The sequence below is a fragment of the Sturnira hondurensis genome, unplaced genomic scaffold (assembly GCF_014824575.4).
Source record: "Sturnira hondurensis isolate 20B ecotype Veracruz unplaced genomic scaffold, ASM1482457v3 Scaffold0002638, whole genome shotgun sequence".
In the NCBI taxonomy this organism is placed as follows: Eukaryota; Metazoa; Chordata; class Mammalia; order Chiroptera; family Phyllostomidae; genus Sturnira; species Sturnira hondurensis.
This window is the reverse complement of record NW_028075269.1, coordinates 10,735,937-10,857,832: the sequence shown is the minus strand read 5'-3', so window position 1 is coordinate 10,857,832 and position 121,896 is coordinate 10,735,937. Positions and strand designations below refer to the sequence as shown.

The following is a 121,896-nucleotide window of genomic DNA, read 5'->3' as shown; positions in this document are numbered from 1 at the left end:
AAAGTTTTGGTTATACAGAAGGGCAGACTGTGAGCCTCCTCCTCTCCCCTCTGTATCTCCTCCTTCCTCCTAGAATGTTCCCTTGAGGTTGGAGGGGGAAACCTGAACTCCAAAATCAAGTCTGGCTTTTTTTCCCTTTCCCTGACCCAGGACAAAAATCATGTCTTGATCATGGCGCTTGATCACTGGAAAGGCACTTTCTCTGTGCAGAGTATTACTGGCACTTTACAGGGGCCAGTTTAACCGCAGGAGTCCGATATTTGAAAAGATGCTGAGGGAGGGAATTCGGCCACCAGCAGCTGGAAGGAGACTAGACCAGCGTGGTCCCTCCCAGCCACCCTCCCCCTGGGATTAGCTGCCCTAGCACACTGCTCAGGCGTACCCGGCCGGTGCGGTCCTGCTCACGCAGCTCCAGCCTCCCGTCTGGAGCGCGGGCGCAGTCACCAGCCCGCAACCTGCAAAGCCGCGCTGCGCCGGGCATCGCCGCGCACAGCATTCGCGGACCTGGGACCCCCGGACGGGCGCCAAAGCCACTCGGCACGCTTGCATTTCTGTAGGTGCTTATTTCACGTTCTTGTCTTTTTTCTCTTCCTTGAACGTCCCGCTGGTTACTTTCAGCCATAGTTAACCAAAAGGGAAACGCCGAAGAGGGGAAGCCCTGAGAACGATTAGGGGCAACCCAGCCGCCTCTCCAAGGAGACGTGTTCACTGAGCGACTCTTCCTGTCCCCGTCGCTGGCCCCTTTAAGAAGCCAAGTCTGTCCTGCTGCTGCCGCTGCTGCCGCTGCTGCTGTTTGTACTGCAAATCCCCAGGAGCCCCATTTAAAAAAAAAAAAAGGAAGAAAAAAATAGCGGGGGTGGGGGGGTACCGGGCAGCTGTCTCTTTAAATGTGATTTCCTTCTATTGTATTTGAATCGTGATCAGGAAAAGGAAATGAAACCAGAGACAGAGGGAAGCTGAGCGAAAATAGACCTTCCCGAGAGAGGAGGGAGTCGGGGGAGAGAGGCAGGGTCCCCTCCCCGCCCCCAGGCCGCCGCCCCCCACCCCTTGCCCCCGGCGGCGAGCTGCGCGCCGGGACCCTGGCGGAAGGTGCAGGGGCTCCGGGCGGACGCGCACCATCCCGCGGGCGGCGCGGAGCGGGCGACAGCGCGCGAGCTGAGCCGGACCGGGCGGCGGCGGCGGCGGGACCGGGATGGAAGGTTAAGTCCTGTGCAGCAGCAGCTGCTGCAGCCGCCCGGGGCCAGGCTGCGCGCTCGGGTCCCCGCCTCGGCCGCAGCGCGCTGGCAGCCTGGTGATTCGCTCTCTCTCTTTGGCGTTTGAAGGGAGCGCGGTGACTGTCCTTGAGCGCGGAGGGGCGAGCTCACCGCCGGCGCGCCCGAGCAAGAAGAGGCGCAGGAGCGGCGGCGGCGCCCGAGCACCGGAGGGGGTCCGAGCCCCAGCAGCTGGCCAGCTCCGAGCCACAAAGGGAGCGCCCCCGCTGCCTGGCACGCCACCTCCCTCCCCAATGTCCTCGGCCATCGAGAGGAAGAGCCTGGATCCGTCTGAGTAAGTGTAGCGCCCCTGCCACCTACCGTGGCCACGGCCTCGTGCCGGGGGCAGTGGGATGGCGCCGGTGGCCAGCCAAACGGCTCCAGGTGCGCGCCCGTAGCTTGCCCTTGGCTCCTTCTGCCTCGAGCGGGGCTCCCCCTTGCCCGTGGTGACTCCGGGGGCGGGTAGCAGAGACAGGGGGTCAGCCAGGAGCCTTTGCGCCCCCCCCCCGCCCCGGCTACCCGGGACGCTTCCCGAAGCCCCCTCGGGCCAGAAAGTTTACACCAGAGCGGGCACAGGGGGAGCTTGGAAGCGCGCAGGTGCAATCCCGAGAGCGTTCAGGGCTTGATTCTGTTCCCTGCTCCCCTTTCGCTCCTTATCGGACCCCTTTCTCTTTGTCCATTTGGCCCTGGAAAGGGGAACATTCCAGTGGAGGCTTCCCGAGTCTCCTACGGCCCCCCTCCGGGTCCGCAGGTGGAGCAGCAGCCAGCAGAGCCAGGGACCGGAGGGGGCGGGGTGGGGGGCGGTGTGCGAGTCCAACTCGGAGCTCGCTCTGGCCTCCGGAGACTTTGAAGCACGTAAATCCGGAGTTTATCTGGGTACGTGTACCACGCCCCACCCTTCAGGGTCCTCCGATGGGGGCCTGTGAACCTCAAAAGTTAGTATACATTTTGTGTATAGGTGAATATTTGGGGGGAGTCGCAGTCTCACCGCTGTTATTACAGCCTCAAAGGGGCTTGGGGTCAGAGAACCAGAGCTCTAACGAGTATTTGCCGCGTTTGTTTTCTGAGCCTCTTACTAGTTGGAAGTGTTTCCCTGTCCCCAGGCTGTGTACCCCAAGTCCACTCCTTAGTGTTAACCTGGGGAGAAAGGGCTGTTTAAAATACCGTGTTCCCATCAGCGCACATGCCCTTAAGATTCATTAGCTGTCTGGTTTTGAGAATTTTTATTCCTTTGAAGTCCCCCATCTAATCCTTTGAAGGGCTTTGTTACACAGACCAAAGGAGCTGGTTAATGACTTGTCCATTTGTGCTTTTAAGAGGCATTTGTTTTGTTTTGTTTTCTTTCCCTTTCCTGTTTTAAAAGAATCGTGCTTTCCTGATTGAAGTCTCCCCTCCCCCGCCCATTTCAGCCTTCTGTGGTGTTTATATACCTGGGTTTTACCCTCAGTTGCCAGCATAAAAACTCAGCATGTTCTCATAAAACACAGGAAGTACCAGGATCCAGTGAGAATATAAACATCACTATTCAATCTGCAAGGTTCAGGCACCAGTTCTATAAGAAGCTAGGTTTGTTCTAACAAAAAACAGCTTCCTTACACTCTCCGGAGAAAAAAGAGTGCACACACACACACACACACACACACAGTGAGGTTTAAAGGATGTTTTGGTGATTTGCTCACTTTTTTTTTTTAAACAAACCTAGAATCACAACTTTGCTCTGAGTTTTCAAAGCCTGGGCAAAGACCATAGTAATACCATAAGAGTGAATTGGATAAATGGGTGCCTAATGCCTTTTCGATGAGCAGAACTTAGTCTCTAATCCTTTTATTAGAAAATAAATCTGGAGGTTTCAGTTCCCTGAAGGAAGTTTGCCCTTTTCAAAGTTTGTGCTCTTTCACTGAGATTGAAAATGGAAACACCCTGACCTGCCCACGCAGCAGGCCCCTGCCGGGGGATGCTCCTCTGCTCCATTCCACGCTCCATCCACCCTGTGCCCAAGGAGGAGAAGCTGTAATGGGAGATGGGCCAGCTAGTCGAGGATTACTGCAGCGCGCTTTTCCCCCCTCTCTCTCAGAAATTTTCAAGAAATTACCCCAGAAATCCAGCATGAAGTGTATTCAGATACAATATTCCGTTCTAGGCTCTAGGGCAATATAAAATATTAATTTGAAGGTGAATCCCACTCAGTTATTGGCTCGGAACATCCACCAAAAAAATAATGCGATATCGTCACTAATTATAGAAAGACAGAGAGAGCCAATATCTTCTCCTATCCTTTCCGATCTTAGGCCATCACAATAGCTAGCGTTTTGCTTATTTAGTATGATTAATGTGGGGCCACTGTTCTGCCAGGTGCTTCACTGTGTACTTATTCAAAGCCAAGTTGGGTCAGTAGGATCAGCATCTCCAAATTACAGATAAAAATTTGCCTAGACATATGCAAATGAAATATTTAGGCAGGAAGACAGCCAGAATTCATAAACATAGAGGTTTTCTCTGCCATGCAGTCAGTGGCCCAGCACCTCCCAGTGAGTAACAAGAGCAGTTCATTTTAATTCCAGGCGGTTTTGCACCAGCTAAGTGCAAATCCTCCTCTTTCACAGTTGGTTGGTAGCATCAACATCAGGGCATCCAGCAGGGCTGAGGTTCCCTCGGTGTTTTAAAAAGCCCCAAGTAAGACCAGGGGCTGTGGAAAGAGAAGAGAGGCAGTTCTGAGTCGATGCACATGAAAATGCTGGGGACATTATTTTTGCAGAAGGGAGAATTGGAAGTCCTTATGTCTAACCTGTGGAAACAAAGAAAAGCAAGTCAGGCTTCAGTGAACTCTTAAAGCTGAAGTCTTGAGTGTTTAAAAGAAGACTGGCTTGGGTTTCCCATTTCCTTGTTCTAAAAGGAGATAAGCTCATGAAGGATCCTTATACTCAATCTGCAAAATGTGGGCTTGGTTTTAGTACTCCCCACCTATTCACAGGGCAGCGTGCCCTGTGCAGACAGAGTCACCGGAAGCTGTCCAGAGTGTGTGCTGACACTGAGTCCTGAGCCCTGAAGTGTAATGGTGCTGAGCTCTGTGGGCACAGGCCCTGGTCAGTGAGCACACGCTAGGAATGGGACACAGAGTTATACCCTCGAGGTGCCCAGGGGGAGAGTCCCTTTTGGGAATTTCACAGTTGGAATCAGGTCCATTTAAAAAAAACACACACACACAATAGATATTTTAAAAATAGATTTATGTTTGAATAAGGTTCCAAGAGCACTTGTTCATTGTTAAAAATCAACAGGTACTGGGGTTTTCCTATGTCCCGTTTGGTGCTAGAAACATTTCTTCTGTTTATTTTCTCTGGGCAAATAATGGTATTTATTTTAAAGTGTAAAAGCAGAAATACTCAGATTCAAGCGAAGCAAAGGCGGAAGCTGTGTGCCTCTCTAATGGGAGGAACGCACGCCACCGGCTCACTACCAACAGCAGCCTGCACGCAGATGTGAGGGTCTAGTCGTCTTTCGCTCCCTTGAAAATGATCGTTGCCTCTGCCCCGTTTTCTTGCCTGAGTCCACCTTATCCACACCAGCTTAGCTGTCGTAAAAACTTTCACGTGCAGGAAGGTCTATCTGATGTCCTGTCTAAGTTTGGCAATGGCTCTAACACCTGCGATTTTTCTCCAGGGATTTATTAGGTAAGAAGGATGGGATAAGAAGTTTCTGTTACAAACATAAAATAATAAAATAAAATAATGAGACTTTCTGTTATATCCTGCTGGAATTTTTATCTTGGAAAGAGAGAGCAACCTAAAATAATTTTTGCTCACTTTCTCCTTTCTTCCTCACCTCCGCTTTTGTGCAGTTGGGAAGGGCCTGGGGTAGGATGGCAGGTAGATTCCACGTGGAATTCGCAGATTTTTAGCTCCGTAGATAGTCGGCTGACCTGGCAGCAAGCAGCTGTTTTCGTCCAAGTACCTCTTCTGGGGTTCGGCAGTGTGCTTGGGTCCTGGGGGTGGAGGAGGAAACAGAAATGCGGAGATGGAGAAGGGGAGTGGGAGGGGAGAGTGGGAAAGAGAACAGACCAGAGGTGTGGGAGTGGTACTGGGCTGTGGGTGACGGGGTAGGGGAGCCAGGACCACCTACAGTCGCCTTGTGTATCTCAGAGCCCAGCGTTTACTTCTTTTTCTTTTTTAGTCCTCACCTGAGGACATGCTTACTGATTTTTAGAGAGGGGGGAAGAGAGGGAGAAGGAAAAGGGGAGAAACACTGAATTGTTGTAGAAGAGAAACATCGATGTGAGAAAAAGACATGGATTAGTTGCTTCCAATACAACTAATTGGAACACAAGTACTGGATTGAACACACAACCTAGGTATGTGCCCTGACTAGGAATCGAACCCACAACCCTGCAGTTTGCAAGATGATGATGCCCAGCCAACTGAGCCAAACTGGTGAGGGCTTGCATTTACTTATTAAAAGATCTAAGAGATAAGGTCTAGCTCTCTCCTATCCTAATGTCTGGCAGGGCCTCCCTGCGGTCCAGCCTGTGGGTCCCGTCCATTCTTTATGTTCCCGACAGGCAATTGAGTGACATTCACTGTTGGCCCAGAGGGATTCTCCACCAGGGTTGCTTGTCTCACCAAAATGCGGTGGTTGTCCCTAATGCTTGGCCTTCTTTCAAGGGAGCCCGTGGATGAGGTGCTGCAGATCCCCCCGTCCCTGCTGACATGCGGAGGCTGCCAGCAGAGCATCGGGGACCGCTACTTCCTGAAGGCCATCGACCAGTACTGGCACGAGGACTGCCTCAGCTGTGACCTCTGCGGGTGCCGGCTGGGTGAAGTGGGCCGGCGGCTGTACTACAAGCTGGGCCGGAAGCTCTGCCGGAGAGACTACCTCAGGTATCCTGGGCCCACCAGCGCGGGGCCCTCAGCAGGGGCCGGGCTGGCGCGCCATCTGAGTCTGGGCCGCTGTCCTGGCTCCCGCTACCTGCCAGAATGAGGTCAGGCTGCAGCAGCCGCGTCTCCGCTGCCCCATGCAGAGAAGCAGTGGGCGTTGCTTCCTGTTTGAGAAGCATGTTTTCATCCATCTCTATGGGGGAAACACTAATTGTTTAAAGGCAACAGAATGATAAATGCAAAATCCAGGACACTTTGAACATTTGAGGTTGGGCTCTTAGGAGCTCATTTAATGCTTCAGAGCGGTACCGATGGGTTATAAATATTCCTTTGTATGACTCCAATATGATGTGAGGAGAAACTTAAAAATAGAAAGCGTGCTCCCGCCAGGGCGCACCCAGAATTTGCCTGCCGCTGCAGGAGGGCCCTGAAGTCAGCTGCCGGCTTGAGCCCCAGCACCGCTGCTTCCTAGTTCTGTGACCTGGGGCAAGTTACTTAGCCGTCCTAAGCCTCAGTTTCCTTCCCTGTAAAACGGGGTCATAGTAATACCTGCTTCCAAGGAGGAGAGGTGGTGCCTAAGGATCAAAGAAATGTCAGCTGCTCTGGTAACTAACATTATCACCAGGACATTTCCTGTCTAAAGGACAAGAAGGGGGAGAAGGGAGGGGCGGGTGGGCACCACACCCACGCAGACAAGCCCGGGGGCAGCTGCGGTGCTCCAGGTCGTACAGACTATTGGCCATGGGAATTTTCTGGCGCTCAGTGAGAGCCTTTGCCCGGAATGTGCTGGCATTTTCAGTGTCACGTTAGCTGCTGTGGGGGTAGCTCTGTGCCCTCTACTGCCACAGCTGCTCGAGTGTGGAGCCGTGAGTTTTTTGCCATCTTCCTGGGGCAGAGCATCTGTGGAGCATGCAGCCCTCATACATTATTGGGACCACCCAGCTCTGCGCAGCTTGTTTAGACTCCAGTGCCCTTGGCTGCCAAGCCAGCTCTTCCTCCCCAGCCTGCCCACAGAGCATTTTACATTAAAAAATATATATGCAGGCAATTTCACAGTGAAGGAAGCTTATCTGTTTACCGAGAGACTGATGGAATAAGCTTTTTCCCCCCCTAAATTCCCCGACAAAGTCCTCGCAAATTTGGTGGTTTAGAGAAAATAGGGAGGGTTTTCAATGATCGTGATTACCATTTTGGTCAATTTTCGTGTAAGTTATAAGAAAATAGAACCGGGATAAATAGAGACCTGATTTTGCCCTCTGCCAGTTTGCCAAGTTGCCGCAGCGAGCAGACGGGCGAGTGATTCCCATTGGGCCCCTGACTACATCCCTGTCAAATCATTTGAATCTTATTAAACGAAGTGCAGCCAGAGTAAGGTCAGAGGAGCCCAGGCTTCTCCCTATCTCCACGGTTTTATGTAACATTCAAGAATAAATCCGGTGCTGCCTGGGCTTGTTAATCTTTTCCATTTTTAAAAAGGAGAGAAAGGAATAGTCTGGGAGAACCCAGTGTTAATTAACTTGTGTCTTGGTGACATGAAATAATTCTTCTCCCTGCTACATTCCTAGGCAACATGTTAATTAACTCTGTGTTAGTACAGGCATTTTCAGACCTCCTTTAATAGTATTTATATTATTGTTATTAAAATGGGCAGGAGAAGGCTTAAGATGAGACACCTCTTGACAGAGGAGGGAAAAAAATTCTTTCTTCTTCAGGGATGGCCTCTTAGCCATGGACTTGTTTATCTGCCTTTGTAAGGCAGTGCCCTCAAAAGGGCACGTCGGAGGGGTGACTCAGTGGGCCTTGTAGTGGCAGTCAGCTTTTCCCGTTGGGACAGCTTCTCCTGAGGATCTCCAATGGCCGACTGGCCAGTGACAGCCTTTTTCAGACATTTTGCCTGAAATAGTCACGAGATGCCAGGCAGAGCCTAAACCCTGTGCTGCTGTGTTGTGCTTGTTCTGCGTGCCTTGCGTGGTTGGGAACCGAACAGTAGCTGTCCACCTGAGTGTGGGCCCAGCTCCCCTCCGGCCCCTTCTTACCAACTTTTGTGTGCGGAGCACCCACCACCTTCCAGGGGTTTCACGTTCAACAGCCGGCCCCTGCACCTGTTGTTAGAGCCAGAAGCATGCTCACGCCCTACCCCCAGCCCCCGGGCCCCCAGAGTGCCTTCATCGATGACCCCAATGACCGGTGCTGCAGCAGCACCAAAGTCACAGCCTTCGCTGGGTAGCCTGGAGACAGAACTTACACCGCAGAGTCCCCTTGCTGTCTGGCTAACTGATGCCCTGCCCCCCAGCATTCCCCCCACCCCACCCCAGGGACTCTGCCTGAGATGCACATTGGGTTGCCTTCCTCCTCTTCTGTCTGGGGCTCCTGGCCAGCTAACTGGTTTCCCGAGAAAACATCCTCAGTAACTCCCCACCTCACGCTCTGCTTCTGGGATACCCAGCCTAAGGCACCGATTCTCAGTGCTAGAGATGAATGTTCAAGGTCGATGTAAAGTCCTAGTTCAGGGGCGTCAAACCCATTTTAACCAGAGGCCACATCAGCCTCCTGGTTGCCTTCAAAGGGCTGAAATAATTTTAGGACTGTATACCTGTAACTACTCGTTAACTATTAAGGAGTTAGAATTATATTCGGCTCTTCGATGGCAACCGCGAGGCTGATGTGGCCCCAGTGAAAATGAGTTTGACACTCCTGCCTCAGTGTGTGTTTCTACAACACTACTCGATCTCAGACTGTCTGAGCTGGGAGGGGCTGCAGGGAGAGGCCGGACCTTCCGGTCCCCTCGCTTAACACACAAGCCAGGAGAGAGGAGTCCCATGCTCCCGGGCACCTGGCTTTAGTTAGAGGTGATGCTAACTGACCTGAACCCATCTCCCAAATGTTGCTCCTTCGGTCCTTCCCTTCATTAGCTGCCTGATGTGTATCATAATTTACCCCCGACTTCCCTTTAATAAACGCTCTCCTTCCTTAAGGGTCGCACCCCCAGGAGGTTGGCTTCGTTTTACACACACTGCTTTGTGGGTGGCTTAACCTTGTTCAGGCCCAAACTCAACCTACTGAACAGTCAGGAAACCAGAGCTGCCTTCCCACTCTGTGACCTCCAAGATGGCAGTGCCCTGCCGCTCCACCATCTGCTATGTTGGGAGGAATGTTCTCCCCCAGTAATGAGTTTGCTCCCAGGTGGTGCCTTGAAACTGCTCAGAGCTCTTCAGATGGAAGACGGGACACAGAGAAATGAGGTGGCCCTGGCTCTGACCGTGAGCTCTCTACCCACAGATCACGTTTTCTTGACCCCGTTAATTTTGCCTGAATGTTTCAAAATTTGTCAACTGCCCTCATCCCCCACCACAACCTCTCAGAATGTACCAGTCTATTGATTCTGTGTTATTATGAAGTGAATAAGAACTTCCGATAAGAACAAGCATTTACCTAAAGGTTTACGTGGCGAGGACCTGCTAATACGCCGTTATCAGGCACGTGTGAAAATGACCTTCTGCTGCGAGACTGGCATAGTTGGGAACACCTGAGATGTGTTCAAACACAGCCAGGTCGGCTTAGCTTTGGCATAGTCCCGTGGACCCTTCCAACAGCGGAGTGCTGGGGATGCCTTGGTCACTGCCGTTTCAGGAGCTCACAGGAATCAGAGGCTTCCCAGAGTCACGTGGGTACTCAGGGGGCATCCTGGACGGAAGCTGGGTCTTCTGATTCCAATACTGGTGTTACTCCACTCCTTCAGGCTGCTTCTCAAACTTCCAGAGTCACCTGGAAGTGCTCATGCACGCAACAAATGCTGGGCCCCCTCCAAAGAGTGTCTCGTCCACGGGAACCTGAGAATGCACGTGGCTCACAGGTTCCCAGGACCACTCTTGAGAAGCACCGTACGAGGCTCCACTGAATTTCGTCCCCCGCGTTGACCCTGAATGTTGCTTGAAATACTCAGTGACTGATCTACTGAGACTTAGGAGAGTCTTGGTTTCAATGTCAGAAGAGAAGTTTCTCCAAAGATTCACAGCAACGGGGCTGCAAGGGCCTCGAATCAAGAGCTTCCATTCAGTGTGGAGAGACGCCCTTTGTCCTCCAGATCTCTGAGGCATGAGCAACTGCGCCCTGTGCCTTCCATCCAGCTCCCTCTGTCTCCCAGGAGCTGGGGTCCCAGTGGACTGTCAAGTGGAGTGGCCTGGGTAGCTTAGGGAGGAATTCAAGATCCACCCTCCCCACGGTTGGAGTGAGTGGCTGTCGACATGATAGAACTTGGGAGCCTCTGAAAGATGCCCATTTAGTTACATTCCTGGTCAATTCCCTCTCAGAGGGTCCCCGGGGGTTGACTCCAGCTTCTCTTCTAAAATGAAAGCCCCCCTGGGAGGGGACACATGACCCGTGCCTAACCTCCTCACTTAGATGCTTCAGCTGAGTCTTCCCCACAGAGGAGGGGCCGGGGCGAGCCAGAGGCATGGAGAATGTGCTGCAGGCGGGGAGAGAGCTCAGACCAGGGACAGGTTATGCGAGGCACAAATGCCACCGATTACTGTTTCCTCCCAGAGCACCCCTGCCCTGCAGGGAAGACTGCCGGAGTCGGCCCCCTGTCTGTGCCCAGCTCCTCCTTGCTCCCTGGCGTCTTGGGAATCCAGCCTGTTTCACAAGCCCTTTCTCCCACTGTCTCTGCCACTGGCTTTCTTAGCTTCTCTTGCTTTTTTTCCCCTCCAGGCTTTTTGGCCAAGATGGTCTCTGTGCCTCCTGTGACAAGCGGATCCGTGCCTATGAGATGACGATGCGGGTGAAGGACAAAGTGTACCACCTGGAATGTTTCAAGTGCGCTGCCTGTCAGAAACACTTCTGCGTGGGCGACAGATACCTCCTCATCAACTCCGACATCGTGTGCGAGCAGGACATCTACGAGTGGACTAAGATCAACGGGATGCTCTAGGCGTCTTTGGGGGGGGAGGGTTCGCTGAAATCACTGTCTCCGTGAGGGTCTTCACTCTTAGGCACTTTGGGGATTTGAGGGTGGGAGGAGGCATTTCTTAGGGGACACAGCATCGAAGTGACATAACGCAAAGAGGGACACCTAAATGTGACCCAATGGGCAGCCTTTAGGGAGGACTTATGGACTACACAGCCTACCCATAACAACTGACATGATTAGGGGAGGAAAGGAGCTTTTGAGGAGGGACAAGCGTCGTGCTGTCATGAAGGAATGTCACCTCTACAGTTAGGGAGCTGTGGAAAGGTGTGCTATGACTCTGGCCCTTGAAACCTAGAGACGTGCAATTGATCTCTCTCCTTCCTGGCTTTTGTGACAGCCCTGTTCTAATCAGTGTCCTCTGCACAACGGAAGGACAGAGGGAAGTGACCATCCTTTTTCTCCTGGCCACCTTCCCAAGGCCTTAAGCTTTGGACCCAAGGGAAACAGCATGGAGACACATTTCAGTTGAGAATGGGAACAGCCACCTTCGAACCAAACAATTATTTAAAGTGACACTGACGAAACACAGTTCTTAGATACCTTAGTTTTGAGGCGAGGAGTTCCACAGATTGTTTCTATACAAAATGTAAATCTGAAAAAGAAAAGGTCGTTCAACTATTTTATTACCTTAGATTATATCAAAGTATTCGTTGTGTGTAGCTAAAAAAAGGAAAGAAAACCTCTGTGGACAATAAAAACGACAGCCTAAAACACAGTGGTGTTTGTTTGATAATGACGTACAATTGGGGGTGTCAGAAAACCGTCTTTTTTTTATACTGTAAAGGAGAAGTAAATAAGCAATTTACTTTGAGGTCAAATAGAAACTTCGGTTTATTGCTAGGGTTTGTACAAGGCAGGCACATTTCTATATTACTAGCAATTATATAACAGGTCATCGTGGAGCTCCGAGGGATGCAGAATAATTAAATCCGTGTTGTAAAACGTGCGTTTCCCTTCAGCATCGTATAGAAGGAACGGAAGGCAAGATCATTGCCTTTGGGAAACCTGTAACCTAGAAAGGACACAAACACATAAAACAGATTCCCTTTGGGAGAGAAGGTAATTACCTAGTTTGAAATGTGGCAAAGATGCTGAGCTTGACACTTCGATTTTCCAAGACGTGTGTCTCAAGGTATTTTATGACAAGTGGTTGAGAGGACCTTACTTTGAGGATTTAAAGCAGACACGTTCCCTGGTGCTTTTTTTGATTTCTGCCCAGCCAGGTCGCGGCATGAATGGACTTTGAGCGCCACCTGCTGGTCATCACCTCAGGCCTGCCCCAGTGAAAGACCAACCTTGGATGGATGGTTTAATAAAAATTGGCAAGCGCCAAGCAGTTTTAGGATAATTAATTATTAAGACATGAAACATGCATCTATTTCTACAGTTAGCTAATAAGGTATTTCTTTAAAACTTTCATCACTATGGTTTGGCTGGTGTTTTTCTTATTATAGAGGAGAAATAAGCAAGTGGTGACTCTCGGTCTGTAAAAGAGTTTGGGAAATCTGGCTGCTTAAGGCAGCCTGTTTAAAACAAATCTAATTAGCCCTGGCTGGCACGGCTCATTTGGTTGGAGTGTCATCCCATAAACTGAAGGGTTCGATTCCCCGTCAGGGTACATGCCTGGGTCACCGGTTTGGTCGCTGGTCCCGACACATGCAAGAGGCAACCGATTGATGTTTCTCACATGCCTGTTTCTCTCCCTCTTTCTCCCTCCCTTTCCCTCTTTCTGAAATCAATGAACACATCCTAGGGCGAGGATAGAAAGAAAAAGACAAAAGAGTTAAAAGGAAAAAAATCTAATTATATGGCATTTCAACTCAGGCGGCAAGTAAGGTGTGGCCAGTGAGTGGATGTGGTTTCTCAGATTGCAGTCCCGGAACCGGCAGTACCCTCATCACCACTTGAGAACTTAATAAAAATGGAGGTTCACGGGCTCTGCCCAAGTCAGAGTGAATCAGAAACTTTGGGGACGAGATCTGGTGATCTGAGCTGCAATCGGTCCTGCAGATGACTGTGACTCATGCTCAAGTAGGAGAATGGCTGTTCTCGAACCTCCCCTGCTAGGCAGGTCACACACTCAAAGTCGTTAACAGTTAACATCAGACACAAATGTCCACATGTGGACAAATGCTGCCCATGGTCCCTAAACCTAAAATCTTCACACAGTTTTGTTGCTCAGGTAAGAGCTGTCATCTACCAGATCAGTCACAGGTCTATACACTCGTTCAGTCACACCAGCGTTCATTATAATGGCCATGGTGGTAGATTTTATGAGCAGAATTAGGTGGAAATAGAAATGATTCTTGCTTTGGAAACATAAACTTCATTCTTTCTCCCCCAAATGCAATGCAACACATGTAAGATCCAAGAACGTAGCCAAGACCTTTGCCATCCTCAATGGAGCAGTCATTAACAGTGTCCCTATCTGGTAGAACCGTGAGTGCACTGACAGAGTGTTTGTGGCACATGACCCCAGGGGCCAAAATGTCTAACCCACAACTGATTTGAGAGGAAGGACAGGTAAGGGACTTCCTGGAAAAAAAAGATGGAGAGAGAGATAAAGACTTCCTTGGGGACCAGCTCCCAGAGCCCGTAGCAGTGATCCTTGCCCAAGTGTGTGACCCACGTGCCCTTGACCCAGAGTCAGGAGAGCCAGGGGCATGCTTCCTCCCCTGGCCCATGCCTTATTTCAGCAGAATGCTGGCGCATTCTGCTCCCTCTCACCTCAGTAACGTCTTATGCCCAGAACCAGCTTCCTTTTATTGCTGTCTCTAATATTACCACTGCTTCGCAGGGAATCTTAAAATCCCACAAAGTTAAGATAGAGCAGTGGCTAGGGACTTAATCATCTCAAGACTTGGAATTGAGTTGTGACGACACGACTTTTTACTTAACCGACATTTATATAACGCCACGCCAGGCATACTTCTAGGTACTTTGCAAATATTAACTCCTTTAATTGGCATGGCAGCCCCATGTGGCAGTTTCTATTTATTATCATCCATATGCTGCTGTTGTGGAAACGGAAGGCCAAACAGGTTGAGTGACTTGCCTAGGGTTCTGCAGCTAATAAATGACAGGGGTAGGCTATAGCTGACGGCCTTCACCTTGGGCTCTGCTGCCCCTCTCTGGGGCTCCCCTCCCTGAATCTGAAGTTTATCACCTCAAAAATAAAAATTAATACTTCATCCCCAGGGTATTTGAAAATACTGAGTTTAGTCTAATCAGAAACGTAACCAAAGTGCTTGCTTCGGCAGCACATACACTAAAATCAGAACGATACGGAGAAGATTAGCATGGATGACATGCAAATTCGTGAAGCGTTCCATATTTAAAAAAAAAAGAAAGAAACATAACCAAAGCACAATAATACAAGATTAGCACTGTAGGTCCTGGTCAGATAGCTCAGTTGGTTAGAACATCCCCCCAATACACCAAGGTTGTGGGTTCAATCCCCAGTCAGGGCACATACAAGAATCAACCAATGGATACATAAATAAATAGATCAGTAAATCAATGTTTCTCTCGCTCAACTCAATGAATTTAAAAGAATTTTAAACATCATAATAAATATATATAAAAAGTGCTATGAAAATACAAAGGGCCAATTAAAATTGGCCCAGGGGTGTCTATCTGAAGTCAAGAGAAAATGACATTTGAAATGACTCTGAATGAGGAAGAAGGTGACCCTGGCAAGGGCAAAAACTCAGAGACCTTGACCTTTCAGAACAAGGTGTCAGGTGAGCCCTGGTTTTTCATGGTGGTGGGGGTAGTACTGGTGGCGAGCTTTGGCTGGAGAGGGACCAGACCAACGAGTAGATAAATAGGGGAGATGGGTTCTCTAAGCATCTAAATCAAAACCCAGGAATCTCTGAGGGGCAAAGGAAGGAAGCAAGGGAGGCAAAAGATGGACCTGGAACATCTTTTTATACCAGAAAGTCAGGAAGTGTTAAAAAAATATAAATATAGGCATGTCAAAGGAACAAAAAAAGCCAGCTTGAAGGGGGCTATCAGTAGCCAAATCTGGAACGATTTGACTACCAAAATAATTAAGGAGAATAGCAAGGTAGAAACCACGGGGGAGAATACGTTGCGAGATAATACCAAGAGTAAATACATGGAAAAAGGGAGGGATCGTGTTTCCAGCAGAATCTTGAGTTCCAACCCGTAAATGTGAAGAGAGTGAGGGAGCTAGGAAATCACTTTGCAGCTATCACCGTAAGATGACAAAATCAAGCAAGGATGATCAAGAGCTGCTACATTTCAAAAAGAGAGAGCCAGATACGTGGATGTTCTTAACGTGCCTTCCCATACGCTGCTTACTGGTGGCAAGGGGGGAGGGGCGGAAGCAGTAGCAATGCCTGGGAGAGCTGGCTGACGCCTTGCACAGGTGACCAGTGAAGGGCAGGTGCACGCTGTGTGCCTCCAGATGTGGCCGCCTGCAAAGGACACGTGTCACTCTTTTTAGAATTCTGCCTGAGAATGCATGAGACAAATGAACAAACTCAAAATGATGAACTTCATACTTACAAAGGCAGGGAGTGAACTCTCTTCTTCAGACATGTCAACATCGTAAAAGATAAAGACAGGCTGTGGGAAGGTTCCAGATTAAAGAGGGCTAAGGAGACCTGACCTCTAACTCTGATAGTGCCTCTACGCCGAATCCAGTGCTGAACGGGGAGAAGAGCTCCACGGAACATCTCTGGGTCCACTGATAAAACTGGAGTGTGGATGGGTAGGTCAGTTCAAAGTATTGCACCAATGGTAAATCCAGGGCAGCTGAAAATGGGAGACAGTGACAGGGATACACGAGAAAACATCCTGGTTACGAGGAAATACACTCTGAAATATTTAGGAGGGGGAGGTCATGATGTATACAACATCCTCAACTGAGTGAGAAAAAAGTTGATGTGGGTATGTGTGTGTTTGTGGAGGGAGAGAGACACACACCAATGGTAAAGTAATGGGGCCGAAATGTTAATAGGAGGCCCAGGGAAAGGATACACTGGTGCACTGTTTTTTATCTTGCAGCTTTTCTCTAAGCTTGAAAGTATTTACAAACAAAAAGATTTTAAAAATTCATAAATGTGGGGTTTTTCTTATTTTGGGTTTTTGATTCAGTTAGGAGAAGGACAAGGAGATAAAGAGAGAGAAAATGCACTTTATAATACAAGGTCTATCCAGAAAGTGTCCAGCCATGAAATGTGAAAAATAGAGACGTTTATTGAAGAAGATACAAGATACAAGAAACACTGTACACAGGACGATGATGCCTCGGTCCCCTTCACAGTAGGCACCTTGGGGCCTCGAAGTTGTTTCTCCCAGCAGATTTCCCACCATTCGCAACACTCTGCCAAGTCCTTTGTTGGATTCGCCATCAGCTGCCCCGTCGTATTCTCCTGAATCTCGTTCATGGTCTGAAGTCTCTTCCCTTTCAAAGGTGATTATAATTTGGGGAAAAGCCAGAAGTCACAGGGCACCAAATCTGGGCTGTAGGGGGAGCTGAGTCACGTGGGCGATCTGTTGTTTCACGAAAAACTCTGCAGGAGATGTGACGCCAGAGAAGGGACGTTGGGGTGCTGAAGCTGCCAATCGCCGGTTGCCCACAGCTGCGGCTGCTTTGCTGTATTGTCTCTCTCAACCAGCGAGGAATGTCGAGGCAGCACGCCTTATTAATGGTTTGGCCTGGAGGGATGTACTCGTGATGAACAACATCTTCCCAATCAAAAAACATAGTTAACATGGTCTTGATCGTGCTGTGAATTGGCCGCGCCTTCTTCTTTGTTGATTGCAGCCCGTACCTGTTCAACATTCTCAGGTGCTCTGCTTGTTGCAGGCCTTCCAGAACGTGGGTCACTTTCAACAGTTTCTCAACCATCTTTGAAGTGTTTGTGCCACACTTTTATCTGCACTGCACCCACTGCATCATCCCCGAAAGCCTTGTGAATCATCTAAATAGTTTCCATGGAGGAATGTTCAAGCTTAACACAAAATTGGATGCAGAGTCTTTGCTCTACTCGCCCAGTCATTTTGAATGCAACAGACACACAGTACACACGCTCACCCAACGGCATCTACCATCCCCACTGACTAGAACAGTACAGTTGTCATTGTTCACACGTGCGCCTTCCAGTCCACCCTCCTTGGCTGCCAGGTTACATCAATGTCACACAAATGTTCTCTTTCTTAACAATGGCTCTGCATTTTTCCAGACAGACCTCATGTATTACTATTCCTTTGTCATCATTTCAATGTACTTTGACCTTAGAAATGAAGGTCATTTACAAATACACACATGTGTCTCAAGCAAGTGATTCTCCCCAAACACACACACACTTGTGAATAATGTGGTTAGGAGGATTCATCAAGTGCCAAATTCTGAACCAGGTTATTTCTCAGCCTTACAAAATGAGCTTACTACAAACTCTTCATTTGCTTTGTAATGAGGATCAAGAGGAAATCCTCGGGCTCTGAAGCGCGCGTACCATCGGGCAGGGATCTAGGCTCTGAGGTTGTATGTGTTATGCCTAGATCTAAGAGTTCAGTCAAAAGACGTTTCAAAGCTCTAAAGTCATTTCCATTCTCTACCCATGGCTGTGTATGAATTCTCCCGGAAAATCATCATTTCCCTGAGTTAATAGACTTTTTGAAGCTAAATCAAGTCAATTTCCATTGTCCCATTGTGAAGCTTTTGAACCGAGCTCACTGAATTATCCTGTGGGATGGGCACCTCGAGGATGGCTTTGCAGGGATCCCGAGACAGCCCACGGCAGCAGCTTCCGCCCGTGCCAGCCCTTCCACCTGGCCCCACTCATTCTCCTTACCTAACGAGCAGCTCAAGGCAAACGCCCCCCTTAGATGTAGACTAGGGAAAGCAGATATGGAGGCAACGTGATACGATAGAAAGAACACTAACATGGAAATGAAAACCTGATTTTGCCCCTACTTAGGGATGTCTTCAAATTGACCTCAGTTTCCTCATTTGTGCAAGATTCCAATCTTAATATAACCGATAAAAATAAAGCATCCAAAGCATTTGCTAACCTGGACTTTTTTCATGGCACTTAACGTTACCTGACAAAACAAGAAGAGGTATAATGTAGAACAGTAATTTTTAGAGACAAGTGTGCTTGTGCTGGTCAGTCTTCTCATCTGTAAAATGGGGATAATAACACTTACATTCACATATTATTGCAAAAATTATGGGTAGTCTCTGTAAAGTAACAGGGTCAGTTCCTGGCCTTCTGGAACCTCCTGGAAATAATGCATGATGCATGCATTATTTCAATACACAGGTGTCGAGCATCTCGTGAATGCCAGGTGGGTGTTCTTGGCAGCGGAGATTCAGCGGTGAACAGGGCAGACATGATCCCTGTTACCACACGCTTACATTCTAGTTCGAGGAAACAGAAATAATTATGCAAAAGAATGAAAAAGTTTATTTTAGTGATAAATGAAATTAAAAATGAAATAGGACATCATCATAGAAAGTAAAGAGCTACAGAGTGAGGTTTTCATTTTAGGGTTGGGGGGGTCAGAGAAGGACTTGGTGGGCAAGCAACTGCGAGCAAGGTCCAGAAAGACAGAAAGGATCCATCCACACAAACACTTGGAAATAGAAGGCAAGTGTGAAGATCTCAAGCCAGAGCAAGCCTGGTGACTTCACAGAACACCGAGAAGTCTCAGAGGAACTGGAGAAGAAAGGTCATGCCTGAGGTCAATCACATAGGATCCTGTTGGTCTAGAGATGAGCTCGGATCTTCTTTGGAAGTGGAGTGGAAAGCATTTGGAATCTTTTAAACAGGAGAGTGACATACTAATCTGATTCATGTTTTAGAAGCTTGCCCTGGATGGTGTGGCTCAGTGGACTGAGTGCCAACCTGCAAATGGAAAGGTCACTAGTTCAATTCCCAGTCAGGGCACATGCCTGGGTTGTGGGCCAGGTCTCCAGTTGCGGGTATGTGAAAGGCAACCAATCGACAGATCTCTTGCACATCAGTGTTTCTCTTTATTTATTTCTCCCTCCCTTCCCCTCTCTCTCAAAATACAAAACTTGCCCTGGCCACTGTATGCATGTAGGACTCTAGGGAGACTTGGTGGGATACCATTGCCTAATCCAGGTGAGACAGTAAGGTGGCTGGAAGTTGGGTGTTTTTAATGAGGTAGGAGAAAAGTCGGCAGGTTAAAAATGTATTTCGGAGGAAACTACAATTACTTAGCAGGCACTAAAAAACGTTTTTATAATTTTATTATCAATACTACTAGTAGGAACTTCTTAACATTTGAACGTCATTTTTGTTTGTTTTTGCTAAAGACACGCTGTCTTCATGGTGTTTGTTGTTATGTAATTTACCATGTTCTCTAAGGTTTTACTGATTGGTTTGATCAGAAGAAATAAGCTGCTGAGAAAAAATTTTATTTGAAAATAGACAAAATCATGACCTGGTGGTTGAAGAAAAATATATAGTTGGTCTTAACTACTAGGGACATGATTTCATTAAAAAACAGTGGGAATCTTCTGACCCTGCCTGCCATGGCTCATAGCGAAACCAGGGTGCCCAGGGAGCATGCCCAGAACAACTGAACAGGGGAGGGTGAGAGGAGTCAACCCAGCTGGGAACAACAGAGAAATAAAATCCAAACTGGAGAATGCTTAGTTTAGTCAAGATGGTAGCCTAATACAAACTACGAAGTATAACTGCTGAATAAAGTAGATCCAAAGACATTTAAATGCAAAAATGAGCTGCAATAAAAACAAGTATAGAAAATACAGGTGCAGAAATACATGAAAGTCAGAAAAACTGTGGAAAGCTGACACTGAGATGCCCTGGGGGAGCTGCTGCCTGCAGTAGTGAGGCCACGCAGGGGTGAGAGGTCCAGACCGCTGTTGCCCTGGCTTGCGTGGCTCAGTGGCTTGGGCGTCATCTTGCAAACCAAAAGGTCACCAGTTTGATTTCCAGTCAGAGTACCTGCCTGGGTTGCGGGCCAGGTCCCCAGTTGGGGGCATGTGAGAAGCAACCCATCCATGTTTCTCTCCCTTTCTTTCTCCCTCCCTTCCATCCTCTCTAAAAACAAAAATAAATAAAATACTTTAAAAAATACTGCTGTCAAGTGAGAGATTGGTTCAACATTTGAAAATCGATCAGCATAATTTTCCATGTTAATACACCACATAACCAATAGATTAAAAAAGCATTTGATGGAATCTACTGCAGCAATGATGAAAACATTCATCCAGGTAGGAATGGAAGAGAACGTCCTTGGCCTAATCAAGAGCACCTGTGAAAAACTCACAGCTAAAATCAGACATGATGTGAAACACTGCATACTTTCACTGTAAGTTTGGGAGCAGGTGAAGGATGCCTACTCTCGCTACTATCATTTGACATTGCACTGGAAATTTGAACCAGTGAAATAAGGCAAGAAAAAACCAATAGGAAGCATTTGCATCAGAAGATGCAGTAAAACTGTCTTTTAATAAACAGGATGTCTAAGCAGAAAGTCTGAAGGATTCAAAAACAAAATACAACTGGAACTAATAAGTGAGTTTATCAGGGTAGTGGAACTACAAAAGTCAGTTGTACTTACATATGCTAGTAGTGAACAATCAGAAATTGAAAAAATGTGGCTAAATGCCCACACCAGAAGTAGAAGAAACAAAAAAAATGGAAAAACTCTATCTAAAAAAGCAAGAGATTATTAAACACTTAGGGATAGATTTAATAAAATGTTGCATACCCATGAACTGAGAACATTGCTGAGAACCATTGAAGAAGACCCAGATACATAAAGAGCAATTCTATGTTCACAGATATGAAGACTGTATATTTTTAAGTTGTTGATTCTCCATAAATTGATCTGTAGATTCAACACAATCCTAATCAAGATTCTAGAAAACTTTTTTAAGGGGTAGAAGTTGACAAGCTAATTCTAAAATTTGCATAAAATGCAAAGTCTCTAAATGGCCAAACAACTTGAAAAAAGCACAAAGTTGAGGAGTGCGTACTATCCAGTCAAGACAGTGTGATTGATCTTGGTGTGAGAATAGACAGCGGAGCTTTTTTGGCTCAGAGGAGGGGAGAGTGCAACTTTCTCTGGTCATCCCGAATCCCGGTTCATCCGACACCAGCAGCCTCCACCACGTCGCTGAAGTGCAACCCCAAAGAGATCAAAGTCGTTTCACCGGCAGGGAAGTCAGTGCCACGTCTGCCCTGGCCCCCAACACCGGCCCCCTGGGCTTGTCTCCACGACATCACCAAAGCAACCAGTGACTGGAGGACCTGAGGATCACAGTGAAACTGACCATTCAGAACAGACAGGCCCAGATGGAGGCAGTGCCTTCTGCCTCGGCCCTGATCATCAAAGCTCTCGAAGAACCACCACGGAACAGAAAGAAGCAAAAAAACATCAAGCACAGTGGGAATATCACTTTTGACGAGATCGTCAGCATTGCCCAGCAGAGTTGACACTGATCTCTGGTTAGAGAACTCTCTGGAACCATTAATAAAGAGATCCTGGGGACGGCCCATCTCTGGGCTGCAATGTCGATGGCCGCCACTCTCATGACATCGTAGATGACATCAAGGGCGGAGCAGTGGAGTGCCCAGCTAGTTAAGAACTACAAAGGAAAATATTCCAATTAAAGATCACTTAACGATTAAAAAAAAGAATAGACAGTGGAGCAAAGTTCCATCAATAATCCAGAAACACTCACACACACAGTCAACTATTTTTTTGATAGGATGCCAAGATAATTCAGTGAATCATTCAAATGTTCCTGAAATAATTGATAATCTATATGTAAAAAAGAGATAAATGTCAATTCTTCACACCACGCATAAAGACTAACTCACAATGAGTCATAGACCTAATATAGCACACGTAAAAAACTGTGTAAAGGGACCCACTTAAGCATGTAGCGGGAGCTGCCCTCCCAGAGGAGCTGCCTTGCCCGTCTCCTGCCTCGAACCGCGGGATGTTAAACCAGGTGAAACCACCTCTGAGTTGGGCCTAAAGCAACATGCGTCCTGAAGAACAGTTTGCAAGCATAACAAGGAAGCAGGTATTATGAATACAGGACTGTTGAATACTGGACTGGAAATTAAAAGCATTGTTTAGAATTAACATCGCTATGTTAGAGAAATAACTTCCTTCTATTGATGCAATTGCCCCCTTTCCTGGGCTCCTAAATGCCCCCTGCTTTGTCATTGGAACACTATTTGGGTTCCAATGAAGCGGTGCCATCCAAATGGCTATTTCTTTAAGTTTCAAATTAATGCTCGTTGCCTCTCACTCTGGCCTTGGGTTTAGGCTAACACATATACAACTACACAACTTTTATCGGGAAACTTGGAGAAAATCTTGCAATCTTGAGATAGACAATGATTTCTTAGCTGCAACACAAACAGAACAAATCACAACATTTTTTTAATTGATAAAATGGACTTTATCAAAATTTTAAAATTTTGTCTTCTAAGGAAACCATTAAGAAAATAAAAAAGCTAGGTACAGATTGGAAGGAAATACTTATAAAACATGTATCTGATAAAAAAACTTTTATCCTGACTGTATAAAACTCTTACAATTCAATAATAGAAGACAACTCAACTAAAATGCATAAAAGATTTGAATAGACACTTTGTACTAAAGCAGTTATGTAAATGAAAGACTCCTCAGCGGTAAGAAGAAAAAATACACCTACTGATATATGCAACATGAATGGATCTCAAAAGCATTACACTAAGTGAAAGAAGCCAGACACAAAAGGTTATATATACATCGTATGATCCCATTCATACGAAGTGCTTAAAAAGAGAAAATTATAGTGACAAAATCAAAACACCTCAGTGGTTGCCAGGAGCTGGGGATGGGGCCCGTGGGCAGGGAAGAGGTGGCGGGTGAACAGGGGGGACTGACTCACCTCAGAAGCGCATGAGGGAGCCTGCAGGGGTCATGAAAGTGTTCGCTGTCACGACTGTGGCCATGGGTGCATGACTGCACCTTCGTCAAAACTTGTTGAATTTCAACTCTGTAACCGTTAAGGAGTAGTTACATTTCGACAGTCCTGACATTATTTCAGCACTTTTTTTTAAAATTTATTTATTTATTTATTTTTAGAGGGGAAGGAGAGAGGGAGAGAAACATCAATGTATGGCTGCCTTTTGTGCGTCTCCTGCTGGTAGTTAGCCTGCAAGGAACCGGCCTGCAACCCAGGCATGTGCCCTGACTGGGAATCGAACCTCAGTCCTCTGGTTCGCAGGCCCGCGCTCAATCCACTGAGCTACGCCAGCCAGGGCTATTTCAGCACTTTGAAGGCAAGGACGAGGCTGATGCGGCCCCCAGGGAGCGTGAGTTTGACACCCCTGCCCTAGTGTGAACCAAGGGGGCCCAAATGCAATGGACACCCAGCACCGCACCTGGACCATCAGCCTCCAGTGGTAACTCCAGACGGCGGCAATCCATGCCAGAGGGGAGAGGAACTATGCTAAAATCTCCAGTCTTTAAAAATATGTTTGGATACATGAAGTACAGTTCACCTTGTTTGGGGTAGGGGCAGGGAGAGGGAAGGAGTAAAGAAGGCAGGGAAAGCCGCGTTGGTGGTACAGTGGTTAGCACAGCTGCCTTCCAAGAAGGGAGGGAAAGACTAATGAAATATGACTGTATTTTCTTGGAACAGGCATAACTCTGGATTATTCTGTGTGGCTATTCTGATTTATAAATGATATTCTCTGTTTTCATTCCATGGGGAATTCCTGACCTGGACCTAAAATAGACATCCTGGTTTAACTCTCACTCCCAAGAAGCGCGCGTAGAAAAACAATGAATTCTCTTTGAGCGCTTCCTAATTTTTCCCATATCTGGGCACGTGAAGGAGGGAACGCTGCAGTCAGGGGAGGAAGCTGCCTGTGGCCAAACTGCCTTTCCAGGGCGGTGACGACGTGGACCTAACTGTAACCCTCCCTAGGCACCCCGGGTTCCCAGCACACCAACGGCGTCAGCTGCTAATGAAGTGATTGCTAGCGAGGAAGGCCTAAGGGCCTGAATGCTGGCCGGCTGCAACATTAACTCTGTAGCAAGAGACCTACGTACGTCAACCCGAACAACTCACTGTGGCTCCATGGCCACATTCCTGAACAGTTTTCATGAAAATGAACCGATACCATCGCTGAGTTTATCTTTGCTACTTAGACAACTGGATTAATGTCCTAAATTCATTAGGAGAATCCAGGAGAAATGCTGGATTTGGGGATGTATTGTTGATGAATTTTTATTTATTCATTATTCCTTTTTGACTGTCATATGATTTCTTAGCAAAATAAAATACATTTTAAATTATTTTTAAATGGTAAAATTGGAATAATTTCTACCTACTTACTCATGGGGCTTTGTGAAAATAAGCAAAGCATTAGAACAGTACTGTCACATAGGAATGCTGTGTAAATGGCAACAATGATTATTTACCTGTTCACATTCTGAGAATTAACTCCTAGGTTAAAATGTTAAATTTGCCAAACTCATCTTAAAGGAGTGTAATTTTTTGTTAAAGATTTTATTTATTTATCTTTAGAGGGGAAAGGAAGGAGAGAGGGAGAGAAATATCAATGTGTGGTTGCCTCTCATGAGTCCCCTGTTGGGAACTGGCCTGCAACCCAGGCATGTGCCCTGACTGGGAATCGAACCACGATCGTGTGGTTCGCAGGCCTGCGCTCAATCCACTGAGCTACACCAGCCAGGGCTTAGGAATGTAATTTTTATAGAAAGTGTGAAGATACTTGGGAACTTAGTGAATGCTACTATTCATAATAAATTATCAAACGAGATAACGGAATCAGAGATTTGGGGACCTGGAGGGGAAGACCAACATTTTCCTTTTCCGGAAGGGGAAAAGGAGATCCAGAGAAAGAAAGTTCAGTAGCAAACCTGTAATCGTGGCCGGTAGCTCACAGTCCCTGCCCAGGGTTCTCCAGAATGCTACCCTCTGAATAAAAAGACTTACTTTTTATGAAGTACTTCAGAAGAGCTAAACACTCTACAAACAAAAGATAGTGTGCGCCCTGTGTTTGGGCAAATGAAGTCTGAGTCTGCCCACCTGCTCCCCTAGTGGAAAGGACAAGCATCACAAGCAAAACGCCTTGTGATAGGAAAGATAAGAGGCCCCCTACCCAGCTCGCCAGGTACGCTGTTATTACTGACGGAATCCTCTCAGCCATTAAACCTGGGAAAGATAGTAGTGTGTTCAGCCCACAAAGAGAAATTTAAAAGAGGCAGCAGCAAGCGGTGCTACACATCGCAATGCCACCAATATTCAAAGGCGCTCTCCTGGGCTGTCTAATGTCAGCATCATTTTTTTAAAGAGATGTAGCCGTTTCAGTTAAGGTTTTTGTTTCTCTTTCCCCATCCTTCACTGCCTGGACTAGGACAAAAAATAAAAAGAATTACCAGCTCTATTACTTATTAATTTATTGCCCTTGAGTCAGGGCAACAGCAACGAGGCACGATGGCGCTTTCCGGGAGGAGGGCCACGGAGCACAGCGGTTGGCGCGACGCCTCCTTCCTCCAACACTGGTCGCCGCAGCTGTCTCGGCCATCAGTCTCTCAAGGCAACGCCTTGCTTCCCGTTGTCATTGTATCTCACAATCAAATTATTTGAATTCCAGACACAGCGACAGCCCACCGAAGGGCCCCTGCCAATTTTTGCAGCTCGCCCGGAGAAGGGCATCAGGAAGCATTACTCATTTATACGACTCCCAGGCTCCCGTTGTAAATTCAGCGCGCAGGACTGCCTCCAGGTGCGGCCCTTCAGCTGCGCTCTCTAATCCTGTAACCCTTTCCCACCAACCCCTTCCCGTAAACGTGAGTGACAAATCCGGGGCCTGCTCGCTGCTCGGAGCTTCTGTTCGTGCGGATGGAATCTGGGCGGCCAGAGCCGACCTGCAGACAGGAGCCAGCTATTTCGCTTCCGTCAGGCCTAGGGGCGAAAGGGGCGAAAGCCCCAAAGCACACAGCCCGCAGCCCCCTCTCCCAACATTTCCGTACAGATGAACTCTGGTTAAAGTGCTCATCTGTCTCAGCACGGTGAAGCCGCCCATGATGCCCCATCGCCTGTTGGATGTGAGGAAGCCACTAGCAAGGGAGTTTTTGAAGATTTTAAAAAATGACCTACGGAAAAAATCCCCCAAGATAAGTGGGGAAAAAAGCTGTCTGATCCCAAATCTTCTGTATGTTTTATCTGTGCATGTGGGTAGACGTAAACAATCACATTTAACTGGAGGAAAATACACGAAAGTTAACGGTGATTCCATTGTTTTTCTTTACCTTTTTCTCTATTTTGTGAAACAAACAGGTGTTAATTTGATATGTTCAGGAAAATAAACGCTGTTTAGAAAGAACATTTCCATCAAGGGTGCTTTTTAAAGAAAAGGACTGTTTTCAAGAGGTTCTCTGCCCGGTCTGTAACGCCCCCATTCTGCAAGGGAGGGGTTTCTGCCCAGTGCCTCCGGCTTAGAGAGCCCACCAGAGGGTCCCTCCAAGCACGGGTCTGGGGTGCAGTGGAGGAGATTTGGCCCAGGACCAACGGTGACCCTGCCGGTCCAGCAGGCTTCTCTCCTTCGAACTGATTCCCGCGGAGAAAGTAGCAAAGGCGGAAAAAGAGGGGAAAGAAGACGGGAGGGAAAGAACGAGTCCCTTGAACGGCCCGTGACGCGGACTGAGGACGGAGTACTGAACGTGGTACCTGGAGCTGCCTGAGGCCTGGACAAGCTTTCCATCCCAAAATCTGTGCCACGTGGACCCATCATTTCTACTTTCCCTATGGGGTCTCGGTGGGTGTCTTCCTGGGTTTGTGGGAGACAGACCCATGGCCAAGAGTCCTGTTTTCCTCAGTGCCCTGGGTAATGTTGTAACAGTCTATCTGGGGCCAGGTTATCATTTCAGGCTAGCATCAAAACTCTGAAAACACGCAAATAGGTTTCACAGGTCATTTTATTCCTTATGAAGTACATTACCCAAACCAAGGCCACCACCAGCCCATGTGGTATTTTACACAAATTTGAAAAAACTACCCCTTGCTCAAGTATTCCCTATTTCTTGATAATAACAAATACTAAAGAAAAACAGTAATTGTATATAAATTATACAAGTAAATGATTCATAATAAATAATGGAGAATTCAAATGTTTAAGTATAATATTAGGAACTTAAGACACTTGGATCTAATCATGTGTTATAGGATAGATACATATTTTGCCTTGGTCGAAATAATTCTTTTGGTAGTTTTAAGGCCTACTTTTTTAATATATTGCTCATATGTTACAGAAACGATCACCAGATTGGTGGTCTTTCTTATGGCATTGTGGACTTTGCATTGGTTTTACCGTATTTAATTTTGAGAAGCCACATTCTTTACTGAATATAATACTTGCAAAATTAATTGTACCTTGAAAGTGTCAAAGTTATTTAAAATGGGTCTGGTAAATTGTTGTCATAAAAGCATTGTAAAAATTTGGGGGAGAATTCTACATTTTAAAAACCCAACTTCAGAATTTCAGTTCCTTATACCTTGATGACTGACGTCTAAAATTCTTGCTTATGATCCACCCATCCATTTCAATTGCACACTTTCACCCAGCCTCTGTGCTTCCTGTTGACAACCATCCTTCAAACCGCCGAGCCGTCTAGACCCTTGTCCTCCAAGGAGCCAGCATCCGAGCGCCAGCAGGAGCTTGGGAGGGGTGCAGACCCTCAGCTCTCACCTCCCAATTACCGAATCTGAATCTGCATGTTCATAAGACCTCTAGGAGCTGTCTGCATGCGCGGGAATTTGAGAACTACTGATTCAGGATGTGGAAAGGCCATGATATTGTTCATCAATCGAAACCTTTCTTTTAAAGAGAATATTATTGATACTGACATAGAAAAAAATAGAACTGGATTTCAGATCACAAGTGGGTCGACTGGGGAAATAACATTTGAACGAATCTTCCGCCCTCTTGGGTATTTTCACGTTGGAGCAATTGGGCTCAATGCCAAGAAACTGCAATATGTTTATGAGCGGTAAAATCCTTTTTAATGATGATAAATTCATGTTTCTTGACAGGTTTTCTTAGCCCATTATATGCTTTCAAGGGAATAATACACATTGGCTTTTGGTTCCCATCTAGTTTTGCGTGTAACATTAATTTTATCTTCACTCCAAATTAGTCTTGAGCAATGCATTTCAAAGAAAACATTTCCAAAGCAGGTATGCTCTTGCCTTGTGTTTCAGGACCTCGGATTGTATTCACATCATCGGTATGCACCACGTCCTTCCTCTAATGAAGTTTTAGCAGCAAGATGGCATCTACTCAATTTTCCCATCTCAGATTCAACAAGACTTTAAATTTTATGTTCCATAAATGCATTTCCAACATACTCCAATAGTTGGTTAAAGCTGAAAGAGTAGCCATATAATTTGCTAGATGATATAAAAGATTCAGTGTTATCAATGTATGTTTGCTGTATTGTTCGATACCGAGCGTAAAGACTATGCAGAATGAAACATGGAGAATTCCCTGGAATTTTCCCTTAGATTCCGTTTCTATAAGTGCTCTTCTAAAAACACATGTATGCTTTCTTTGGTCATCTATTAAACAACCCCCTTTGTCTAAGCATTTACATCTGAAATGTTTACTTTTTCGGAAATGCCCAAATCAAATAACATTATCTGTTCCAAATGGCTTATACCAGGGGTTGCATCTAAAATAATCAAAGAATATTTGCATTGCTCATCTTTTTTCAAGGGAGTTCATGCATTGCATCTGCTATAACTAATGACTTGGCTTTGTATTTCCTACCTGAAAATGTGTAATGTTATCTGTTAATAAATGCGACATCATGTTATCCAATTTTGCATAATTTCTGCCAAAGGAAGGCAGTTTTCATTGTTGTAGTCATGTCTCCTCTGGAGACGTTGCCTTACCAAACGCTGCATCACCCACTGTATGTGTTCAGATGCTGCCTCTCGTTTTCCATCCAGACTGGCAGGACGTCTTCAGAAGTTATTTATCCATGAGCTCTTACTAATGATGTAAAAAGCCCACATTAATGTAACTTAATGATTTCTGTGTTTTAGCCAAATTGCAACTGCTAAAGGGATGGAAAAAATATCCACTGAAGAATAAAACATGGGCAAGGATTGGCAGTATATATCACATACTACTAATAACAAGAAGGTAAAAATACATTTTAACAATAGTGCTAAAAATTCAAAGTTGAAATGCAATTTGAGAATGGAACTCAAGAGAGATGTGGGGAAAGTAGTTAAAGTTGATGAAAATAAGTTTAATGAAAAGTTAAAGTTGTTATATAAATGTCAACTACAGTGCTGTTAATATTCAAATTCTTTTTCTGCACTTACTTTTCTTTCTTCTTTTTAAAATTTACTTATTTTAATTATTGTTCAAGTACAGTTTTCTGCCTTTTACCCCCATCCCAGCCCATGCCCCCCACAGTTCTCCCCACCTCCCTCCCATTTCCACCCCCCCCCCCAGTTTTTGTCCATGTGTCCTTTATACTTGTTCCTGTAAATCCTTCCCCTTTCCCCCTGAAATTCCCTCCCCTCTCCCCTCTGGTCACTGTCAGCCTGTTCTCTATTTCAGTGTCTTTGGTCATATTTTGCTTGCTTGTTTGTTTTGTTGTTTAGGTTCCTGTTAAAAGGTCAGGTCATATGGTATTTGTCTTTCACTACCTGGCTTATTTCATTCAGCATAATGCTTTCCAGTTCCATCCATGATGTTGCAAAGGGTAGGAGCTCCTTCTTTCTTTCTGCTGCATAGAATTCCATTGTGTAAATGTACCATAGTTTTTTGATCCATTCACTTACTGATGGGCACCTAGGTTACTTGCAACACTTGGCTGTTGTAAATTGTGGTGCTATGAACATTGGGGTGCATAGGTTCTTTTGGATTGGTGTTTCAGGGTTCTTAGGGTATAATCCTAGCAGTGGAATTGCCGGGTCAAAAGGCAGCTCCATTTTTAGTTTTCTGAGAAAAGTCCATACTGTTTTCCATCTTGTTGGTTTTAATGACTGATTCCTTTCTCTTTTGTGAGTGAACACAGGACAAAAGGTTAAACCTCTTAAAACAAGACACTTGACTGCCATCTGCTGGGAAATTGTGATAACTATCCAGATCACCCATCTTCGTGGTAAACGATAGTAACTTTGGTACAAACGTTTTTGGTATAATAAAGCTGCCGTTAGATAAAGAGCCCATGTGCCCAACCAAAACAATCAGCTCTGTTTGTCTGGGACCCACAGGGAGCAAACTGGTGACCCACAGCTCGCTTCAGGGCACATAGATGGTTTTAAAAACCATGACCAAGTTGTAGGTTATTAGAGTCAACATTTGACAACGAGGGGAAGGGCAGGGAAGCCACTGTGATGGTCAGGGAGCAAGGTGGGGGCTGGAAGGACAGCTGGGCAGTCAGCATGCAATGCGGCCACGGCGAAGAATCTGAGAGGCAGTCGGAAGGCAGCCCCCCCACCCCCCAGTGTGGAGGCAGGTGGGAGGCAGAGGCAGGGGCAACAGTTCAGAGGCAGGAAGAAAGGATAAGTAATAGTTTCCTGTGCAGACATGGGGCAACTGGGAGGAGGCACCACCTGAGCGAGAGAGTTTAATCTGTCTCTTGTGCTGGGGGCAGGGGAAGGCTTCAGAGGACAGGGTTTTGCCCCCCCTGCCCCCGTAGCTGTCGTCAGTTAGGGAGACAGGCAAGCTACCAAGAAGCTCACCTGCAAGGCTGGATGAAAGAGGTTCACTGCAAAATGACATTGCTCTGTGCCAGAGGACAGGGTTTGAAGTAAGTGTGGGGCTCTCTGATCCTGAGACAAAGGCTAGTTCTTGGGAGGAGGCGTGGGCAAGCACAGAAATGGGGCAGGAGGAGGGAACAGGATGGGAACTGAGACTTGGGAAATACACACACAGAGCCTCATTTGTTTGTAAGGAAAAGAAGAGGAGGGACCAGGAAGGAGCCTCAGTGGAGGAGGCAGAGGAACGGAGCTGTCCAAGACCAGCCTGGAGCTCTCTGAACTGCAGGCAGGACGGAGGGCTGCTTAAAGCAAGGGGCCTGGAGCCCTGAACACTGATTCTGCTCCTTGGTTTTGTCTTCTTGGGCCCTTGTTACATTCTCTGTGCCTTAATAGCTCCATCTGTTAAATGGGTACCATTGTAGATGGATAATGTAAAAAAGTGTGGGGAACATTGTTGGTACATAGTAAGGGTGCAAATGATGCTAACCAGCTTTGAGAGGGGTAGGAAGAAGAAAGGGTACCTGGAGAGGCTGGGAGCAGCGTTAGGGTGATGCGACATCACTGAAGTTCTGGGGGGGGGTTACCAAGAAGGGGGCCAGGATGGCAACAGGGAACATAGGTTGAGCAGGTGGGTGCACTATTTAGTGGAGGAACTGCTCTCAGCTCCAGTCCACACCACGAACTCTTCCCCCTCTCCCCGACAACTGTGCACTTTTTCTCTGACCTCACACCTCCTGGGAGCATCCAGGGCCCAGGGGGCTCCCTGATTTAGGGTGGGAAGACCTGTCTGTGCCCAGAAGGAGATGGATGCCAACCCTGAAGGCAGGTAGAGCTGTGCTGCAGACTTGGCTCCCCCACCCAGAATGAATTAAGGGCTGGGCCCCCCCGCCAAAGCCTGACCTGACTACTGCGCTGCCTGGTCCGTAGGGATTAGCTGACTGAACAAGCAGATCTCCCCACAGTTTGCGGGCAGCGCCTCTGACATTAAGGCCCATGTTTAATATGCTCTTGGGAGGGGAGATATTTTGGCCACAGGTTCCACCAACACTGCATTTTTCTCTCAGTGTGCTGGGTCCTAGGAGCATGTCCTTCTGCGAGGACACCAGTGATGCCATGCCCCTCCTGTTTTTCTGTCTGAATGGGAGGAGAAGGCTCAGAAACAGCAGGTGACTCTGAATGCACCCTGGGTGCCTCTCACCTGGTGAGGCAACTTGTGGGGAGGGGCTGTGGGGACATTCACTGTGATGCTAACTCATCTTGGAGCCAGGAGAGCTGATACTGTCCCTCCCTGGCCTCCTGCACCACCTCTGCTTGGACAGCACCTGGCACCGAGGAAAAACATGACGTCTTTGAACGAGACGACCCTCTGGGCCCCTGAGCCCTGGCCCCCCATCCCGTCCCCTGGGGCCACTGTCCTTTGCTTCCCATGCCTCTTTGTGAACTGGTAACTCTATAGGAAACGTTTTTATTAGAAAAAATATTCAGAACCCCTCGTGTCTAATAGCATTCCAGCTCTGTTAACTAAACGGCTGCAGGGACAGGTGGGCATTTTCTCCTTAGGCCACATGGGGGGGGTGCGCTTGTTTAGCGGTAAGTTGGGGTTTTTTTAACCCGCAAATTTCAGAGTTGACTGTGGCAGATGCAGTGTCCACACGGACAAGGCGGCCTGTAGATGCCATGGGAGCCCCTCAGGGTAAGACGTGATGGGGCTCAAAGCTGAAGGAGTGAGTCGGCACCCTCTAACAGGGGCACCAGCTGGGTGAGTTCTTTTGCTGCAAGCGGGCTGTCAGGTTCCCTGGCTACCTGGGTGCTTGGCAGCCCTGGGAAAACCCAGGTCCAGGGTCCTGAGCCACAGAGGGGTCTGCAGGGAGAGTCTAGTGTAGGAGCTGGTGGGCCTGTGGGGGAGGGGGGGAGACCCAGAGATGTGCGGAAGGCCTACGGCCTGAACTGGTTTCTGAGAGATGGGAAGCAGTTTGGGTGAGCTCAGCCACAATTGCAGAATCACTTTGGAAGGTGCTGGGAAGAAAGGGCGGAGGGGACGGGGGCGTGGCGAGGAGAGCGGAGACTTTTCTGTGTGAAGTCTCTGGCCCTGTCAGCTTGGCCTCCTGCCTTGTCCCTGGGCTTTTCAGGCCAATTCCCTCAGCTTAGTGCCTGTCACCAGGGGCCCTGGCACTTCACCCACTGATGCCCTCGTCACTCCCGTTCCTGGAGGCCTCTGTCCTGAGCTTCCCAAGCACCCTGCTTTCTGAGAGCCCCCTGCTTGCCCCAAGCACAGCCCCTGCCCCCACCACAGGCTGGGGAGCGAGACCGAGCCCACCCTGCAAACCCCTGACCCGACCCTCACACAAAACTCGATTCCATCTATTAATCTCTTCATATAATATAATGAAACCTAATCACAGAGTGACACCCCTAATAGCCACAGGCCCCAACTGTACTCAAGGGGAGTTAATCATACAAGGGCAGGGGTGGTCTTCGACTCGTCTCACCCTACTCATTTTTAGTCGATTGGTTTGCCTCCAGACTACATTATACAAGCACTTTACAACTCTCGGGACAAGCCCTACGCCGGGTACGAGTATGTACTCGGCAGAAGTTTTTTCCCAACCCCTAACGTGCCTTTTCATTTTCTTTTTTATTTGTTTTTTTTTTTAATTTTTATTTCTTTATCTTTAGAGGGGAAAGGAAGGAGAGAGGGAGAGAAACATCAATGTATGGTTGCCTCTTGTGAGTCCCCTGCTGGGAACTGGCCTGCAACCCAGGCATGTGCCCTGACTGGGAATCGAACTGCGATCATGTGGTTCGCAGGCCCGCGCTCAGTCCACTGAGCTACACCAGCCAGGGCTGCCTTTTCATTTTCTTAATGGTGTTTGTGGTAGAGCAGAAATCTTTAATTTCAATGAAGTCAGATTTGTCAACTTTTTCTTTTATAGTTCACACTTTTTATTCCTCCACAAGAAATCTTTGCTGCCTAAAGTTTGAACTAATTTCTCCTGTTTTCCTTGAGCAGTTTCATAGTTTTAATTTTTGCATTTAGACCTGGGACTCGTTTTAAGTCACCTTCTGTGCGCGATGTGAGGTGAGAGTTGAGTTCACTTCTTTTTTCCACAACTAGATGTACCCCTTGATCAGCACAGCCTGGAGAACAGCATCATTTTCCCAATTCCCTTGGCACTTTAAATGAAAACCAATAAATAGTTCATACACAAATATGGGTCCATTTCTAGCCTATTATTCCTCTGACTTCTATTGAATCTACATACCCTTGAACTTACTGCATTACTGTATATTATAGTGTCTTAAAATCAGGCAGATTACATTCTTCAGCTTTGTTCTTTTTGAACAGTTGTTGGCTATTCTACGACCTTTGAATTTCTGTACAGATTTTAGCATCAGCCTACCAAGTTGTACAACAAAAATGAGCCTGCTGGGGGTTTGGCTGGGATGTGCTGAGTGTGTGACTCCAGCCAGGGTGGGGAGGCCGCCTGAGGACCCTGAGTCTTCCAGTCCAGCGGCCAGCACCCCTCCCCTGGTTTTCCCTCGGCACCGCCTTGTGTTTCCGGGGAACATGGTCTCCACATTAAAATTGCCCTGAGTATCTGTCATCTTCTAGATGCTGCTGTAAATGGCATTTTCACATTTCCTTGTCCAATTTTTCATAGCTAGTGTATAGAAGTATAACTGATTTTTGTATATTGACACTGAATCTCGTGACTTAGCTAAGTTCGCTGGATGGCGTAGCAGGTTTTCTTTGAAAGAGTCCTTAGAATTCTCCATGGGCGCGATCGGATCACCTGCGGGCGGAGTTTTGCTCCTGGCCTTCCTGTCTGCGTGCGGTTTTGCGGTAGCTGAGACCTCCCGCGCAGTGTTCCCTGAACTGGACAGACCCTCCGTCTTCCTCGGGTTTCCATCCTAGGGGGGAAAGCCCGCCTTTCATGAGGGTTACGCTACATCTCAGCCCCAAATGCTCCCTCATTTTCCGAGACACGCACACGCCCCTAAAATCTTGCGTGAAGTTTAGTGGGTTGACCCCCTGGAGGCCATATGTATACCTTACTTGATTCCATGGACCCCGATTTAATAAATCCTTCACCTAGATCAGCCCCTCCCTACAGAAATCAGAGGAAGGTAGAAGCGGACTTGTAGCTGCCTTGAGAGAAATGGAGAACAGAATCATGACTAATCCCTTCCAACTGTGAGTCTAGCGCAGGTGGACGCCTGCACCCATTCTATGAGGGTTATAGAGATGACCGTGCACGGACCAGAGCCACAATGAGGACAGGTGAAATCTGAAAGACCAAGGGACCAGATCTCCCCTAAGAGAGAGCGATGATGCCACCTTGAAAAGGTGACCTTTACCAGAGCTGCCAAAGCTTCCTAGCTGTCAGAGGGTAGATGCCAAAGGGACGCATCTGGAATCTGTGAATGCACCAGCTGGTTGTTCGCAGCGTCCTAGAGCGCGCAAAGGGTGGTGGTGTCAGCAGAGACGAAAACTTGAGCTATCCACACGGATCTCGTACTGATCTCGTAGCTCCCTGGGGCTTTACCAGGGCTGGCGTTCCCATCTCCTACCACTGCCCATGTTCCAGTGTGAGAAAACAGCTTACCCTCCGGCCCCTTCCTTAGAGAAAAAGGCCAGGCGATTCCTAAAAGCCTTTACCGTTTTCAGGATTTAATAATGTTCTCCACTAGTGATTCTCAACTCGGTGTACCTGAGCAACTTAAAAGAGCAGCAATGCCTGTGCCCCGTTCCCAAGCACACAAAACGCAACTGACATGAAGCGGAGCGCACAGCCAATTTTATCAAACCAGTTCGTCAGATGATTCTAATGTTCACACGGGATTGGGACCCTCAGATCACGTTTGGCAAGGGAGCCGCCGATTGGAGGGACCTGGTCTCGGTCAGATAGACAAAGCCATGGTCTCGTGCTGCCCTCTGGTGGTCATATTTCCCATTACAGGCAGGTCTCCGCATCTGGGCGTTTCAACTTGGGGCTGGAAATTTTAATTAAGGCGAAGCGAAGAGGAAGAGGAAGGGTAAAGAGAAGAAAAGAAGAGGAAGGAGGAGGAGGAGGAGACCTGGCTTCTCCATGATCCGCGGGTGCAAACACTCACAGGCATTTCCCTCCCCATTTTCCCCTACAACAAATGAAATGCCCCCAGAGACTGGGTCCTGGGGGAAGTCACTTATCTTCAGCCTTAAGTGTGGAAAAACCTCTCTGAACCCACAGCCTGGGCGCTGCAAGGGGAATTCAGGAGGAAGAAGGTTCAGAGGAGCTCCCGAGAGAGCAAAGCCAGGTGAAGACTCGAGGTGCTGTGAGCGCTCGGCGTTAGTTTCATCCTTTCACCAGGCGCTGTAACTCTGCACAAGATCACCTCCCTGAGCCGTGGTGACCTCGGCCGCCTCGCGGCGCTATCTGAGCACCGAACGTGTTTGTGGGCAAAAGGCCGTGTCAGAGGTGCTGGAACTTTCAGAGGCTCCAGACTGTCCAAGCTCAGGCCCAGTGGATGTGGATGGACCAGGGCTTCTCAAACCCGATTGTGTGAAAGGACCAGGGATTATTCTAAACACAAAACACCAGATTTCTAAAGTATCACTTCATCACCATTATGCAATCTACATGACATTTACGAGAAAATTTAGAAATTGAGGTAAGCCATCTTAATTGTTCAGAAAGCACCAAGATGTGACTTATCTAAGGTCACGCTTCTCCCTATCAAAGCAAAAACTAACACCTGAATCTTCTGAGCCAGAGCCAAGTGTCATGGTCATCTGTCACACATACGTGTGTAACGTAACCCTCTCCTTTGGGAGCTGGAGCAACAATGACAAAACAGAAAGCAAAGTACTCTAGGGCAGGGGTCATGTTGTTTATTGCTTTCTCCAGGATGCCATACAGCCGTGTATTTACTTAATATTTGTTCAATGACTTGCAACTGGTTACAATTCAATAAATACTTGCCGAGTGACCTACAACTAAATAGGCAGTACGTGGGCCACATTTACCTCACTGCCTTCATTTTCTACTACTAACAATACCACCATTATTGTCAGAGTTGTACACAGTTACCATATAAGGTGAAGACAGAGGTTGTCATTTTCTCTCATTTGGGGTCGAAGGAACACAAGGCTGGTAGAAATGGGTGGGCGGTATTTCTAGAAAGAAGCGTTCCCCGGAGACCTTACTTGAAAACTGGCCATTTGGGGGGTTTATAAACAATTGTCTTTTTGGTCAAATGTATTTTCAGAAGGTGAATACTGGCCCCTGAATTTTTCCCAGCTGGTGCAATTCCCAGAACAATGTTACTAGTATGGGCAAGAAGTAAAGGAACACCATGGTCCACGGTATTTCCAGGGTCAGCTTGTACGTCTTCCCCAGGAATTGGTGCCGATCAGTTCCTTTCTTCTCCCTCCCTTTTTATATTGAACAATCCAGAGATCCATGAACCTAGGGATCAATGACTTGGAAGACATAAAAAAGGAAGGCAGTTTTGTCTAAGGAGCAGCCCCAAAGCTGCCGGATCAACGTTCTTCGAAAACAGGCTCTTCAGCGCAAAGGGTCTTTCTTTGTGGCTCAGGCCTGTCCTAGGAATAAGTTAGAGACAAAACTCCTACCATATATAAATCTCGTGGTTTAGCATTGTCTTATTGTCACTGTTGAAGACCTCTACCTGCTAAAAGCTTAAGCGAAGCAGTATGTAATATGAATCAAAAGAGAACTCGGTTGCCATTCTGGGCCCGCTCTCGCTGCTTCTCCGAGCGGCCCGTGTGCGGTGGATGCCGGGCAAACGCTGGCGCTCACTGTCGCCGCCGTGGTGGTTGCTCCAAGCCTCCTGCTGGATCTTTGATGCTTTTCCCTTGGATGTGGATCCCCATGATCTACCACATCAATCATTTCTCCCCAGGTGGAAAATGAGTGGTTCGGGAACGCCACCTCCTCTTTGAACTTCTAATCCAGGCTATAAGGTACCTGTTCAGTCTCTTCCAGTCTAGTCGATTACCAAGAATGATTTTCAGGTTTTTCTTCCAAGGTGAATGTTTTAAAAAAAATAAGTCAACAGCATGTGAGACTTAAGACTGAGACTAATACAATACTAGGAAATGCTGCTGCTTGTAACACAGTACTCATGAAGCGACATGTGTGCTGGATGGAGGTAAGGGTGAGAGGCGGACAGAGGGGGAGAATGAACGCGTCTGAGCGGAGGCCCCCAGTGAAGGCTGAACCCACACTCATTCGGCAGAGACCCCAGCAAAGGCCTTTTTCTGAGGAGTGGCCTCAGGTGCTAAGTCTAAGCCTGTTGACCATTTGGGGGTCACCTTTGAAAGTCATTCACCCTTTCCCCAAGGAAACATTCACACACACACTGAATTTGGAGTAAATACAAAGTCATTATTGCCGTTGACCCTTGAGGGGAATTACTGACCCTTATTTGATTTCCTGAACCCCATTTTAAGAAAGCCTTATCTAAGAGGAGCCCCTACCTTTGAGAAGAAGGAGACAACAGTGGGAAGTCAGTCTCCTGGGAGAGAAGAAGGAAGCAAGGGGATCCCTGGCCCACCAACAGGTAAGGCCGAACCCTGCCCAGGTGAGGACAGGTGAGGACAGGTAAGGACAGGTGCAGTAGTACAACGGCTGGGGGTGCCAGGTCTCCCCTGGGGGAAGAGGGAGGGATAATGCCACGAGGGGACAGCGGAGCTTTCGGGAGCTGCAGAAGCTCCCCATTTTTTTTCTTGGTAAGAGGAATACAATTACTTTAATGATTCAAGGTAATCAAGTTTTAGGAGTCCTGGTAATTCTTGCCCGTGCTCTTGGTCCAGTAAACATAAAAGTCACCAGCAGGGGTCACTGTGAATGTATTCCGTGCAGACATTCTGGTACCCAAGATCTAGATCAGGCTTGACCATCTAACCCTGTCTAACAAAGACCAGACTGTGCACTACTCCTAACAGCCTCCTGAACTCTGGTCTCCAGCAAATCCATGAAATTTGGAACCTCCCCTGTGGAAGGGCGGTGGGGCAGGGTCCGGGGGTGGGGTGCAGTTGGCCAGGAGGAAGGGATCAGGGACTAAATCCCAGATCTCGTCCTGGTTCCTGGTGGTCCAAGTCTCCGTAATTCTCCCAGAGCCATTCCTGTTTTCCCATTGGACAATAGGCCAGTTGGGGTTTTTGCCTCAAGAAGTAGTGAAGTCCACACCAGGTTTTCCCACCAGCCGTCAGCTTGGCTGCTGGTCTGACAGCTGCTCTAACCTCCTCCTCCACCGCTGCTGGGCATTTCCACCCTCTTTTCGTCCAGTCACCAGTCCCCTTTGTGCTGGCCATGAGCAGCCTTGCTACCAGGTTTTCCTTTTTCTAGCGAATCTACCTCTTTTTTCAATGACCCACTCACTTTGGGGCGCCAGGGGCTGGCAGAGTCCCCCTTCCCAGGTCCAGAGCAGACCCCACAAGCAGCCATGTCCCTGAACTCCGGCCACCTCACCCACTTCTGGGCTTGGAAACGTGGGAGATCCTGGTCACCAGTCTCCAGTCCTTCCCAAGACCTGAGAAATGTTCCCCACATTTCTTAGGTGGCCCAGCTCAACATGACCCCTTCAAAAAATTAGAGACAAGGTGGACATGTGCCTTTGTACATGGAACCGAAATGCAGGAGGACAAGGACACATGTCCCACCAGGGCCACACACAAGCACAAGAATTCCTGGGGACACCGGGGAGCGGAGGAGGCAGGGCCCCTCCCCAGTCCCCACTTCTCAACACAGAGGGTGTGTCCAGATGAGGGGTACACACACGTACAAACAAGTCCCTTATCAGGTACGTATTTTGCAAATATTTTCTCCCATTATACGGGTTGTCTTTTTACTTTTTTGATGAGGTTTAGGAAAGCACAAAAGTTTTCAATTTTGATGAAGTCTAATTTGTCTACTTTTTCTCTTGTCACTCACGGTTTTGGTGTCTCACCTCAGAATCCACTAGGAAGGTCACAAAGATTTACCTGTGTGTTTTCTTCTGAGACTTGTGTGGTTTTCACTCTGTTTACATAGTTGACCCATTTGGAGTTCATTTTTTATGTGGTATGATGTTAGCAAAAGTCCAAGCTTCGTCCATTTGCATGGGACTAGCCAGCTGTCCCAGCACTATTTGTTGAAAATACTATTCTGTCTCAACATCCTTGTTGAAACTCTATTGACTTAAGTGAATGGGATTCTTTCTAGACTCTCAGTTTTATTCCATGAATCTGGGAACTTCTCCTAATGCTGCCCACCTCACTTTTGCATCAAAGTCACGCTTCCTCTAGGTGTCTCCCAGCCCGTGACCGACCGTGTCAGAGTATTCGTGCAGGCCAGTCCTGCGGGTCTCCGATCCTGGACTTCTCTAAGGGACAGCTTTGGCTCTGGTGTTTTTCACTGGCCCAGGGAGCCGGTGCTGTGGTCCAGTCTGAGATTCTTCTGCCTAATCCTGCTCTCTTCACCTTCTCTTCTCCCAGCACCGGATCTGCACGAAGGCCTGCAGGCTCTCTCTGCCTCCCCTCACCCCCTCCCCTGTTTATTCCTCACAAGCCCTCCCCGTCCCCTCCACCAGTACATCTCTCACCAATTGAATCCTCTCTTGGCATTCGTTTCTTGGATGACCCTCACTGCGTAAAGGTTTGTTTGTATCAATCTTGGAGCCTTCTGCCCTACAGCCAAGAATAAGACCTGGCTTGGCAGGGGAGTCTGGTGAGAACGTCGCCTGATGCACCAAGGTTGTGGGTTTAATCCCCGGCTCAGGGCACAGACAAGAATCCACCAACAAGTGAATAAGGAAGTGGAATGGCAAATTTACGTTTCTCTCTCTCTTTCCCTCTCTCTCTAAAAGCAAACACCTGAAGTTTAGCCAATCGTTTAGCATGTCTGGTACATAGATAAGTGCAACGAGAAATCCATGTTTCTCTCTCTCTCTCTTGTCTTCTCGCTCTCAAATCAATTTTAAGCTTTCCAGCTCCCACCCCAGATGCAGCAGCTGTTGCGATGTTGATGCCCAGAAAGAACCGAATTGCCATTTTTGAACTTTTTTAAAGGAGGAAGTGATGGTGGCCAAGAAAAGTGCGCACACGCCTAGACACCCCGAGCTGGCAGACGAGAATGTGCGTAACCTTCCCATTGTGAAGGCCATGTGGTCTCTCAAACCAGGGGGCAGGTTCCCTGAAGGAACGGTTTGCCTGGAGACACTTCTACTGGTACCTTACCAACAAGGGCAGCCAGTATGTCCGCGATTACCTCCACCTGCCCCCTGAGATGTGCCTGCCACTTGGCACCACGGCCGGCCTAAGACGGGCAGGCTAAGGCCCGAGGGTCTGCAGGGTGAGCAACCTGCAAGACTCCCAGGAGGGGAAGCTGACAGACACCCGCAGACAGAGCACTGAGTCCCCCGGTGCCGACAGGAAAGCAGAGGCCCTGGGCTGGGTCAGCAACTGAATTCCAGTTTAGAGGCAGATTTGGCTGTGGACGTGAACCACCTCAGTGAAGTCGGAGGAATGATCTTGTGTTGAATGAACTCGCGTCAGAAAAAAATTAAATTAAATTAAATTAAAAAATTAGCAACAACAGCAACAACTAAAAATAACACCTGAAGTTTAGCCACTTGGTTAGCATGTCTAATGCTGGGTCTCAGCAACTTGTGGCTGTGGCCTCCGTGGGATTCGGCAACATCATGGAAGCAAGTTGTTTCATGAGTGAGCTGAGGTCTAACAGTCCGTGGGGCTGCTCCCGAAGCTGGTTAAGGCGTCAGGGCCAGGTTCGGGGCTTGGCCGGAGGTACATTTCCCTATCGCCGGAACATGGAACACGTGCTGGGTGTTTCTGTTCAGACCGATCAGGACCCGATGCAAGGTAGGAGTGTCAGGTGCCATTGTCCTTTCAGTGACATTCTCTCTCCCAGAATGGGCTGGTTTCAGGTTTGGCAACAGAAGGCAGTCCTTACAGGCTTGGCCGACAAAAAAATCAGAGTCTCATCTCCAAAGTCTCAAATCTGCCACGAGAGTGAACCCTGATGTCTGTACGTCTGTAACTCCATGGGTCTGACATACATGGGGGGTGGGGGTGGAGGTGGGGTGGGCGTGGCTGGGACAGGGAGCTCCAGGAGTGTAAAGCTGGTAGTCAAATTCCTGTCTGAAGAATGTTGTCTCCAAATTAGGGCAATCAAAGTTTGGGCCTCCATTCCTATCACTAGCTGGCGGCTGTACAGGAAACCCCCGGAAGGTCATGTGAATGGCAGAATCATTGCTTCTTTTGCCTTGTGCAGCTTTATGGAGACCTAATAGGTATACAAAAATCACAGATATTTGATGCACACATTTCGAAGAGTTTGGACATATACCTACTCTCACAATGCCATGACCACAGTCAAGGTGAGAAGCGTACCTGTCACCTCCCAAAGCTCCCAAGCCCATCACCCACCCATGGCCAACTTTTTCCCAGATGGGTCCCAGTGCGACACATGCACCACCCTCAGTGCTCATGTCATGAATCTAGTGGCAGGTCTGTCCCCAGGCAGCAGTTCTCACTGTGCTGGCATTAGTTCTCTCAGAGGTGACGTCCTCCTGGAGAGGCTGTGACAGCCCCGTGTGCCTGGGGAGACAAAGGCAAATGACATCATCAATCAGGGTCCTCTACGGGGGCAGACAAAACTTTCAAAGGGACATACCTGAACAGGATTCAATGAGGAGATTACTTACAGAGCTGTGAGCCCCATGAGGGACCCCGTGAGCATGATGAGGCCCCCAGGGATTAGCACCAGAAGGAAGCTGATTCCCACCGTTAAAGGGCAATGAGAGGGAGGCGTGTCACCTGAGCTGGACCAGCCAAAGGTCTGGAGGACACAGGAGCGGATCCCACAGAGAAACACAGCCATAGTCAAACCCCCAGCTGGTGGTGACTAGATGCTGTTTTCTCTTTTCTCCCCCTCCCCCAAAGTCCTACAATGGCTTTCCGTGGGCTGAGCCCATCTGGAAGCCAGGAGACACAGCTCATAGCCTCCTGGGGCACAGGGCAGAGCCTAGGGCACAGACTGACCTTTCCCTTCCTCCTGGAGAGGATTCCCACACACGCCACCCCCCAAAATAGCACTGACCTATCCCACCCTGCCTACCGAGTGTCACTAGCTCAGCCATGGTTGTGGTGTCTGTCACATACTGCAGGAACAACAGTATGCAAACTGACAGGTTCAGTCCTCAAAAGGACACCGTAAGGCTCCAGACACTAGGGCTTCCCCAGCCCCGCAGGCTGCGGAACTGGCGGATGGCGCCCTGGCCTGTATGACATCTTGCATGAGAGCACTGCATTTTCTCTGCCCTTGGTAGGAGACATTGTTTCCATGGTGCAATTTTGGCATCATTGTATTCATCATTTTAGAAGTCACCAATGCTTTAAATGTGTCCAATCGGCAGGTCTGCTCTCCATGAGTCCAGAAGGTTCGTGTCAGTCATATAGACTGCAAGAAAACAAGAAGCAGGTTCCAAACAAAACAACAGACATGTGGTTACCAAATTAGGGGACATTATAAGTCTCATCTAAGGGAGAAGCAGGGGACCACATCCCAGAACCTAGTTTGAATGACTAGGAACTATACCTTTAAATCTCCTATCTGTTCCAGGCTTCTCATCAGCCATGGGTTTGTCTGTGGGTTTGCTCCATAGGAACAGCTAAATCCATCGCAGGTTTTTCCATCAACCCAGCAGCCTGGCTGCCATTCTGTGCTGCTTTGACAGTCCCTAATCTTCACATATCCCTGTAATTTTCTTCTCCCTGCTTTCAGCCATAAATCAGAAGCATTCCCCTGGATTTTCCTGGGCTCTGCAGAGGCCAGCCTCCTTTTTGGTGACGCACTTCTTTGGGGGAGTTGGTTTCTGGCAGTCCCCCAGTGGTGCCAGCCCCTCATCTCCAGGGCTCCCAGGTGCCCAGGCTGCTGCAGCCTGACCAGGAGAGCTAACACCAGGGCTTGCATTGTCCAGTCCTGGCCTGCCTGCCACCTGACAGGATGCCCCTGAGAATCTCCCAAGAATGTCTTCTGCCCCTGGAGCCCCACTGGGCAAGGCCATTGCCAAAGACAGTATGAGACCTTCATGCAGCTACTGCCAGCACTGCCATTCAGTATACAGGCAAAATGTTGAGGTTGGGATGGGGGGGCGGGCAATACAAGCAGAGAAGGAAGAGAGTGCACAGGACCCCTCTCTCCCATCTCACTCCCCATCCCTGCTCACAGCTCCAGCTCCTGTCCTCCCACTGAGAGGCTGGGCAAGAGACTGGACACATCCCAGAAAGAGCTCAGCAGAGAGGGCCCCTAAGTGATAGCTATGGTTTTTCTTTTGGCCTTAGGCTCCAGTATGGTTTGTACAGCACCGTGAGATCCTGGGTTTTGGGGGGTTTTTATTTAGGATTTTGGTATTTTGTTCATTACAAATTTTTTCAGCATTACTTTTGATTTCTTAACATGATTTCTTAACTATTTTAATAGTATTTGTCTTGATTATTGAAGGTTTTTTTGGCATGCCCCTCTCCCTACATTTTGTGCCCAGCTAAGTGCCTCTTTAGCCTCATCTTAACCCTGACCCTGACAGTAGGGTAACTTCCCACTTTCAGTTTTCTCATTAGGCCATAACTGGACCAAGCCCAGAGGAAAGGAAAACGCAGTAGGACAGCAGAAGCAAATGCAGGGTACTTGACACTTTCACCAGCTTTTGGATTTAAAACAAATAGCCCATCTGAGGAAAAAGTGGAGACAAACATGAATGGGGAGCAAGTGCCTCTCCGTCTTCATCCATTCGACCTGAGTTTAGACTTCCTACTTGTTGAATGCCAGGCTAGGCCCTGGGGTTATGAGGACAAAAAACACTGAGAATTTAGTCTGGTGAGTAAGACAAGCCAGGAACAACTGACCTACATGTAATTCAATAAATGTGTTAAATATGTGCATAAATAGTTAAGAGTGCAGAGATGTAAGCAGAGGGGGTTGTTTTAGTTGTTTTATTTTATTTATTTATCTTTAGAGGGGAAGAAAAGGAGAGAAATATCAAGGTATGGTTGCCTTTCATGGGTCCCCTGGTGGGAACTGGCCTGCAACCCAGGCATGTGCCCTGACTGGGAATTGAACCGCGATTGTGTAGTTCGCAGGCCCACACTCAATCCACTGAGCTACACCAGCCAGGTGTTTTAGTTGTTTTTTTTTGGGGGGGGTGCAGTCTCATTTGTATCCAGGGGTTTTAATTTATGGAGATGACTGAGTGATGACATGGCAAAGCCCAGGCCTTCGAAAGATTTATATCATTTAACACTTCCCTGAGGAAGGAGCACAACACACCAGGCAGGGCTACAGTAGAAACATTAAGTTTTGGTCAGGAGGCAGAAGCAGGAGCAAGGGGCAAGTTTAGGCCAGAGCCTTTATGGGAGGGTTCCACTGCGAAGGCAGGGCAAAGAGCTTAGAATGTGCTAGTTTCAACAATGAATGGCCAGCCGGCTTTAGTCTGTTGGGGCAATCTCTAGTTGTCTGGTGCCTGTCCCTGGGATGATGGAGAGCAGGGGGAGTATTAACTTGGTGTGTGAGCATTAGACAAAGTGGGTGGTTGTTTGCTATCTTCAGGAATTAACTAACCCTGGAGGGCAGTCTCATCCCAGTCAGTGCAACTTTTAGGATGTCAAAATTGTAAGATATATAAAGTAAACGTGGTTAATACTGTCCTGTGGAGGGAGGTGGAAGGGGTTATTAGTTTTAGACAAAATCATAAAGCATTAATGGTATGGTGAACTGAGGAAATGGAGCAGAGTATTTTGGGGTTGGGGATCATTTCACTTTTACAAATAATTGGGAGGAAACTTTCTCCAGCTTAAGGAAGAGTTTGGAAAGCATAGAGAAGGATGGATGTATGGGCTTGGAAAGTTAATGTTTATTGAATATCTAGTTTCATTACCATCCATAAACCATCTTGGGGGAAGAATGGTTTTTAGAGATGAATAAACAGGCTCATAGAATTTAGGCATTCTTAACTAGTCCACCATCTGATAAATGACTGATGCGACTGGAGTCCCCAAAGCCCCTTACACCACACTGCCTTTGAAAAAGTAAAGAAGAGGAAGAAACCAGGTAAGATAAGCAATGTGTTCTTTAGTTCACAATCCATGACACTTCTCCCACTTCCACTTTAATACTACCTTGGCAAAGCTGAAAAGTGGCCATCCTCATGCCTCATTCACTGCCCCCCCCACCTCTGCGGGGTGGTGTGGTTGAAGATATTCACCTCACCCCTTCATACCTGGGTGCTTAACTCTCCGAGATTAAACCTTGGCCAAAAAAAAAAAAATTCATTTACTATAGACTTTGCATTGCCCCAACAGGTCGAAAAAGAACTACAATGACCAAGTGACAGTGGCTGACACTTAGATTCAGTCCCTGTATACCTTTTTACTTGGGGTTAAAATTATGCCCAGCATAATCATTTCCCCAGTTTGACAGAAGAGCCGGCGCCTGTAGCTGATTCCCAGCTCTGCCCCTACTTAGTGGAACGTGGCTCAGAGCCACCTAGCTGTATGCAAGGGACAAGTATGAAGGGGGAACATGAAGGGTGTCTAGGTAGGAAAACGAAGAGAAGCAGTGGATTTGGAGGCCAAGGGTGGAGAAGATTAAACTAGAGATTTGGGGCCAGACCCCGAGGATACCCGGTCTAAAATTTCTCACGAGGGGCCGGAAGGTGAAGATTTAGGAGCAAAGACTGAAAGGGTGCCTGGGCTGGGTGGGCAAGCTTAGGGGCCGGAATAGGACGAGAGAGATCCAGCGATCTTCAGTGTTGCGCGTAGGCACCCCAGCTGAGCTGGCGCGTCTGGCAGAGCGGGAATTCAACAAGCAGACCACTCCTACTGCTCCAGCTCTAGGCCAAGGAGCGGTGGGCGGAGCCTTTTTCCAGGAGCCGCTCCTAGGCCCGCCCCGTGGGTGGGGCTTACCCTCTGCGGTTACATAACAAACCTGTGCGAGTCGCTAAGAAGCGGCTCGGGTGCTGGCGGTGGGGGCGGGGCCTGCACCGGGCCTGGCAAGATGGCGGCAATGGACCCCGAGTCTGCGCCTCTGACCCTAGAATCGCTGCCCACCGATCCCCTGCTCCTGATCTTATCCTTCTTGGACTACCGGGACCTAATCAAGTAATGGGACTACGCGCTTGCCAGGGGTGGGGTCACGGGGGCGGGAGGAGATGGCGAGGCAGGAGGGATGGAGGCCAGGCTCGCGGACTGGACCCGGACCTTCGCGTGAACCAGAAGGTGATATCAAGGCCTCCCTTCTGCAGAGTCACCGGGGATCGGGGCGAGACGGGAGGGTAAAGGCCTTGAGGTCTTCTGTCCGGGGCCCAGGCCCGAGAAGCGACGGGAGCCCTCTCCCAGGCCTCGGGGAGGCTCATTTCCGGGGGGGAGGTACTGCTTCCCGCCAATCCCCGCACCCCAACACCCCCCCGGTCTCCGCCCGGTGTGGCCCTGCCCTGGCCTCTTTGGAAAGCCCTTTTCTGGCCCAAGCGCTCTTGTTTGCTTAGGCCCCGGGCCTACGGAGTGGAGTGCCGGAATAGGCAAGTGGGGCGCAGGGGAAGAGAAGGAGCCGGGCGACCCCCTGACCCCCAGGTGCGACTTCCGAGGCACCATGATATCTTGCAGGGCACACTTTAAGACTTATATGCTGGAAAACTGGTTTGCTTTCAGCCTTCCTCCTCACGGTTGCATGTTGCATTCGTGTTTTGGTACTGACTTCAGCTGGTGCGATACAGGTGACCGCTTTCTCCTATACGATTTGGGTTTCCCAGATTACCAGCATCTGTTCCAAAAATAAACACCGGTTGCTGGTCAGGGTGGTTAGAGGCCCAGTTCCTTCAGAGCACGAGACTGTCTAGAATGTTGGAAGGAGTGGCGCTGTTTATACCCTTGACAGCTGGTGGCATGGCTCTGTCTTTCTTGTGCTGCCACACATAGTGAAGAGGGGGCGAAGTGGCCCTCTTAAGGATAGGTAGGCGAGATTTGTTTTTTTTTGTTTGTTTATTTGGAGTTTTTGTTTTTGTTTTGGGTTAACCATTGGATTCTAACCATTTGATGATTGTGCCCTGTGTTATCAGGGAGCCTTTTAGAAGTACAGTCTTTTTGGAGTTAATGGTACCTGTTGGTTAGTCTAGCTAAGCGGCGAGAGAGGGGTAACTCCAGTTTCTGGCTACTCTCTATATTAGTAACTGTAACACTTTTATTTTTTCCTAAAAATACATTTTTTCTCTACTCAGGGTGGATGGGATGAACCAAAGCAGAGAGGCAAAGTTGGTCTTTTCTTTGGGAAAGGCTCGTCCAGCTGCAGACTGTACTCCTCTGAAATACTCTGTTGCAAAAGCCTCTTAAAAATATAACACAAACACAAACCCTAAATTCTCAGGACCACACTGTTGCCCGGATAATCTTTGTAAGATAGATTTTGCTGTCATTCTCCTTAAAAACGTATGATGCCTCTTGTTTGCAGACTATAAACTTCATTTCCAAAAGCATTTCAGGCTCTTATCATTTGGCACTGTCTAATCTAGCCAAATCAGGCTTTTGCTGGCAAACTACACCCTTGTGTTTCTATTGTTCTGTAGCTTGAGCTCTTGACCCTGCCTGGAATGCTTCTCCCTCTGGCAGGATGAAATTCCTTTAAGACCCCCTTACTTGATTCCTCCCTCTGTTGCCTTTTTCTGTTTATTTGCCATGCCAGATGGATTGCTCACTTCTTGGATGTAAAGACTGTCTTATTTCTCTTTGTACTTATCATTTATTCACAGATTGTTTTTGGACTCCTGCTGCTTGCCAGCCTGTTAAATGTTGTGGATACAATGGTGAACAAGACAGACAAGGCGCCCTCGCATGAAGCTTACAGTCTAGTGGGCAAGATAGAAAACAAACAAGCACATAATACAAGAAATGCTATGTGCTGTGAAGGAAATAAACCAGTTGCTCTGTTAAGGAATGAGGGGGAGAGCCAATCAGTTCAAATCAGAAGGAGCTGCCATGTATGAAGGGCGCCATAGGGCAGTCCTAGCAGAGGGAGCATTGTGTTCAGAAGCTGACTGGGCAGTAGCATGGCCCGTTGGAGGAGCTAGAAGACTGGTGTGGCAGGAGGCAGGGAGTGACTCCCAGGCAGAGTGGCTTGAGAAGAGGCTGGTGAGATTGTGCAGGACCTTTTGAGCCAACGTGAGGAGACCAGATTTTATTTTAAATGCTTTAGGTAGTAATCAAAGTTTTATAAACATGTGACATGATCCCTCACTAAATATTTATAAAAGTGAACTGAGTTAAATACTATACTAGTCAGGGTCCTTGAGAGAAAAGAGTGTGTGTGTGTGTGATTTATTAAAGGGTATTGACTCATGAATTATGGAGGCTGAGAAGTCCTACTATCTAAGCTGGAGACCCAAGAAAGCTGGTGGTCTGATACCAATGGCTGAGAGCTGGAGAACTGATGGTGTAGATTCCAGTTTGGGTCTGAAAGCCTGCGAATCGGGAACACCAAGGCAAAGGAGATCCCTGTCTCAGCTGAAGCAGTCAGAGAGAGAGCAGACCTAACCGTCCTCTGCCTTGTTGTTCTGTTCAGGCCCCCAGTGGAATGGATGGTGTCCACTCACGTTGGGAAGGGCCATCTGGCTTACTTGGTCTATCGATTCAAATGCTAATCTTTTCCAGAGACATCCCCACAGACACACCGAGAAATAATGTTTAATCAGCTATGTGGGTGTCCCTTGGCCCGGGCAAGTGGACTCATAAAATTAACCATCACAAACACCACTGAATTGTATCCACAGAAAAGTTTCCTGCCCTATACAGCCAACTTTGCCAAGTGTCTGGCTCATTGCTTAGCGCTGAAGTTTTGGGTACATATTCGCTAAACTGGATTGGGTTGGATTGGATTCATCCATTAAGGTCATTGTGTTTGGGCTGCATAGTTTAAATCTCCTTTTCCATTGCTGGGTAATGTATTGTGTACCAATCACTCTTAACCCTCACTGTGTATCAGAATTACGTGTGGCACTTTTTAATCATATACATCCCTGAGCTCAAGGTCTCATCCCAAGCCAACTGAGACAGAATCTCTAGAACCATAATTCTCATCCTTGCTGTGCATCAAAATCACCTTTGGTGCTTATTTCAGAGATTCTTTTCTGTTGTTGAACTCTTGGGACAGTGGCGGGAGAAGGATCAGGGAACGAGGGCTCTGAATTCCCAAACCAGAGGGATTCCAGTTAGTTTGGGCATCTCATGAGCTTGGCACAAAAGGATGGAGGATGATTTTTTGTAAAATCTGAAAATTGAACAAAAGTTTTTAACATGCTCCACTCGTGGCCTTGACAAATCCCACCTGATTTATGATTCCCTTAATTGATCAGCCATTGCCCAAATGAGATGTTTGAATACCTCCTTTCTGTAAGTTGTGATTCCTTCTCTGGAAAGATAGAACATTCTCTTAATCTTCAGTTCATTCTTTCTGCAAATTAACTACGTGTAAGATTCACAGGACAGGAGCACTGTTGTGTTAGAAATTTCTGTGAAATAAGAAAATTACTTGTTCCTAACATTCTATGTTTCTGAGCAGCTGATACTAACTTGAATAGCTATGGAGATTGAAAAAGAATTGTTATGACTGACACTTCTTATAGCCGGGCTCTCCGGCAGTTGGTGCAATTAAAAAGTAGTTTGGGCTGCGCTATTTCTATCTTTTACAAAAAATTAGAACAAAGTAAACAAAAGTCCCATGTATTTAGCGGCAAATGTGTCACAGACCTTAAAAAGCAAAACAAAACACCATTTATACCTAAATAAGGTTTCTTCCTGTGTGCAGAAATGATTGATGTCACAATAAGGAGTATAGGAAGGCTCTCGGACTTGAAATTAACTCCAGTGGTTTACGTGTTTCACAGACTTCATGTGAAAATTACAGTTTTACAGGTTTGGGGCTTATTTGTGAGTTCAAATAATAAGATTTCAGTATGCAAAGATAATTATACCAGCTAGCATATTAAAAAGATTTTGAAAATAATATTTTGCCATTATAAATAGGGTAGAAAATGGAAACTAAGAAAAGCAAAAGGAGTAGAACAAAACTTAATGCGAGTATTTTCATCTGTATTTTTACATTGTTTCCTTGTTTTCTTTTATGCAAACTGTGACTCCGGTTACGTCAGCTGTTGCCATGTCAGTCGGAGACTCAGCCAGCTATCAAGTCATGACCCTCTGTGGAGAAGACATTGCAAGAAATACTGGCTGATATCGGAGTGAGTATTCGGGAAACGTGCACTCTTGAAATTTGGCCCTGGACTTCTGTAGCACCAGTCCATCCTGATTCTCCTCTCCAACAACCCTTATTCTGTCTTTGTCTCCTTTGGTGGCTCTTCTCATGCCTGCCAGTAAATGCCGGTGTTCCCCCAGCATCTCTCCCGTCTGCGAACTCTCCTGCTCACACACACGGTTACAGTTCCCAGTGACTGCTTGTGTGCTGCCTGAATGTCTCTCCCCGACTTGTCCGCTCAACTGCAGACTTGTCTGCATAAATGTCTGCCGAACATTTGCATTGGTTCGCCAAATTCAGTACATGTTAATAAACTTGGCAGAATAAGAGTGTCGGTAACAGAAGGTGGGAGTTGGGAAGGGGTAGGATTACTGATATCTTTTTCTTAGATTGAGCTGGTGGCAGGTGGGGGTGGGTAGTGACCGAAGTTGTGAAGCAAGAAGCAGAGGTTTAAGTGTATTACTGAAAGTTGCAAGCTACTCAGTAGAACTAAAAATTAATACCAGAGCTAGTAAACATTGGGAGGAGGAAGAACAGGGAAGAGGGAATTTTAAATATTGCTATATCCTGATCTTTTATTTTAGGGCATCAGTAGAAAGATATAAAATTAAAAAATCAAGAACAGAGGCAAAAACATTTAGAATTATAGAGATAACTTCCAGAAATAACTAGTTTGCTTTGAAGGGTTAGGCCTAGAGCAGGAGACTAGTTTTTCAATATAAGTTCTTCGGTATTTTTTGGTTTTGATAAATAATGTATTATTAATATTAATGAAAAGATACTTTCCTTCTAACATCTCCCCCCTCTGAAAAAACAACACCCCAAATTGTTCTTTTCCCCATCTTTAAACCTGATCCTCCCGAACTGTAGTCTTCATGGCGGGACATCCCATCCACCCGGGCCTTTAGGCCCGGATCTCTCCTCTCTCTTCCCCTCTCCCTGCCCCTTCTTTTTCATTTCCTCCCTCTCCCTGCCAGCCCTGACCCTCCCTGTATTAAATTACTGAGACTTTCTGATTTAGCCTCTGTATATTTCTTGACTCTCCCTGCTCATTTCATCGAGCTACCAGTTTTCGTTCCATTTATCATCTTACCAGACTACGGCAAAACCCTTCTAACTGCCCTCTGAGCCTCTGGTGCGGGCGCACCCCTAACCACAGCCGCTCTGAAAGAGCTGCCCAGTTAAAACCCTGCAGTGGCTCTTCATTTCTTACAAGATAAGGTCAAACTCATTAGTGTGGCCTCGAGGCTTTGTGGCTGCCTTCTTTTGTATCACTTCTGACTCTTGAATTTATACTTCATTCTTTCTCCCTGATAAGACTGCATTTTTAGAAGGCAAGAAAAAAATGTGCCTTCTTTTTACGTCCTCAAGTGGCTAAGTAGACATGCAATAAGTATTTGTGGAATTGCACCAAACACAGATGTTGAATCGTGTGATTACTTCGATGCTATATGATTCCTAAGATTAGATCAACTATACTTGACCCTTGAACAACATGGTTTTGAACTACATGGGTCCAATTTTATGTGGATTCTTTTTTTTTTTTTTTTAAGATTTTATTTACTTATTTTTAGAGGGGAAGGAGAGAGAGGGAGAGAAACATCAATGTATGGTTGCCTTTAGTGCGTCCCCTGCTGGTAGTTAGCCTGCAAGGAACCAGCCTACAACCCAGGCATGTGCCCTGACTGGGAAGCGAACCGTGATCGTCTGGTTCGCAGGCCCCTGCTCAATCCACTGAGCTACGCCAGCCAGGGCCCTATGTGGATTCTTTTCAATAACTATTGTAAATGAATTTTTCTTATGATTTTCTTAACATTTTTCCCCTGGCTCACTTTATTGTAACAATACAGCATATAATACATATACTATACAAAGTATATGTTAATCAACTGTTTACAATTGATAAAGCTTCCAATCAACAGTAGCTGTTAGTAGTTAAGTTTAGGGGCGTCAGCAATTCCACTCAGATTTTTGGGGGGGAAAGTTGGGAAGGTCTGCATCCCTAGTCCCTGCATTGGTCAAAGGTCAACTGTACACACACATTTTTAAATTTTATAATTGGTATATGTTTAGGCGCAAGTTGAAATTTTATATCCCATATATTGTTCACATATGTTATAAAGATTAAAAAATTAAATAGAAAGTAAGGGGCTTTCGGCTTTCGGCTCGGAGGAGGCGAAGGTGCAACTGTCTTCGGTCGTCCCGAATCCGGGTTCGTCCGACAGCAGCTGCCTCCACCAGGCCGCCGAAGTTCGACCCCAACGAGGTCAAAGTCGTTTACCTGAGGCGCACCGGCGGGGAAGTCGGTGCCACGTCCGCCCTGGCCCCCAGGATCGGCCCCCTGGGCTTGTCTCCAAAAAAGGTTGGTGACGACATTGCCAAAGCAACCGGTGACTGGAAGGGTCTGCGGATCCCAGTGAAACTGACCATTCAGAACAGACAGGCCCAGATTGAAGTCGTGCCTTCTGCCTCTGCCCTGATCATTAAAGCCCTCAAAGAACCACCACGAGACAGAAAGAAGCAGAAAAACATCAAGCACAGTGGAAACATCACTTTTGACGAGATTGTCAGCATTGCCCGACAGATGCGGCACCGATCTCTGGCTAGAGAACTCTCTGGAACCATTAAAGAGATCCTGGGGACGGCCCAGTCTGTGGGCTGCAACGTTGATGGCCGCCACCCTCATGACATCGTAGATGACATCAACAGCGGTGCAGTGGAGTGCCCGGCTAGTTAAGAACTACAAAGGAAAATATTTCAATTAAAGATCACTTAACAATCAAAAAAAAAAAAAAAGAAAGTAAGGGGACTTCTGCCAAGATGGAGGCATAGGTGGAAACACTGTGCCTTCTCCCACAACCAAGTTTGAATACAACAAAGGTTTGGAGAAACAAAGACACAGCCAAAGAACAGAAAATTGAATTATACGGAAGTCCGACAACAACGAACCGTTCTACCGGACGGGTAAGAGAGGCGGAGGCAGCAGTGGAGCTGGGTCGGGCAGGACGGATCCCCCGACACAGGCACGCAGGCAGCCTGGAACCAGTCAGGGTGTGGGGCAGACTGACCTCGGTCGCACATTCGCGCACAGTGAGACGGACCACGCAGGCCCCAGTGGGTGAACCCAGTGGTGGAGGGCTGAGAGCAGTGGCACACTCGTGTGCAGTGGGTCGAAACACACGGGCCCCGGTGACAGTGGCAACTGCCGCACCTGTGGGGACCACGGCAGGAGGCAGCAGACGGGTCGCCATTGCTCCTCGTTACCCCGCCCCCACATACAGCGTCACAACCCAGCGACTGAGTTGCCCTGCTCTGGTGAACACCTAGGGCTCCGATCCTGCTACTTAACAGGCACGAACAGCCCAAAAGATGGCACAAGAAGAACTCAAAGTCCCAGAGCCAATAACTCTAAGCAACCAGGAAATAGCCAGCCTCTCAGATGCACAGTTCAAAACACTGGTCATCAGGATGCTCACAGAACTGGTTGATTATAGTCACAAATTAGAGGAACATATGAAGGCTAAACTAATTGAAATGAAGGGAAATGCACAGGAAACCAATAGTGATGGAAAGGAAACTGGGACTCAAATCAATGGAATGGACCAGAAGGAAGAACAAAACATCCAACCAGAAAAGAATGAAGAAATGAGAATTCAAAAAATGAGGAGAGGCTTAGGAACCTCCAGGACATCTTTAAACGTTCCAACGAACAGACATCCGAATTATAGGGGTACCAAAGGGGGAAAGAAACAGCCACGAGTGGAAAACTTATTTGAACAAATAATAAAGGAGAACTTCCCCAGTCTGGCAAAGGAAATAGACTTCCAGGAAATCCAGGAAGCTCAGAGAGTCCCAAAGAAGTTGGACCCAAGAAGGGACATACCAAGGCACATCATAATCACATTAGCCAAGACTAAAATGAAGGAGAGAATCCTAGAAGCAGCAAGAGATAAGGGGACAGTCACCTACAAAGAAGTACCCACCAGACTGTCAGCAGATTTCTCAAAAGAGACCTTACAGGCAAGAAGGGGCTGGAAAGAAGTATTCCAAGTCATGAAATCCAAAGACCTACAGCCAAGATTGCTTTACCCAGCAAAACTTTCATTTAGAATGGAAGGACAGGTAAAGTGCTTCTCAGATAAGGTCAAGTTCAAGGAGTTCATCATCACCAAGCCCTTATTATATGAAATGCTAAAGGGACTTATATTTAAAAAAGAAGATGAAAAATATTAACAGTGAAAGGACAGCAAACTCACAGTTATTAATAACCACACCTAAAACAAAAGCAAACCAAGAGGACAGCTAGATCAGGAGTGGAACCATAGAAATGAAGAACACGTGGAGGGTTAGCAACAGAGGAGTGGGGGGAGGAGAAGAGGGGAGAAGGTACAGAAAATAGCATAGACAGTAGGTAGAAAATGGATAGGGGGGAGGGCAAGAATAGTAGGGGAAATATAGAATCTAAAGAACTTGAGACATGTTATAAACTAAGGGGGGAGAATGGTGGGGGAGGGGTGTGCAGGGTGGAAGGGAATGAAGGGGGGAAACAGGACAACTGTAATGGTATAATCAATAAAATATACATATTAAAAAAAAGTAAGATTGTAAGTGTCATAATCCCACCAAGTCAGCAATAACACCTGTTAAAAATTTTGGTGTCCCTGTTTGCTGTCTAGTCCTCATTTGTGGCTAAAATAAATGAAAAGGAAGGCAGAAATAACCACAAATTTCCAATACAGTATCTTGGTAAGTGTCTAAAGTACATGCAAATTTCATTTCAAAAATTTTGTAATCTCATTCTTGTAATCTGTTTAGGGAAGAGAAAGCACAGAAGAATCAGTGTTGGAAATCTCTCTTCATTGATACTTACTCGGATGTAGGAAGATACATTGACCACTACGCTGCTATTAAAAAGGCTTGGGATGATCTCAAGAAATATTTGGAGCCCAGATGTCCTCGGATGGTTTTGTCTCTGAAAGGTACTGGGAATACAGGGTCTCCCTTCCCCATTGTAGTCACTAGCATAAACAGGTTAAGTAACTTTGGGTCTCTGTCGTCCGTGCTGGTCTGTGCTAATCCCACACTGTCTGGAATTCACCGTTCACTTTCGGGCAAAGAAATAGGAAGCCTGTCCTGCTGAAAGGGCCCTTGCTGTGGGGTCTGCCCTGTTTCGGCCTGCCTCATGTCCCACGTGATTACTTACTCAAAGGGAAAGTTCTTATATTTCTTTTGTATAAACAGACTAGTGATACAAAGATTGCTTGAAGATAGCGATTGTGATTTCTTTTAAAATAATTTTTTCATTGGAAAACTGCCTACTCTATCAACAATCCTCTTTACTTTTTTCAGTACAAGTAAGTGTTTGCCAGTGTAATTTTTGAAAGAGACTAAATAATAAAGATCTGGGTGTTTAAGACTGTGAGAGCAGCATAATAGAGGAAGGAAAACTTTCTGTTTTAAGAAGATTAGTTAATTATTTATCCTTACCTGAGGACATGCTTATTGATTTTAGAAAGAGGGGAAGAGAGAGAGAGAGAGAGGAAGAGAAACATCTGTGAGAGAGAAACATTGATGGGTTGCCTCTCGCATGTGTCCTGACTCCCTAGTTATGGGTTCACTGAACCCATAACCTTGGTATGTCTTGACTAGGAACTGAACCCACGACCTGTTGGTTGACAGCGTGACGCTCCAACCAACTGAGCCACACTGGCCAGGGCAGAGGAAGGAAAATTTTCATCCCTAGTTTGACACTTACAGGATAGTGAAAACTTAGATTTGAACTAAGTTTCTATTTGACCCCAGAATCTGCGCTTTCTACTACACCATTCTACCTAATTTTTGTAAGAAGTGTGAACAAGGTATTTCTTATTAATTTGATTTTTTTATTGAAATTTATGCCCCCAAAAGTGCATAAATAGATGGCAGATATAATGCTACTTATCTCTTTTAGCCTTCAAGTTTTTTCAAATTTCTCTGCTAAAAGAATTTTTTTTTAAATTTTATTTATTTATCTTTAGAGGGGAAGGGAAGGAGAGAGGGAGCGAAATATCAACGTATGGTTGCCTCTCATGGGTCCCCTGCTGGGAACTGGCCTGCAACCCAGGCATGTGCCCTGACTGAGAATCGAACTGCCATCCTCTGGTTCACAGGCCCGCGCTCAATCCACTGAGCTACACCAGCCAGGGCTAAAAGAAACTTTATTCATGTTTTCATTTTGCTACACCAAAGCGGGGATTGGTGTAGCAAAAGTACAAGTACAAGTACTAGTTGTACAAAGTACAAAAGTACAAGTTGTACTAGTGTGCACGCCCTTTGAACGAAGGTCTCTTTGGAAACCATCCCTTTTACATCTCACATTCCCACTGTAATGCCCATGCAGATGGGGATTTCATACAAATCGTGATGGCATGACCAGCTGGAATCAAAACGCAGGGCCTGCTGCCTGCTGCAGTGACGGCCAAAGTCATGAGACAGGTGCCCGTGAGAAGGGGTGTAGTTTATCAGGTGCCAGTCACCTGAGAAGATGAGGGACTCACGTCCCAAAGCCCATCTGAACATCTCAGTGCGGGCAGAGGTTTTTATAGGGAGAAACGGGGAAGCAGGGCAGAGGGTCAAGGGCGGGGGCTGAAAAGTTCTGTACCAGCAGACCGGCACAGTCTGTTCTGGTGAGGACCTCGGAACTGGTCAGGCCGTGGTCTGGTGTGCGTCATCTGGCTTTTGTCATCCTGTTCCACGGCTGAAGGTCAGCATGTGTCCCAGAGCTGGGATGACCAAAGGCGGCGGGAGTCTCTGTCTTTTGAAGTTGGTTCCTAAGATTCTTCTGTAAATGAGTTCTTTGTCTACAAGGTACACGTTAGTCAGGGTCAGCACTTACGGAAACAGTGTGAGAAGAGTGGGGGGTGGGTTACATAGGTGCTTAAAACTGAGTTGCTAGGAGCTAAGGAAAGAATGATTCAGCAGAGAGAGCGAGAGCTTTGACGGAAAGTACCCTTGACTGATATTTTTAATAGCTTTTTCCTTAGAAGAGAAGATTATGTTATCCACTTGGTATGTGAGGTTAAATAATTTGAGGAGGGCAACAATTCTGAAAATATGTCTTTGGTGGTGATGAGTAAAAGAGGTTTACAGTAGTTATCAGTTATTAAACACGAAGCTAGGCACTTAACTAAGTACTTTTTATTACTCCATTGAATTTGCCCAAATTTGCTGAGGTAGGTAATTAGTCTTCTCACTATAGAGGTGAACTCCCTAAGACACCAAGTAAGTTGTTTGCCATCACAAAGCAAAGGACGGAACCGGGATTGGAATGGGAGGCTGACTTTCAGAGCTATGGTCTCCACAGCAGCTGAGGGGAGAAAGGACCCGTCCTGTTTAATTTAAGTGTTTTAATACTCGTAGAGAGCTAGTCCCGTATTCGGACATTTGGAATGTGAGAATGTGGACATGGTTCTCCTTTCAGGCACAGGGTTACCAAGAAACTAAGGATATGTAACAGTAGCTGCTTTTTTTTTCTCTCTGTTGTCTTGCACTCCTTTTGGTGTTCCCAGGCCTCCCCACCCACTGTTCTGTACCTAGTGATTGGAGGTGAGGGTGTGGTTGTCGGCCCCAGCAAGGAACTCAGCCCGCAACAGGGCCCCAGGTCACTCTCAGGTGTCAGTTCTCCGGGGGCTTGGCCCTGAGCTGGAAGAGCATGAAGGCTCTTCACTGTCGAGAAGCTGGGGGCTCCAGGAGGGCGGGGCCCGGGAGTCCTCGGACCGAGTCAGGGACCTAGCTGCTCACCTCGGTGGGCTTGGTCCCTGACTTAATTTTAAAGGCCATAGAGCTGGCAGCTAGAAAGTAAACTCGGAAAGCAAATGGGTATCGGGCTTGGGGAAGTTTTTATAAGTGTCTTGAAATTATGGTGCGTTAATACATCTTATACTGATCTTTCTAACAGTGTGCATCGTGTGTCTTCAAGTTCCACATTTACCTTACATGTTAGCTTAAAATTTTACAGGTGGAAGGGACCTTAGAGGTCATTTAGACCCAAGGTTAGCAAGTTTGTCTTTAAATGGACTGGACAGGAAATATGTTAGGCTTTGAGGGACAGATGATACCTTGTTTTAACTACTTAACTCCCCTGTTGTTGTGGGAAAGCAACCATAGACAATACATAAGCAAATGAGAGGGGGGAGTCTCTTCCAAGAAAACTGTATATTTACAGAAACAGGCAGCAGGCTGATTCCTGATTTATACCACTCCCCTTGTTTTACAGGTGAAGGGACAGGCTCAGAGAGTTTGGGTGATTTATGCAAAGTCACGTAACTAGTAAGGGACACAGAACTCTTAATCTAGGTTTCTTAGCTCCTAGTAACCTTTCCCTCATACAAGTAAGCTAAGGGGCAAGGAAAATATAAATGAATATTTCTTGAGTACCAGTAAAGCATTTTATTATTAAGCACATGAAGCTTATTTAATCCTCACTTTAATCCTTCCAGGCAGGTGGTGTGATCTCCCATTTCACAGATGAGGAAACAGGATTAAAGAGATGAGATGACTTGCCAGGGAATCAGTCAATAAGTGGTAGAGCTGAGGTTCACCTGGTCTGACTCCCCAATTCTATTATAGTAGATGACTCTCTAAACCTTGATTTTTAGACTTGGCCAGGCCCTCAGCTGGAGCGTTGTCCTGTGTACCAACAAGTTGAAGGTTTGATTCAGCACATGCCTGAGTTGCAGGTTAGATGCCTGTCGAGCAAGGCATGGATGGGAGGAACTGATGAACGTTTGTCTCTCACATCAATGTTTCTCTCTCCCTTCCTCTCTCTCTAAAATTAATAAAAACATATCCTTGGACGAGGATTAAAAAAACTTTCAATCTGGATTTACTGTTTTGTAAGCATACATTTCTTTACATTTTCTCTTTTGCAACATTTGTTTTTCTTTTTTTCTCTCTAGCTGCCTCTTTGAGAAATTCTTAGTTTCTCAGTGTTTTATGTTAAATATCCAACATGTAGTACTAACTACATAAATATTAGTTTCTCTAGTCATCCAGCTTCTGGTTCAGGCAGTTACTCAGGATGTTTTGTACTAAACTTTTCTAAAGAAAGCTTTTATTTTGGAGTAGTCCTAGATTACGGGAAAGTTGCAGAAATAGAACAGAATTCTCGTACACCCTTTACCAGTTTCACTTTCCCCCAATGCACTGCCCTGTGGGACATTCGGCAAAACTGCAGTCTTCAGTTTTGGCATGTTATTATTAACTGAACTCCAGACTTCATGCAGACTTCATTCTGGCATGTTATTATTAACTGAACTCCAGACTTCATGCAGACTTCACCAGCTCGTCTGCTAAGATCCTTTTCGGTTCCTGTGTCCAATCCAGAAAACCACGTTGCATTTGGTCGTCGAGTCTCCTTAGTGTCCTCTTGTCTCCGGCAGTTTCTCAGTCTCTCCTTATCTTTCATGACCTTGGCAGTTTGAAGGAGTACTGGGAGGGTATTTTGTAGAATGTCCCTCAGACTGACTTTGTTTGAAGTATTATTCATGACTAGACTGGAGTTGCGTGTTTGCAGAAGGATTAACGCAGAGGCATGGTGCCTCTCATCACTTATCTGTGGGTATGTGATGGCCACATGCTAGCACCAGTGAGTGATGTGAGCCAACCTACAGACATGTGCCCAGATCAGAAGGGCGCAGCTCAGTGAGTTATCAGGATGTGAACACACCCACTGTGGCACCCACCAAGTCAACAAGTCAAGCAACAGTCTGTACCTAGAACGCTCCCTTTTTCTCAGGGGTAACCGCTCTCCTGATGGCTAATATCACTGAGTGTTTTCTCTCTTTTTGATCTAATTGTATGATTAAGTATGTATTTTTTGTGAATTATTTCCTCTGTGTGTGTGTGTGTGTGTGTGTGTGTGTGAGAGAGAGAGAGAGAGAGGTTCAACTGTGTTGTCTGTAACAGTGGTTTATTTTGGTTGCAGTGTGGTGCTCCGTTATATGAGTGAATAGACTACAGTTTGTATGTTTCTTCTACTATTGATGGGTGTTTGGGTTATTTCTAGTTTTTGGCTATTACAAATAAAGCCAGTGTAAAAGAATTGTAAATAATACAAATGTAAATCATTTTGGTGTACATACAAGCATATTTCTATCAGGTAAATACCTGGGATTTAATTTGCTGGGTTGTAGAGTATACTTATGTATTAAATTTAAAAAACTTAATTTTTCAGAGTGGTTCTGTATTGGAGTAGGTCACAGCATAGAGTCCCTGGAAAGCAGGAGAACTCCATCCCCTGCCCCCCACCCAATTCTGCAAAAAGGTTGGTGGGGGGGTGCCCAAAGAGCTGAAGGCGCAGCATTTGAGGCACATTGCAGGACAAAGGCAGGTTAACAGCCCATGCCTTTCTGAAGGGAGGAGCTATTGACTATGGCAAATTGTACAAGCAGCGCTGGCAGCGTGACTTGCGATGTGACGTAGCCTGGGGTACACACGGGGACCTCATACAGCCCCTGTGTGAGCTGTGGGGCCAGATGCCCATGCTGGTTGCCTGTGAAGGGCTGGAAACTCTTGCCCTGACTACAGATGGCAGCCAAAAGAGGGTCAGAGACACTGGGGAGCTACAAAAATGATGGACACATAATGCACCATAGAAGACCGAATATTCAGCCACGTAGGAAATTCTGAGCCGAGGCTTTAAAATTGTAGCACGCTAAGAAACAGAAGCTCGGTTTATCGTAGGTCTGTCTGTTTGGAGGTCTGGAGGTCCATTGGAAACATCCTCAGTGCCCTTCCCACGCAGAAGACAGCGGCAGAGCTGGTGATGCTGTGGAGGACCAGCCTGGCCAAGCACACAGACACACTGGCGAGCTGCTGGCTGGAGTAAAGGCCGCTCTAGAGGAGAGACGCTGATGCTGTGAGAAGGACTCAGGCCAGTGCACACAGACTCCTGACAGATGCTTGGGACTGAACTGTGACCAGGAATGCTGAGCTGCAGACTTCTGCATTTCTGAAGGATAGTGCTTTTGAACGGCCTGTTCTGAAACTGGTTGGTGTGGCAGAGGGAAGCAGGGCTCTTCTTTTGGGGGTGTTTTCAAAGAGAGTGGGACTTAACAGCAGCAAGGCTCTCACTCTGGCTCTCTCATGCACTAGATTTAGGGGCTCTTGGTATGAGACTTTGGAGCTCGGTGCAAGCTCTCTCCCTCTGGCTTTGGCAGCTGGACGTTCTGGGCTTCTGGCCCTGCTTCCCACAAAGATCAGAGCACTTGTGGGACCAAGAGATGTGGGGCCCCCCAGGGCCTTAGACCCCAAAGAGGATGGAAGCCCACTCCTGGAGGCAGGGTCCCAGGCAGGGACATGTGCCTCCCTGGGCTGCAGCTTCTGGACACCGTCATCCAGTGCAGCACAGCACATGGTTTCTGGACCATGGCACATGGAGACTGGGAGCAGGGACCGCAGACCCTGAGAGAGACAGCTGCTGCGAGAGGATGGCGACTCTGAAACCCTCAGGTGCACGTGCTGGAGAGGATGGAGGCCTGCCTGTGAGACCTGTCGGGACGGATAAGGGAATGGAGGAGTTCTGGGCGTGGTTTTGGCTTGCAGCCTTTGAGGAACAAGGGCAGTTCTGGGTCTCATGGGAGAGAAGGGCTCTGAGTAGGGGGGCTCTTGGCCCCTCCAGGGTGGGAACCCTGTTAATAAAAACCTGTTTCCTTCAACACAAGTCGTTGGGTCACGTAGCTTCAAGGTGCCAGGGGGCCAAAACCCAATTCGCATGGTTAAAGTTCTGCCACTTTACATTCCTATGAGCACTTTAATGTCATTCTTTTGTGTTTTAGCCTTTGTAATGGTGTGTAGTGTTGGTTTTAATTTGCATTTCCTAGAGCATGTAGACTAATGAAGGTTTTATTTCTAGCTTTCCAATCTTTATATGTCATTTGTTCCTTTTTTCTGCCTTATGGCACTGGGTAGGGCCTTATTAAACTGACTAGAGTCTTTAGTACAGTGTTGTATAGATAGGATGATAGTATACACCCTTATCTTTCTGGTTGCAGGAAGAAAACTTTCAACATTTCTCCCTTAGAGACGATGTTTGCTACAGGTTTTTTGTAGATACTTTATCAAATTGAAGAAAGTACCTTCTGATAGTAGTATAAGAAGATAATTTTAGAAGCGTTATTTACAACAGCCAAGAGTTGAAACAGACTAAGTGCCCATCAGTAGATGAGTTGATTAAAGAACTGTGGTATGTTTAGAAAATGGAATACTACATAGCAGGAAAAAAGAAGGAATTCCTATCTTTTGTGACAACATGGATAAAACTGGAGACTATTGTGCTAAGTGGAATAAGCCAATCGGTGAAAGACAAAATACTGTATGATCTCACTTACTAGAGCAGCAATCTAATGAACAAAATAAACTAGTGAGCAAAACAGAACCAGAGGCACGGAAACATTGTACAGGCTGACAGCCATAAGAGGGGAGGAGGGAGGTGGGGACCATTTGAAAGAGGTGAAGGGATTAGTCAAAGAACATGTATGAAGAACCCATGGACGTGGACAACAGTGTGGGGATTAACTGTGGAAGTGGTGAGACATCTGTGTAACCTGGCAGCTAAGGACAGTGGACCAAAATGCGCATGTGTGGACAATGAAGGCTTCACTATACTAGTCACTGGGGGCAGTAGATGCCATTGAGTGAGCATAGGTACTGTGTGGCCGTTGCATTCAAAATAACTGAGTGAGTAGAGCAACAGATCTGCATTAAATTTTGCTTTAAGCTTGAGCATTCTCCCATGGAAACTATCCAGATGATTCAGAAGGCCACAGCTCTGGGCAACTGGTGATTGGCAGCTTCATCACAACAACACACCTACTCATATATCACGTCTCGCGCAGAGTTTTTTGTGAAACATTAAATCACCCAGGTGACTCAGCCCCTACAACCCAGATTTGGCGCCCTGCGACTTCTGGCTTTTCCCAAAACTAAAATCACCTTTGAAAGGGGAAAGATTTCAGACCATCAGTAAGATTCAGGAAACTATGATGGGGCAGCTGATGGCAATTGGGAGAACTATGTGAGGTCCCAACCTACCTATTTCGAAGGTGACTGAGGCATCATTGTCCTATGTACAATGTTTCTTGTATCTTCTTTAATAAATGTCTCTATTTTTCATATTACATAGCAGGATGCCTCCAGTATCCAGGTTCATTGCTGTACACCTGCTCGGTCATTTTGAATTCAACAGCCACGTAGTGCGCATGGTCACTTAACAGCATCTACTGCCCCCACTGGTTAGGACAGTGAAGGCATCGTTGTTCACACATGCGCATTGCAGTCCACACCCCTTGACTGCCAGGTTACACAGATGCCATACAAACTGTTGTTATAGTAACAATGGCTGGACTTTTTCAGAATATGCATATATATTGTTAATCATGTTGTACTTTTGTCAATTTTTTGGATAACTTGTTCTACTAGTTACTAAGAGAGGTGTGTTAAAATTTCTCCCTTTGACAGGCAGAATTCCAAGATTGTTCCCAAGATCCCCACACTTATGTGGTACGTGCATGGCATAATAATAGCCTTCCCTTGAGTGTGAGTGGACTGTGAGTAGAACTGATTTTGGCCCTGTGCTTAGGTCATGCTGTATGACAGAGAGGAAGAGGTTTTGCAGATGTAATGAATGAATGAAAGTCCCAAATTAATTGATTTGAGGAAATTATTCTGAGGGGGCCTGACCTAATCAGGTATGTCTTGACAGGACCTGGGCCCTTCCAGAAGTCACAGATTAAAAGTATGAGTATCTCTCCCATTGGCCTTGAATAAGTGCACTGGCGTGTTGTGAAGGGCAGGTGATCGGCAGTGGCAGGTGGCTTCTAGAAGCCGAGGGCCTCAGCTGCAACAGCAAAAAACTGAATTCTGCAAACAACCAGTGAGCCCGAAGAGGACCCCAACATAAGATGCGTAAGATGAAATGGCAGCCCCAGGTGGCACTGTGATTTCAGCCTCGTGGGGCCTGCGCAGAGGGTCCAATTCAGTTGTGCCCAGATTTCTAACGTACAGAAACTGTAGGATAGTAAACAAGTGTTCTTAAACCACTAATATCATGGCAATAGAAAACTAATACATCCACTATGATTATGGTTGTATCTTTTTCCATTGTAGTTCTTCATTTAAAAAAATATATTTTGAAGCTCTTATTAGGTACACAAAGTTTGAATTATAATATCTGTGTAGTGAGTTTAATCTTTTTGTCATTACAAAAAGCCCTCCATTACTTTTAATAATGCTCTTTACCTAAAACCTATTTTGTGTGAGTCCAGGGGATCTATTATAGCTTTCGTTTCTCTGTCTACACCTTTAAGATGTACTTCTTATGTTTTGTTTTTGTCTGGTCTGTCAGGTTAGGTTATTTCAGCTTTATGTTTAATGTGATTACTAATATGGTTGAGTTTAGATATATTGTTTACTTGTTTTTTTATTTGTGCCACCTGAGTGAGTACTCCTATGTTGCATTCTTCTTGATTATCTTTTATTCTGTACCCCCCTTTTTTTAGAAAATAAAATTTTTTAAAGATTTTATTTATTCATTTTTAGAGAGAGGGGAAGAGAAGGAGAGAGAGGGAGAGAAACATCAATGTATGGTTGCCCCTCATGTGTCCCCTGCTGGGAACCGGCCTGCAACCCAGGCATGTGCCCTGACTGGGAATCGAACCGTGGTTGTTTGGTTCGCAGGCCCGCACTCAATCCACTGAGCTACAACAGCCAGTGCTATACCCCCATTTTTATTTAATTAAAGCCTGTTTTAATTACTAGGTTTGCCACTTTCTGAATAATAAAAGAATCTTAAAATATTTTAACTCCAAATACTTTGCTTCTGCCTTTTGTATTATAGGTTTTATTATTTTAATTTTTAATGTATTTATATCCCTGAAAATGTTGTTATTATTTTATACACTTAATATTATCTTAGATTTATCTTTTCTGTTATGCTTCATTTTTTCCTGGACCTTCATTCTTCCATCTAGGATCATTTTGTTTTCTGGCTGAAGAATTCCTCTCAGGGCCCTGGCCAGGTAGCTCAGTTGGTTAGACCATCATCCCGCTACGCCAAGGTTGTGGGTTTGATCCCCAGTCGGGGCACATGTCAGAATCAGTCAGTGAATGCATAAATAAGCGGAACAACAAGTTGATGTTTCTGCCTCTTGCTCTGCCTTTCCCTTCCTGTCTCTAAAATCAATCAATACATAAGTAAAAACTTTTCTTAAAAATTCCTTTTAATATTTATTTATAAGGGACCACTACTGCTGAATTTTTTTCAGATGTTGATATCTAAAAATGGGTTTATTTCATCTTCACTTTTGATGCATATGTTCACTGAATGTAGAATTCTAGTCAGTAGGGATTTTTTTTCAGCACTTCGAAGACACCACTTCCCTGGCTTCTCTTGTTTCTGTTAAGAATTTTGCTGTCAGTCCTGTTGTTCCTTTGAAGGCTTTTCCCCTTCTCTGGCTGCTTTTAAAATTGCTCTGTCTTTGATTTTCCAGTTTTCCAGTAATATATGTGGATCCGACTTTCTTTGTAATTATTCTGCATGGAGTTCATCGTGCTTCTTGAGCCTGTGGTTTGGTGTTTGCATCAGTTTTGGAAACTCACTCAGTCCTGTGATACCGTTAAAGGCATTGCTCAGCTTCTCAGTCATTTGCTTTCAGGGTTGGCAATGGCCTCAAAGCCAAGGTGGCCCCTTTGGAGGCCTGGCCGACCTCTCAGCCTCTCTGTTCTGGACCTCTCAGCTCACCAGGGCTCACTGTCTCTGAGGTTCTCCAGCAGCCTGGAAACCAATTTTCTGTTGTTCGGTTTTCCTAGTTCTCAACCAGAGGTTTGATCTAGCAACTTGGTGGACCATTGCTGGAAGTAAACTTCTTTTCCTGGTGTTTGTAATTACTTCACACTTTTAAAAGCTAGACTATATGGCAGGCTTACCCACATGCAAAATCGAATTCAAGTTACTGGCCTCCTCACAGCATGAACCTACACTGGACTCCTATGTTTCCCAGTAACTGCATTAAGACTGTTCAGCAACGTCAGTTCAGAGGACTTCTGGAGATTGTTTTGTTCTGTTTTTTAATAGGGAAGTGTGGGTATATTAGATTAAGAAAAATGAGATATGCCCTAATGTTTGCACTGCAATGTGGAAAGATCATCGTGGGTTTCTTAGTGGTGCACACCACTCTGCATGTTCCTTAGTGCCATTGTTTTCCCTGCTGAGAGGGAACCGAGGACTGTGCTTGCTCAGTGCTCAAAAGTCAGCCAGTCGAATGTGATGTCTCTCTGGATTTTCCATTCATTTTCCTCTATTTCAGCAATGCGTTTTGGATAGAATTCACTTGCTGTAAGTTTGTTTCACTGGCTAGCGGGAAGACTGTATTTAGTCTTAGATTTAATGCGTATCATTTCTTCATAACGTGCTTTTTTGTGCGCTTGCAGAGGGTGCTCGAGAAGAAGACCTGGATGCCGTGGAAGCCCAGATCGGGTGCAAGCTTCCTGACGATTATCGATGTTCGTACCGTATCCACAATGGGCAGAAGCTGGTGGTTCCTGGGTAAGATGTTGGCTGTTGGGGTTACTTTTAATGATACAAGTTGTTTTCTAGAAAGAAAATGAATGGTATTTATAGTTACTCTTAATAGATTCAAGGAGTATAGGAATTCCCTCTTCTTCCTTGTAGCCATCCACAGGACACAATCTACAGCTTGAATTTGATTTTACCAAAATAAATATAATATGCCTTATGAAAACATCATTTTTATCAACGCATCCTTATAGTGCAAATGAAGTCTGGTTGGGTGTGGGGTTATGGGATGTAGGGGAGAGATGCGTGGGGACGCATTTTAACTCGAAGTGTTTACCTTGTTAGAGGCCAGATGATCTGTTTTGGAGAACCTGATGCGCATTCCATGTACCATCCATGTAAAAAGCAATAATTTGTTCAGAGCTATATACACTAATGTAAGATATAGTTTTATCCTATTCAAGCATAGTTTATAATTAAATGGCCTGCTTCAAACGTCTAAAAGATGAAGCGTTCATTGTGGAACCTTTGGGGACAGCAGACCACGTAGCAGCTGTCAAATTCACTCCCAGCTTTAAAGACTATGCTCTGAACAAGTCTGCTTTTGTTCTTGTATGAAATTAAGCTATTTCAGAGATGTTGCATTTGTGAAATGCTAGTGAGGATTTGGGGAGAACTTTGCGTTATTCTTAGTGGAACGTGGCATGTGTTTGTGAAGGATCATGAGGCTCCGTTACTCGCCATTTCAGGTCAGGGTTGCGCGCGCGCATGCGTGCAGAGAGTCTCGGAGGCGATTGTACCGAGACTGCAAGGCGGTGTTCAGAATTGAAACCCTGGGCAGTTAGGACCAAAGAAGCCTAATTACTAGGGGTTTTTTCCTGGTCTATTTCCCTGTCAAATCAAAATTTGACAAAATTGAAAAATTGTCACACTTCGAGAGCAAAACCAGTAGAGAACTTTATTATAAGAGTTGACGAGAGTTGATGTTACAGAAAGTTCCTGAATCTCAACACAGGGATTTTTATCTATTCACAGCCCAGCGGTGAGACTTGGGATAGGAAGCTCGTCAGGGCCCCACGGCGGGATGTTTTCATGCACACGCAGTGGGATGAATTTAGGTGCCAAACGTCCTAAGTTTATGAAAATTTGGTCAAGGTTTAGGCTGATTAACATTTGTACTGTCCGGTAGGGTAGAGCAAGCTAAAGCTATAATAGCATAAAAGTATCAGTGAGATTTAAACATTAAAGAGTCATGCATACATAGCAAACATCAGCAGGTCAGTTTATCATGGCAAGATGGCAGTTGTTGAAAGCAGTTGAACTATTTTTCTTTTTATAAAGCTGACATTTATACATTTTAGACACTTCGGTTTTCAATTAAATTAGATTCTTTCCACTCAAGAATTTGAATGGAACATATAAATTGTAGTGTTTTCTGCATTCCCAGTTTAGAATCGACATGTGAGCCAGTTCTCGTCAAGTTGTCAGTGTGAAATTATTATCCATTAAAAAGAGCAGCTGTCAGTGTGGCACTGCCCCGGGTGACCTTTTGAGTCTGTTCTCAGGCTGTTGGGAAGCATGGCGCTGTCGAATCACTACCGCTCCGAGGACTTGTTAGACGTCGACACGGCGGCGGGGGGCTTCCAGCAGAGACAGGGCCTGAAGTACTGCCTGCCTCTGACTTTCTGCATCCACACTGGCCTGAGTCAGTACATAGCAGTGGAAGCTGCAGAGGGCCGGAACAAAAACGAAGTTTTCTACCAATGTCCAGTAAGTCGGACATGCGTTTAGGTGTGGCTTTAAGATGTTTTCTGATGAGTGGATGAGCGTGTGCATCGGGAATGTTCAGGGTTGTAGAATGCGTATAGAGCGTTATGCAATTTAACAGTAGAACCTGTCTAATGAGACAGAATGGCATGGAATGCCAAAAGAGAATTTTACCAGTGGATAAACAGTGCAAGCTGCAGTACACAGAGAAAGAAAGCTCTGATTTGTGTTAAGGCATTTTAAGGGTAAGGAAAACTAACGAGCTTTTTGTTAAAGGAACTAATTGTAATATACATTTCCAACTTAAAAAAATTTAGCTTTGGAACATCATTTGATCCAAGCGCAATAGGAACTTTTTAAACTCTTCAGTAGGTATTTGAGTTGTTGAAAAATGAAGATCCTTTTCAGAAGGCTTTTGTTATGATTTTAATATAATCAGAAAATATGGTATTTGGTTTCAGTCTTATTTCTTCAGTTTTTAATAATTCCTCAATTGCAGGACTTCTGCCTTCATTTTTACCTAGCTGTGAACTTTTAACTTAAAAGAGGAATTCAAGCCCTGGCCAGTGTGGCTCAATTGTTGGAGCATTGTCCCAGAGACCAAAAGGTCACAGGTTCGATTCCTGGTCAGGGCACATACCCAGGTTGCTGGTTCAATACCAGGTCAAGATGCATATGAGAAGGCAACCGAGTCAAGTGTTTCTCTTTCACATTGATGTTTCTCTTCCCCCACCCCCACCTCTCAAAACAATGAAAAAAATGTCCTTAGGTGGGGACTAAAAAAAGTAAAATGAATAATTTAAAATAGAAAATACTTTTCATAGTTATGTGAGACATGTGATGCCATATAACATTTAAAATATTTTAAGAACTTTCATAGCTTTTAATTTTTTTCCAAGCATTTTCACATCTTTTATCTCTTTTTTGACTTGATGGCCTCTATAAAGGTTGTTGGATAATGAGTTGGTTTCTTTATTTATAAAGTGACTAACCTAGAATTCTTCAGGTCTCTTGACTGAATCCAAAGCCCTTTTCTTCAAGGATAATTTCTGTCCCTGAAGGCCAGTTTTTTAGTTCCCTGTGGCAGTCATAGAAGTGTGCATGTGTTTAACTGCCCTTGAGCAGTGCCAGGCACTTCCCTTCTAAGGGCTTTATGGAAAGAACCTAAATGCAGAAATCATGGAGCAGAAAAAGCGTGAGCAATGTCCAGGTATCAGTTAGAGTTCTTAAGTTATTTTGGTCTGTTTTGCCTTTTCTTCAGGGAAGAATACAGGTAATAAGCTGAGAAATTAAGTAAAATGTATTTTTCTTAATTATAATATTCTTTTTCTCACCTAGGACCAAATGGCCCAAAATCCAGCTGCTATTGACATGTTTATCATAGGTAGGAGAAAAAAACAGTTTTCTTTCTTTTGTTTTTTTTTTCCTGCTGGTCAAAAAAATTAAGTTGGTAGAAACTTTTTGGTTACTTGACCAGCTGGCAATTTTATACTTGTATTTCTTAAAGCTTGCTGGTTTATAAAGTACAAAATCACTGTGAGTAAGTATAGCGTGTTTCCCTCCCATGTACATCATACTGCTACATAGTTAGAGACATAGATACATAAAACTACTTTGTACTTCTCAGTACAAAGTAAAATACTGTTTTAACAGTAAAATACTGTTAAGTCACCCTAGAGACCCCAAAACAGCAGTTTGAAAACCAGTATAAACTGGGCTTTGTACATTCCTTGGCACGGCTAGTTTTTCTTTGTCCTTGAAAGGGTATTTCTTACAGGATTTGAGAACAACTCGGTTTGCATGCAGGGGCTGCTCACCCCCTTGCTATCCATTCAGTCTCGTTTGGCTTAGAGTTTACTCACTCAAGAGAAGCTTCTGACTACTTACTTGGCTTTTTAAACGCATATATTAAATATCCTCATATACTAATAGTAAAGAGGATTTGCAGGCTAAGGCATCTGTATTTAATTATTTCTCCTAATTGGAAGCTTGAGCAGAGCATACGTTCTGTACTGTGGCACGATCTGGGTCTCATGGCGTACTTCACAATATCGAGACACTCACTCCTACGTAGTCAATTATAAAAAGCTTTCACACTTGGCCCCTGGCTTTCAGCTCACCCTGCCTCATGCCGTCTGTGGTCTCCAAGTTAAAACCTGGTCACTGACCATGGTTTTGCTCCTGCTCAGCACCCTCGTTGGCATCTTCCAGTAGCACATGGTTTCAGAGCTGGTCATCGTGACTACAGGGCAGTGACACCACTCAGTGCAACTGAAAGGCTGCCCAGGCTCTGAAGCAGGCTGCCTGCGAGGCTCTCTGGGTTTCTTACTCTGAGTTTGCCGATGGGTTGTCATGGTCGGGAAGACCCACCGCCTATAGCAGAGCACTAAGGTCCGGTAATGCTGTTCTTCTAGGAGGGATTTCTCCTGGAATGAAAGAGCAAAGCAAAAGATTTGAGATGAGATGGGGAGTTAGTGCTGAGAGGAAAGATGAGAAAGCAGTTTCCTTTGAGCTACCTTGAAAAATTGAAATGCTATCAAAGAAACTCTAAGATACAGGCTTAATTTAAAATATAAACTGCCTTAGAAATATAAATTATGTCTTGATTCAACTAAGTTTCACTTTCTTGAAATTTTTGATAAAACATAAGATAAAATCTCCTGGCGTTAGGTGCATTATTAATAAATATTTAAGAAAACTATATTCTCTCTTCGGATAAGTTTGGTAGTGAAGGCCACATAGAAAATTCTGTCCTCACTTTAAAGAACACACTTTGGTGTGCATGGAATATAATAAATTTAGGTGCATCAAAATACACTGTGTCAATATCTTTTTTATGTAAACTATAACAAGTTTCTTTTTCTTACATAATATTTCATTCCATGAAATATAAAAAATGTTCTTTTTAAAACTCTGCAGGAAAATTACTAGTTCTCAAAACATACGATTGTACCTTCTATGAATTTCAGTGGCACCATTAATGTCATTAAAGATAGGCTTCTTCATACCTTCCTCCAGGCAGACAGGTGATCAGTACTCATTTTGAATGCAATAGCATTTAATAAATAAGGGCACAGAGAGGGCCATTAGGAGACATTAAGGAAAGAGCCAACTATTGGAGTGTACTTTCTCTCAAATGATGCCTTTAAAATTTTCATTTGTATACCCCCAGACCCAAGCCTAAATTGTATCTTCTTATCATTCTCAAAATAAAATATTAAGTAAATACTATAAATTGAGCATCTGACCTTAAGCATGGCAGAGTACAGGAACTGGGTTAGTAAAAAAAAAAGTTTACCAAAAAACTCACTGGGCAGCAATGATTAAGGGACTAATGTACACTAGGCACTGAGATGTGTTAACAGTAAGAAGGTCTGAGAAAGTTATGTTGTATTACTAGAAAGGACAAATAGAATTTATGTAGGTGCTTGTTACTGACCCAGTCACTAGATCACAGACGTATGGTCTGGACTAGACTCTTTCGGTCACTGTTTTCTGCTTTAAGCTGGTCACTGAGCACACAGAGGACCGCTGTGCGTTTGAATCTGTAGTAGCGCGAGTAGGCCCATCTGATGCTCAGAACTGCCCCACGCCACCCTCCTGTCAGATGTCCAGACGGAGCACCAGGCACAATGCACCTGGACCCGGGTAGACCCTGATTGAGTTGAGGTGCTGACATTTCTTCTGCAGTTTCTTCCTAAACATAGCCATGTGTCCGTTATTCCAGAAATTATAGACAGAAGCCTTTTCATTCTTGTACCAGGACAAATTAAAGTTTAAGAATCTTTATTTAGTTTTAAGTGTAAAAAGTAGTTTGAAATTAGTTGGAAGATTCCCCTAGCCAGGTAGTTGGGAATAAGATGGATACAACTGAGACTAGCAACTGATCTAATAAAGGACTAGTGGAATTATATCTATAAATGTTTCTAGTTTTGATATCACACCTTACGCAAAGAGAAAGTACAATTGTTGCCTTGTTTCCTGTATAGATTTTACAAAAACTCTTTGTCCTTTTCTTCCCATTTCTGGTTTATAGGTGACACTTTTACTGACTGGTTTACTTCCTATGTCAACAATGTTGTATCCGGTGGCTTCCCTATCATCAGAGACCAAATTTTCAGGTATTTTGCTTGGGGCTCTTTAGATTGGGATGACTGTAATCAGCAAAAACCATCGGTTATGGATCGCAGGTGAAGTTTCCCAGGAAGGTTAATAATGGAACCTCTGATGATGGTAAATCTGTTTTATTCTCACTTTAAAGCCAAAATATCCAAACGCTGAAACAACTAGTATTTTTCTTATCTTGACGAATTAAGAGGAAAAACTGATTTTGATTTAGAAGTTATGGCTTTATATTACTAGTTGTATAGTTTCTTTTTGTGGGGGGGGGGGAATAAAGCTGTTTGCCAGATAATAGATTTAGTATGAATAGCAACTCAGTAGCTGTTAACTCCTAGAAAATATGTATTATCTCTAAATGGAACATCCAGGTTATCGTAGGTGGTATTAGAGGTAATATTGCTTCACAGTAGCCTGGTTGGCAGAAATGATAGATTTAAATATACATTAGAGGCCCCAGAATAACATGCTAACACATTTTTAGTCAGAGCCGCTGTATAGGGCATAGCTGGGTTTTCAGCTGCCCCAGTGTTTCCTTAGCTCTGAAAAAGGGGATGAGCTCTTTTTAGTGTCCAAGTTAATTACTGCTCTATGATTTCAACCACTGATCATTGAACCTTGACTGCTACCATTATTGATCCAGAATCGTCAAAGCTTTTTTGGTTTGTTTGTAATTTCTAGTTTTCTTCTAAGGTTAATAGGACTATACTTTTATTTAGTTATTTATTTTTTTAGAGAGGGGAAGGGAGGGAGAAAGAAGGAGAGAAACATCAATATGTGGTTGCCTCTCACATGACCCCGCTGGGGACCCGGCCTGCAACCCAGGCATATGCCCTGACTGGGAATCGAACCTGCGACCCTATGGTTCACAGGCCAGCACTCAACCACTGAGCCACACCAGCCAGGGCAGGACTATACCTTCAAAGTCCCATATATGATTTAAATTTTCAATTTTAAACTGAAGTATAAGCTATTTTGTATTGTATCTTTAAACCCTTTATCTTATAGAATTGAGGTTAGTTGACTAAAAAGTGTTTGATTTTTTTAATTACCCAGATATATTCATGATCCGGAGTGCGTGGCAACAACTGGGGACATTACAGTTTCCGTCTCCACGTCGTTTCTGCCAGAACTTAGCTCCGTACATCCACCCCACTATTTCTTCACGTACCGGATCAGGTGAGAATTTTAAATGGGGTTTCCTTTCAGTTTGTGATGGGATGTATCCTGTGGAGCTGTTGTACTGCCCCATTGGACGTGGTATATGAAACACATGTTGAACGCCAGCTTCTTGCTGAAGTGTGGAGGAAAAGCGGGTAACAGATTTCCTGCAGTGGACTCCGCAGGAATGGGGCTTCTGCTTTTACTTTATTTGCATTTATTTGATGCTGACTTTACTCTCGGGACCCAAGTTCTTGTTTCCTCAGTGTCTTCTGAGACATCTTTTTCTTCTGTGCAACCCTCTCTTCTGGTTTAGGAACAGTCTGCTCTTTTTCAGTAAAAGGATCATGTCACAGTGGCAGGGGAGCTCCTGTGTGGGCTACCCTGGCCGGGAGCTCTGGGAGCTCTGCGCCACGTCTTGCGAGCTCTGTTCACCTGTGTGTGCTCAGTGACCAGGGAACCTGCGTCTGCTCCCTTCCTTCAGCAGCACTCTCTGTGTTTCTCAGCATATATAGCAAAATTCAGACCCTTTTGGGGCCACCGACCCTGTGTCCAGCCCCACTGTTCAGCCTGGACACACTACCGACTCCACCGTTATAACAAAGGAAGCTTCTGTGAGGTGTCGTCCTTCAGACACGTGGTGGCTCTGCAGATATGCACACCACCGATGGCCTGGGCAGTTTCACGAGTGTTCTTAAAGTGAACACAAAGATTTGAACTTCTTGATTTGTGTCGTTTTGTGTGGTTTTCTGGGTCAGATGAATAGTGAAGTATTTTCAGAAATTACCTGAGGCCACTTATGGGAAAAGTTCAATATGGTGTTTATAAAGAAGTTTGAGTTTGTATTAATCTCTGAGTTACTTCTCGTAAATGCAAGTGTCCTGCCAGGTGCTTTACAAAGTGGACCACTCCCTTGTAGTCATCATGAAAGGTCAGAATTAGAGTTGTATGTTCTCTAGACGCTATCTAATTGCCCAAGGTAGAACCGTGCTTTCTAAATTTCATCTGGCCTGTGTGGATCCAATTAAAAGTCTAATACATATTTATTGAGCACTGCCTGGTTATCAGACATGGTGATAAGCACTAGATTTGGTTAAATAAAAAACAAATACGAACTCATTTTAAGTAGAAATACTCTTTGCTATGGCATAAAGGCAACACATTGCTCTAAGGAAGGGACTAAGGATACTTTGTTTTTTAAAATATTTTATTTATTTATCTTTAGAGGGGAAGGGAAGGAGAGAGGAAGAGAAACATCAATGTATGGTTGCTTCTCGTGCATCCTCTGCTGGGAACTGGCCTGCGACCCAGGCATGTGCCCTGACTGGGAATCGAACCGCGATCGTGTGGTTCACAGGCCCGCGCTCAATCCACTGAGCTACACCAGCCAGGGCTGATACTTTGTTTTTAGATATCTTTTTTGTATATTCTAAGATCTATATAATGTTTCAAAAATAAATACACATGCACATATATATATGCTAGAAATATGATAATAATATACACTTAGCAGGAGCATCATAGGATCCGATGTTGTATGCAGCCTTTGACAGACATTTCTGTACATGTTACACATGCACAGATGTTGCGTGTGGGATTTAGATCTTTTCTACGATGAAACCTGCTTCAAGTAATGGTGCCTACATGTGCTTGTGGAGGACAGAAAACAAGGGACAGCAGATGCCCAGACGAAGGCATCATCCCACGAACTAAACAGTGACATTTTGCTTTGAGCTTTCTAGAAGCTAATGGGAAAAAGGGAAATGGGTTGTGTAGCAATAAAAGGCTGTAAGTTTTTAAAACAGAAGCTTTTTCATGGCACCATATTCTAGAAAGTGTTTCCCGTACTGATCTTTATTTGAAGAGCATTGTCTGCATTGTCTTTGTGAGTTTCTGCGCTGTGTTTCTGTCCTTAGCCCCCACTGGAGGTCTGGGCGGGACTCACCTGACAGCATCCCTTTGGGGCTTCAGCTGCTCAGGCCATTGTCTTTGAGGACTTCCAGAAACAGATGATTAACGCAGACCCTGGGGTGGGTTTCTTAAGTTACTTCAGAAATCCCCTTTGTGGTCTTAACCCAAATACTGGAGCTCTTAACAAAAGAAACAAAGAAGGCCTGATTTGTGTGTCTTGACTGCCTCATTTCCTTCTGCAGGATTGAGATGTCAAAGGATGCGCTTCCTGAGAAGGCTTGTCAGTTGGACAGTCGCTATTGGAGAATAACCAACGCTAAAGGTGACGTAGAAGAAGTTCAAGGACCTGGAGTAGTTGGTATGTAACACAAGATTTGGTTTAATATATCAGTTGCTTCTGACATTTTAGAGAGCATATATGTGACACAGCTTAGAAGATGCGTGATGTAGTTAGTGGATAAGACTACATCTTTTTAATAGCTATGTTCGCAGTGCGAAAGCTATCATAGATTCTGTGCTTTCCTAACTCGAATACTTTGCTTCATAAATACAATGTGTGAAGGTTATTATTTCTTCAGTTTAGTACCTTAAACATGAACTTTTCTAAAATTATAGCAAACTCGAGCCCTGGCTGGTGTAGCTCAGTGGATTGAGCTCGGGCCTGCGAATCATACGATCGGGGTTCGATTCCCAGTCAGGGCACATGCCTGGGTTGCAGGCCAGTTCCCAACAGGGGACACACCAGAGGCAACCATACATTGACATTTCTCTCCCTCTCTCCTTCCCTTTCCCTCTAAAGATAAATAAATAAAATCTTAAAAAAAAGAAAAAGAAAAAGAAAAGAAAAGAAAATTATAGCAAACTCAAGGATTGAGTTTTCATTCTGTGGATGATTTGAGTTCCTTGCTTTTCTTCTTCAGTTCCTTTTTTCGTTTGTTTTAGCTGAACAGTCATTCATTATCCTATAGTGTAGGCATAGGACAGAAAGAGAAAATAATTGAAATTTGAGGAGAAATGTTAAAACTAACAGATTTTTATTATTTATGGATTTCGATCATCTCTAGCTTGATATCCATCAACATTCAACTTTTTAAAGAATTATAGTTTCTTAAATGTATGAACCCTTAGATTCTTCTGATTTTGTGTTTGTGCTTCAGAAAAAATAACATTATTTAAGCTTTTCACTTCTGTTATTGGTCCTAAGCATATACAGAATTCAGTTTTAATTAAAGTTGTTCTAATTTGCCATGGCTGATGTGGCTCAGTGGATTGAGTGCCAGCCTGCGAACCAAAGGGTCACCAGTTTGAACCGAGTCTCAGACACATGCCTGGGTTGCGGGTCAGGCTCCCCAGTAGCAGGTGTGCACGAGGCACACACTGATTTTTCTCTTTATCCCTCCCTTCCCCTCTCTAAAAATAAATAAAATCTTTAAAAAATAATTTTTTAAAAAATCTAAAAAATAAATAAAATTGTTCTAATTCATTCCCACAAATAAAGTCATCTTCCACATGTCTATTTAAGGAATTTTTCCTGAATTTATTTGGTGATCTAGTGCTGAACAATTTTGTTAAAGTCCTAATTCTGTTTAAGTCACCAGGTGCCTTTGAGTAGGAACCGTCCCTTGCGACTGCCAAGTGGTCTGGGCTCTGCCTACGCTGCGTCCTCAGAACTGGATGGCTTAGTCTCTTGCTGTTTAAAACACTGAGATCATTCTTATTGCTGTTTTTAAACTAGTGCCTGTGACACTTTTTATTACTTATGTCTTACAGATGGTATCTAAAATGTCTCCAAGCATTTTGAAAAAAAATATTCCTTTTTAAATTTTGTCTTATTCTATTGGATATCCCCCACCCAACCCATACACCCTCAACATAGAGAATTAGAGGGATTTTGACAAAAAAGTCAAAATACTCATAATCTGATCACTGTTAACACTTTGTTATATTCCCTTTTAGATTTTGTTTCTAACTGTGCATTTACTTTAACATAGTTTACCCAGTCCCCCAGAGGCAGATCTTATTTGCTGTAATGAAGAACTGAATTTTATACTTTATTGTTACTATTTCTCTGCAGGTGAATTTCCAATCATCAGCCCTGGCCGGGTGTATGAATACACAAGTTGTACCACATTCTCTACGACATCGGGATATATGGAAGGATATTATACCTTTCACTTTCTTTACTTTAAAGACAAGATCTTTAATGTCGCCATTCCCCAATTCCATATGGCATGTCCGACATTCAGGGTGTCTATAGCTCGATTGGTAGGTTAAATTTTCCTCTGGTGCTGGTTTACATGACTTTTTAGAATGAACTCCACAGAGGGTCTTTGTTGATTAGCCAGACAAATAGTTTATAAATTGTCCCAGAGAACCCTAGAAGTTTTGAGGGAGGTACCTTGGGGTGGGGTGGGGTATGTGGCTGTGCTGGGGGAGTGGGCAGTAAGTGAACTAAGCTCTCTACTCTTCAATCAGAGTAACTCTGTTGCCTGTTTTTGTTTGTTAGTTTAATAGCTTCATTTTTAGGGCAGTTTTAGATTCACAGACAAATTGAGCAGAAGGTACAGAAATTTCCCATATGCCTCCTGCCCCTACACAATATCTCCGGCCCAAGTTGGTACCATTTTTACAACTGTTGAACCTACACCGACTGACCCATCGTTATCACCTGCAGTCCGTCTGCAACATAGGGTTCACTCTTGGTGGTGTGTGTTCTGTGAGTTTGGACATGTGTGTAATGACAGGTCTACCATTGTAGTATCATACAGAGTGGTTACTACAGTTTCAGCCTCTTTTCCGCTGTTTCCACAAGTGCATCCATTGCCTGTTGAGAAACATCACACTAGACCAGTTCGTATCTATTTTATTTTAGTAAGACTGGGAAAACAATTTCTTCTGGTGTTTTGCTAGAACTCCCAATTTTGTAAAATAATACAAAGATCCTAGAGAAATTATTACAAAGAGGATTTAATGGGTAGACTCCTACTTTCAGTAGTCTCTCTTTGGCATCATTTCCTAAGTCAATGAGGTATATTTTTTTAATCTCATTTTTTGGGTTACCTTATGATACATATTACAGTAATCCCAATCTCATGAGCTATAAAATGACTAGAGAAAACCATGAAGCTCCAGCTACATAATAAGAGTAAAATGTGAATTGTATACCCAGAATGTAATTGAGTTGTCTTACCAGTTACATTCAAATGTTCAGAAAAAACCCTCTGGCTCTTGGGATGACCCTGGCGGGTGGGTCTAAATTGAGTCTGGGAAGATGGACACGATCTAAATCTGACCCGGAGCTGACTCATTTGGCAGTCCAACTTGTAGAGAGGACGGTGAGAGAGCGCAAAGGCTTTTCAGGCCATTACACTTGTATGTCTGGTGAGAACAGTCCATGGTCTGGGTGGGGGCGTGGTCTTCCCTCTGGGCGGAGGAATGCCTTCTACTGTCTGCCCCCAGGACTGAGGGTTTGCTGCTTCCATGGCAGTGCCGTTCCCACTAGTCCAGACTCTGCGTGACACTGGTGTCACCGTACCCTGGAGTGTTTGACGTGATTTATCAGTGAAGGCATCCAGGGCTGAGATTTTCTTTTTGGAAAGCTTTTGAAATATGAATTTCTGTAATATTCATGTTTTCTGTCTCGAATCACTTTTGATAATTTGTGTCTTTTAAGGAATTTGTCCATTTTGTCTAAATGTTGGATTTATTGTCATAAAGTTATTCACAGTATTTCTTTGATAATCCTTTTAATGGCTGCAAGTGCTACAGTCACATGTCCTCATCCTCTTTCATTCTTTTTTTTCTTCCTGGTCCCTGCCCCTTCCCTTCCCGCCAGGTCCCCAGCCCCCACCCACCCACCCCCTGCCTGGAGTCGGGAGGCCGGACTTCCTCTTTCATTCTTAACATTAGCGGTTTATATCTTCTCTTTTGTTCATCAGTTTATTGAGGGGTTGTCACTTTAATGATCATTTAAAGGAACAACTTGTGCTTTCACTGACTTGTTTCTGTTATTTGCTCACTTTTTATTTTTATTGATTTCTGCAATTATCTTTATTTCCTCCTATTTAATTTGGGTTTAATTTACTTTTTTTTCCCCTAGCTTCTTAAGGTAGAAGTTTAGATTATTGATTTTAGAACTTTTTTCTCTATAAGCACTGTTTCAGCTACATTTCATAAATTCTGTATTGTGTTTTCTTTAACATTTGGTTTGGAATGTTTTCAGATTTTCCTTGTAATTTAATTTTGATCTATGACTTTTCTAGAAATGTGTTAATTTCCAAACATGGAGATTTTCCAGTTGTCTTTTGGTTATTGATTTCTAATTTTGTTATGGTTAGAGAACTCACTGTGTATAATTTGAATCCTTTCAAATGTTTTATGGTCCAGAATTATGGTCTGTCTTGGTAAATACTCCTGTATTTGAAAAGAATGTGCTCTGTTATTTGGGGGAATATTCTATAAATGACCAGTGAAACTGGTTGATTGTTTTTCAAGTCTTTTATATATTTACTGATCATTTTTTGTCTTTGTTCTATGAGAGACCATTGTTGTAATCTCCAGTTATAATTACAGTTTTGTCTATTTCCCTTTAGTTCTATCAGGTTTGCTTCATGTGTTTTGAAGCACTATAATTATATGCAAATATACTTAGGATTGTGCTGTCTTTTTAATGTTGTGCTTATATTTTTTGTTATGAAATCTCTATCTCTGACAATATTCCTTGTCCTAAAGTTGGCACTATCCCTAACATAAAGTCTAAAGAGTGTGGCGATTTATTGGGGCAGGCGGTCAGGTATGGTCTGGTCTGCTTGGTCCTGTCGAGGCTTGTTCGTAATGTTCGTTAGGGTGGGTGTAAAGCGGTCTTTACTTAAGAATAGTCATTTCAAACTTTTTGGTTTCATGACCCCTTTAAGCTCTCTAAAGTTACTGGAGATTCCTCAAAAAATTAAAAGTTCCACCTCATGAGTATTTATCCAAAGATATAAAAAACACTAATTTGTAAAAGATACGTGCACCCCTACGTTTGCTGCATCATTGTTGACAACAGGCAAGATAAGAAATTAACCTAGGAGTCCGCCCACAGATGGACGGATAAAGAAGGTGTGTGTGTGTGTGTGTGTGTGTGTGTGTGTGTGTGTGTGTGTGTGTCACAGACTATTACCCGCAGTAAAAAAGGAATGGGACCTTGCCCTTTGCAATGACATGGATGGGCTTAGAGGGTATTATGCTAAGCGAACTAAGTCAGAGAAAGACAAAAGCCGTATAATTTCTCTTAATGTGTGGAATCTGAGAACAAAACATGTGAACAAACAAAATGACACAAACTTAACAGATACAGAGAACAAACTGGGGATGACCAAAGAGGAGTGGGGTAGAAGAATGAGCAAAAAGGCGAAGGGATTAAGAAGCACAAACTGCCCGTTATAAAACAAGTCACAGGAATGGGAGGTCCAGCTTAGGGAATACAGTCAATAACGTTGCGATAACTGTGGTGACAGATGGCTGCTAGACTCGCTGTGCTCATCGCTGCATAGTGCGCGTGTGTGTATGTCTAACCATGTTGTACACCTGACACTAATACAATATTGTATGTCAACTCGAATTAAAAGAAAGCTATGAGGACTCCAAAGAACTCTTGCTTATGTGGATTATATATTGATTATGTTAGAAATTAAAACTGAGAAGTTTTATAATACCTACTTATTCCTTTTTCAAATTTCTAAATTTATAATTTTACATTACAATAATAAACTCATTACATGTTCAACTCTCTCTTAACTATGTTCTTACTTATTTAGAGTTTTAGTGTCCTCCCAACCACAAATAGTAGTGTAATATCTTGACCTGCCTTGTGGAAAATATTTTTTCTCTATTGAGGATGAGACATGAATAAAACTAAATGAGAATTCTGGACTAATTTTAACCAGCATGAAGCAGGAAGTGGGGGTTGCATTGGAGTCGTGCTTCTCTTTGCCTTTCCTGTGTACATGTTTGTTTGTTCTGCTGTGGAAGTTCTGCTTTTATGTCCTCTAACAATGTGATTCATTAGGAGGCTTAACCCCGCCTTTTGCTTTATACTTTGATGCCATGTTAAAAGACCCTGTTGGTTGGTCTTAAGCCTTTTGTTGATCTTGGTGGTTTGTTGTTTGTTTTTAGACAGAGGCACCAGCTTCTGATTCATATCCCTTGCTGGTTTTGTTCCCCCCCTGCTGTGCCGTGCGTGTGTGCGTCTTAGCTGTGACCGTGAACAGTCTCTCTCTTTAGACACACTGGTTTTTTTAAACAGTTTTTCTGTTTTCCTTTTCATGAAGATAATGAATAATATACTATCTATATTTAATATTTTAGAATTTCCTAATCCTTTTCCCTTTCCCTTTTTGAACCTGCTGTTGAATTTCAAAGTCTTCATTCTCTAGATTAAAAAAAAAAATCTAGAGAGGAAAAATAATGGAATATCTAGTAGCATATTTATGTATATTTTCTGATTATTATTGTTCATGTTATAATAAATCCTAGTGACAATTTCTTTTGATGAGTCCTACTACAGAACAATACCTTTCTCCCAAATCAATTCATTTGCTCACTCAACACATATTTTCTGAGTACCTACTAGGTGCTGGGGAAAATGCAGTGAATGATACAATCAAAATCTCTGTCTTGGAATTTACATTTCAGCTAGAGGACACAAGTGTAGCAAATCAACACTGTGTACTCAGGTCAAGTAGTATCAATGACATGTGCTCTGGAGAAAAACCAGTAAAGGGAATAAGGAATGTCTTGTTGGGTTGTATAATATAAAGATATGTCAAGAAAGGCCTCAGTGACATTTGAGTTGAGACTTGAAAGAACTAGAAAGAGCCCTTGGATACATGAGGGAAGAGTGTTCCAAACTAAATACAGCAAGTACAAAGGCCCTGACACAGTAATAATATGCCTGGAAGAACTGCGAGGATGCCCTTGTCCTGGAGGACGGGCAAAGGGGACAGTGGTTGGAGAGGAGACCAGAAGGGTAATGGAGGTGCTGCATCGTGAAGTGTCATAGAAGCCTCAGTGGAAGGACTTTTGCTGCCATCACAGCCCAAGGTTCCCAACATTTCCCACGTTACGAACTAGGACCCCGCTGCTCAGAATTCTGTCCAAGGTAGCAGCTCCTCTCTTTGGATCTTCAAAAGTGAGAGAGAAAATTAACAGCACAGTAAGTCAAGACTTGATTAGAAACACTGCTTAAGAGCAAGTTTCCAGCAGATGTTCAGATGTTGCGTATTCAGCATCACCACTTCCCTGCTCTGAGAGACTTCAACAAGTTCATTTACAAGCAGAGGCTACCAATGGTGGCTGAACTTGAAATGATGTGCCTTTAGAAGCACAGTAGAAATCTGAGGCCTCTTGTTGACAGTACATAAAAATTACCAGTAGAGGTCATACCATATCAGTATTCTCATATCCTCTTTTCTGTAAGCATATAGATTAATAAGGAATTGTTATGTAATACAGTAATGTGATAAACTTGGTAAAGCTTTATCTTGTAAGGAGTGGCCTGCTTGCTACACTATTGCGTTAAAAGTAACACGGTAGTGTAGAATAACAACTACCATGTTAAAAAATGAGTGCTGTATTGAGCCATACTTACCCTGAAAACCACACTGAGGGTTTTTAAACATGCATTAGAATATGCGCTCTGGAATCTTGCATCAGCATGTGCATTTTGCAAGTGTGCCGTTCAAGTCTATAAAAATTCGTATTTGGCAGTCTGGTTGTTTAGACTCTAGATAAATCAGAATTTGCATTAGATAAGTATAAAAAACTGATGGAAGTTCTTATCAAAAGACTGTTTTTTCTTTCAAGGAAATGGAAGAGGCAGAAGACGAGGAAGACGAATCGTCTTCATATGACTATGAAGAGATGGAAGAGACAGAAGAAGAGAAGGAAGACGACGACGACGATTCAGCAGATATGGATGAATCTGATGAAGATGACGAGGGAGGGAGGCCGAGGAGACTCTTTGACGTTCCCATTCGCAGACGCCGCTACTCACGCCTATTTTAGCGAGCTTCTGCTAATGGAACCACTGGAATGAATCCACTGTTAAATAGATTCCTCAATAATGTAAATACCTAAATTGTTCTCGGCATATAGCAAGAAAAACTAGCATGAAATATTGTGTCTGGGCTCTGGATCCTATGCGACTCTTCGTTAGGAATTGGATCATTTGAGTTTGCTTAGTGATTTTGAGGTTGAGGAAGAAATGAGATTTTTTTTTTCTCTTTTAGGAGTCTTAGTTCTCTAGCTATGGAGTGGACATTTCTTTGTTTCAAAGTATTTTGTACTTATCAACTATGGAAGCAGAAGGGAATTGCTTTGAATAAGGATTTAAAATATAGCAGGAATACCTACCCAAGGATAGAAACTATGTGACTGAAAAGTTCTGTGAAAAGACTTCTTGCCGTTGTCATTTAGAAATGAACACAATTTGTAATTAGGCTAATCCATTTAGTGATTTCTATATATTTTGTACTCATAGGGAACTAATTGAATAGGTTGAATGCTAGTCTTTTTGTCCTTTCTTAGACAATCTATCCTTGAATTTAAAAGTTTTTTATCACTATAACTTTAAAGTTTTATGACTTTGACTTTGAGTTTAGTCTTCAGCTCTCCCAACCTTGAATTTAATTTAACATCTTCACCATAACACCTTGAATTTAATTAAAATCATCAACATTACTATTGTTCACAGATACATTTTTGAAATGTAGAGTGTAAAAGTATGTATTATGTTGTTTATTAACAAAAATTCTTCACAATGTCTTACATAGTCTAAATTTGTAAATACCGCTTTTTTCCCCTTTATACACTTTTAAGTTTGTGATAAGTGACATGAGTTTTATGTTAAGATTAAGTATGTTTTCCTGAAACATGGATTTTTTTGTAATTATATTATTGAGAGTTTGGAATGAAGTTCTCCAAGTGTCAAAAACTCACCTTTTAAAGACAAATTTTGGTTCTGATGCTGCATTTTGTATAATTGCCTGTCTTCCGTCAATTTATGAAGAGGCCTCTGCTCTTAAGATGAAAGAGGCAGTGACACCCGCTAGTCTGTTGCTAGAGACCCACTGGAAGCCACTTCCTGGATTTGGTTCTACCCAGTCAGGCACCCCACTTTCCATCTCCCCCAGGAACAGTTGTTTCATACTGAAAACTGTAAGAAGAGGAGGGTATTGGGGTGAAACAGCTGCCATCAGAGACCATGAAGTCAAACTTAACCTTTTCATATTGGCATCTGTCAAAATGCTCTCAAATGGAGTGAGCAGTTTTTCCTGCTTTTTTAAAAAGATTCTATTTATTTATCTTTAGAAGGGAAGGGAAGGAGAGAGGGAGAGAAATATCAATGTATGGTTGCCTCTCATGCGTCCCCTGCTGGGAAGTGGCCTGCAACCCAGGCATGTGCCCTGACTGGGAATCGAACCGTGATCCTGTGGTTCGCAGACCTGCGCTCAATCCACTGAGCCACAACAGCCAGGGCACCTGCTTTTTAAAAAAAAATAGAGTATTATCAGGTTGCCAAAACCTTCTGTTACGCCTATGTCTTCTTTTTAATCAACACACTGATCTCTGAAAATCTTCCTGGTAAAGCAGTAATTTAAAACTAGTTAATGTTGCAAGTTGAAGCTGGCCCCAGGATCCCCTGCCATGCATTGCATGCTTCCCTTTTCTGGATGACCTCTCCTTTCAGTCCCAGAGTACCCACAATGCCCCGAGTCTCCCCGGCAACCCCACCAGTGTTGCGCCTCAGAATGCTTAAGAGTTGTTTAGCCTCTCATCAAAATTCACATTCTTTTAGCATATTGGATGTGTGACCTCTAATTCATGCTAAGGTATTGGTTAACAAGCGCAAGTTTTTTTTTTATTTCATTGGCAAAAATGTGTATTCACACATAAAAGGGATCTAAAAATTGATCAGACTTAAGGCCATTTGTGGCTTTGAGGTCTCTTGAGAACACCTATCTCTCTAAAGCTTGATGCATCAGAATGAAACCGATACCTAAATAGTTTAAACAGCTTAGGGGTTTTTTTCCTCTTGTGGTAAATCGTAGGTAACTAATTCTGGGCTGATACGGTGGCAGCCCAATTGTGTCCACATTTTAGATTCCTTCCATCTTTCTGCTCCACTATCCTTAGCTCCAGACTAGTCTTAAAGGTCACTTCATGATTGCAAAATAGCAGCTGCGGTCATACTGTGTTCTAGAATGAATGATAAGAAAATCAGACAAGAGGTGAAGCAGCCAGGTCTCCAGCAGGATAGGTAGAGAAAGGGTACAGGACCCAGGAACTAACGTGTTCAGCATGGAAACCTAGTACAAAGTAAAGGCAATGGTCCAAGTAAGACATGCTGCGAGCCTGAATTAGGGCAGTGGCAGGTGTAGTGAAGAGGCTGTGAAGTTGAGATAAGCAAATGATGTAGGCAGGAGTTGATTAGGTGTGAGGGAGTGAGAAAAACCAAAGTTGGTCCCCAGGTTTTTGGCTTTATTTATGGGAGAAGAAAAAGCAGTGGATCATTGGAAATGAGTTCAGATTTGGACACAGTTTGAGTTCGGGGTGTCTGTGGGACATGTAGGTGGAGATGTCCAGCAATCAATTGGATGTGAATATGAAGATTGAGGGACTGATCAGGACTGGAGAATAAGTATTTGAAAATCACCTACAAACGTATCTCCAAGCTAAAACAACGTGGATGCCCTGTAGTCTCCCAGGAAACACATAGAGCAATGATTCTCAGTCCCACCCTGGAAGTGCAGATTATGAATGAGTAGTGGGGAAAGAATCTCAGACTGAAAGGTCAATGAACTGGAAGCAAAACCAGGAGAGATTGGCATCTCAGAATCCAGGAGAGTTTCAAGGAGGGAACAGCTCATAGGATGCATGTAAGATAATGCATCTGAAAGAGCTTTGTAAACAAACTATTACTGGAAATGATCTAAGCAGATATCAAATGAAATTCACTTCCCGACATCCCTAAGCCATCAGAGCATCTCGGTGGAAAAGCACATCATGATCGATTATGATCTGCCCTGTTTGCTTCCCCTTTCGATTCAGCATAAGCGGTCGTGAGATGCAGTATTTTCTCACCCTGATCCTCAGAAAGTGTCTCGTGGTCTCCAACAGAGGTCAGAGACTTGTTCGAAGGCCTTTTGTCCCCCACTCTCCCCGTGGTGCTCTTAAAGCCAGTTCTGCAGCGGGTGGGAGACACTTTGCAAGTGATAAATAAAAACTTAAAATTACATTTTCACGTAAAAATAACGTCCTAAATGGTGGTTCTGCGGAGTTTTATCTTAGTTCCAAACAAGACACAAGGCTTGGATGGCTGTGACTGAAAGACATTGAGGGACTCCAGAGTCTAAGAGCAGAAAGGAGCCCCAGGCCCCGACACCTGGGCCCAGAGGAAGCTTAGCGCGGGCATAAAAAGGTTTCTAAATACATTTTAATGTTTAATTTAAAAAAAACTACAACGAAAAAGGAAATCGTACGTCTTGGAGTTCCATGTTTTTTGTTTTCGTAACAAACGGGATGACAACGGGATCCAACCTCTGCCTGGATTTTAAAGGTCTTAATCTAGCCCTGGCCATGGGACTTTTCTGAACCTGGGTCAGGAGCCTGACTCCCTTGACGTGCAGGGGCTGCTCCCTGACCAGGGTGAAAGGACGCAAGTAGCGACCGCCTGGAGCCAGCGCTGAAAGTACTCGTGACCCGGACTCCCGGACTGCGGCGCGCTGGGCGGGGCCGGAGCCCGGTGGGGGAGGGGCGAGCGAGAGCTGGCCGAGTGCTCCAGCGCCCAGGTTATAAAGACTGCCGCTCGGCCGGGTCGGTGCATACCGGGAAGTCGGACCCTGAGCACGCCGGGAGGTAAGGCCAAGCCGCAGGCCAAATTGCGCTGCGAATCTGCGAATCTGCCGCGGCTGCGGACCTCGGCTGGGCGCGGGCCTGCAGGGCCACGGGCCTCCGGAGACCCGACCCCCTCCCTCGTGCCTCCTCCCCGATTCTACTCCCCTTTCCCCGCTTGCGCCCCCGCGCCCAGGGGACAACCCCATGCCTTTCTCAAACCCCTGGGCTGGGGTGTCCTCCCGACGCCCTGCCCTTCCCCAGGGTTTAAGGTATCCACAGAGGCCGGCAGAACTTCGACTCACCTTGTAAGTCGGCAACAAAGGAAATTGGGGAGAACGGCGCTCCAAATCCGCGGGCTTTGCCCTCCATTCCCTCGGGAATATATTCCTCGAACCCTGACCACAGAAGGGAAGCTCTTGGCGATTTAGGGAAAAGATACTGCGCTCTTAGAAGAGGTTAATGCCACCCCCAAATGGTCAAGGACATTCTTCTGTTTAGAGGTCGAAATTTTGAACTTTAATAACACAGCAGGGCCGAAACACAGACCCTTTAAGTACAAGTTTGGTGTGAGGTATTGTTTTCTTTCGCCGGCTTGGGCTGCGCCCTTCATAGAGTCTGACAGCAGAGTTGGAAGAAATGTTAAATAGTGATTTGAATGGTTTAAGGAGAAGCACCCTCTTCAAGGATCCTGGAAATGTGTTAACTCACATATTCCATTTCTCACCTCTGACGCATACGAACCTTGTCAGGCAAAACAAAATGGCTTTATTGGCTGGCCTCGCCCCTACCCAGGCTGCTGGCCCAGGTTGTTAAAAAACCCACAGCCAGAGCTAGGTTAAGACCTTTAAAACCCAGGCAGTGGCAGTTTGTGGTATCTTCGAATCTGTTACGGGAAATAAAAGCAATATGAGACTCTGAGACTTAATAGTTCCCCCTTGTTTGTTCATTTGTTTAATTCAATTGAAATGTATTTTAAAACTTTTTTTTGCCTGTGCCCAAGCTCACACTTGGCTCTGAGTGAACTATTTGATGTCATTTTTTTTAAATCAGTAAAATTGTAGAGCTTAGTTATAAGGACTAAATGAGATAAATCATGGAAAGGGTTCGGTTTGACACCTGCTATGAGGAGACGAAATAGTGGCTGTTAATATTTGGGGTACCCTTATGATCTTACTTCTTCACGTTCCCCAACTGGGGACAATTCATCCCCAGTTCTCTAAGGCAGGCGCACGAGGCTCAGAATGTGAACTGAGGGAGGTGGCAACATTTCCCAGAATGCTGGGAGATTTATGATCCCAAAGCAGACAGGTTGCCTTACCATGGACCCAAGATGCCTAAGATTGGTGGTTTCTGTATTTTTGAAGTAGAAGCAGGAGACGATTGCTGAACTTTCCTGCAAGAAAACAGACCATTAGGCTGAGTGGCTCAGAAGCCAAAAGCCCAAATAAAATGGATTTTAGGGTGAGGAGAGCAGGTATCTAATGGAATTCATCTTTGGCAGGCTGCAACTACAAACTCTTTTAAAAAGATTGCATTAAAAATTCTCGAACCTCAGCCAGACTGCCACAAACAAACCCAAACCCCAAGCTGCTTGAGGTTTCTTAAAGGAGAAGACTTTGGCCTGTGCCCCGGAGCTTTGTGAATTATCTTCATTAAACAGTTGGCTCTGCCATTAGGATCTCCAAGGGCAGGGCAGTGAGTACAATCCCTGTGATGACAGGCCCTGTGGAAAGTGGATTTTCCGAGGTGGCCAGGGGAAGCTGCAGGTTCCTGTGGTTTAGAGAGGTCTCAAGTGGTTGACTCCGCTGGCAGTGGAAACCTCAAAGTGGGAGGGGCTGTTCACTGTGATGTATATGGTTTTCTTGTCTCTCCCTGCTGATGTCTTGGTGAACAAATAACTGATCTTTGTTTAGGCCTGCCTGCAGCAGGCAGTGTATTGTGAGGTGATGAGGCAAGCCTGCAAGCCCTTCACACTACTAGTCACCAGGTAATGTTAAGCTACCGGTACTTGTGAGTTACCAAACCCTGGTGAATCCACGCAGTGTGGCTTTGCAACTAACCTGTTGCCTTGGGAAAGGTAACTTCTTCTCCCCCATCCCCACTCTGGGGGCCTCCATTAATTCCTCTAAAATAACAACTTTGGGTTTTATCTTTGAGGTCACTTCTAGCCTTACTGTTCATCAGCCTTTCAAGGCCCCAGACTCCCGGGGGCACTAACTTTACTCTCGGGCATCTGTGAATGTCCCAATGTAAATTCCCTTCCCTGGTGGCCTCCACTTAGCAAATGAATTTCAGAACCTGAATGCACAAGAAGTCTCCCCACTGAAGAGCTTAACTATGGCTGAAGAACTCGGCCCTTCTTTTAAAGGTTATAATACATCAGCCAGTTCTGAGGTTGGTATATTAGTTTTCTATTGCTTATTACTCTTACAATTCTGAGACAGCTGCCATGGCCTCATGGCCATTGTTCTTTCTGGAGGACCTGTGGGGGAATCTGTTTCCTTCCCTCTTTCCGGTTATCCGCACAATTACAGTGCTGGCAACGGGAGGGCTGAAGTCCCATTTTCTGGCTGAGTGTCGGTTGAGGATGTTCTTGGCTGCTGCAGGCCACCTGTTTGACTCAGCGGGCTCCTTACTCTGTCTTCAAAACCAGCAGTTGGTGAAGTCAGTCACGTTCTGAATCTCTTGCCTCTTCTGTTTTCACATCTCTCTGAAGCTTAAAGTCATCTACAAAGTCACTTGAAATGTAAAGTTGCCTGTATTCACAGATACCTGGACACCTTTGGGAAAGAAAGACATTATTTTTTCTACCTTCCAACACTTGTGTAAGTTAGTTCCCCTCCTCACCCCTCAGTTCTCTTATAAATGGAGGTGGAGATTAAATTTGTAGCATTGTGCCCTGGCTGGTGTGGCTCAGTGGTTTGAGTGCCAGCCTGCGAACCAAAGGGTTGAGGGTTCAATTGCAAGTCTAGGGCGCATGCCTGGCCTGGGGCCCAGTCCCCAGTAGGGGGCGCATGGGAGGCAACCACACAGGGATGTTTCCCTCCTTCTCTCCCTCCCTTCCCCTCTCCAAAAATAAATAAATATAAATAAAATCTTTAAACATTTTGCAGCATGGTATTTATATATATATAGATAGATATAGATAGATATTATATATATATATCTATATAGATATAGATATATAGAGGATTAAATATGGGTAACATCAATAGCACATAGCCAAACAACTGGCTATGGTATTTGCTAACAACATGGAAGCTGATACAGAAAGGTTGTCTTGCCTGCAGACTGGCATTCAGTGACAGTGGGCACAGTATAATCACATGGTCCCTTAAAAGAGAAGAGACCCCTAATTACTTCATCAGATTCTGTCCTTTCTGCTTCTCAGCCTTTTCCGGGCCTTCATCAGCCAATTCCTGAGCATCGGATGACCTTTGAAGCTGGGAGAGATGATGTTCCCAACCCAGAGGGAAGATGGGGCTTCACCTGCTAAGAGCCCTGGCCTGTGGGAGTCGATAGAATGGGGAGCCCCCGATGTAGAGAGGCTGTCGTCTCCTTGTTTCAGGATGGGCTCAGGGAAGTAAGGGTGGGGTTGAGAGATTTCCTAGACCTGTTACTAAATGCATGGTTTAGATAGGATGTAACAAATGACCAAACCTCTAAGGAATTTTTATTTATTTGAGCCAAACTGAGAACAATTGTCAGGAAGCAAAATCTCAACAGTTTGAGAAAATGCTCCAGAGACCGGCAGTTTCATAGCTTATTTTACACATTGGAATCAAAGGAGACTTGAAGGGGGTCAGATAAGATTCATTGGTGGTAGGTTAGGGAGGCAGAAGGAAGCAAAGCGGGGAAATCTCTGAGATTGGACAAAGTAAAATGGAGAGATACACTTCTTTTACTTTGGTGGGTTCAGCAGAGTTCGTATGTACAGCACAGAGAGATGGTGTCTGGGGAACTAGGTAACAACGAGGGTTCTGTGCTCTGAACTCTGGTGTGGTAGGTGTGCCCTGGGGGGTGTGGAAAAGGAGATTACTGTGAATTGCCCTGAAATTCAAAAGCTCTGTTATGTTTTTTAAAAACGCCAATGGCAAGAAGACAGGCTCCTTGAGCTAAAGACTGACCTTTATCAAGGAAGCTGCCAACCTAGGATGTGACTACCTGCTGAGACCCGCTTTCAGTTAGGAAGTTTTATCTTTGGCCCGCCCTATGTAAGGCCGCTGTGCTGGCCTCTGCTGAGCCTGTCAGCTTGGCATGTGGCCCTCTTTGTCCACAGACGATTTAAAGCCTCCTGGCGTCTTGACTGGCTCAGCAGACAAAAGGAGGGTTTGAGGCAATTCAGCCCCAGCCCCGCCTCCCCTGATGCTCACTCCTGCACACCTAGGTACGAACGTCATGCAGACTAGTCATCAGAGTTACCTGGAACCCCTTTTCCCTCCCCAGGGTGAACCAAGGCGTGTCCATCATTCTCGCCAAGGTGGGGAGCCAGAGCTTCCAGGCACGCTGAGTCAGTGCTTCTGTTCTGCTGCTGGGTGCGGGCGTGTCGGTGCCCTCCAGAGTCACTTGTTTGCTCGGATGCCCTTAAGTGGCATGGCCTGGAGAAGTGGCCTTCACTAGGCTCTTGCCCAGCCAACAGCTTAGGGTGTAATTACAGCAGAGCAGGAATTGCAGTTGTCCCCACTGCACAGAGAGAGGGGCCAATAGAGGTGAGAGCCAGGGCGGGGCCTGGGTAGCCCTGACTGTGGGCCCTGTGTGCCTGGACTCCTCATAGCTGCCCCTCTCACCAGGATCAACAGCGTTTCTTTAGGAAGCTGAGGTCTGGGGGCAGGAGGAGAGACCGAGTGCTGCCCTACCCAAGAGCACCCCTGGGTGATGGCACCCCAGCCTGGCAGATTTCCTGGTCTGCGAGCTCCTTCCCTGTGTCTCCTGAAGCTCCCTAGGCCTTCTGATTCTTGGTTTCTGAGGTCACTGGTCAGTGGTCAGTCGTTGGTTGGTTCATGATGATTCTTCGTGTCTCTTCCTTCCAGATTCTGTAAACAATGGGAAGCAAAGGATTCATCCTGCTCGGGCTCCTGCTCGTCCTGACCATCCTTTGTCATTCAGGTGAGTGGTCCAGGGGGACATGGGTCAGGACCGTCTAGGCCCCCTTGGCCATGTGCTTCCTTTTTCTTAGGCCTCCGAGAGACTGAACTGACATCACTGGCCTCAGCCTGGCTTTGGTTCTCTTGCCTTCCAGTGTTACACGTCCAAGGTTGTGTGACAGGTCCTTCCTATGTTACAGCCTTGCCCTCAGTGGAGCGCCTTCCTGAGTTACAGCTCTTCTGGGTTACAGGGCTGCTCTCTTACGGGGTGGGGCAGAGGGGGGCACACTCAGCCGCTTAAGTTTCGCCCCTCTCACCACAAACTGCTGGGGACACCGTCTTTAGAGCGAACTCAGTCCTTCTGCCCTGATGCTCCTCCTGCGTTACCGCAGGGGTGGTGATGCTGTAATAATAGCAGGAGCAGCGAATGCCTACACCGTTTATGCGCAGATCACGACTCTGAACATTTCCCAGGTATTTACTCATTTAATCCTCTCGTCAGCCCTATGGATTAGGCACTATTTTTATCACCATTTTCCAAGTGACAAAACTGGGGCCCACAGACATTAAATAACTTGTAAAATATCCCACGGAAGTGGCAAAGCCAGAGTTTGAACCCAAACAGTCTGGCCCCAGAGGATCTGCTTTTAACCCCTTCACCACCGGGCCACTCCTCCCTGGCTCCTGGAAGGATCCATACATTCCTGCATGTTAACCTCTGTAATACCAGGACACCTATGTGACTTGCTTTGCTCCGTTGTAAGGGTCATATGTCACTTTCCACCTGTGTTATATTGGTACTGCCATGTTGGGGGGTGAGGGGATGCAGAGAAAGAAGTAGCGATGCAGTGAAGAATGAAAAAGGCAGCTGCCAGGTTGGAACATGCCTTGCACATAAGTAGCTTTAGTGGCTTCCATTTATTAATGCCTGTTATGTACGAGGGTCCATGCCCAGCCAAATCTCGCTCAATCCTTTCATCTTTTATGGTTGAGGAAACTGAAGCAAAGAAGAAACTAGTCTAAGTTAAATTTGAGCATGCTCTCCATTTTAGAGAAAAAGAGAAGTCCCGACTCCCCTCTCTCTCCACCTCTGCTAATTCTAGCCAGGGTAGGTTTGTAGTTTGGTTTACCTTTGCACAATACTGTGTGATGTAGTGTCTGAGTCCATCTACCCAGTGTATTTGCTGTGGTTGGAATAATCTGGCCGTGCCCAGTTTCTGGCAGTCTGTTTATGGAGCAGGTGCGGGTTTGGGGCCATCAGCTGTTCTGTGACAGGCCCCTCCCCTCCTCGAGAGTTGACATCAGAAGCAGATCCTTCTACCCTGGCCTAGTAGCAAGAGTATCGGACAGGAGACTGCTGGCTTATTGCTTGTCCCTGACCTGGGTCTCCTTTTGTTGTGCTGCTTTCTTCTCTTTCCCACTCAGGATGATTAGAAAAGCATCCTGGCTAAACCAAACTTGGGGGTCAGAACTCGCCACCTGGGTTTGAGTCCCGGCTCTCCTCCTCAGAAGCTGTGTGACTTCAGACAAGTTAATTAACATGTTAGTCTCAGTTTTCTCTTGAAAAATGACAATGGAGATCATTGAGGCAACCTCTTAAAACAATCCTGTGAAGATGAAGAGCTTCACTCACAGGTGTCTGAACACTGAACGAATGTGTTAGCGCTGAACGTTTGTGCCCCACTGAAGTTCCAGGCGTGAGCTTTGGCTCCTCTCTCTGTATAAAACCAGATGACTCTGGCTCTAGCTAGGAGAAAATTCACTGCTGTGAGCAGCCTTTTTGAGTGGCCCTCACAAATAGCCAGGCTGGAATAATACCTCCCTCTTACATTCTTTGCTCTCAAGTGTGTACACACATCTGGAGCAGGGAAGAGAATCGAAAAATTGCATCTTGTCCCTTCTCATTGTGGCTCCCCTCTCCCGCAGGCGTGACAAACACTGACATTGGGGAGAAGAGGCAGAGGGCGATAACGGAGCCCTGCCTAGGCATGGCAGACACTCATTACATTACCTGCCATCAGACGGCCTGCGGCTGGAAGAAGGTCTAGTTAGGAAAGGAAGTGTCCACACGAATTAGGAAAATTGTGTTGCAACTCTCATATCTCTCTGCCTCTCCCCGTTAACGGATGTGAAATATGACCTATCTTTTTCTCTTCACTGTTGATATAAAATGGAGAAGGGAAAATAATCTAGCAAAGCCTGGAGTCTAGCTAGCAAAGGCAAATCATGAGAACGTGGATGGGAGCAGAATTAATTCGCCAGTTAGAGAGCCAGAGGCAGTTTGCATCTGATGTACCCTGATTGTCGTGTTCAGTGTCACTGCTAATGCCTGGCTGTCCCACCTGCCTGGGTCTAGGGTGTCCAGCTGCTGCTATCTGTTCCTTGATTATGCATGTTCCTGGTGACAGGTCTAGTCCCTCAGCAGGAAGCAGCCTCAGTGATGACACCTTACCCCAGATGTCACCAGACTTGTTCTATAGAGGCCAGAGAAGAAATATTTGAGACTTTATAGGCCAAAAGACAAAACCTAGGACATTATGTAAGCTTTTATATAAATAACAAGAAAACACATTTCTACAAATTTTTAATTGACAAAATTTGAAATATGATTGGGTACAATTATTTATAATTCAGATCTGCTGATGGGAAGAATTAGTAGATCTGAATTACAAGTAAATACAATTTAGATAATTATGAATAATTAGTTATTCTTTTGGGGAGAAGAACATTTTACTTACCTGGGATTCAAAATTAGTGTTCCCTGTCCTCAGGTTGGTTGCAAGTCTTCTCCATCTGTCAGTGCTGATCTATAATGAGATTTTATGTATTTCGTCCTTGGAAATGTCTTCTCACACAGATAGAGAGCAAATGCCAAATACTGGTTGTTAGTCCATAAGAATGTGGTTTCTGAGAGCATATTTATTGGCTTGGAAGGCCTTTATAGATTCTGTTAACTTATTCTCTTGAGAGTTTCCTTTTACTATATCGCATCAGTGCAGATTAATTACTGCCAATTGATGTGATTCATTGAATAGTTACATGAATTTTTAAATATGGAAATTTCTTTTTTTTAGGAAGTGTGAGGTTTTTTAAAAGAGTTTATTTACTTATTTTTAGAGAGAGGGGTTGGGGAGAGGGGAAGGGAGGTAGAGAGGAAGAGAAATATCAGCGTGTGGTTGCCTCTTACTCACTCTCTACTGAAGACTTGGCTCGCAAACCCAGGCATGTGCCCTGACTGGGAATTGAACCAGTGACCCTTTGGTTTGCAGGCCCGTGCTCAATCCNTTTAGGAAGTGTGAGGTTTTTTAAAAGAGTTTATTTACTTATTTTTAGAGAGAGGGGTTGGGGAGAGGGGAAGGGAGGTAGAGAGGAAGAGAAATATCAGCGTGTGGTTGCCTCTTACTCACTCTCTACTGAAGACCTGGCTCGCAAACCCAGGCATGTGCCCTGACTGGGAATTGAACCAGTGACCCTTTGGTTTGCAGGCCCGTGCTCAATCCATTGAGCCATACCAGCCAAGGCTGGAAATTTCCTCTGTACTTGCATCAGGGTCCAAAAAATGCTGCTGGAACTATAGTTTGAGCTTGGAGAAACCTGCCTGGTATAGGTTTGGATGGGAAGGGAAGGCTGCCGACTTCTGCCTCATTGTCATGCAGATCGTGGGCTCTCTCCTGCAGCCAGGAGGGCAGGTCAGTACTGGTCTGCCAGAGTCTCATGGGCTTTCTTCCTGATTCTAGGTCATAGTCTGCAGTGCTACAACTGCCTCAACCCAGGTGGTACGTGTACTCGGGTCACCAACTGCTCATCTAACTTTGATGCATGTCTTTCCTTCTTTGGCGGTAAGTGCCTCCCACTTCCCTCTCAGAAGTGTAAAGGTGTGATGGGAGCCTGGAAAAAAAGACTGTGCCACTCTGCCCCTCATGACCCTTATATTCAACAAGCAGTAGCTGCCGTTTAATAGCATCAGTTGCATGTAGCACTAAGTATTCCATATATTTTTTTATTTTTTATTTTTTATGTATATTTTATTGATTATACTGTTACAGTTGTCTCAATTTTTTTCCCTTTGCCCTCCTCCACTCGGTACCCTCCTTCCTTCCAGCAGTCCGCCTCCTTGGTTCATGTTCATGGATCATGTGTGTAAGTTCTTTGGCTTCTTTCTTTCCTATGGTATTCTCAACATCCCCATCTTTCTGTTCCTACAGTTATGCTTCTTGATCCCTGCACCATTTCCCTACTTCACCCCTCAACGCCCTCCAAGTGACCCCCACACTATGATTCTGTTCCTGTTCTAGTTGTTTGCTTAGTTTGTTTCTGTTTTTATTTTTTAGATTCAGTTCTTGATACTTGTGAGCTTGTTGTCATTTTAATGTTCATAGTTTTGATCGTCCTCTTTTTATTAAATATGTTTCTGTAACATTTCATGTAAGGGCTTGGTGATGATAAATTTCTTAGCTTTACCTTGTCTGGGAAGCGCTTAATCTGCCCTTCCATTCTAAATGATATCTTAGCTGGATAGAGTAATCTTGGTTGTAGGTCCTTGCTTTTCATCACTTTGAATACTTGCCAGCCTCTTCTTACTTGCAAGATTTCTTTTGAGAAATCAGCTGATAGTCTTATGGAAACTCCTTTGTAGGTAATTCTCTGCTTTTCTCTTGCTGCTTGTAAGATTCTCTCTTAATCATTAACCCTTTGCATTTTAATTATGGTGTGGCTTTGTGTGGTCCTCTTTGGGTCTATCTTGATTGAGACTCTGGGCTTCCTGGGTTTCCATGTCTATTTCCTTTGCCAAATTAGTGATTTGCCACACTTTATTTCTTCCCCGTGTGCCACTGGTGCCCTGAAAGATGCCACCACAGCAGTGGAGCTCAGAGGGTTTGATTCTGAGTAGGTGAGTCTGTGTGGGGGTTTTTTAAGGGGAGCTGCTTGGGGCTCCAGCAGTTTCTTCCAGACTCATTTCCTGCTGATTTTTTGCCATCAGAAGTTGTGGGGACTTATTTTCCTGGCACTGGAACCCTGGGCTGGGGGGCCTGGTGTAGGGGCTGGGACTCCTCACTCCCGAGATATCCCCCCAAATTTTTATCCACCACACGTGGGTGTGGGACCAGCTCGTTCTGCGTCTGTGCCCTTCCCACCAGTCTGGATGGATGTGGTCCCTTTAATTCCATAGTTGTCAGACTTCCATTCAACCTGATTTCTGATGTTTCTGAGTTGGTTGTTCTATATTTTACTTGTAATTTTGATGTGGTTTTGCAAAGAGGTGAGCCATGTCTGCCTATACTGCCATCTTGCCTGGAAGCTCCTGTATATTTTTAATTTAATGCTTCTCACCTACCACTTAGGATAATATTTTATTCTCATTTGATAAATGGGGAAACTGAGGCTCAGATGAAGCAATAGACTGAGGTCAAGTAACCAACCTGGGATCTGAATGTGGGAATCCATCTCTTCCAATGCTCATTAACAGCAATGCTGGCTGCCTCCCAATCTTTTAAGAGTCTCCGTGTGTCAGAGTCTGAGCTAAGAGCTAGGGATGCAAAGACAAAGAAGGAAACAAAATTATGATAGAGGCCTGTTTAGCTGTCATAAATGTAAAAGAGGAAGAATGTTCCTAAGTATGACAAAAGCAGGCACCAGTGTTTGATTGCTTCAGAACGTGGGGCACTCTCGGACACGTGGTGGGAGACCACTAACATTGACGAGTCCTGTAAACCTACATTTTCCACACTGGTCAGAACTCTGGGATCTCTACCTCACCCTATTAAAAATACACCCTATTAAAAATAGGATTTAGGAAATGGTGAGTAGAGAAAAGAAACCAGCAAAGGCAGGCCCAGTGTTCTTGCTGGATGTGGAAATGATACTGGTGAGGAATGGCTGTTTCCAGGTCTCGTTAGTTAGGTGAGTACAAGGGAAAACCCAGACTTGCATGGCTAAGAGATGAAATTAAAAAAGACTCTTCGAGGACTTTTGGATTTCCTACGATGGAGGAGGGGTGAATGGAAGCCACACTACCCTGCTCCCAGGACTAATCTGGAATTACAACTCAATTGTGGAGAAATCATTTGGAACAAACAGCTGAGAGAGGTGTTATAATCTCAGGCAGACAGAATAATTAGCTTCTGCACAACCTGTCTGGTAAGGAGTGTGGTGGAGACTCGAAAAGGCTGACTAGGTGCCCACAGGTGGCAGCGCCCAAGGGACAATTCAGCAACCACTTGGATCCCCCTGAGACGTGTGGGATCTAAACCCTAAGCTGGAATCCTCGGCCCAGAGCACCAGAGCCCAAAATACACAGATAACAAGCAGTGGTGAAAAGCAGCAGGATTTCTCTCTGCCAAAAAATGACGGCTGGAGATGCAAAGAGCCAACGCACACATTTTCATTTGCAGGTGTTTACGCTGGGCTCCGGCAGAGGCCGGGACAGAGTAGGCTAGAGATACTTGAGGAGAGACGGGATGGAAGCTTTGGGGAGAGAGCTGAGAGAACAGGTGTCAGGATCCAGGAGGAACCCAAAGAGGCCCACTCCAAGAGACATCATAATGAAAATGGCAAAATTCAAAGACAAATAGAGAATCTTAAAGGCAGCAAGGAAGTAACATACCTGATAAGGCTACCAGACTTCTTCTGACTTCTCAACAGAAACACTACAAGCCATAATGGAATGGCAAGAAATATCCCAAGTGGTAAAAAGCAAAGGCCTTCAACCCAGACTACTATACCCAGCAAGGCTCTCAATTTAAATGAAAGGCCAAATAAGGAGGAGCTTCCCAGACAAAAGAAGTCTAAAAGAATACACCTCCATCAAACCAGCACTGCAAGATACACCAAAGAGACTGCTTTAAGAAGAGGAAGAAAAAGAGAGAGAGGAACACAGGTACAAAGAAGGTAAAATAGTAATGAATAAGTACCTATCAATAATGACCTTAAACATAAATGGATTAAAAGCTCCAATCAAAAGACATAGAATAGCTGAATGGCTAAGAAATCATGACCCAGCCCTGGCTGGTGTAGCTCAGTGGACTGAGCACAGGCCTGCGAACCAAAGGATCGTGGTTCGATTCCCAGTCAGGGCACATGCCTGGGTTACTTCCAGTTCCTAGCAGGGGATGCACAAGAGGCAACCATACATTGATATTTCTCTCCTTTTCTCCTTCCCTTCCCCTCTAAAGATAAATAAATAAAATCTTTTTTAAAATTTTAAGAAAAAAAATCATGATCCACACATATGCTACCTACCCACCTCAGAACAAAAGACCTACACAGACTGAAAGTGAAAGGCTGGAAACAAATTTTCTGAGCCAATGGACAGGAAAAAAAGCCAGGGTAGCAATATTTATATCAGACAAAATAGACTCCAAAACAAAGGCCGTTAAAAGAGACCCAGAGGGACCCTTCATAATAGTCAAGGGAAGAATCCATCAAGAAGACGTAAGCATCATAAATAGATAGGCCCCAACATAGGTGCACCCAGATATATAAGGAAAATCTTGGGGGACTTCAAGAAATATATAGACAACAACATACTTATACTAGGGGATTTTAACACCCCACTGTCAAAAATGGACAGATCTTCCAAACAAAGTATCAACAAAGATATTGCAGCATTGAACAGTGTCCTAGATCAAATGGACTTAACTGACGTATATAGAACCTTTCATCTCAGAGAAACAGAATACACATTCTTTTCAAATGCACATGGAACAGTTTCAAAGATAGACCAAATGATAGAACACAACACATACCTCAAAAATTCAAGAAAATTGAAATATCTCAAGCATTTTCTCAGACCACAAGGGACTGAAACTAGAAACCAACCTCAAGGAAAAAAACTCATAAACACTCAAATTTGTGGAGATTGAATACAATGCTATTTGACAATGAATGGATTAATAGTGAGATCAAACAAGAAATCAAAAAGTTTCTGGAAACAAATGAAAATGAACACACAACAGTCCAAAACTTAGGGGACACAGCGAAGGCAGTCCTGAGAGGGAAGTTCATAGCAATACAGGCCTACCTAGAAAAGATAGAAACATTTCAAACAAACAACCTAACCCTACATCTACAAGAACTGGAGGAACAACAACAAAGACAGGCCAGAGCAAGTAGAAGGAAGGAATGACCAGGATCAGAGCAGAATTAAGCAATATGGAGATTAAAAGAACAATTCAAAGAATCAATAAATCCAGGAGCTGGTTCACAGAAAAGATAAACATAATTGACAAGCCTTTAAGTAAATGAATGGATCAAAAAACTGTGGGATTTACACATGGAAGACTACAAAGCAGAAAGAAAGAAGAATCTCCTACCTTTTGCAGTAGCATGAATGGATCTGGAGAGCATTATGCCAAGTGAAATAAGCCAGACAGTGGAAGACAAATACCATATGATCTCACCTATAAGTAGAACCTGATCAACAGAAGAAACAAGCAAGTAAAATATAACCAGAGACATTGAAATAAAGAATAAACTGATGGTAACCAGAGGGGAGGGTGGAGGGGGTAACAGAAGAAAATGGGGAAGGTCATCAAGGAACTTGTATAAAGGACACAGACAAAGCCAAAGGTGGGGGTAGGATGGAGGGTGGGGGTGGGTGGGGTGAGGGGAAAATGGAGACAATTGTACTTGAACAATATTTTTTTTAAAAGACCTTCGAGATTATTTCACTCTTACACCCTCTACCACAAACTTTTCATGGTGGGAACATCAAGGAATATTGAGCAGATCAGGTAAACTGGCTTGGAAGACCCACAGGTTCAGAAAAAGCTGATAGAAAGGAGCTGTATTTCCCCAGAAAGGAGATATCCTTCAGTAAGTAAGAAAAAATTACAATTATCCTGTCCCCCCCCAAAAAAAATCCAGTAGTATCTGCTAATTTTGATATAAGTTCCTGGAATGCAACTCAAATTTCAATCCTTCCACACAAGGAACTTGATTCTTTAGGGGTACAGTTCCCCTGCCTCTGGAGTACCCTGTCAGTTCATTGTGAATGTAGAAAGCAGAGTGAGGCCCGCAGACAGAACGTGGTCACTCACTACACAAATATTTGAGCACCAGCTGTATGTGCGCACGGAGCCCTGGTGCTTAACCTTCATGGTCTGCGTCTTGGACCCCCCCACTTCACCAGGTGTAATTTGCAGATTGGAGAATAGAGGCGTTGTCTATGTGTGGAAGAAATATAAGATTATCAGTATGGAGCTCTGCGCTCTAATCTCCGTCCTGCCTCCAGCAAATTCTTTCTGCCTCTGTTTTTTATTTATAAAATGTGTGTGTTGGTGGTAGAGGTGGGGAGGAGAGGGAAAGAGGGAAGTAGACTAGAGTCAAAGTCTTTTTTTCCAGCCCTCAAATCCCATCGTTTCTTATTTTAATTGTTAGACTTAAATTTTTTTTTAAATTTTATCGAAGTAAAAAGTATGTGTATTTATGGTGTACAAGGTGATGATTTGGTATACGTTATGAAATGATGACCACAATTAACCTAATTAACACATCCATCACCTCATGTAGTTAACTTTTTTGTGTGATGAGAACATTGAAGATCTACTGTCTTGGCAAATTTCTAGTATACGATGCGGTGATATTAGCTGTAGTCACTATGCTGTGCACTAGAGCCCCGGAACTTACTCATCTTGTCGTGAATTTTTAAGCTTTCTAAAACGCTGGGTGTACATGATAAGGCACACTTATCAGAGTGGCCAATGTCCAAAAACACTGACATCAGAGACTGACAAGAATGTGGACCAATAGGAGCTCTCATTTATTGCTGGTGAAAATAGAAAATGATGCAGTTTGGCAGTTTCTTAAAACTAAACGTACTGTTACCGTATAAGTCAGCAATTGTGTTCCTTAATATTTACTCAGATGAGTTGAAAACTTATATACGCCCACAAGAGCCTGCACATGGGTGTTTATAAGTTTTATTTATAATCGCAAAAATGGGAAAGCAACCAAGATGTCATGTCCTGTAGAAAGTGAATGGATAAATAAACTGGTACACCCAGACTAAAAGAAAAGGAGTTGCTGAGCCATAAAAAGGCAGGAAGGAAGCTTAAATATACACTAAGTAAGAGAAGGCAACCTAAAAGGCTACAATCCACATCATTCCAACAGTATGACATTTTGGAAAAAGTGAAACTAAGGAGACAGAAAGTCACTGGTTGCCAAGGGGTAGCTGGAAAAAGGGAGCGGTGTCTAGTCTAGGTGGAGCGCGGGACTTGGGGGCAGTGAAACTGCTCTGTGTCGTACCATAATGGTGGGTACATGTCCTAGAGTTGTCCAGCCCCTTAGAGTGTACAGCTCCCAGAGTGAACCCAAGCGTAAATACGGACTTTGGGTGAGGAGGACCAGTCCATGTCGGTTCATTGGCTGGCAAACAATGTACCATTCTGGGGTGGGATGTTCATCGTGTGGAAGGTTGTTAGGGGTGGGGGGGTCAGGGCGCTATCTGGGAACTCTGTACTTTCTGCTCAGTTTTGCTCTGAATTGAAAACAACTCTCAAGAATAAAACGTATTTTTTTCTTCTCATGGACATACACCCCCCGAGACTTAAGCTAGACATCCTGGAGTGGAGCTGTTCTGAGCTAACAGTGAGGGAGATCGATCTTAACAGCATCCAAATCCCTCTCCAGCTCTGGAGACATCAGCCTGGGTGAGGCAGGAAACACTGTCAAACATGAGTCAGAGGCCAGGCACTGCCTTGGAGAAGTCATTTTAGCCAGGTGTCCACGCCCCGCCCCCTGCAGCTGTAAAATGGACATGCTTGTCTCCCAGGGCCAGTGAAGCACTCAGAGTAGAACAGGGATGTGATAGTGCTGTGCAGATGAAATCTAGAAGAAGACAGGTGTTGGGTGGTAATTGAGCCTCTACTTACTGGCAACCCGGCCAGGTCCTGGCAGGGTAAATCATGTATTTGAGTCAAGCAGAAGCCTCTGACGACAGTGCCACGTGGTCATTGCTGGAATGGCCTTCTGGTAAGGGCACACCAGGACGATTGTGCACTGTGCTTGGTGAAGGTAGTGCCCAATCTCAAGCCAAAACTTTAAAGAGAGTGGGGAAGATGTGCCAAGCAGAGAGAGAACCTCTAACATTCTGGTGACTGGCACAACTCACTTTTATTTGGGTGACACAGAGTGGCTTTGGTGAGAAGCCCATTCTCGTAAGGTTGTTATGCAAATAAGATAATTCAGGTAAAGTGCTTGGCTCACTGAGGGACAATAGTAAGTGATTAATTGGTAGCAATTACTAATAAATTACTCTCTGCTTTCCCCAACCAATAGGCTTCCCTAATTAAAACTCTGCTACCTTTAATGCTTTCCTGGTTCCATTGCCGGATTATCATTATATAAAGCAGTAACTTGCCCTACTCACCAGCATTTTCTAGTGCAGGTTCAGAGCATACACTTAAATACCGGTGATGCAAGCGTGTGGAGCCATGGGACACTATCTGGCCTCCCTGCCACTTAATCGAACTTCACTAAAATCCAGTCCAAGCACCCATTTCCTCTGTAGGGGAGGGTGGGACAGTTACACCAGCAGTTGCAAGCTTAGAAGTTTTGTTCCAAGCTACGAGTGAACTTGGATATGTTTAGTTATAAGCCTTAAATAAGAATATAGGCATCTGTGATTCTTTTCTGTCCGGCACAGAAGATAAGAAGACAATTGCAGGGCGAGGGCCATTCCTTCTGCGTGTGCACCCCTGGCACCCAGCGTACAGTCTTAGTGCACAGACAGCTGTTTCTGAGGAGGAAAATTGACCGTAACCATCTCTCTTCACTAACATTATTTCTTCACTTAATATAATTTTTCTAAATATTAAAAAAAACTATTTTAAAATACTTGGCGTATGTACTTTTGGCTTTTATTTTCCTATACGTGCACACATTGGGACCATAATGGCATGTTCTTCTAGAAACTTTTCCTGTGTTACTGAATAGTCTAATAATTTTTAAATGAAGACTAAATTAATCCCTTCACTTCCGTCACCTGGCCATTGGACAGCTGTTGGCCTGTTCTTTGTATCTCTGAGTCTTTCTATTTTGTTTGTTAAACTCAATACAAAAAAGAAGAAGGCAATTTTAGAAAAGAAAAAACACAAAATAAATGAAGTTTAAAGTACTTTAAAAATAAACTCGTCTGATGACTTTTTACCTTGCAGGTGGGCACTCAGCCCATTGAGCCACGCCAGCCAGGGTTCCAATGACTTTTTAAAAAATGATCCTAATCCGTACAGAAATGTGTACATGAAGATTAATCTTGTGTGGAGGGAACACAATTAAGTTGCTTGGGAGTCCTTCCCGAGAAAATTGACGCAGCTGGCCTCACACATACATTTTATTTACACAAGTGGACCCCATTCTGCATGTCGTTCTGCATCTAGGATTTTTTCTATTAAGATCTACTTCACAAAACAGAAAATGTACATTTTAAAGTATGCAGCTCATTGGCTTTTGAGTGTGTTCACTAGTTTGTGCAACTGTCACCACTAATTGCAGAGTGTTCTTATCACCTCAAAAGGAGACACCTTACCCATTAGCAGTCATCCCCCATTCCTCCCTCCCACGTAGCTTGGCAGCTACTAATCTACTTTCTCTGCACGTGGGTTTGCCTGTTCTGCGTATTGAACGTAAATGGAATCATACATTTTCATGGTCCTCATCAGCTGGCTTCCTTCACTGAGCACAGTGTTTTTTAAGGTTCACCCATTACTACATGTATCTATACTTCATTCTTTTTATGGCTGAGTAACATTTCAGTGTATGGATATATACCACGTTTTGTTTATTCATTCACCCTCTGGGACATCTGGGTTGTTTACACTTTTTTAGCTATTTTTGAATAATGCTGCTATGAACATTTGTGTTCAAGCTTTTGTGTGAACATAGTTTTCAATATTCCTGGGTATGTATACCTAGGAGTGGAATTGCTAGGTCATACTGTAATTCTATGCTTAACATTTTGAGATACTACCAGCGATTTTCCAGTGTATTTGCACCATGCACCTTCCTACCAGAGATGTTTGAGGGTTCCAATTTCTCTACTTTCTTGCCAACATTTGTTATTCATATTCTTGGTTATGTCCATCCTAGGTGAGAAATGATTCTTGTGCTTTTTAAAAAAATTTTTATTTTTTAATTACAGTTGACAATCACAATCATATTAGCTTCAGGTGTATAGCATGGTGGTTAGATGTTCATATCACCTACGAAGTGACCCCCTGTAAGTCTGGTACTCACCTGGCACCATATTTATTACAGTACTATTGACTGTATTCCCTGTGCTGGACTTTACATCCCCATGACTATTCTGTGACGACCAATCTGTACTTCGTAATCCCTTCACCTTTTTCACCCGGCCTCCCAAACCCCTCCCTTCTGGCACCCTTCAGTTTGTGTTCTGCATCTACGAGTCTGTTCCTGTTTTGTTTGTTTTGTTTTTTAGTTTTCACTTATCAGTGAAATCATACGGTATTGCTCTTTCTTGGCCTGATTTATTTCACTTGACATAAAACTCTCTAAGTCCATCCATGTTGTCACAAATGGTAAGATTTCACTTTTATTTATGGCTAATATTCCATTGTATAAACATACCATATCTTCTTTATCAAGTATCTATGATGGACACTTAAGTTGCTTCCTTACCCTGGCTATTGTAAATAATGTGCTACAGTGAACATAGGGGTGCACATATCTTTTTGAATTAGTGTTTTGTATTTGAATAAATCCCCAAAATGGAATTGCTGAGTCGTAAGTAGTTCTATTTTTACTATATTGAGGAACCTCCGTACTATTTCCACAGTGGCTGCACCAGTGTGGTAACCTACCAACAGTGCACAATAGTTCTCTTCTCTCCACATCCTCACCAACGCTGCCTTTTGTTGATTTATTGATGCTAGCCATTCTGACAGGTGTTAGGTGATATCTCATTGTAGTTTTAATTTGCATTTCTGTCATGATTAGTGACCTTGAACATCTTTGCATATGATTTTCTCTCTTAGGACTACTTTGACTGAATCCCATAGATTTTGTTTTGTTGTGTATTCATTTTAATTTGTCTTACGGTATCTTTTGATTTCTTCCTTGATCTCGTTGTTAACCTATTTATTGTTTAGTACCAAGTTATTTAGCCTCTGTGTGTTTGTGTGTTTTTCAGTTTTTTTCTTGTAGTTGATTTCTAGTTTCATATCATGTGGTTAGAGAAGATGCTTGAAATAAATTCAATTTTCTTAAATTTACTAAGACTTATGTTGTTGCATAACATGTTGTCTATTCTGAAAAATGTTTCATGTGCACTTGAAAATAATGTACATTCTGCTTTGGAACTGCTCTAAAAATATCAATTAAATCTGTCTGGTCTAAGTGTCATGTAAGGCTGCTGTTTTCTTGTTGATTTTCTCTCCTTGCTTTTTATCACTTTTAATATTTTCATGCCAATCACTTGTGGTTTGAAATGATTCTGTGGAGAAGTCAGTTGACAGTGTTATAGGAACTCCCCTTGTAAGTAATGAACTGCTTTTCTCTTGCCGCTTTTAAGATTCTCTTTTTGTCTTTAACCTTTGGCATTTTAATTATGCTGTGTTTAGGTGTGGGCGTCGTTGGGTTCATCTTGTTTGGGACTCTCTGTGCTTCCTGGACTTGCATGTCTATTTCTTTTGCCAGGTTAGGGAAATTTTTAGTTGTTATTTCTTCAAACAGGTTTTTGATTTCTTGCTTTCCCTCTTTTTCTGGTACCCCTAGGATGCAAATGTTGTTGTCCCAGAGGTTGCTTAAACTCTCTTCATCCCTTTAAATTTTTTTTTCTTTCTGTTGTTCCTATTCTCAGAGTTCCACAGGCCCAAGCAGGCAGTGGCTGGTCTTGGTGTGCCCTGTGCCTCTCGCTGAATGGCCCCAGACCTGGCACTACCAATGTGAATCTGCATTAACCTGGTGAACGCCACTCGCCCCACCCTGGTGACTTCCTGAGATGCTGCTCCACAATTTGTGTACTGCCTGTGCCTCTTTTCAGCAACTGTTCTTCACAGGCAGCCGGCCGTGGATAGCAGTGTGGCCTTACCCACATGCCCCTGGGCACTGCACTACATGCCCACATGCCCCTGGGCACTGCACAGGCACCTACCAACTACAGATTACTTTGTTGCACCTACCAGGTGGCCCTGGACAGGGCATGTGCAGCGACTGACCTTGGTCTGCACCAGAGCCCCTCCCAAGAGGCCCCAGAACCAACATACCCAGTGTCTAGCTTCAGACCACAAGAGACTACCACCCATTTCCCTCCACAAATGGCACACCCACAGAGGGGTCTTGGCACCTGCCATATCCTGCTAAAGCAAATCCCTCTCCATGGGGTCGGCCCCTGCACGGCAGCTTGTCCACTATGGCCCTGGCCAGTCCTCACAGCCAGCAGGCCTGGAGGCCAACCCCAGCCTTTGATGTGCCAACAGCAATCAAGGCTCAACCAGAACAGAAGGGGACATACAACCCACACAAGGAACACCCAGGCTGGCGACTGGGGAGACTGCACCACTGGGGCCACACAGGACACCAACTACATAAGGCCACCATGCCCAGACCGAGAGATATAGCAGCTCTACCTAACACCTAGAAACAAACACAGGGAGGCAGCCAAAGTGAGGAGGCAAAGAAACATGTCCCAAATGAATGAACAGGAGAAAACTCCAGAAAAAAATGAATTAAACGGAGGCAAGCAATATACTAGGTACAGAGTTGGAAAAACTGGTTATAAGGGTGCTCAGTGAACTTAGGGAAAGATAGATAAACTCAGTGGCAACTTCAACTAAGAGATAGTGAACATAAAAAGGACGTAAAAAAACCACACAAAAAAGGACCAGTCAGAAAATGAAGAAACCAATAACTGACACAGAATACATTACAGGGAATCAACAGCAGATCAGACGGAATAGAGGATTGAGTCAGCAATTTGGGAGACAAGGTGGCGGAAAACACCAAGGTTTTAGGGAAATCTGAAGCCTGGGCTTCAGGCCTGGCTGGAGTCACCAGGGTGGGCAAGTGGTATTTACTGGATTGTTGCAGATTTAGATTTGGTACCTCCCTGCACCTGCAGGCTGTGTGGGGAGAAGGTGCAGTGACCACTGCCCCTCCAGCCTTCGTCCTGAAGCCACAGAATTCAGTTTTTCCCCATATGTCCCTGTCACCTTTTGAGCTGCTGGCCCTTTGCTAGAGCCCAGGGTGAGTGTTTGTGAGGAGGTGAATCTGTGTGCTGCCCTTTAAGAGGATGCCTGGGTTTCCAGCAGCCCTCCACCTCAGCAGAGGGAGTCCCCAGCGATCCTCACAGCCATATGTTATGGGAACTCCTCTTTCCAGCTCTGGTACTACAGGTTGGGGGGCCTGGTGTGGGGCTGGGACCCCTTGGTCCTCGTGGGGCACCTCTGCAGCCAGGATATCCCTCTAGATTCTCCACTGCCTTGTGTGGGTATGGGACCAGCCTGTTTCTTGTCTCTGTCCTTCCTACCAGTCTCTGCGTGTCGTCTTCTTTATATCTTTAGTTATAGGAGCTCCATTCAGTGAGTCGTCAGATGGTTCTCCAGGTGTCTGTGCTGTGATGTAGTTTAACTTCGATGTGATCGTGGGAAGAGGCGAGCACAGGCTTTACCCACTCCACTATCTTGACCAGAATTTCTCACTGTGGTTTTAATTGGTTTTTTCTAATGGCTAATGATATTAGCATCTTTTCATGCACTTACTGGCCATTTGTATATCCTCTTTGGAGAAACATCCACATCCTTTGCTCATTTTTAAATTGGGTTATTTGTCTTCTTACTGTTGAGTTATGCATGTATTCTGATTAGACTCTTATGTCAGATAAACGATTTCTGTTCATCTTCTCCCCTTTTGAGTATTTTTGATAGTGTCCTTTGAAGCACAAATGTTTTAATTTTGATAGTGTCCAATTTATCCATTTTTCTACATTTTTAAAGGACTCGGGCTCTTCCACATTAACACCTGCAGGCCTGTGTCATCGCTATCTGTATGGAATATCACCATATGGAACTCTACCATAATTTCTTCAAACATTTTTTATTAATGGGCTGGTTTTATAGTTTATTGCTGTTACAGATAGTACTGCTATGACTGTTTGGGGGGGCATATATCTTAACTGTTTTTTTGCAGATACCTTCAGAGTAAGTTCTAGAAATAGAATTGCTGGGTCAGTGTGGGCAGGTGTTCAAAAATCTTGGTAAATCTCTTAAAATACCAGTATGACTGCCTGTTGCCTCTCCTCTACACACAATCTTGCCGACCCTGATGAGGGATTGGTTTTATGGGAAAGTTCCAGTGGGAGCCGTATCATTATCTAACCGGTCCCTTTTACAACCCAGCCGGACACACATTCCCGCCCAAATGTCTCCACTTCCACAAGTTCCAAGACATCGAATGGGGGGGGGGGGCTTCAAAGGCAGGTAAAGAGCTTTGCCCACTTGCTTGCTAACCCTTTTGTGTGTCTCTCCCACAGACGTACAAACCTATTACCAGTGTTGGTTACTTGCTAATTGCGATTACAAATACCTTTCGGAACACTTCGGGGAGAAGAAGCTCCATTACGAATGCTGCCAGAAGGACCTGTGTAACAGAAGCAGTGGGAGGAGTGTGACGGGCACCACAGTTCTGCTGGTGACCCCGCTGCTCACAGCATTCTGGAGACTTTTTATGTAAACTGATACCAGGAGAGATTCTCCTGAACTCCCTGTTTCTGTATAATTCCTTATTTCCTTTGCTGCCACATTCCAAAAGCTGTATATTTTCCAACTGGATCCTGCTGGGAAAATCTAAAACTAGCTTAAGCAACTTGAATACGAGCAAGAGACAGAGAGACTCAAACTATAGACCAGTCCTATTTGCAGGGAAGCCCATTTGAGGAAGTTTAAGAGTGAAGCGTGTGTGCTGTGAGCTAGGTTACACGCTTCTTCCTCTGCTCTTTGCAGTGACAGCTTGACTGGGTTGCCTGCAGTCATCTACTAGCTCCCCTCTCGCTCCTTGGATGTAGTTAAATAGTATGATGGGCACTTGGTGGGGCAGATTGGGGCAGAGGGGTTGTCTTCAACAATCTCCCAGGGAATGCTCTCATCTTCTCTGTTTATGATCCTTGTGTTGCCACGTAGGCGTGATGAATGCTCCAGATGTGGCTGTCAGGGCAGCAAGCTTTGGAATGCAGAGTGATCGGAATGACTGTTATATCCTCGACGAAGTGTCTGGCAGAGTAGGAGGCAAGCTTGCCAGAAGCCAGGGCATAGAAACAGCAGGTCTGTCCTTATAGAGGTACCACCTCTATAGATGGCAGATTCATCAAGAAGATGAATCATCTTCTGCCTCTAAAATTTTGCATGGCCTTTGCAGTCTTTCTCCAGAAAAACTCAACCACACAAACCGATGATGTGTTCAAACTGTCCCCCTCCCTTTTTTCATTGGAGTGATGGTGTATTTTCATTTTGTCACACACAGTTCAAGATTAAATATCTGAACCTTCTGTGCTACGTGTGCTTTACAGTATTAAGAGTGCTTATTTTACGTGTTCTTAGTGGGAATACCCTTGCTTTGTGTGTGTCTGCTGTATGAAGGCCATGGGAAGAGCCTCGGGGCTGCAGTTAGAGACCTTCGGATGTCATCAGGGACAGCAGCAGGTCTGCAGGATTGTGTCTTAGCTGCTGACATCCGGCCCGTTGACTCCTAGCTGACCCGGCACACCTTTGTAAAATTTATTTGTAAGGGCTTTTAGCACGCCCACAAATGTGGAGGCTTTCAGAAGCTCTAGCAGTTTCCTAAAGTGATACCCCTTTTCAGAAAGGCAGAGTTTCCCCTTTTTCTTGTGGGTGCTGGTGAAGAATTCTCAAGATCTGGTAGACTTAATGACAGTCGTATTCTTAGCATCTTGGCTGCATTTAACAGACAAGCCTGGCTTGTGCAAATGAAAATGAGATTTCTTGATGCACATTTGAAAAAAAAAAGCTTTAATTATGTAATCTGCAAGACAAAGTGGAGTGAATGATGTCTTTTGAAAATAAAATCTAATCAAATGCATGAGTGTGGTCATTGGCCAAGAAGGATGGCAGCACACACAGGGTGCCCGATGAAAGAAGAGGCCTGGGGCAGTACCTGTGTCCTTCTGTTGACGCCCCAGCCGAATAAAGCCCCACCTAGCATCACCCCGGTGCTCTGTGTTCCCCGTCAGCTCGGTGTCTCTCCTTGCGTCATCTTTAATTCTGTTCCTGGACAGAATAGGAGGTGTGACTCTTTCCTTAACAGGACTTTTCCTGAGGAAGTACTGACCACGCCCACAGCTGCTAGTTTATAGGAGAATTCACCACAAAACTTTTATCTAAAGTAAAGCTTCATATTTACACACACATTATTTTGGAGTAAAAATAAATGACCACAGTACTTCTCGGTGGGTGTCTGTGTCTGCTTTTCATCAGCAGCTGTGTGGGTCCAGAGCCTCTGGGCCTGGGCAGGGCCCGGGGAGCACGCAGTCTGCAGAGGGTAAGCGCACTGAACCGTGAATCCAGACTCTGGGACTGGAGTGGGGAGCTGCTTTTCTGGGGTCAGCGTCCCCAGGGGGACTGCCATTTCCATCTTTGCTGTTACTGGCTACAAGCCAACCCCAGTAAGTCTGTTCTGTACATACAAACCAGTGCTCATGCTGCCTCAACCAACCCTCACTAGTCTGGCTTTAGGTTTTACAGATACATCAGTCACTGTCAATCAGCCTAACCTGTTAATGCCGTGGCCCTTACAGGAATGTGTTGGTGTGATACTGGACTCAGCTCTATAATCATAAACTCGACTGGTGTAGGCAACACGGGACCTGGTGATTTCTCAACAGGGAATGTAGTGGTCACAACTTGAGGGCTTCCCGTGTGCCAGGCACTGTTCTAAGCAACATATATATATGTATTTCACTTAATGTCTGTGACTAGGAATGGTGTTGCCTCTGCCCAAACCCACTGGAGCATGAACAGTCCCCGTTGCCTGCCCATTTCACTGGCCGGGACTGTGTGCCTGGGCAGCTGCCCACGGAGGCAGGAAGGTTTCCCCAAGCCACAGCTCCCTCAGCCCTTTTGTGTTGCTCGAACTAGTTTGAGAAAGTTTCTGTTCTTTGCAAGTGAACATCCCTGACCAAGACAACTACTAGTGAGAAGAGTTCACTGGCAATTGCTAACTAAGCCACCCTTTTCCCGGAGCTATTGGACAAAGTTAAAAACACTAAAGGTTGAACAACAATAACGTGTACATGATGTGAATAGAGTAGCCTTGAGATTTTTTTTTTTAAATTTAGGTTTACAATAAGATGTCTTTGCAACAGGCCTTTATTTAAACGTGAGACATTTGCAGCACAGTTGTAGAGGGTCCTTTTGGGTGCCTCTGCCACTGACCAGTTCCGAGGCCTTGTGCACACTGCTTCCCCTCTCTGACCCTCTGTGCCACCATTGTAGCAATGGGGCCTGCCATGACAGACACTTCCGTTTTAGCCTCTTGGCCTCTGTTCCCCCTCCCTTCTGAAAACAATTGCAATTACCAGTTGGGGCATTGCTTCCACTTTGTAACTGCCGTCTCTGTGGGCCTGATAATGAAGGTGGTCTGCTCTCCTCTAGCTAAAAGGGGGACAAGGTCTCTCCTGGAATTTGGGTCTTGAGTTATACTTAAAGTGAAAAATATTTTTTGGTTGAAGCTGTGTCTCAGGAAGGCTGCAAGTAAATGATAACTCAGAGTAGTTTGATCAGACAGTCTAATTTTCTTGCATAAACAGTCGGAAGGTAGGCCCCTGCCGGCATTGGCTCAGCTGCTCAGCAATGTCTCAGTGGGTGTATTTGTGACATTCTTGGTCTTCCCCTCATGGTCACAAAGTCACTGCAGAAATTCCAGCATTGCACAGGTTTAAGGCAGGAAGAGGAGATGAAGGGAAAGTTGTTTTTGTCCCTCTTGTTAGGAAAGTAAAATCTTTCCTGGGAAGCTTCCAGCTATTGTCTGGTCATATCTGCTGGCAGGAAATGTCTCAGGCCACCCCTAGCCAAAAAGGAGACTGGCAAAGCTACTCTTTCCTTTTTCCAGCTTCTATAGGCAAAGGCTGCAGGGAAAGGGGTTAAAAATGGTCCCTGAGAATAGCCAGCCAAGCGTGGCTACCACTGCAGTGGCCAGACTGAAGAGGCTGCTGATTCCTTCCTGCTACCTGGGTCCCTCAAGACGCCCTGGTCTCAGCAACCTCAACCTAATTCTTAGGCTTTCAGTTCCATGAATTGTGTCATTGCCCTGTGTATAAAATCTCAGTATCAACCTCTGTTGCTTGTGAGCAGAAAATTCTGACAGACCCACCCTCTAAAGTGTTACTACCAGGATAACCTGGGAACATGTTATAGTAAGTGGTCGATTAAGTGTCAGCAACAGTTATTTCACCCAAGGTTACAGCTAGTTGATGCTGGTTGTTGAGACTTCGCCTCAGCTCTCATGTTCCAGCCCTGCGCTCTCCATCCCACTGAACTGCCTCTCAGGCTTCCGTTTTTTAAAAATGTGCTTACTCTGCAAGTGCATAGGAAAACATCTGCCAAGGAAAACAAGAAGGCTGCAATTTTTTTAAGAAACTTTCTTGAAATTGTGGGTGTTGTGGAGGGAGGTGGGAATGCGTGGGCCAGCAGCTCCTGGCCAGCACAATGGTTAATTCAGATGAGTAATAAAGAGAAGACTGTCCTGAAAAAAAGAAATGAAAAGAGTGTCCCAAGTTTCCCAGAATAGCCAGACCCTTGAATTGTGACACAAACACTTCTAGTTAGAGCCGGTCCCCTGCCAGCCAGAGAAATGCAGTGAACTATGGGAGAGTGACCTTTCCAGGGGACCGGGAGCCACTGGGAGGGAGGCAGAGGGAGGGAGTGGCCCAGAGGGTGAGCTCTGGGGCCAGCCTGTATGTTTTTAATTCCAGCTCTGACACTAAACAGTCCCAGGACCTCAGGCAAATTACTTAACCTGAAGTGACTCAGAAAATGGAGATAATACCACCCCCTACTGCTTAGGGTTGTTAGAATGATAAAATGAGTGAAGACAAGTCCCCGGCAGGCAGTGACCTCCCTGTGTAGTATCACAGTCCCCAGCAGAACAACAGGTGAGCCAGCTGCTGGGGTGGAGGGCTTGCTAAGTCACCTAGAGAGGGTTTGGATTGCAGGGAGGGACATGCCCATCTTGCTCCACTGCCCTCATCAATTCACCAGGGCTCAATGGTGAATGAATGAATACATGCATAACTGTTTATAGTTACGGTCACACTTTATGAAGCACCATGTGCCCCAGGTTTTCATCAGATACTTCAGCCCTATGATGTAAGTATTGTCTTCATTTTATAGCTCAGAAAACTGAGGTTCAGAGATCTGACGTAGCTCTCTTAGAGTCACCTGGATTCAAAGATGACTCTTGTCTCCCTATGTTCAGGCTGCACAGTAAACGTTTATTTCTGGCGTCTGCACAGCAAACGCCAAATTTGGTGTTTGGTGAGAACCCACTTCCTGTTTCGCAGGTTGCCATCTTCTCACCATGTCCTCACAAGGTGGAAGGGGCAAGGGAGCTGTCTGGCGTCTCTTTACTAAGGGCACTAATCCCACTCACGTGGGCTCTGTCCTCATGACTCAAAATCACCCCGCAAAGACCCCCGCCTCCTAATACCCTCACATTGGGGTTTTGGTTTTCAACATACAGAGTTTGGGAGGGGACACAAGTATTCAATCCGTAATACATTGTATTCGAAGCCACAAACTCTACATGTGTGTACACGCTGTCCAGGACCAAGGCAGGCAAGGCCAGTTGTGATATACCCTAAAGAGACAGAGAATCTGGTTAAGATGTCATTGCTGGCGTTCTGTCTAGATGCAGAGCTAAAGTGATGGAAGGGAAGTGGGACTTCCCAGCGGAGCAGATGGAGTCAAAACATGTTCATTTGCCCAATGAGCAGGAAGACCAATTGCTAAAGCAACAAGGAAAGAGCTTGTTTCCCAGAGACAGCCAAACGAGGAGGTGGGAAGAAGGCCCACATCTGTCTCCCCAAAAGGAAAAAATGGAGTGGTTTTAAGGGGTTTGAAAGGGGGCTTTATGTGCAAAGGGAGAAGAACTAAATGATTCTACATTTGATAAACAATGGAACGCTACTCAGCTATAAGAAAAGAAGAAATACTGCCATTTGCAACAGCATGGGTGGGTCTTGAGAACATCATGCTAAGTGAAATAAGTCAGATAAAAAGTCAAGAACCCTGTGATTTCACTCATGCGGGATCTGGAACAGAAAGCAACAAATGAACAAACAGGATGAGCAAACCATGCAGACGCAGACAGTGGTATGGTGGCTACCAGAGGGGAAACGGGGCGGGGGAGGGGGGGGAATGGGCAAAAGGTGTCAGATAGATGGTGACAGGAGGAGACCTGACTCTGGGTGGTGAACGCACAATGCAATATACAGACGGTGTCTCACAGAATTGTACACTTCAAACATATCTCATTAAGCAATGTCGCCCCACTAACGTTAATAAAATGTTAAAAAGTGAGAAGTAAATTTGATAAAGGAGATCAATGACTTTATCATTAATCTTATGACTTGGCATGGAGGGCAGTTTTTGGAGGACTTGTGTCGATAAGGCATCTCAGTAAACTCTCTATCTTTAAGTCACTCTAGTATAGCTTTTTTATCTACCCTTCCATTGGATAGCTATCTAGCCATCACCTGCAAAAAAAGACTGCTGACTGAGACTTCATTTCAAGGAACCATAAAGCTAAACTGCAGATAATACCCAAACTCCTACATTTCTATTCCTTAACTTTAAATTGTATTCTTTTTGGTAGGTTATAGCTTCACAAGTCCAGAGGAGGCTTTCTGTACTAGCTATAGCAGTCAGACCACTGGGGAAACCAGGCAAAACCATACCCCAGGCACTCCCACGACCTCCTGGCTGGATAGGGCGGTGGCCTCGGAAAATTATAAACCTCAGCTGTGATGGGGCAGCCTAGGTTAAACAGTTTGAGTCAGAGAGTGTTGAGAGGAACTTCCACCCTGCCGTGTCACATTTCGTAAAAGTGACACCCCTGGCACTTCTCCTGAGTGGGGGGGGAACCACTGCTCTCGGCTCAGCGCATTTGCAGAAAGGGCCAGGCCTGTCCTTGGTCTGCTTTTCACTGGGCCAGTAAAGGCCCTTCTCCTCTGGACAAAGCTTGGGGCAGGGTGGGTGGCCTCACTCATAGATGCAGGGTTAGCAAACCCAACTGACAGTGAGACCTAAAGCCACAACCTCCAATTGACTTTTGTCAGCAGACAAGGAAGGACTCGTGACTCAACAGGATGGCACTGGGGACATTCCAGTAGAGAGGCAACTGACAAAGAGCTTTAGAGCTCAGGAAGGGAAAGTTTCTGTTCAAATCAGAGGCACACCTGTTCTGTCTTTCCATCACCAACTTGAATTTCCTGGTCATTTGTAGGGTTCTGCCTTAACTACCATACTGACTTTATTTCCAAACTGGGATTTAATCTCTGTTTGTATTGTGTTAACTGAGGCTTCTATGTGGTTGTTATGTGTAGACTATGTTATGTTTATGATATCCTGCAGTTAACGGAAAAATCTAGAAGCTTTTTTTCTTCGAATGAATATTGAGGAATAGAGTGAAGAAATAAAATGGAGTCACTGTAGTCAAGCTGCCAAATGACTAACATCAAATAGGTTGAGGTATGAGGAAACAAATCTTGTTTTAACGAGTCTGGGAACTTACGTTTTTGAACACTCCAGTCCTGTGTCAATTTAATATACATCAAACCTCCAGAAAACTGTAATTAGCTCCCCTCCTCCCTGAAGGACTAAGAAAAAATACTCATGTATCTAGACATCCTGACATCCACTATCCAGACCACCAGTCATCTAGAGGATTACTATCTTGGACCCATCCAGAGGCTAAGAATGGCAGGACTGACTTTTCTCAAGCATGTACTGTTTGCTATAAGAACTCTTTTTCTTTTCTTTTCTTTTCTTTTTTTTTTTTACCATGTCCCAGAGCAGCTGCGTCACCCTCAACAGGTCAAGGCAGTCCCAGTACTCTGGAATGTTTCTGTGGCAGACGAAAAAAGCACCTGCCTGGGACTGCAGCCAGGTGCAGAATGAGTCTGCAATGTTTACTATAAGAACTCTTAACCCTTCCCTGGCTGGTGTAGCTCAGTGGATCGAGCACGGGCCTGCGAACCAAAGGATCTAGTTCGATTCCCAGTCAGGGCACATGCCTGGGTTGCAGGCCAGTTCCCAGCAGGGGGCGCATAAGAGGCAATGATACATTGGTATTTCTCTCTTTCCCTTCCCCTCTCAAGATAAATAAATAAAATCTTTTAAAAAGAGAGAAAAAAAGATTTTTCTTCTTCAGAACACTTTGCATATTGCCTAGTTGTGCTTCTGGTTTGCAAATTCTAATACCCTTTAATAAATCTGTATCACTTATTCCTAGTCAAAACCTCCACTCTTTTTTGAGTTTGTTCAATAATATATACAGAGACTTCCGCCAAGATGGAGGCATAGGTGGAAACACTGTGCCTTCTCCCACAACCAAGTTTGAATACAACAAAGGTTTGGAGAAACAAAGACACAACCAAAGGACAGAAAATTGAATTATACGGAAGTCCGACTACATCTAACCGTTCAAGAGGGGCGGAGCCAGCAGCGAGCAGGGTCGGGCAGGACAGGTCCCCCGACCCAGACGCGCAGGCAGCCCGGAACCAGTTGGAGTGCGGGGCAGACTGACCTGTGGACATTCGTGCACAGTGAGACAGACCACGCAGGCCCCAGGGGGCAAGGGCTGACTGCGGTGGCACACTCGAGTGCAGTGGGACGAAACGCGTGGGCCCGGTGACGGCAGCAACTGCAGCACCGGTGAGGGCCGCGGCGGCAAGCGGCAGACAGGACGCCATAGTCCCTCTTTGACCCCGCCCCCACATATAGCGTCACAACCCAGCGACTTAGTTGCCCTGCCCTGGTGAACACTTTAGGGCTCTGATCCTGCTACGGAACAGGCACGAACAGCCCAAAAGATGGTGCAAGAAGAACTCAAAGTCCCAGAGCCAATAACTCTAAGCGACCGAGAAATTGCCAGCCTCTCAGAAGCACAATTCAAGACACTATTTATCAGGATGCTCACAGAACTGGTAGATTATAGTCACAAATTAGAGGAACATAGTCACAAATTAGAGGAACATATGAAGGCTAAACTAATTGAAATGAAGGGAGATGCACAGGAAACCAATAGTGATGGAAAGGAAACTGGGACTCAAATCAATGGAATGGACCAGAAGGAAGAACAAAACATCCCACCAGAAAGGAATGAAGAAATGAGAATTCAAAAAAATGAGGAGAGGCTTAGGAACCTCCAGGACATCTTTAAACGTTCCAACATCCGGATTATAGGGGTACCAGAAGGGGGAAAGAAACAGCCACGAGTGGAAAACTTATTTGAACAAATAATAAAGGAGAACTTCCCCAGTCTGGCAAAGGAAATAGACTTCCAGGAAATCCAGGAAGCTCAGAGAGTGCCAAAGAAGTTGGACCCAAGAAGGAACACACCAAGGCACATCATAATTACATTAGCCAAGACCAAAATGAAGGAGAGAATCCTAGAAGCAGCAAGGGATAAGGGGACAGTCACCTACAAAGGAGTACCCATCAGACTGTCAGCGGATTTCTCAAAAGAGACCTTACAGGCAAGAAGGGGCTGGAAAGAAGTATTCCAAGTCATGAAATCCAAAGACCTACAGCCAAGATTGCTTTATCCAGCAAAACTTTCATTTAGAATGGAAGGACAGATAAAGTGCTTCTCAGATAAGGTCAAGTTCAAGGAGTTCATCATCACCAAGCCCTTATTATATGAAATGCTAAAGGGACTTATATAAGAAAAAGAAGATGAAAAATATGAACAGTGAAAGGACAGCAAACACACAGTTATTAACAACCACACCTAAAACAAAAGCAAACCAAGAGGACAGCTAGATCAGGAGTGGAACCATAGAAATGAAGAACACATGGAGGGTTAGAAACAGGGGGGTGGGAGGGAGAGAAGGGGGGAGAAGGCACAGAAAATAGCATAGATGGTAGGTAGAAAATAGATAGAGGAGGGCGAGAATAGTGGGGGAAATATAGAATCTAAAGAACTTGAGACACGTGGTTATAAACTAAGAGGGGGAGAATGGTGGGAGAGGGAGTGTGTGGGTGGAGGGGAATGAAGGGGGGGAATAGAACAACTGTAATGGTATAATCAATAAAATATATTTAAAAAATAATATATACAAGTAAAAACATGTGTTTATATTGCATCATATAAAAAACAGTGGAAAATTCCTTTCCCTTCTAAGAACCTTCAATATATGTAATAACAAGAGCTAACATGTACTGAGTGAGCATTTACCATGGCTAGGTAGACTCTCTCATCTAATCTTGACAATCCATGTGAGTACCACTACCATTCCCACTGTATAGATGAAAAAACTGAGATGCAGAAGGATTCACCCACACGACCAAGAACATAGTGGATCTAGGGCGTGGTCTCAAGTCCGAGTCCAAAAACCTGGCTCTTAGCACTCCTATGATTCTGTAGGGGGGAAAAGAAAGTTGTTTTTTCCTAGTCTCTTCCCGTATCTGGCAAAGAGAGATTAACAGGTCACTTGAATTGAACTGACAAAAGACACAGTTCCTCTTAACAACTGATAAGATTTATTGTGTGTGCACAGGAAGAGGGCACTTACAGAAAAGAAGTAAAAATCCCCAAAAGTGGTTAGGCTTGAGAACTTATAAACATTTTTAAAAACTTTTATTTTTTAATTATTATTTTAAATTCATTTTTAGAGGGGAAGGGAGGAAGAAAGAGAGGGAGAGAAACATCAATCAGTTGCCTGTCCCCACTGGGGATCCAACAGGGGATCGAACCAGCAGCCTTTGGCTTTGCGGATGGCACCCAACCAAGCCACACCAGTCAGGGCTTATAAACCATTTTAACAAAGGCTAATAAATTCTGGACAAGTGGCAAGACAATGGAAAAGGGCATTGGGCTTCTAGGGGTTGTAAATTGTGGGAAGGAAAATATATGGGGGAAATTTGTGGAAGATAAAGGTTGTTTAGTAAAGTTTGTTATACAGACTCAAGTCAGCGGCATCTCTAGTGACGAGTCAGCTCCTCCTCTTCCTGAGATGGATGGTGCCTCTAAAAAGGGAAATTCCTGCCCAGCTTCTAAGCAG

At 45.1% G+C, this 121,896-nt stretch overlaps 4 protein-coding genes, 1 non-coding gene and 3 pseudogenes across 6 annotated transcripts; 7 read left to right on the top strand and 1 right to left on the bottom strand.

Annotated features, from left to right (window-relative positions):
• The first annotated feature begins 371 nt into the window (after positions 1–371).
• LMO2 (LIM domain only 2) lies at positions 372–11,798 on the top strand. Of its 2 annotated transcripts, none has more exons than XM_037040484.1 (4): positions 372–553; positions 1,323–1,545; positions 5,909–6,124; positions 10,829–11,798. In XM_037040484.1, the coding sequence occupies exons 2-4, from the start codon at positions 1,505–1,507 to the stop codon at positions 11,046–11,048; spliced, it is 477 nt and encodes a 158-aa protein (XP_036896379.1). In that variant the 5' UTR covers positions 372–553; positions 1,323–1,504; the 3' UTR covers positions 11,049–11,798. The 2 variants fall into 2 exon arrangements, with proteins under 2 accessions (XP_036896379.1, XP_036896378.1); XM_037040483.1 differs by lacking the exon at positions 372–553 and adding an exon at positions 928–1,199.
• Positions 11,799–14,331: 2,533 nt separating this feature from the next.
• On the top strand, positions 14,332–14,425 carry LOC118983228 (uncharacterized; annotated as a pseudogene).
• Positions 14,426–14,739: 314 nt separating this feature from the next.
• LOC118983202 (60S ribosomal protein L12-like) lies at positions 14,740–21,748 on the top strand (annotated as a pseudogene).
• A 1,368-nt stretch (positions 21,749–23,116) lies between these two features.
• Positions 23,117–41,373, top strand: LOC118983210 (40S ribosomal protein S10-like; annotated as a pseudogene).
• Positions 41,374–46,875: 5,502 nt separating this feature from the next.
• FBXO3 (F-box protein 3) lies at positions 46,876–85,692 on the top strand. Its single transcript, XM_037040480.1, has 11 exons — positions 46,876–47,032; positions 51,067–51,156; positions 55,986–56,149; positions 67,638–67,752; positions 69,288–69,492; positions 70,828–70,873; positions 73,526–73,610; positions 74,665–74,787; positions 76,923–77,038; positions 78,755–78,945; positions 84,526–85,692. Exons 1-11 carry the CDS (start codon positions 46,929–46,931, stop codon positions 84,724–84,726), a joined length of 1,440 nt encoding a protein of 479 aa, XP_036896375.1. The 5' UTR covers positions 46,876–46,928; the 3' UTR covers positions 84,727–85,692.
• On the top strand, positions 51,293–53,966 carry LOC118983186 (60S ribosomal protein L12-like). Its single transcript, XM_037040538.1, has 2 exons — positions 51,293–51,298; positions 53,311–53,966. The coding sequence occupies exons 1-2, from the start codon at positions 51,293–51,295 to the stop codon at positions 53,905–53,907; spliced, it is 603 nt and encodes a 200-aa protein (XP_036896433.1). The 3' UTR covers positions 53,908–53,966.
• Positions 85,693–88,476: 2,784 nt separating the features above from the next.
• Positions 88,477–112,621, top strand: CD59 (CD59 molecule (CD59 blood group)). The gene is made up of 4 exons (XM_037040478.1): positions 88,477–88,578; positions 93,588–93,663; positions 97,379–97,480; positions 111,133–112,621. Exons 2-4 carry the CDS (start codon positions 93,600–93,602, stop codon positions 111,330–111,332), a joined length of 366 nt encoding a protein of 121 aa, XP_036896373.1. The 5' UTR covers positions 88,477–88,578; positions 93,588–93,599; the 3' UTR covers positions 111,333–112,621.
• A 6,048-nt stretch (positions 112,622–118,669) lies between these two features.
• Positions 118,670–118,795, bottom strand: LOC118983237 (small nucleolar RNA SNORA77). The gene has a single exon (XR_005065672.1). It is a non-coding gene; the product is annotated as a small nucleolar RNA SNORA77 (small nucleolar RNA).
• Positions 118,796–121,896: the final 3,101 nt, after the last annotated feature.

What these genes read in the sequence shown, in the direction of transcription:
- LMO2 (XM_037040483.1), top strand. An exon ending in AAGAGCCTGGATCCGTCTGA is followed by an intron (nt 1,546 to 5,908) that starts GTAAGTGTAGCG and finishes CCTTCTTTCAAG; the next exon opens with GGAGCCCGTGGATGAGGTGC. An exon ending in TGCCGGAGAGACTACCTCAG is followed by an intron (nt 6,125 to 10,828) that starts GTATCCTGGGCC and finishes TTTCCCCTCCAG; the next exon opens with GCTTTTTGGCCAAGATGGTC.
- FBXO3 (XM_037040480.1), top strand. Translation starts at nt 46,929, where the DNA reads ATGGCGGCAATGGACCCCGAGTCTGCGCCTCTGACCCTAGAATCGCTG. An exon ending in GACTACCGGGACCTAATCAA is followed by an intron (nt 47,033 to 51,066) that starts GTAATGGGACTA and finishes CGGTTACGTCAG; the next exon opens with CTGTTGCCATGTCAGTCGGA. An exon ending in AAATACTGGCTGATATCGGA is followed by an intron (nt 51,157 to 55,985) that starts GTGAGTATTCGG and finishes TAATCTGTTTAG; the next exon opens with GGAAGAGAAAGCACAGAAGA.
- CD59 (XM_037040478.1), top strand. Translation starts at nt 93,600, where the DNA reads ATGGGAAGCAAAGGATTCATCCTGCTCGGGCTCCTGCTCGTCCTGACC. An exon ending in GACCATCCTTTGTCATTCAG is followed by an intron (nt 93,664 to 97,378) that starts GTGAGTGGTCCA and finishes TCCTGATTCTAG; the next exon opens with GTCATAGTCTGCAGTGCTAC. An exon ending in ATGTCTTTCCTTCTTTGGCG is followed by an intron (nt 97,481 to 111,132) that starts GTAAGTGCCTCC and finishes TCTCTCCCACAG; the next exon opens with ACGTACAAACCTATTACCAG.